Source organism: Gorilla gorilla, chromosome X (assembly GCF_029281585.2).
Source record: "Gorilla gorilla gorilla isolate KB3781 chromosome X, NHGRI_mGorGor1-v2.1_pri, whole genome shotgun sequence".
Lineage (NCBI taxonomy): Eukaryota > Metazoa > Chordata > Mammalia > Primates > Hominidae > Gorilla > Gorilla gorilla.
In genome coordinates this window covers 22,405,271-22,549,449 of record NC_073247.2, presented here as the reverse complement: position 1 = coordinate 22,549,449, position 144,179 = coordinate 22,405,271, and positions in this window count along the sequence as shown.

The window sequence follows — 144,179 nt, the reverse complement described above, 5'->3', positions numbered from 1 at the left end:
AAGGAAGACACTAGAACTTTCCTGGCAACACCATTCATAGTAGCCCAAATCTGGAAACCACCTAAATGCTGATTGACAGTACAAGAAATAAAGAAACATCTATATTCTTTTAATGAAATGTGACACCAAAATGAAAATGAATGATTATAATTATCTGATCAATATGGATGAATTTCACAAACATAATATTGAGTCAAGGAAGCCAGACAGAAAAGGGCACATAGCATTTATATATAGCATATATAGTACAAAACCTGGTGAAACAAACCTATGCTGTGAGACATTAAGACAGTGGTTATTCTTATGGAGAGGAGTATGAGAGCCTCCTCCGGAAAGACTGATAATGTTCTACATTTTTCATCTGAATGTTGGTTATATGGGTGTGTTCAATCTGTGAAAATTCATTGAGTTGTGCAATCAAAATATGTGTCCTTTTCTATATGTAGACTATTCTTCAATATAAAGTTAAAACTATTTTGGTTGATTTAACTGACAGGAAAAAGGAGCAAATTAGCAACATTCTCCCTTATTTCCAGGTAGTGCTTTCTGTTTTATACATAGTATGTAAGTAACAAAAGTTACTATTCCCTGGGGACAGAAATCCATAATGAAAGAACAGCTGTTCTGCTCAGACTGTCACGAAAACCCTTCAATACTCCAGCACCAGTTCACCACCTCTAGTCTTTTGGTAAACACACTGGAACATGCCATTCTTTACACAGAGCTTGGAGCACTTGAAAACTGCAAAGGACTTCATTTTACAGGCAAGAAAATAGACCCTAAAAGTCAAGTTGCTGGTCTGAGACCACACCACCAATTCGGAGTTGAGGTGTGCAATGGACTGAATGTTTATGCTCCTGCTGTTCATATGTTGAAATCCCAACTCCTAAGAATTGAGAGGTGATTAGGTCATGAGGGCAGAGCTCTCATGAATGGGATTAGTGTTCTTATAAAAGAGGTCTCAGAGATCTTGTTCACCTCTTTCACGATGTGAAGACATGGGGAGAAGTTTCCATTTATGAACCAGGAAGTGAGCCCTCACCAGCCACAGAACCTCCTGGTGACTTGATCTTGGACTTCCCAGCCTCCAGAACTTTGAGAAATAAGGTTGCTGTTCAGAAGCTGCCAGTTTATTTTGTATGGTATTTTGTGATAGTAGCCTAAACACAATAAGACGAGATGGGAACGTGAGCCCAGGACCCATGACTCTCACCTGCACTTCTGCCTCCTCTGTCTGCAAGGAATTAACAAAGCTCCATGGGACAGGTCCAGAGTTTACACCCTTCAGGGGCTGCTAATCATCCTTGCAGCACAAAAAATGTATACGCCTGCAGCAAAGGCACCAAGAATTCTCCACCAACACACTTGTCTATGAAATCTTAACAGGAATCTAATAGGAGAAGACACGCTTATTAATTTTCTTTGGGGCCAATTGTTCCCTTCAAACTATATGTATGTGGTAATTTCTGCAGCTGAACAGCAGAATCATAACCTAGTACTTGGTTAGTAATTATACAGAACATTGTATTATACAGTTGTTACATGCTTTGGGGGGAAGAAAGAGAAAAACCTTAAACGTATCAATCCTTTGCCTTGTCATTTGAAGGCAAATAATATAACTACATTTGTATTCAAGGAAAACATGTTTAATGATATGAGTATTTTTTGTTTCTCCTTGAACAAGACTTTTGTACCTCTTTCTGCTTAGTGCATACTGATGCCAGAAAGAGGGGAAGCTAAAAAAGAGGCCAAAGTATTACATAACCCAGCTTGGGTAAACAGATCTGTCTACCTGGGAGGCTTCCTGAATCTTGATGCTGACCCTGGGTGATATCAACAAAGAGCAAGGAATTCTAAGAGGAGGGCACTGAGTGCATAAACCTGTATGTCAAGTACAGGCTGGCGAGCAGGAAGGAATTGAGCCTGATTAGGAATGGAGGAAATAGGCTTGGAAAGTCTGTTGCCACCACATTTTAAACTTCTCTCTTTGATTTTCCCCTAGAACTCTTAGCCCCCATTCCTCTCCCACCCCCAACCTTAGGCCTTTGGTATTCTTGGTGGACACACCCTAAGGTCACCCCAGTGAGTTACAGCCTTCTATAATCCCCTCCCCTTGAGTGTAAGTGAGACCTGGGACTTGTTTCTAATCCACAGAAGATGGTGAAGGTGCTGGGGTGTCGTGTTAGACTCTATCTCAGCAGGTTGGAGTGAGAGACTCTCCCTTGGGGCCTGGAAGCGAGCTGCCCTCTTGTGAGAGGACCTCTGTCAGAGAGGCCTGTGAAAGGGGAACATGGCAAGGAATGCAAGTGGTCTCTGTGAGTAGCCCAAGCTGACAGCCAGCAAGAGAGTGGGGACCTCAGTCTTATAGTACCAAGAAACAGTTCTGCCTACAACCAGGTGAACTTGGGTGATGGCCCCAGGAAAGGAACACAGCCCAGACACCACCTTTACTACAGCCATGTGAGGTGCTGAGCAGAAGATCCAGCTCAGCCCTGCCTGGACTTCTGACCCATGGAAACTGGAGGATCATAAATGTGTGTTGTTTTAAGCAACTATGGTTTTGGTAACTTGTGAGGCAGCAACAGAAAATGAATAGAGTGTTCTCAGGACCAGCCTAGCTTTGCAGGGCCCTCCACGTCACATCCCACCCGGACTTCCTCACCTTGCCTCATCTTTGAAAGGGAGGCACTCTTGTCACCCTATTCCTTAAGCACCCACATTCTCTCATTTCTCCAGAGTCTTAAAGAGAATTGCCTATTACTCTCTGATAGATTAAACATTAATGACCCAGTCACATATCCATTCCAGGAATATAAACTTTTTTTGGAATTATAAACTTTTAAATTGAAAGCCTCGATATTTTTTCAGATGTGTTCTTTGAGTTGTTAGTTGCTATAGAGAAAACAACAACGACAACAACAAAACAGTTTCAGAGTCAAATATGTTTGGGAAATGGTGAGTAACGCAAAATTAAGCAAGTTCCTTTATTACAGATGTTTTAGAGCCTTCAACACTCTAAAGAAATTTGTATACCCACAAGAAGAAGGTAAGTACACAGCATTTGTATAACATTTAACTACAGAACCATTTCCTCCCTCTCCCTACATTTTAGTGTGTGTGCTTTTGTGTGCATGTAAAATCTCACAGGATATATCCCCAAAAGCATTAACACACACACACACACACACACACACACACACAGACACACACACACACACACACATACACACAGACACAGGCAGATATGCAAATGACTAGAAAATACTCAAATATAATGCTGTCTATAAATGGTAGTAGTTATATCAATCATTATATAATAGGTTTAAGAGTGTTTTTCTTCTATAACTTTTATTGTTTGAAAATAATTTTTAAAAGATAAAAAATAGGCAGAACGGCCAGCATGTATCTGTCCAATCTCAGAATTTTTTTTTGAGACAGAATTTTGCTCTGTTGCCCATGCTGGAGTACAATGGTGCAATCACAGTTCACCACAGCCTCCACCTCTTGGGCTTCAGTGATCCTCCCACCTCAGCCTCCCAAATAGCTGGGACTACAGGTGCACACCACCCCTGGCTAATTTTTATATTTTTTGTAGAGATGGGATCTCACTATGTTGCCCAGGCTGGTCTTGAGCTCCTGGGCTCAAATAAGCCTCCTGCCTCAGTCTCCCAAAGTGCTGGGATTACAGGCATGAGCAATCATGCCCACATGTCCAGCATCCAGAATTTTTTTTAATTTTAATTTTAATTCAATAATTTCTTTAAGAGACAGGGTCTTGCTCTGTTGACCAGGCTGGAGTGCAGTGGTACAATCATAGTTCATTGCAGCCTCAAACTTCTGAGCTCAAGAGATCCTCCCACCCACCTCAGCCTCCAGAGCAGCTGGGACTATAGGTATGAGACACTGCATCTAGCTATTTTTTTAAGAAAATTCATTAAGGGGTATTATTCATAATACAATCAGATCAATTAATGTTTTTCAGTATTCAAAAGATACTCACAGGTTTCTATAAAACATAAGCCCTCTCAGACATTTAAATTATATTTTAATTTTACAAAATAGAAATACACATGTTTAGTGCAGTAATTGCCGTATGGTAGATCCACATGAAGACTTTAATTCAACTCTTTGAAGTCACATTTACTGAATAAAATTGCCATCTGGTGGTATATCTGCTATTATGGGGCATTAGTAAACACCATTATGAGAGTTAATTGTTTAATCGAGATTAGTATCTATCTTGTGATTTCTTTTATTCCCAGCACTGAGTTTTAAATATACTGGGTTGAGACTATAGGCATTTTATCCATGCTGTTTTTTATTTTCTATTCTTCCATTATTTCTGATCCCCTGATGATATCCAAACAACTGTCTTTTCCCCAACACTTTTCTCGCTGTACCAAAATTTAAAATGTCACGTTAGAGTTTGTCTGAAGGCTTTTATGTCGTCAATGTGCATATTCTCCTGTCCAAATCCATGTGCCATCAAATCTTCCATACACAAGGGGATCTCGCTCTTAAGTAATTGGTCTTTCCAAAGCTTCCAACCAATGTGGCTTCTTTCTTCTGGAATTTTCCTATGTAAGAAGATGCTTTTAATTATCAATTATACCATTCTGCTTTTATTCACAGAGAAGAGGCAAGAAATTTCAAAATCCATGCTTATTTGTTGTCCTACTATGTTGGAAAATGTTCATTATTTTAAATAATGACCCACCAAAGATTTTGGCTTTATTTTGATAATCAGAAATAAGATTCTTAATACTAACATCAGAAATTCTCCATCACTCCTACAGAGCACCCAAATTATTTGAATATTCCATCTGTTTACTCATTCTGAAATATAAGTGTATTAGTTTGTTTTCACATTGCTGACAAAGACATACCCAAAACTGGGAACAAAAAGAGGTTTAATCGGACTTACAGTTCCACATGGCTGGGGAAGCCTCAGAATCATGGCAGGAGGCAAAAGGCACTTCTTACATGGTGGCAGCAAGAGAAAAATTAGGAAGAAGCAAAAGCAGAAATCCCTGATAAACCCATCAGATCTTGTGAGAGTTATTCATTATCATGAGAATAGCACAGGAAAGACCAGCCCCCATGATTCAATTACCCCCCCCCCACTGGGTCCCTCCCATAACACATGAGAATTTTGGGAGATACAATTCAAGTTGAGATTTGGGTGGGGACACAGCCAAACCATATCATTCTGCCCCCTGGCCCCTCCAAATCTCATGTCCTTACATTTCAAAAGCAATCGTGCCTTCCCAACAGTCCCCCAAAGTCTTAACTCATTTCAGCATTAACTAAAAGTTGACAGTCCAAAGTCTCATCTGAGACAAAGCAAGTCCCTTCCACCTATGAGCTTGTAAAATCAAAAGCAAGCTAGTTACTTCCTAGATACAATGGGGGTACAGGCATTTGATACATACCGCTGTTCCAAATGGGAGAAATTCGCCAAAACAAAGGGGTTATAGGGCTCATGCAAGTATGAAATCCAGTGGGACAGTCAAATTTTAAAGCTCCAAAATGATCTCCTTTGACTCCAGGTCTCACATCCAGGTCATTCAGATGCAAGAGGTGGGTTCCCATGGTCTTCGGCAGCCACCCCTGTGGCTTTGCAGGGTACAGCCTCTCTCCTGGCTGCTTTCACAGGCTGGCATTGAGTGTCTATGGCTTTTCCAGGCACACAGTACAAACTGCCAGTGGATCTACCATTCTGGGGTCTGGAGGATGATGGCCTTCTTCTCATAGCTCCACTAGGCAGTACCCCAGTAGGGACTCTGTTTGGGGGCTCTGACCCCACATTTCCCTTCCACACTGCCCTAGCAGATGTTCTCCATGAGGGCCCCCACCTCTGCAGCAAACTTTTGCCTGGGCATCCAGGCATTTCCATACATCTTCTGAAATCTAGGCAGAGGTTCCCAAACCTCAATTCTTGACTTCTGTGTACCTGCAAGCTCAACACCACATGGAAGCTGCCAAGGCTTGGGGCTTGCACCCTCTGAAGCCACATCCCAAGCTCTACATTAGCCCCTTTCAGCCATGGCTGGAGTGGCTGGGATGCAGGGCACCAAGTCCCTAGGCTGCATGCAGCATGGGAACCCTCGGCCTGGCCCATGAAACCACTTTTTCCTCCTGGGCCTCCAGGCCTGTGATGGGAGGGGATGCCATGAAGGTCTCTGACATGGCCTGGAGACATTTTCCCCATGGTCTTGAGAATTAACATTAGGCTCCTTGGTACTTATGCAAATTTCTGTAGCCAGCTTGAATGTCTCCTCAAAAAATGGGTTTTTCGTTTCTACTGCATCATCAGGCTGCAAATTTTCTGAATTTTTATGCTCAATTTCCCTTTTAAAATGGATTGCTTTTAACAGCACCCAAGTTACCTTTTGAATGCTTTGCTGCTTATAAATTTCTTCTGCCAGATACCCTAAATCATCTCTCTCAATTTCAAAGTTCCACAAATCTCTAGGGCAGGGGGAAAATGCCACTAGTCTCTTTGCTAAAACATAACAAGAGTCATCTTTGCTCTAGTTCCCAAGTTCCTCATCTTCATCTGAGACCACCTCATCCTGGACCTTATTGTTCATATCACTATCAATATTTTTGTCAAAGCCATTCAATCAGTGTCTAGGAGGTTCCAAACTTTCCCACATTTTCCTGTCTTCTTCTGAGCCCTCCAAATTGTTCCAAACTCTGCCTGTTACCCAGTTCCAAAGTCACTTCCACATTTTTGGGTATCTTTTCAGCAATACCCCACTTCTGGTACCAATTTACTGTATTAGCTCATTTTCATTCTCCTGATAAAGACATACCCAAAACCGGGGAAAAAAAACAGGTTTAATTGGACTTACAGTTCCACATGGCTGGGGAGGCCTCAGAATCATGGCAAGAGGCAAAAGGCACTTCTTACATGGTAGTAGCAAGAGAAAAATGAGGAAGAAGCAAAAGTGGAAACCCCTGATAAACCCATCAGATCTCATCAGACTTATTCACTATCATGAGAATAGCAAAGGAAAGACCAGCCCCCATGATTCAATTACATCCCCCTGGTCTTTCCCACAACATGTGGAAAATCTGGGAGATACAGTTCAAGTTGAGATTTGGGTCACGACACAGCCAAACCATATCAATAAGCCTTTTGCAAAAAGAAAGGTGCTTCAGAATGCACATATACACACAACCACAGAGAAACACAATTCGACATTTTCAAAGACACAATAAACAAGGAATTAATTGCATCTCATATTATAATTTTATTTGGGTAAATATCTCATTTTGCTTTAACAGTTTATCAGTCTCCTATAGAAAATGACTTGTGTTTGACACTTGAAAGGAAAGAAAACTAAAAATATTGTCAATCGGGCTACATCAGATAATTTCAAAAGTATAACTCACTGACTGTCTGAATAATGTCACAGTGAGGGGAAAAATATTTATGGTGGCTCACTCCTTGCATCATAAATTTCATAGGAACGAGGAAATTCATTTCATACAGAGCAGAGAATACTGATGAAATTTTCTAAGGTAGGAGCTGTCAATTTTGGTGTCATTAGGGAATTTCAAAGGTAATAAAAACATGAAAAGCACAACTCCTGAAAGGGTGGATGGCCATATATTTCTCCCTCCCCATTGGAATCTAAAATCATACCAAAAGAATTAAATAGAAGAAACTAGTATTCTAAAAGCAGTGATCTAAGTGTCATTCAGGGTGGGAAAGGTTTCAGTCAGCCTTGTTGTTCCTTATCAGCCTGTTACTAGATCTACAAACTTCCTTTCTCTCTGTTAAGTACATAGAGTATGTAAGACTCTATGGTCAAAGTCATGGCTGAGAAAGAAGTCATAAAAAAGAGAAATATCGAGTCATGACAAGTTCACCACTGATAAAACCATGACCTGAAAATCACCTGATGAAGACTGCTTTGCTCATATTAAACTGTAAGTAAGTAAATATATTGGCAGCCCTCCCACAGTGTAGCTTATGGGAAAATGTGAGTTGAAAAAAGAAAGATACTATTAGCCTAGAGGGAAGGAAAATGTTGTCAGCATTAACCTCAACCCAATTATAACACACAGGTTATATCTACAACCAAGATAAAAATAAATGCAACAAAGGAACGCTTATTCTCATTCTCTGTGGTCTTAGCATATGAGGGGCCAGGGTTTCCTGCTGGGCAGCAGGTTGTAGTAAACCATAGTCTAGTCTTTGGGTCATGTGCTCTGTACTAGGTGATTTAGCTCATGAAAAGAACCAATTTGCAAAAGCAAGGAAAGATTTGCTGTGATAAAGTTTCCTGTAGGTAGCTTTAAATAAGCAGCCATTTAAATGGGAGGAAAGGCAAACAAATAGGTAAATAATTCACACTAGTTAAGTCTGGCACATTTTGGGGGAAGGTAATAAAATACAATATTGATGCCTTTATAAAGAAATAATTCAGCTTTCACATGGTTTAGCAGAGTTGCTGAAGAAACATATGACAGTATTGCATTGACCTTCTTCAGTTACCTAAAAAAGCAGCTGTAATCACTACTGAAAGAGACATGCTCATAAATTCTCTCTGAATTATAATTCCCAGATAATCATATAATACATAATTTCTAGAACCCTAGATGCTTCCTCTTATTTTTCTCTTAGGAATGACTGTCTTCTGTTCCTTCTACAGGTGCTGATATTTTCTTATGGTTTCAAGGTAGACTATGTTTTTATTTTTTTGCTTTCAAGTTTTAGAAGTTCTACTGAGAGCTTTGTGTCTAGTTAAATGTCTTCTCACAGAAATCCACAGGCTTTTTCTCCTCACTTAAAATTTGCCAGGAGAAAAACCACCTCTAGCTGAGGGATGTAAGCCAAAAACAAGAGCACTCCCTGGTGGACATATGTGGTGATACCACCTAATAGAAACATGGACCACTTTTTCACCAGGCTGTCAAGAGGTGATTAGAAGGAGGACCACATAGGTTATCGTCCAAACCAGAAAGCTTTTGAGAGTGAATGAAGATTTTGAAAATAATGACACCAGGAAAACAAGTGTAAACCAAGACTGCAATGTAAAACCATTTTAGGTATGAAAGTTAGAAATAGTGAATCTATCCCTGGGTAATCAAAGTAAAGCAAGAAAAAGAATTTGCTAACTTATTATGGAGGGAAAAGTAGAGAGCCACAGAGTTGGCAAATAATGCTATCATCCTCTCCTCTCCTCATTCTATCTGCACTCAGAGAAAGAAGCGTGTTACTGATTAGAAGGATCTGATCTCTAAGAGTTTCCAAAAGTAACTGGCTCAGCAACAATTTTCAAAATGTAAAAACTTAATTTCTACACAAATGTGTTAATGATCCAAATGGCACATTAAGATGTATCCTTAATTTTACTTTTTATTTAAAGCCTAGAATGTAAAGAGACATTCATGTTTTAGCCAGTTTATATTGTAGCAATAGATTATTAATAGGTCTCTATTTTAAGACCTTGGTTGCAGAATATATTTCAGTTAACACTGCCAATAGCAGAATGACCTAAATAGGTAGGTCTAAGACTGCAGATGTTTACAAAATAAATGAAATCATCAGGTTATGAGTATAGCACTGGCAGGACCTAATACTACCTTGGCTTAGAGAAAAATATTACATAATGAAACAAAATAAATGGAAATAATCTTTCACGAGTGCCAGTACTTTAGATTTATGGGGTCATCTATACAAATTGCAATTTCTAATAGATTGCCAAACATGTGTCTGAGGACTTTCATTTCCAGTTGTGTACATTTTATTATTGGAAGGGCTAAAAAATAAAGTCTTAAAGTGTAAAAATGGGGACATAAACCTTTGGAAATGGATCTTGTGTACAGATTCATTAAAATAACTGTATCTTTCATCTGAGTTTTTATTAATGTTTAATTATATAAGTTGCAAAACTTCATTCTTTTTTAGTTAAATGTCCTGAGACTGTCAATGGTAAATATAGATATTTCAACTACTAGGTACATTGTTGGTGTGGGGGGAGGGAGCGGCGGTGGAGAATTTCAATAAACATAGAGAACTTTTCAAATCAAATAAAAGTATGGCTTCTGGTGCTACAATACCATTATTCTACCATTATTTTATAGAAATGTGTAAAATATACATATTTTACAGATAAGGTGACCTGAGCATACAGAAATTATGGTCCAAATTAGGACTGGAACCCTTTAAACCCTAGTAGGCTGCCTGAAACCAGTTCTAAATTTCCAATTGCCTTAGATCATCAGTTCTAATGCAGTGGGAGACTCACAGCTGTGTTCATACCAATTTCACCCTAATTATGTTTCCATGAAATTACACTGCATGGATTTTATTGCAATCAAGAGACGCCCACTGTCTCCTTAATGGAAACCTGGGGAAAGACCCTGGCTTAGTGGATCTCAGTTGAGGTTGATTATGCACCCCCACTTACCAAGGTACACTTTCCAGTGTCTGGAGACATTTTTAGTTGATACAACCAGAAAGGTGAGGAGTGCTACTGGTATCTGGTGTGCAGAGGCCAGGGGTGTTACTAAACATCCTACAATGTGCAGGATAGTGCTCCACCATAAAGAATTATACAGATTCAAATGTCAATAATGTTGAGGTTGAGAAATACTGTCCTAGACATTAGTACTGTGTTTCTAAGTGATTTCTTAGGATGGAATCTGACACTTGATAATCAAACCAACCAAATTGACGTTAATGCCTATGGACTGTAAAATCAGATACCTTTACAATTATTTTCTTGATTGTGGAAATGTACTGCATCTAGAACTTGATGTTCCCTATTCAGAGGGTTGCAGAGTCTTTAGAAGGTGTTTGTGGTACAAGAAGACAGGGAATAAATTCTGAGAGGCTCTGCTAAGAAGAAATGGCCAGTTTCATTCTTCATACCCCAAGGTGACCTGCAATGAATCCATTCTTGTAGAATCCCTTCCCCTTGAGTGTGGATGCTTCTAACCAATAGACAATGGAAAAGTTGCTGGGATGCTATTCGCATTATTATATTACATAATATAAGACTTTGTCTTAAAAGACTAGAATGAGAATTTATCCTGCTGGCCTTCAAGAAGTGAGCTATCATGTTGTGAACTGCCTATGGAATACGCCACATTTCTTGAAACCGTGGGAATCATCTAGGACCTGAAGACAGTCTCCATCTGACAGCTAGTGAGAAACCAAGGACTTTGGTTCTATGACCTCAAGGAGATGACTTCTCCCAACGGCCTGAGGGAACTTGGAGGAAGATCTTTCTCCAGTCTGGCTACAGGTGAACTGTAGCCCTGGCTGACACCAGCATTGCAGGCATGTGAGGTCTTGAGCAGAGGATCTAGCTAAGCTGTGCTCAAACATGAGCCACAGAAACTGTAAAATAATGTGTGTTGCTTTAAGCCACTAAAATTGCAGTAATTTGTTATACAGCAACAGTGAATGAACACCCCATGGAGGAGCAGTGATTATAGCACTAAAGGAAAAGTGTGGAGCCATGTAATACTCTTCTTTATTGGCTGGACTTCCTGAGAGAGAGAGAGAGAGAAGTCTGCAGGTGATGCTTGGGGTGAGGAACAGCATAAAGTGGTATCTAGAGACCAACTGGCAGCAGGGCATCAAAGAGAACTATGTATAGAAAATTCCACACGGTGTCATCAAACAGAAGTCTGGAAAGCCTCTAGATTTCACCCTTACCCATTTTCTCTGCAAAGTGGACAGGTCAGCCCTAAGTGGGTGAAAATATGAGAGATGCTTTTCCATAAGAAATGGCATGCCTTGGCCTGACACGTAATACCCCTGGTGCACGAGTTTCATCAGTTCGGGAAGGAAATGTCAAGAATGTGGATTTCTCTGTTTCCAGCTCAAAGCCCCACACTCCCTTCCTTGTGCCATTAGGAACTGAAGGACTGAATATAGTCTAATAGCAGTAATGCCCAGCCCTCCATCTAGGGTTCCAAGAGCAAGATTCAAAGAGAGGTCAGATGAAATAAAAAGATTCTGTCATTGCTACCTACTGGGAAGACAAGCAGAACAGTCCCAATTCAAAGTACACAAAACAGAACACAAATGTGGGGTCTAAACAAAAATGCTTATAACTGGAAACAGTAAATTTGCGATGGAGGAGGCAGATGATGTAAATAACCAGTGGAAGATTTATCCCAGTACACGAAAGAACATTTGACTCAAACTGTGATGGAAATATAAAGAAACATAAGCCCTGTAAAATCATGAGAAAAATGAATTAATAAAAAAAACAGAATGAGAGGAAAAGGGTGCTGGCAGAGCTGAGGAAATAATTTGAGAAGAAAAATGCAACACTGTGCCACTATGAAAGAACTGGAGGCAGGGATAGTGTTTGGAAAATGTATTAAAATAATAGAAACTTGAGGTGTATTATCCAGTCTAGAGGCATTCATGATGAACAAGGTTGAGTGCAGATTTAGGAAAGAGAGAAGAGAATGCAGAAAAAGGTCTGTTTGGAGGAGGGAGAGAATAAAAATAGAGTTGTTTTGTGGAATTTGAGCAAGGAATTCCTAGAAGCAAAAGCAGTTACCATCAAGGGCTAAGGAAAGGTCATCAATGCATAGATAAAGTGGTAGAAAATCTGCTCTCTGTGGAGGAAGGGAAATCAGAGGGCCTTCAATTGTGGATTTTTGAGGGTCCTTGATCTCTATGGGCTACCAGGGGGAAATCAGAACTTTCCAGATCAAAGTGGGAATAGCAGGTATTTATTTGATCATCTGTAGTTTTCAACTAGGACTCTTAAGCTGCCAGGCGGTATTCTTTCCCATCCACTCTTGCTTCTGACAAATAGACTTTGATTTAAAGCTAACTTTTAGAATCTTTAGGTAAGATTTCTGTCTCAAGACACTAGGCTGTCCTGTAAACCCTGGCAACAGGTCAGGATATGCTCGCTCGCTCTCTCTCTCTACACACACACACACACACACACACACACACACACACGTTTTGCTAGGGTTTAAGCTGCAGTTGATGCTTTCACCAGCATTATCCTATCTAAGGACTACTAACTTGCCATTTGGAAACACCAGTTGGTGCTACTCTATAGAGGGTAAAGGAGTCAGTGAAGATATAACTCTATCTTAAGAACCAAATGCTTTATTCATGCATTTGATATGCTGCAGCCAACTTCCAGTAGAACTGAGAAACGTTCTTCGTTCTCTACCCCAAGTGTCTATTCCTCATTCAGGGCAGGAAAGAAAGCAATGAAAAACATTCCTTATGGCTATGTTTCAAAACAAACAAGCAAACAAACAACAACAACAACAACAACAAAACAAAGGCAGAAACAGTTTCAAAAAGAATTCATAGAATAATTTTCTGAGATATTTATTATGAAGCAAAGGCCAGAATTGGGGGTTAAAACATTCCTAAGGAAAGGGTAGGGGGAGGAGAGGACTTGTGACGTGAGAAATGTCTTGTTTTGTAATTCCACATTCAACTTCCCAGTGCTCTTTGCTATCAAGACCCCTGGGAAGCCCAGTTCAGTCCAGGCAAACTAATTCAGCAACCACTGTGGTCATTGGCTGTCTTGCTGCTAATTTGCTGTTATAAATAAAGTCTGGAAAGTGACTTGCTGCTCCGTGATTACCATTTAGTTCTGGCCAAGAAAGCTAACTTTCCCACAATGCTAGTTGGCTGGCAATGAGGAGACATAGGGCACTTGCTGCAGCTGTCATGCTGACTGCAGTACCGCAGACAAGGTTCTGAGGACCCAACCACAATTTACACCTGGTCATAAGGCCTGCAGAATTGTTTATTCATTTATTTTATCTTTGCTCAAATGCATGTGTTAAATGAATATACTTTTATTATTTTTAATGCAGTCTTTTCTTCTCATCATCTTTTTTCATAAGAGCCATTTTAGGTTTACAGCAAAAATTGAGCAGAAGGTACAGAGGTTTTCTATATACCACCCCCCCCACACACATAACCTCCCCCACTACCAACAGCCTTCACCAGAGTGGTACATTTGTTACAACTGATAAACCTATATCGATACAACATTATCACACAGAGCCCATAGTTTACATAAGGGTTCACCCCATGTACATTAGATTGGTTTAGACAAATGTATAATGACAAGTATCCACCATTATAATATATAGAGTAGTTTCACTGCCCTAAAAATCCTCTGTGCTCCACCTTTTCACTTCTCCCTCCTCCTAAAATTATTTGTAATACTCCAAATAAACATAACAGGCATTATAGCATTTTAGTACAATTAGATAAGAGCTCAACTATTGGAGACATGATCTAGCCAAGTAAATTGCCCTTTGCTGCCTGCAAGACTGTGGTTCTTCAGCTTTTTTATCATTGATTACAACCCTCTTCCCACACAAGCTACAAAATCCTTCTTCCCTTTACAAATACTGTACTTGTCTTTTGAAAGACCATAATTTAAAGCATTTGGGAAGGAATATCTCTGAACGTTGTTTTAAGAATTATAGGATGAAAGAGATTATCTTATTTATGTCACTCGACATGGTGCAAGATCCACACAGAGCAAATGTATTTTCCATCTCTTGTCACTGGAGAAAAGCTAGCAAAACATGTAATACATTTTTGGAACACTTACATTTTCTTATTATCTCAAATTTCCCTAATAGAATATAAAAACCATATGTTGAATCAATAATATGTTGTGTTGAAGGAATAATCTCATTTATATTGAAATGGTAAAGCAGGTCTATCTGGCTTGATTTCAGGGAACCAAGAAAATTACCTTATCTTGCTGACTGATGCCTCAAATTTTATATCAGTCAATTATCTCTTTAGATTAAGACACTGATCTCTTTGTCTGGAAAAATCTCTAAGCAGGTATCAGGCATTTGCATCTAAGTGGGGACCTAGGAGCAGGATTTAATAAGACACACAAGAGAAAGAGGTGGAAGAATGAAAGGAAGGAGCAACACCAGGAGATGGGGGCTGGAGGGAAAACACCTGGGAAAAGTCAGAAGATGGGCTTGCCTGAGATGAGTGTCAGCTCCTTCTCAATTTTGGAGTTGGAGTTATAGCAGTAGTGGTGATCTTTTAAATAGGTATCAATGTTTTTATAGCAAGTAATCTAATCTGTAAATTTCTTTTACAAAAAGCACAACCTATTATGAATTTTGACATAAATTATTCCTGTATAACAAACACGTCACAAACCTAAAACATATACAATGTAATATTTGTATTTGTGAAAAGATTAGTATCCAGATTTTATAAAGAACCCTACAAATTAGTAAGAAAATTTAGCAAACAATCCAGTAGAAAACTTGAAAAAACAGATAGGTAAATCAATAGAAGAGTGAAAGCAAGTGGCTAATGAACATATGGAATATTCTCCACTAAGTCTGAATGAATGGAAAGATGAAAGTGCTAGTTTGTAGAAAAATACCGATTAAAACAAAAATGAGAGTTGGACATGGAGGTACACACCTGTAATCCTGGACACAGGAAGATCGAGACATGAGGATCGCTGGAGCCCAGGAGTTCGAAGCTAGCCTGGACAACTAGCAAGATCCCCTTTCTAAAATAAAACAAAATGCAAAACAAAAAATGTGACATGTTTTCACACACATCAGATTGGGCAGGAAGAGAAAGATACATTATTACATTCATTTTGGAGAGTAATCTGGCTCTATCTAGTTTAAGATGGAGTTTCACATTCCATTTGGTATGGTAATGCCACTGCTAGGCATATGCCATAAAACAAGGGTCAGCAAATTATGGGCCATAGGACAAATCAAGCCCATTGACGGGTTTTGTATGGCTTATGAGGTAGGAATTTTTTTACACAAACATTTTAAACAGCTGAGAAAAATAATCAAAAGAATAATAATGATGGGAAAATGATGTGAAATTCAAATGTCAGCAACTAGTTTCATGGACACACAGCCATGGCCACTAGTTTATGTATTTTCTATGGTATTTTTCATGTTATAACAGCAGGGTTCAATAGTTGTGACAGAGGCCATTCCAGCCTGAAAAGCTGAATGTATTTACTATTTGGCCCTTTACAGAAAATGTTTGGGAACTCTGGCCCTAGGGAAGCTCTCATATATGCGTACAAGGAGGATGTGCAAGAGTGTTCACTGGAATTTTGTTTATATTAAAAGAAACTGGAAGCAATGTTAATTAAGAAATGACTGAATAAACTGCCGTATATTTATACAATGAACTAGAATAGTTAAAAAAAAATAGACCTACATGTATCAACTTAGATAAACCTTTAACACTCAATGTTGAATGAGGAAGAAAAAGCATGTTGCAAAAGGATACAGTAAGAAACTACTTATACACATTCTGATAAATACCCTAAGTGATACAGTGTATGTTGCATGAATATATATATATATATATATATATATAAATAATAGAAGGTAGATAATTAAAAAATACACACCCTCAGGTTGCCAGTTATTTTTGCATAAGAGTGGAATGGGATGGGGACCTTCATCTGCATCTATAAATTATATTGCTTTAAAAAGCAATACTTGTAACACATAAAAAGCTCAGTGTGTTTAACCGGGGCATATATGTGTTTATTGTGACATGCTCTGTATCTTTGAAATGTATGAAATATTTTCATAATAAAATATTATTTCAGAATTGCAAAACCACTCCAATAAGCTATTAAGTCTATTGTCCACATTTTCAGCTGACTGCCACCTTTTCTGCAAATGCCCTTTGAATTATGTAATACTTAGGGAAAGAAATCAGACAGAAGGTTTGGCTAGTGTCAACTCTGAAATGTTGGATGCTAGGAAATGCACACAACTGGGCATGATTAATTACATAGTGCACAAAGCCATGTTATTTGACTATACACCTAATTACAGTGAGCAACATACAGTATGGGTGAAAAAATAATTGCTGTAACCCGATACAAATGCTTTATGAATTTTGGAATGGAGATGGAAATGGGAACAAATTCAGTAGCAATATATTGCATGAGGAGTAAGGTATCTCCCCATCATTCCTCTCTTAATAAAGAGTGTGTATTTCCCAGACACGATGAATTAAAAACAGCTTCATTTTCAACAGCAGCGTCTGAAAAAGAAATAGAAATGTGCTGTTCCCAGCTGTAAGTCAACAGTGATATTGCTATGAGTCATGATTAAACACCAATGAAGGGCCAGGTGTGGTGGCACATGCCTGTAGTCCCAGCTACTGAGGGGGCTGAGATGAGAGGATCCCTTGAACCCAGGAGTTCAAGGCTGCAACGAGCTATGATTGCACCACTGTATGCCAGCCTGAGGAACAGAGCAAGACCCTGGCTCTAAATAAATTAATAAAATACAATAAAAATAGATACCAATGAGAATGATGTCAGACGTGGTAAACTTTAGACCATCTATCTAAACGTAGGGAAGTTTGAGGTTTCCTGGGGCCAGAAAGTGTTCATGGATGTGCATTTCCTTGTATAATCACTCATTACTGGGTCACATGCCTGCCTGGCCAGTTCTGGTCCTTCCTTTGGCTGGTAAGGGTGGAAGTGGAGCACAGGGAAAGTTTTCACCACCCTGTAAAAGCAGAGAAAGGGCAAGTAGCAGACACGGGTGGCTTGTCAGGCTATATCAGCCTCACAATTGTGCCTGTTTGCCTTCAATAACAAGGAGACAAGCGGGAGCAGAGATTATGCAGCATTAGTGTAAGAGTCTTGGAGTCATGCAACCTGGATTTCATTATCAGCATTACAACTTGCTTTCTGTGCTTGCAACTCTGAGTAAGCGCCTTGTTTCCTTGTCCTCTCTGAGGCTGAATTAATGAAACTGTAATCTAATAAGAGTAAGCATCTATCTCATAGGATTGTTGAACATTTTAAAGAAGAATTTCTGCAAAAGAAAATGCCTTATAAAGAATTAAGTTCTGCAAAAATATTAGGTGTTCTACCAGATGCTTTGGTTTGTGTAACATGCAACTTATTGAGACCATTTCCGCTGATATGTGTGTTATATGTCATGGTTCCTGTCACTTAAAAAGGGGTTATAGGCAAGGAGGGAGGGAGGTAGGAAAGGTGCAAGCAGGACATATAGGAGGAAGAAGGAAGGAGGAGAAAGAGCTGTGTGGGGAGGGTGGCAAGCTAGGAATGACGAAGCCAGGAGGAGGAAGGGGAAAGGGAAGCCTGTTTACCACCCCAAAGGAACATCTTGACCAAGTCTGATCAATACTCAGAGACCCATTCTATTGGCGCTATTTATGGGCTCTGGGCAAGTAACTCAACCATCTTATTATTGTCATCTGCAACGTGTGGATTATTTAGCCAGTCTCTCATAAATCCTGTGAAATAATTTTCTAAGACAAAAAGTTGACTCTTCAAGATAAGTTCAAAGGGCACACTCCCCTGAAAGATCTTAATGACAAAACCAGCCACCAAATCGCTGTGATGAAACCAGTGGTTTGCAATGCAAACGTCCAGGAAGCTTGAAGTCTTGCGCTTTAAATGATTTCGTTCAATTGGAGCTCATCTTTGAAAAGACTGGTTCATCACATGGACAATATCAGTTCCATAATACATATAGACTTTTGTCCCAAAGGGCCATCTTTTATATGAGATGATGCTGACACACAGTCATTGGAACTATTTTTTTTCCCCAGTAGTGACGAGGGCTCTGCAATAAATTAGCACCATGCGGCTCATGCACCCTGGCCTTTATTTATATGGTTCACTTTAGTGGTGTGGTCCACAGTTATAGAGCAACTATTTATCTGTTTAGAGTTGACAGAATGACATTAGGCTAGAGATTTGAACAATGGCCTCAGCATAACATTCTAACAAATGAGTTAAACAAACCAGATATAATAACTACCACTCAATTGGATAGTTGCCTATATATATATGGGTTTTCTATGAAAGCCCAGATTTAAAAAAATATTCTGTCGTCTTGTTCCTGCTAAACCATGAAATTACCCAGACATTTCTATTTTTTTAAATTTTTGGATCAAAATCACATTTCTTGAAACACCTCTCACATCAAGAAGTGGGAAAAAAATTCTCTATTAAAACATATATATCCCTGTAAATTGTGGTGAATGCATGTGAGCTGTCCATTCACTACTTACAAGATCCAGCTTTCCACCTGCCTGCTGGACCCACCCCTCCTCTTGGCTACTCAAGCTCACGACTTTAGCAACTGTCTCTCATCTATGCATCCTCAATATCCCCCTCTCCATGTGATCATTGCTAGCTGCATTCAATACTCTGTAATATCACAGATATAAAAAATTCAAAAGCCTTCCTTTGGTTCCACATTCCCCACTAGCTCCTGCTCAATTTCTTTGTTTGTCTTTAGAAAGGTTTACCCACATTCAGTGACTCCTCTTACTGTCTACTATTTCTCTTTGGACCTACTGCCATCAGGTCGTTTTTTCTCCATCATTCCACCAGACTACTGATACAAGGTCACCAGTGACTCCCATGAAGTCAATTCCCATGATCCAGCCCATCTTTGTCATCTTATTTGCATATTTGATATGCTAATCTCTCCCTGCTCCTCAAAACACTTTCTTCATAAACTTGGGTAACTCCTCTCCTGCTTCTCTTCCCCCTCATGGGTGAATCTCTCTCAGTCTCATTTCCTCTACCTCAAAACACTGGGGTGCCCTGGGCCCAGCCCTCTTCCTTAGGTGAGCTCATCAAGCTTCCTGGATTGAGTTACCTTCCACCCACTGACCTTTCTAAAATTTATATCTTCAGCCTGGACCCCTTGTCAGAACACCAGATTCATATCCTATATCTCACATCCAACCCATGAGAAAATCCTATTGGCACTTCTAAAGATGTATATCCACTGTTTGGTGACTTCTCAGCACCTCTGCTGTGGCAACTGACATTTAAGATGCCATCACAAGTTGCCTGGACTCCTATTCTCTCTGCTTCCACCCTTGCTGCCTGTAGTCTAATTTCCATGTAGCAAACCGGGTGATACTTTTAAACTATCAGATACACTGCCTCCCGAAACTTCCCTTCATACTCAGGGTAAAAGACAAATCCCTATGCATGGCCCTAATGACCAGCCCAATGTACCTCTCTGACCTTGCTACCAGCAGTCTTCCCCTCGTTTGCAAGGCTTACCTCCACAAGCATCTCTTTATATGTCATGGAACCTGCAAAGCATCCTCCTGGCTCAAGGCCCTTGCTCTTGGCTGAGAAAATGGTATTGCTCAGTACCTCATTTTCTTCCAGTTCCACTCAAATGTTACGCTATTGGAGGGGCCTTCCCAGCCTCCCTATATAAAAAACCTCAACCCAACACTCTTCATTCTGCATGCTCTTGATTTTTCTTCAAAACACAGATTACTGCTGGAGAGACTATAAATTTATTAGTATTTGTCTATTTGTTTATTGTCAGTGTATACCCTCCAGATGTAAGCACTTCAGGAGCAGAAAGTTTATTTTTTCTTATAAAGTTCCTAGAATTTAGTCTGACATATGGTAGATACTCAACAAATATTCACTAAACATTACATTTGATACTTAATGGGTATTTATATAGAGTGCTCTGTTTTAATAGCATTCAATCCATTAATCAACTAATCGACAAGTTAACCAATTATTGATCTACTGTGTGTTAAGAATTTTGATAAAAGTCAGGAATGAAACCAAAGAAAACCAAGCTCTAAGAGTTCACAGTTAAGGAGGAAAGTTAGAAAAATAAACAGCCTAGTTCCATAGTTTCATTTAAACATACTCCGTCATACTGGATACATAGACTTCAGCAGTGGGAAAGCAGAGGAGGGGAGGAGCTTAAGGGTCAAAAGGTAACAACACAGATTAGTTGTCAATAGATCTGCTGTGTTCCCCAAATGATGGTTTCCTTCCTCCCTTTATAGTTTTTCTGAAGAGCAAATATTTTTAAAAATCTGAGCTTGTTATTATAATCAGAGAAAAGTAGCTTTCATTTGAAAAAAAACAAAATTTTTATTGCATTAGTTGCTTCTTGCTGCTATAGCAGATTATCACAAATTTAGGGGCTTAAAGCAGTGTTAATTTATTTTCTTACACTTCTGAAGGCCAGAAGTCCAAAATGGGTTTCACTGGGCCAAGGTCAAGGTGTCAGTGGCACTGTGTTTCGTCTAGAGTCTGTAGGACAGAACCTATTCCATTGCCTTTTTCAGCTTCTAGAGGCCACCCACATTCCTCAGGTCATGGTGCCTTCCTTCATTAGCAAAGCCAGCAGCATAGCATCTTCAAATCACTTCCCTCTCCCTCTCTCACCTCTGCTTCCATCTTTCTCTGACACTGACCCTACTGACTCCCTCTTATAAGGACCCTCAGGATGACATGGAGTCCATCCAGATGATCCAGGATAATCTATCTCCCCACCTGAAGATCCTTAGCTTAATCATGTCTGCAGATTCCCTTTGGCATATGAGGTAACATATTTACTGGTTCTGGGATTAGGACATGAACACCTCTGCAGGGCCATTACTCGGCCTATACAACAGTCAAGTACTGTGAAAATAGGGGAAAAGATGTACTATACTGAGTAATCAGATCAGTAACTTGGGCATGCCAAAACTGTGACAGAACTTGAGAACACACAATTTTGTTTTACATTAAAAGTATCTCCACTGGCCAGGCACAGTGGCTCACACCTGTAATCGCAGCACTTTGGGAGGCTGAGGCAGGCAGATCACAAGATCAGGAGTTTGAGACCAACCTGGCCAACATGATGAAACCCCGTCTCTACTAAAAATACAAAAATTAGCCAGGCATGGTGATGCACGCCTGTAATCTCAGCTACTCGGGAGGCTGAGGCAGGAGAATCACATGAACATGGGAGGCAGAGGTTGCAGTGAGCCGAGATTGCACCATTGCATTCCAGCCTGGGAAATACAGTGAGACTCCTCTCAAAAAAACAAAAACAAAAACAAACAAATAAAAAAACACTTTGTTTTTGGCTTTCAGTGACCAAAAACAGATGGGTGAACATTGGCATCCCTGCTGGCCATAGGAATTTCTGGGAACTGGATAATGTCTGCAAGCCAGTGGAGAACCAGGGATCAAAGGTGCGGTGGCTATCTCCTGATCTCATGTGAAAGATGTTCACTGTGCACTAAACCTGTCATGGAGTTCAGTGCTTCCTTAAAACTTGGGGACTGCTAGCCAGGCGTGGTGGCTCACGCCTGTAATCCCAGCACTTTGGGAGGCCGAGGTGGGCAGATCATGAGGTCAAGAGTTTGAGACCATCCTGGCCAACATGGTGAAACCCCATCTCACTAAAAATACAAAAAAAACTAGCTGGGCATGGTGGTGCACGCTTGTAGTCCCAGCTACTTGGGAGGCTGAGGCAGGAGAATAGCTTGAACCCAGGAGGCGGAGGTTTCAGTGAGGCGAGATCACACCACTGCACTCCAGCCTGGGTGACGGAGTGAGGCTATGTCTCAAAAAACAAAAACAAAAACAAAAACAAAAACAAAAAACTTGGGGACTGCTGCTCTGTTTTTTTTTTTTAGGTATTTGGAATATAAACTAGAGAAAATATAGTTTGAGTTTTACAATAGGGTCTCCCACCAAATGATGCCTAAAATATAGTGTTCCTATAAAAAAAAACCATCCAGTTTTTTTTACAAAACCTATAATAAAACATCATTTGGGGAACTTAGGTGGTCTACAATATATGAATTTCCCACATTTTATAGACTTCCAAATATCCAAAACATTTAAAAACCTAAATATTCCATAATTAAATTCTTCCTGCCCCCATGAACACGCCCAAAGTAGTTATATTTGTTAAAGTGCAAACAGAACTCAAGTTGTTTAAAGGGCAAAAAGCAGAAAAGAAATAATGAACATCCCAACAAATATATTTGTTTAATTGATCCCTTTCATTGTTCCTGTGCGCATCATGCTCACAAAAAGGCGTATTCTTGGGAAGTTAAATTTCAAGGGTTTATCTCCAATCATGAAAGATTACAGAAAAGACAGTCTTAGAATTTGATTTGTTTCCTAGGTAACACCCCTTCAAATCTGATATTAGTGCCACATCATTTTGCTCCTACACATGGATAAAGATCCTAAAACTACATAGTGTATATTTTGGGAACAGAAGATGACTTGAATAGACATCCTAAAAGAAGGATCTCGGGTGGGTATTATTTTTTGGAAGAAAATTTAATTTATTTGAGTTAATAAAAATAGCAGGAGAAGGAAACAAAATTGGAAACTTGCTGAAACTTAATTCACTGCAGGATATTTTTATCTAACAAGTTAATCTTGGACCCCAACCAAATGATTTCAGTTTCTGAAACACATGAAATTTCTCATATTTAACCCAATAGCTGTGACATGATATAGTTCCCAGAGGAGGAATAGAGTTAGATTTAAATGTTTAAACAATAGTGGCTGATTTGTGAAACTTAATAATGAGTAAGACTAGAACTACAACATAAATGAGACTTATATAGACTGAAAAAATGAGTAATTTCTCACGTAATTCCAAAGTACAAATTTGGATTTCTAAACATATAAACATTAAAATTACTTCGATCAAAAGAGAGCCTTCCTTCAAGGTATAAAAACCAAGGACAAATCATAAGGTGTGTCTATGTCCCCATCTACTTCTGGAATACTAGTATTTAGGGAATGCTTTGTTCAAAATAATCATCAAAGGCAGCCTTGAACCACCAAACCAAAAGCAGAAACAAGAACAGCCACAGTAGGCAGACTGCTGCAGCAACACACAAAGCCAGAAGAGCTACTCACATTCAATATGCAGCCTCAAGGGTTGAGATGGAAGTGGAGAGGGAGGAAGGAGGAATATAGCCATCAGGCAGCCAGGCCTGATCCATCTAGTCAGCCAGCCCGAACGCCTGCGCCTTTTCAATGGAACTGTCCTAGGTTCTGAAATAGGCATCTGAATAAGCCTTGGTTCCCCTGATGACAATATGAAATTGTCAACAGTCACTGTTTGGCGTTGGCTGGAAACACTCTCCCTTTCTTCCCTTCTTCTACCATGAGTCACTGTGCATTTCCAGCCACCTGCTTCTCGCAGTGGCTCAGCACCTAAGCCTGGCCAGGAACAGCTCTGTTTGAAAGGGATAAACCAGAATACCTGGAGCTCATACAGAAATCTGTTTAAAGGTTTAGTGATTTATTTCCTTGTAGTATTCACTGGCTTCTTAAAAGTTATAAGACCCACTCAATTTGCCAACTGAGAATGATTTCAATAGTATTCAATAGGATTTGCAAGTAGGAATCTTTACATCCTTTAACAAACTACACAAGCTTAATTACTCTATTTTTATGTTAATTGCCTTCTCTTCCTTTAGTAAATGGATATTATTAATATGCACACTGACATATAAAAATCATATGGATTCTGTGTACTTATTACTAACCTGAAGGGTTCAAACCATATTCCTTCCTTCACAAATGAGCCCATTATTGTTAAACGAGACAGAAAATTTTTAGTAATCTTTATTAAAAACTGTTATATTAATCCACTGAAATGAACATTTTCAATTGTTTTGGAGCTCAACTAATTACTATATAAAGCTCCAGAATAAATTTTATCCCAGGATATATTGTCAGGGATTCCTATAACCTGTTTCCTTTTTGAGCACTGGAGGAATCACGTAATAATCTGGATGATGATTTCTTACTCCTGCACAGATTACCCTCAGTGTACCTCACTTTTCACTCATCTGCACCTCACTTTGATTATCAACAATTCTAAAGCTCTACATTCAAGTATTTTCAGTAATAGATTTAAAACATGCCTTCATTCACCTCTAGAAAAAGGCACCTGACTAGTAAGTCACACGTCAGACACATTTCCTGGCCAAATGTCTGCCAGGCTTAAAATAGGCACAGGAGGCATATTCTTGGAGTATACAGATATATCTAGATCCCTAAAAAGCTCTAGTTCTATAACAATTCAAATCTGTGCCAGGGATATGGTACTCTCTCATGAATTTTCCCCTGCTGCCACAAAATTTGGTTCAAATCCCAACTCTGACACAAACTTGTCCTGGAATGTTGAAGAAATACAATATGGCCTTAAGTACGTATTATATCATTTGTGCAATGTCAGTGATTACATATGTAAAGTACCTAGAACAATGTCTGGAATAAGTAGTGGTCAAAAAATAATATGGTTTGCCACAAACAATTCTGTGATGCACAAATACAGTTGACTTTCAAAGATGCAACTTCCTGGCTTACAGCTAAGTACAGAACAGCTAAGAATGCCAATGTGTCAATTGCTTTTGAACTGATAGGCACATATAGACATATGGAAGGTTCACTGGAAACTCAGCCCACAAACTTAAAGTATTTTAAGTAGAATGAGGTGCAACATTATACTCTGAGTGGAATTTAGATGTCTTTATCAAAACAAAAGTGAATCCATTTGTTTTTCTCTATACATGACACTAATAAATTTGAAAACCTAGATGAAATAAACAGTTTTCTATGAAAATATAAATTTGCAAAATAAGGAGATACAGATAACATGAATTGCCAGAAATCTATGGTAAACATCACTCTTGGTGATAGAATATTAGAAGCATTGCCATAAAGCCATTAATAAGGCAAACATACCCATTCTCATCTCGACTAATCAACATTGGACTGGAAGTCCTATATGATTCAATATATAAATAATATAAGCATAAACATTGGGAAATGGCTATAACTGTTTTGGTCATAATATTCTGACACAAATTTTCTACCTAGAAAATTCTAGCAGCTCAATAGAAAAATCAGTAAAACTAACAAAACTCAGTAACATGTGAGATAGAAAATCTTATAAAACCAAAGTTGCCCTATAACCACCAATAACCAATTAGAAAATATAATTAGAAAAAAATAAAAGAGTTTTTGACAACAGCACAAACAACCTCTGCTCCACACATTTATCTATCTACCCACCCACCAAACATGAAGAAAAGAAACAAATAATAAAACACTGCTGAGGAGAGAGAATGACTTGAGTCTTGGAGGCAGAGGTTGCAGTGAGCCGAGACTGCGCCACTGTACTCCAGCCTGGGTGACAGAGTGAGACCCTGTCTCAAAAAACAAAAATAAAAATAAACTACTAGGAATAAGCTTAATAAGAAATGTGGTGGCCCCATATGAATAAAATTATAAAATATTAAAGTGTATTTTAAAAGATTGAATTAAAAGAGAAACTGGAAGGGAAGACTCAATATTGAGAAAATTGGGCATTTTCACCCAAATAATCTATATTAATGGTTAAATTTATTACATACATATTTTGGAATACCATAAAGCTACAAAACAGCGAAATGGATTTGTATGTACTGAAAAAGATAACTGCAATACATTGTCTAGTGAAATGTTTCCCAGAATGTTTCCAGTAATGAAAAAAAGTTTAGTGCATGAGCATTTATGCATAGACACAGAGGTTGTATGGAAACAGTAGAATCACAGTGGAGCTCAGGGCAGGAGGAGGCCAGGAAAGTGTAATTATATTTTATTCCTATGACTGTACTCTGGTATTTTACAACAAGCTTTAGTTTATTAATTAAAAATTTTAAGGCTACTAAGACTGAATAGAGACTTATTTATTTGTGTCTTCTAAATGCATTCAGATACAAATTGTGTTTCACATCTTTCTAAGCATAAGAACATTAGTCTCCTCAAATTAGGTCAAAATATATTTTAGTGAAATCTCCCTAATATCAGCTCAACACACCTTAACTTATAATAAATATATGTTTGACCTTGAGTTTTTGGGGTAACAAAAATGTTCTTCAATATAATGGAACAGAAAAATGCATGAAAATAAGTGACTTATTTTAAAATGGATTTTAAAAAGCAAATACCCCTATAATCATATTTATTCTTACTATAAAATGTAAGATTTCATTTTTGAGTTTCCAAATAAATATCACCTGCCTTTAGCATGTGGCAATCATAAATTAAACATGACTTACTTTTTTTCTGTTGTATTTGTTTGCTTCTTTGTGTTTTTCTCCAAATTGTAGGACTCCATTTGGCCACTCATTTCTATATCTTCCTAACTGTTTAACTTCATGTCTCTCTTTACCACTTACCTCATCTCCCCAATGGGTATTGCAGGAGACCAGATTATGCCACCCCAAAATATGCCTCTTCTGCATAAGAATTATTTTGAGCTGATTATTTTGAGAAACTGCAGATACAGAGAAGCCCTGAAAACAGAGTAGAAGTTACCCTGTTGTAAGGGAAATTTACACTGATAAAGGAAATCTCCCATTTGTAAGGGTAACTTCCTCTCTATACCAGAAACAGAATGACAACTAAATCACTAGAGACTCACTCACCCAAGTCTGCACAATAAACCTTATTCTTGTGTTTTTCCTGGTCACCTTCCCATAACTTGCCTCCCCCACACCCTTCTTTCTTTGTTTTAGCTGAAGATGATATATAACCCAAGCTCTAAGCCGCTTCTTTGACATTTACTCATTTTCCTGGGCATCTCCCACATATACATGAGATAAACACATTAATAAACTTGTCTTTCTCTTGTTAATCTGTCTTTTGGCATAGAGGCCCCAACCAAGAACTTGGAAGGGTAGAGGGAAAATTACTTTTTCCTCCCCTGTAGTAGCCTAATCTTATCTACCACACAGGAAGATTTAGTGAAGCACATAGTAAATATTATGCAGGAAAATAAATTGTTACTGTTCCTAAATAGCATGGGATCAGAGAGAAATGTGCAGCAGCAGACTCAGATACACAGCACATTAAATTACATATATAATCTTGACTCATTACATGTAAACACAAAGAATACATATAATAACTATGTAGGAGAGTAGTGACTACAAGGCATACAATTTTAAAACAGATGTTAGATGAACAGGGAGACAGGACGACCAGATACACACAACAGGTAAAGACAAGTGAACAAGGAGAAGTGAGGCGACTTCATAGATTGACTCTTTCATTCCAGGCCAATGATCCATTCGGCACTAACTTTTACATAAAATAATGTTCTTATCTTATAGATAGTGGGGGGAAGTCTGATTCTTTATAGACACATTATATAAATAGCTAGGAAAATATATAGTTGGGGTTTTTTTCACAGTATTGGAATCATTATTTAAAATAGCTTTGTCCATTAAAAAACGGGCAAAAGATGTGAACAGACACCTCAAAAAAAAAAAGACACATAAGCAGCCAGCAACATATGAAAAAATGCTCAACAATATTAATCATCACAGAAATGCAAATAAAAACCACAATGAGATACCATCTCCTGCCAGTCTGAATAGCTATTATTAAAATATCAAAAAAAAAAAAACAGTTCCTAGTGAGGCTGTGGAGAAAAGGGAACGTTTATACACTGTTGGTGAGAATATATATTAGTTCAGCCACTGTGGAAAGCAGTCAGGAGATTTCTTAAAGAACTTAAAACAGAACTACCATTTGACCCAGCAATCCCACTACTGGGTATCTACCCAAAGAATACATATTAATGATATATGTTAAGAAATGGTACTGTCTCTCACTCCCATTCTCTCCAAGGTGTCATAGAAACTAGAATCCATCTTCCACAAGGCAGGTCATAGAAACCAGAACCCCTTTTCCAAAAGCCAGCCAGAGGATAGATACCCAGTAGTGTTATTCTACCAAAAACACACATACACTCACATGTTTATTGCTACGCTATTCACAGTGGCAGACATGGTAATCAACTTAAGTGCCCATCAATGGTGGATTGGATGTTTAAAAATATGGTGCATATACACTATGCAATACCACCCCACTATAAAAAAGAACAAAATCATGTTCTTTGCAGCAACATGGATGCAGCTGGAGGCCATTATCCTCCATGATTTAATGCAGGAACAGAAAACCAAATATTGCATATTCTAAGTGGGAGTTAAACACTGGGTATGCATGGACATAAATGTGGCAACAATTGACACTGGGGACTACTATGGGGGGCAGGAGGAAGGGGGACAAGGATTGAAAAACTGTTGGGTACTATGCTCAGTACCTGGGTGACAGGATCATTCGTACCCCAAACCTCATCATCACACAACATAACCAGTTAACAAACCTACACATGTACCACCTGAATCTAAAATAAAAGTTGAAAAAAAATTGTGACACTAGTACTATCAGACAAAAAGACATTAGATGAAATATTATGAGTAAGGATAAAAAAGCACACCAAATGATGATGAAGGGAACAACACTTTAACAAGATAGGACAATCATGAATTTGTATGTACCTAACAAAATAGTTCCAAACTTTTTAATGATAGAACTGCAAATAAAAATTGAACAAAACAATAAAAGTGAGAGATTTCAACACACCATTATTAGATCAAGCATACACAAGTTAGTAAGGATTCAGATCTAACATTAGATACATTTTTTATTTAGTATATTTAGAATCCCGAACAGAGAATGTACATTCTTCTTAAGCACACGTGGGGCATTTATAAAAGGTGTCCGTACACTAAGTCAGGTGAAATGTCTCAATAAATGTTAAATATTTGAATAATACAATTGTTTAAAATGAATAATAAAGATAGCTTATTAAAAGTGTAAAAAATGACATAAAATAAAATAGGTTTAGAGACTGCTTTTTTCACTTAGTACAGTTTCTAAACCCCAGCACTATTGACTATTGGCCTAGATAATTCTTTGATATGGGGGCTGTTGTGTGGATTGCAGGATGTTTAGCAGCATCCCTGGCCTCTACTCATTAGCTGCCAGAAGCAACCCGTCCCCCAGTTATGACAAGGAAAAATGTCTCCAGACATTGCCAAATATCTCTGGGCAGGGAGGGGGGTTGCAAAATGACCCCTGGATGAAAAATCACTCACTTAGTGAAATGAAATAGTCTCTAAATGCATCTTTTAATCATTTTTAAATATAATCACATATAATAATTTTAATAATTATATTTAATTAGATATTTTAGTTTCATCACCTTTTGTTTCATCATAAATAAGAAACACTTGCACACTTGTGTGTATACTTGTACACCACATCATGGTATAAAATTCTTATTTATTGACATTTATTTTCCTACTTACCTTGCAATGAGCTTAAGGCCTTTTTATTTTATGATTGACTCTTGTTGGGGCCCAGAAACCAATATCCAAAATATGGCACTTTGACATGCTGGACTGAAGAAGTCGATTCAAAGTCTCTCTAACATCCCCTCATTCCCCCATCTCTCAATCTTTTGTGTCTCCCAAAATAAAGGCTGAAGGTATTCTCTAAACTTCCCCTATCTGCCTCATGTCCGGACTTGCCTAAGAAGAAAACAATTGCCTCTGGTTCCTTCCTGGAGTTTTTGTTAACTCATATTTCAGGAAAAGATACTGAGCACAGGTTAAGTGGGAAAAGAGACTGAAGTTTGTCAAGACACATGGACAGACTTTAGTCACAAATCATTGTCTGGTCTGTGAGCCTAAGAGACTTTGTCCCGGGCCACTACATGTTCTGCAAGACCATTAATTTTCCCCTAAAAATTATTTACTACAACCCCCAAATTGCCACATTTCCCTCATCTCCCTTCCCCTCTGAAACAAGTAAATTAGTGTGCATAACATGCAGATGCTTATATAAGCACTTCCCACTAATTTTTTATCTAGTGATAAACTGTCTAGTAAACTCAGGCCTCTGGAAACCAACCCTCAAGCAAAGATTAAAAGGCAAAGGCAGAAGTGATTGTTTCTGTAACTCAAGAGCTGATAGAGAGTTGTGTTCTATGTAATAGCAAAGTATGGGAATGGATATTCATAATGTTGCTCTGCATTTTCAAGATTTATTAAATGAAGTATAATACAGTCTGAGAAGATAATCATGGAAAGACAGAATTCTAAGGTGGTCCCCAGGCTCGTCACCCTCTTGGTGGTGACCTGATGAGATCCTGAGCAGAGGGCCCACTTAACCTGTGCTCAACTTCCTGACCCATGGGAATTCAGAGAATAAATGTGCTGTTTTAAGCCACTGTTTGTGGTTACTAGGAATAGAAAACAAACACTCTAAGAGGTGACTAATACTGATTTAGGATCACTTCCATTAAAATGGTTAAAATATTTTCAGAAAGTATACTTCAGTTTATTGTATCTGAAAATACATTCTCTTAGAATATCTCAGGCCCCAACAAGACTTGGTGAAAGGGGGGCAATTTTTTGTTTTTCACCATTTCTTCACATACATCATTAATATATAACATAATTCCAAATTTATAACACACAGAACAGCAGACACAAATCCAAATTCATGATCTAAATATTTAAATAGCTTCCATTTATGCTAAAAGTAAGAAATGACACAAGAGAAATAACTAAAAATAGTAATTGTGATTTCAATTCTTTTCAGTGATGCTGATGAGACGAAATTAGGCTCTGTTCAAAAACACCATCATCAGTAATGTAACTAATTGATAGAGGAAAGCAGAAGGGACATCTGCCAAAATTTGGGTAATTAAAATAAATGCCTGTCTTTATTATGTAAACATTAAATTCATCATACAATTACTGTATAGTGTTTTTATTCCTTGTTTCAAAGCATTTTATAATACTAAGATTTTTAAATAAGCACCAGAAATTGGACTTAGTGGCAAAAAAAGAAAACATAATTTATTCTCAAAGAAGCTTCTATTTTAAAGCAGACTATATTTTGTAAGTCATTTGAATAGTCATAATTCCTAACAAATAAACATTATAGCATTATTTGTTATAATAAAACATAGAAACACCCCATATACCCATCAATACAGGAACTGGTAAATAAATTTAATATGTTCATATCATGAAATGTTATATAGCCATTACAAAGAATGTTTGCCAACATGTACTGATGCGGATACATCTATATTTTATTAAATGAAATAGTTGTAACAGTTACAGTACAGTTTGATGATGTCGGGACTCAGAAAACAATACCCCAAAAATGAAAGCCTCAAAAGCACTCTGAAAAGCAAAAGTTTCTCTTTGACCTTCTCCTGCCCTCCTGTCTCTCACTCCCATTCTCTCCAAGGTGTCGTAGAAACTAGAATCCATCTTCCCCAAGGCGGGTCATAGAAACCAGAACCTCTTTTCCAAAAGCCAGCCATAACACCTAAATATATTACTCTAACTTCCTCCCCTAACGTTCCTGTGTAGAAACTGGCCATGAAGAAATGATCTGACCTACCTTGTTTGACTGTAGGTCCTAAGACCCCCGTTTCAGAGAGGGCCCCTATAGTATTAGATTAGCCCTTTTTGTCCAATCCTATTTCTGTACAACTGTCCACATTTTACTGAACCTAAGCATAAAAATAGAAAATTCTCCCTGTACCTTTGGGCTCCCATGTATACACGTTAAATAAATTTGTATGCCTTTTCTCCTACTCTGATTTTTGTGAGTTGATTTTTCAGCAAAGCCTCAGCTGGCAAATGGGAACTTTCCCCTTAGGCCTGACAATGATATTTTATTTTTTAAATATTATGTACAAATTTTTAGTTTGTACACATAAAATGGTTTGAAAGATAGAAACTTTGTAAAAATTTAAAAAATAAAGTATAAAAAATCAATCTGCTAACAGAAGATAATATTTGGGGAGAAAAAATGAGGACGAGGAGGAACCTGGGAAATTTTACCTTTATTTTATTCACTATAACTCCTATGAATTCTGTACCCACAAGGCCCAAACAAACAGAATACTTATCGTTTTAAGTGTCTCATTTCTAATCTAATTTCTAAAATGTCTAATTATCCATATTGCAGACATGAAATCAGATTTAAGTCCTATCACCCAGAAACATCATATTACCCTCCATCCTCTCTAGTTGGACATGCTTCTTCCTGACCTGTGGCCTTTTATGAACTAGAAGATAGATGTGGCCTATTATAAGCAGTCTCCCCCATGATTCAAACCCTTAGGCCTCATTTTCCTCCAGCCACATGTTAGGCTGTTCTTGCATTGTTATAAAGAAATACCTGAGGCTAGGTAATGTATAAAGAAAATAGGTTTAATTGGCACGTGGTTCTGCAGGTTGTACAAGAAACATGGCACCAGCATCTGCCTGGCTTCTGGTGAGGCCTCAGGAAGCCTCCAATCATGGCAGAAGGCAAAGGGGGAGCAGGTGTCTCAAATGACAAGAGTAGGTGCAAGAGAGGGGTGCAGGGAGGTGCCACACACTGTTAAACAACCGGATCTCGTGAGAATTCACTCACTATCACAAGAAAAGTACCAGGCCATGAGGATTCCACCTCCATGATCCAGACACCTCTCATTAGGCCCCACCTCCAACATTGTGGATTATCTGTCAACATGAGATTTGGAGGAGGCAAACATCCAAATCATATCAACTCATTCTCTGGTTCACTCCAAAAACCTTCAGAAACCGACCCAAAGCAGGCAAACTCTTATCTTCATTGAGTTAGCTCAGGCAAAGAGATTTTTAAAAATAATTTATCCCCCAGCTTTATTAGGATATAATTAACAAAACTATTTATTTACAGTGTACAATGTGATGTTTTGATGTATGTGTATGTTGTGAAATAATTAAATCAAGCTAATTAACAGATTCCTCACCTCACATACTTATCATTGGCAACATCTACATATTAATAAACTGACTTGTCACATCACACTTCTATAATAATTTTTTTATATCAGACATGTTTTGGCTGGCCCAAAGGTAATGAATTATCTCAATTGACTGTTCACAGATTAAACTCCTTGTTCTACCCTTTCCCCGCTTCTCACCACTGAACTTGACTAGTCTTAAAAAAATTTTTTTAAACATTTTATTTTAGATTACTTAAAAAAATTGATATGTACTTCCTTTCCATTTGCTTTTCAGGAGTAACATTTGTTCCAAATAAAATAACCACTTTATGTTCATCTTGCCAGAGTTAGTTAAACTTAATTCAACAAATATTTCCTGACCAGTTTTTGGCCAAAATGAAAGGAGTGACCAGACAAAGATTAATGCCCTAAGGGAAATTACATTCTAGAGAGAAGAGGCAAAGGCTTAAACAACAACAAACAAAATAAATCAGTAAGTTATATGGAAGGAAAATGGAAAGAGAAGATCTGGGTAATGAGAATGGGGGGTCAGGGGTGTTCATATCAATTGAATGTTTAGGAAACTAAGCAAAGTTGTGAGGTGCCAGGATGACTCAAACACCAGTCATAACACTGAAGACCAGTCCAAGGAGCAGAGGGAGGTGCTGGCCTATAGGAGGTATCTATCTGCCACCTTTCCCCATCTGCTTGTCCTTTAAACCATTACCTGTGGATCTGCAAATGCTGACGGCCCCTCACCCTGAAGCCCATAATTGGAATTGATTGGCTGATGGGGTTTAGGACACACTACCCCCAAAATATTTTAAGCTGAAAGAATTTAAGAAAACTGCAGAAGTAGAAAGGCCACTCTCACCTCCCCTCTCCCCAAACACCACTCATCTCCTCTGGAGCAGGTCATAAAACCTAGGAAGGGTTTTGACTTTTCCCTAAAGCAGACTGTAAAACCCTCATGAGACCCTCATATGAGAGGCGCCCTCTCTATTCCCAGTGGAAAGGAACATCTTTATCTCTGAAGACATAGCATAAAGAGAAGAATCAGAATAGACAGGCCTTGCTAAATTTCCCCAGTTTATTACCATTAGATCACGCACTCTTTGTCCAGTTATATTTCTCCATAACTGTATACTCTTCATGAAACCCAGAACAAAAATATACAAGTTTAACCATTTCTTTAGGTCTTTGTTTTCTTATAATGGCTCCCATGTCACATAAAAGTTATATTAAATAAATTTGTATGCTTTTCTCTTGTTAACCTGTCTTTTGTCATAAAGGTGAGGAAAATATGTTTTTCTTCCCCTACAGTGGCTATTTACCTTTGTTTCCCAGGTGTCATCACTGAGAGATATTGAAGAGGCTTAAGAACTGGCCACAATTCAGTTGTTCACCTAAAAGTTTTCTTTTCCCTTTTTTTCATATGTGATGGTCAGGCCTCGATTGAGCTTGGTCCAATATGAAACTGTTTCCCACCAGAATCTGTAGCTTAAGTTCAATTTTCCTTCCTTCCTTCTTTCCTTCCTTCCTTCCTTCTTTCTTTCCTTCCTTCTTCCTTCCTTCCTCCTTTCCTTTCCTTTCCTCTCTTCTCTTCTTTCTTTCCCTTTCTTTCTTTCTTTCTTTTTCTTTCTTTCCTTCTTTCTGTCTTTCTTTCTTTCTTTCTTTTTTCTTTCTTTCCTTTCTTTCTTTCTTTCTTTTTTTCTGTCGCCCAGGCTGGCATACACTGATATGATCTCAGCTGACTGCAACCTCTGCCTCCCGGATTCAAGTGGTTCTCCTGCCTCAGCCTCCCAAGTAGCTGAGATTACAGGCATGTACCACCACACCCACCTAATTTTTTTGTATTTTTATTAGAGATGGGGTTTCACCATGTTGGCCAGGCTGGTCTCGAACTCCTGACCTCAAGTGATCAGCCCGCCTCAGTCTCCCAAAATGCTGGGATTACAGGCATGAGTCATTGCATCTGACCTTAAATTCAATTTTTAACAGTGTTTCACAAGAATCCCAAATCTTGCAATATGTCATAATTTAGCTAGAGAGAGCGTGATCCAAGTTTAGAATACACTGTATGTTGACTACTCTCAGACTAATCTTTTAATTTCCCTTAAACACTCCTCAACCTTCCTTGATAGCTTGGTTCTTGGCCTTAAATACGGCCATATTTATGTTGATAATATTAGGAAATTGTTGCTAATTTATTACAGGTCCCTTTTTGTTGGTGGCGATTGTTTAAAATAAGGTAATTGAGAGAATGCTTACTAAATAAGAGACTTAGGAAAAGCTCAATTGTAAGTCAATAGTCAAACTTTTTTTTTGAGACACAAAATATTAGGAAAAGCCCTGCCTGTATGGTAACTGAATGGCCATGGGGATAAAGCAGATAAAGAGACCTGCATACTTAATGATTGCTTTGGAATGGCTGATTGATTTGCCCAATGTCGCAGAGTGACAGAACTAACAACATGACAGAGTTTATGTATTTTCGGTTTTCAACTCAGGGCTTTAAGTATATATTCCTTTGCCCACTCATACAAACACCAAGCATTTTATTTGTGGGAATGCTGTAAAGACACTGAGTACTCAAATGCCCTCTCTTCCCTACTCCCTTCTGACTCTCTCACTGAGTGAGATCAAAACTACAACCCCATAAATTTCTTGGATATGTTGGTTAGACCATCAATATAGCAAGCTCTAGGCAGAAGACAAAGGGCATTTAATGACCACAAGAAACACTTTTACAAGCTTCCTTTCTCTATAAATCTGACACAGTGATTTACAAAGAACTCATTTGACTCTACTCCTGACTAGCAGAAATAACCTCAAGAATAAGGAGCCTGGTAAAATCTTGGTGTCTTTATTTGGCACAATACATGTAAAAGACTGAATGCCATTGGACCTTATTGCCATGTTTATTAGACATATCTCATATGGTTAAAAAATTAAAAATATCTTTGAGGTATACCTTAAAATATGTCCAAATGAGTAATAAAATTGCTGGCTCCATTTAATAAAAATAAATATTTTATAATCTCTACAGTAAACACAGCTGAAAAGTACCTCCACTGACCAAGTTATTACTTCCCTCTTCTGTGCTTCTGAAGCATTTGTAATATATCTCTACCCATATGGTTATGTGACTGTTTTCTTCCCTAAAGTTCTTTCTTCTAGACTTGTAGGAAAGGGACCATGGTTTCTTTCTTTGTCATCACTTCAACCACCCCAATGATTGACACAATATTGGGCATTTATTGGTTGAATGAACAGATGGATGGAGGGTGAATGGATGGATGATTGTATCACTGTGACATTTATAAAAGGAGGGGATGGGAGAATTGGACGAAGTCATCTCTAAGATCATTACAATTTTAAACGACTCTATTTTTCAAGCTTCAAATGCAATGCAAAGAAAAGGACACAATGTTTTAGCTTTCTCAATGTTATCTTATTTTGTACTTCTGAGTAAAAAGCTTCAAGTAAGTTCAAGCTAAAACAGATAAAACTGAAGCTTATGAAGTTGGAATATAAAGTATTCTAATTTATTATATTTTTTACACTTTGTACCTGATCAAACAATTAAAAATTATCTTACTACCTTTGAAATGCCAACATTTCCCCACTACTATCATCATAAAAGGTTTTATCTAAGAGTTTTCCTTCTCAATTAGTATATACCTCATGTAGTAATGTTTCCGTTGCTACCTTGGATACCCAAAAAAGTAAAACATTTATGATTAAAAATACTTATGTACTCATCACCCATCTAAATAAAATATTACAAACATATTTCTGTGTATGTACTTCTCTCTACACTCTCTAAAGTTGCATTATTCTGAATTTGTTGTTTATCATTCCCATGAACACCTTTATACTTTTTACTACATAGACATGTATCCTATAAACATACATAGTACTGTTTTGCATGATTTTAAACTTCATATACATGGTATTAGCCTGTATGTATCTTTATGCAATGTGCTTTATGTCATTCAACATGGAAGTTATCTAGATTAATACATGGAGCTCTGGCTCATTCATCCTCCCTGCTGTGTGTGTTTCATTGTAGTAATGTATCACAATTTATCTATCCATTCTCCTCTTAACGGCTACTTAGGTCGTTTGTAATATTTGGTTCTTATGACGTTAATATAAACATCTTGTACAACTCTTTTTATTTGTGCACAAATATGAACTGTGTTTAAGTATGATTGGAACTATTTTTTGGCACTAGGATATAAACAGCTTTGGCTTTACTAGATACTGCCACATTACTCTCTAAGGTAACTGTATCACTTTGTATGCCCACCTAAAAGTTAAAAAGCTAAGCATTCCAGTTCAGCTGTTAGAATAAACCCCTCAAAATTAGAAACAACTAATAGAGTAAAAAAGAAATGGAAAACAAAAAATGATGGAAAAAATCAATAAAACCAAATTTTGTTCTTTGAAAAGACTATCTTATATACACATATACAGTCATGTGTTGCTTAACAACAGGGAAACATTCTGAGAAATGTGTCATTAGGGGATTTCATTATTGTGCAAACATCATAGATTGTACTTACACAAATCTACATGCTATAGCCTAATTCACACCTCGGTTATATGATATAACCTATTGTTCCTAGGCAACAAACCTGTACAACATGCTACTATACTAAATATGTAGGCAATTGCAGCACAATGCTAAGTATGTGTGTATCTAAACATATTTAACCATAGAAAAGGTACAGTAAAATATGGAATAAAATAATAAAAATTGGTATATCTATATACAGCACTTACTATGAATGGAGCTTGCAGGACTGGAAGTTGTTCTGGGTCAGTCAGTGAGTGAGTGGTGACTAAATGTGAAATCCTGGGACATTACTGTACACTACTGTAAACTTTATAAACACTATACACTTAGGCTACACTGAATTTATTTAAAAAATACTTTTCTTTCTTCAATAAATTAACCTTAGAACCTTAGCTTACTATATATTTTACTTTATAAACTTTAAATTTTTTAATGTTTTGACTCTTAGCTTTAAACTTTAACTTTTTGACACTTAACACAGAAACACATTGTAGAGCTGTACAAAATATTTTCTTGTTATATTCTTATTCTATAAACTTTTTTCTATTTTAATACTGTTTTCTTTTTAAACTTTTTTTTATTAAAAATGAAGACACAAATATACACATTAGCCTAAGCCTACGATGGGTCAGAATCATCACTATCATTGTCTTTCACCTTCCCAACTTGTCCCACTGGCAGGTTTTCAGGGGAAACAACATACATGGCGCTGTCATCTTCTATGATAACAGTGCCTTCTTCTACAATACCTCCTGAAGGATTTGCCTAAGGCTCTTTTTACCATTAACTTTCTTTTTTATAAGCAGAAGGAATACATTCTAAAATAATAGTAAATAGTATAGTAAATACTAGGCAACAGGAATTTTTCAGCTCCATTATAATCTTATAGGACCATCGTCATACAGGCAGTCCATCATTGACTTCAACATCAGTATGTGTGAAGTCCTAGCCAGAGCAATCAGGCAAGACAAAGAAATAAAAGGCATCCAAATAGGGAGAGAAGAAAAACCATTTCTCTCTGCTGATAATATGACTCTATACCTAGGAAACCCTGAAGACTCTGCCAAAAGGTTTGGAGAACTGATAAATGACTTCAGTAAAGTTTCAGGATTCAAAATCAATGCACAAAAATCAGTAGCATTTTTCTACACCAATAACATTCACACTGAGAGCCAAATCAAGAATGCAATCTATTTACAACAGCCACAAAAAAAAATAAAATACCTAGGAAGACATCTAACGAAGGAAGTAAAACACCTCTACCAGGAGACTTACAAAACATTGCTAAAAGAAATCATAGATTACACAAACAAGTAGAAAAACATTCCATACTAATAGATTGAAAAAATCAATATTGTTAAAATGGCCATACTGCCCAAAGAAATCTACAGATTCAATGATATTCCTATTAAACTACCAATTTCATTTTTTTACAGAATTAGAAAAAAAATTCTAAAATTCATGTGTAACCAAAAAAGAGCCTGAATAGACAAATCAATCCTAAGCAAAAAGAATAAAGCCGGAGGCATCACATTATCCAACTTTAAACTATACTATAAGGCTGCAGTAACCAAAACAGCATGGTACTGGTACAAAAATAGACACATAGACCAATGGAACAAAACAGAGAATCCAGAAATAATGTCACACACCTACTGCCATCTGATCTTCAACAAAGTCAACAAAAATAAGTGGTGTAGAAAGGACTCCCTATTCAGTAAATAGTGCTGGCATAACTGGCTAGCCATATGCAGATGAATGAAACTGTACCCCTACTTTTTACTATATACAAAAATTAACTCAAGATGGATTAAAGACTTAGATATAAGACCTCAAACTATAAGAACCTAGAAGAAAACCTTGGAAACACCATTCTGGTCATTTTCAGCCTTGGAAAAAAATTTATGACTAAGTCCTCAAAAGCAATTGTAACAAAAACAAAAAAGTGGGGCCTAATTAAACTAAAGACTTTCTGCACAGCAAAAGAAGCTATCAGCAGAGTAAATAGATAACCTACAGAATGGGAGAAAATATTTGCAAACTATGCATCTGACAATGGTCTAATATCCAGAATCTATAAGGAACTTAAACAATGCAACAAGCAAAAAACAAAAACGTGGACAAAAGACATGACAGACACTTCTCAAAAAAGACAAACAAGTGGCCAACAAATATATGAAAAAATGAGATCCACATCACTAATAACCAGAGAAATGAAAACCTAAACCACAATGAGATACTATATCATACCAGCCAGAACAGCTATTATTAAAAAGTCAAAAAACAACAGATGCTGGTGAGGCTGTGAAGCAAAGGGAATGCCTATACACCACCGGTGGGAATGTAAATTAGTGCAGCCATTGTGAAAAGAAGTTTGGAGATTTCTCAAAGAACTTAAAACAGAACTACCATTCAACCCAGCAATCCCATTACTGGGTATATATCCAAAAGAAAACAAATTGTTCTACTCAAAAGACAAATGCACTCACATGTTCATTGCTGCACTATTAACAATAGCAAAGACATAGAATCAACCTAGGTGCCTGTCAACAGTGGATTGGATAAAGAAAATGTGGTACATATACATCATGGAATACTATGCAGCTATAAAAAAGAATAAAAACATGTCCTTTGCAGCAACATGGACAGCTGGAGGCCATTATCCTAAGTGAACTAACACAGGCACAGAAAACCAAATACTGCATGATCTCACTTATAAGTGGGAGCTAAACATCGGGTACGCATGAACATAAAGATGGCAAAAATAGAACTGGAGACTATTAGAAGTGGGGAGAGAGGGAGGTAAGGGTTGAAAAACTGTTGGTACTATGCTCACTATCTGGGTGATGGGATCACTGACATCCTAAACCTCAGTATCACACAAAATACTCAGGTAACAAACCTGCACATGTACTCCCTGAATCTGAATCTAAAATAAAAGCTGAAATTATTTTTAAAAATTGGTATGTACACACACAAATACACTCTTTAATTTTTTTGTATTTCTTCTATTTATTAATCTAAGAATTTAGGGTTATAAATTTTTCTCTGAGAACTTTAGCTACATATCATAAGTTCTGAAATACAGTATTGTTTTATCATTGTTTAATTACAAATATTTTATAATTCTATTATAATTTCTTCTTTAATTTTCAAGTTCACAGGTACTTTTTCTTATATGTTTGTGGTGTTATATGTACTTTATATATATGTGGTATTATGATATATACAACCATATATAAACCATATATATAACCATACATATACGTAGCCACATATATATAGCCACATATATAATCACATATCTATAATTACATATATAAAAACACATATATAACCATATATACACAACTATATATATATAAAACCATGTATAAATAGTTATACATAACCACATATATGGTTATATATTGGTTTTCACTCACAGTTCCTGGCTTGTAACTCCTAAAACCTTTGGGATATCCAAAGTTCTGTCTCCTGTGGATCTTTTGTTTGATAGGTTCAGAGTGGGGCTGGTCACAGGAAAGATCAAGGCAGGATTAGAGAGTTGGGACTTTCAGACTTTCCAAGGAGGGAACAGAGACTGAAGGTCAAGTTCATCACAAATAGCCAATGGTTTCATCAATCATGCCTATGTAATGAAGCCTCTATAGAAACCCAAGAGGACAGAGTTCAAAGAACTTCCAGATAGCTGAACACTTGAGGGTTACTGGAGGGTGGTGTGCCCAGGGAGGGTGTGGACATTCCCATGCCCCTTCCCCCATCCCTCACCCTTCACATGTCTTCATCTGTATCCTTTGTAATATCTTTCATAATAAACCTGTAAGTGTGTTTCCCTGATTTCTGTGAGCTGCTTCAGCAAATTAATCAAACCCAAAGAGGGGGCTGAGGGAACCCCAACTTGATGCAGGTTGGTCAGATGTTCTGGAAGCCCAGACTCACGACTGGTGTCTGGGGGTCGGGGGCAGTCTTGGGGACTGAGCCCTCAAGCCGTGGGGATCTGACACTACCTCCAGGTAGATAGTGTCAGAATTTAATTGGAGGACACCCAGCTGCTTGGCATGTGGGGAAAAACACGCACATGTTTGGTCACAGAAGTCTTCTGTGTTGATGACCTCTGCAGTGGTATCAGAGCAGAGAAAAAAACTTGGTGAGTTTTTCCTTACACAATGTTTGTTACTGATTTCGAACTTTATTGCATCATGGTTGAAGAATGTGGTCCAGATGATACTAATATTTGAAAATTTGCTGAGACTTATTTCTTGGTCAATTTTGGTAAATGGAACATTTACCAAGAATAGTGTATTAATTCCTCTCACCATGAATTTGTTGGTTTCTCCTTGTGACTCTAAACAGTCCTTTTTATATTCAAGATTATATTCTTACTTTATCATAAAGGTTTAGAATGTGTGTATCTTTGTAGCTTTTTTCATTGCGTAGTGGTCTACTTTATCCCTAATAATAATTTTTGACTTAAAGCTTATTTGTCCCAAACTAATGGACATGTCTACTTCTTCCAGAGAATACAGGAAACTTAGAGCAATTTAACTCTGAAAATACCCCCATCTGTTTTACGTGTCACTGAAGCTCATTAATTTATTTTACTCTTGCTTTTTTTGCCTCTAAAATTTGGGCATTGACATTGTCTCATATAGTCATAATATTTAGATTTATCTACCTGTTCAGTGATTTTTTTCATCTTCTGTCCCATTCTTAAATCTCAATTCTGAGTTCATTTTTTTTCTTGCTAAGGATCCTTGGAGAACTATACACACTTCAGCAAAAGGATAGACATGGGAAAAATAATCCCCATATTAGCCAAGAAAATCAGGGTAATGTGTCCATCTCAACATGGGCTCTTGCAGGGGAAAATGGAAGACTTCCTCTGCAATTTAAAATCACAGACCAGCTCTCATATGGGTTTTGGGTTCAGATTTCAATATTGATATTATCTAGGAGCCTCACAGCCAAGGAATGAGTGAATAATTTAAAATGGTTACCTATTGCTAATGCCCCAGGATGCAAAGGAAAAACAACCTTGAAAAGCCCACCCCAAGAAGTAAGTAATAAAAGATGGCTTCCCATTAATAGTAATCCCGGAAGTAAACATCAAACATATTTGGAGAGAAATACCTTCAACTTAGGCCTCAAAATGATTCATTATCATGTGGGGCTTGCAAACCTTTTCCATAAAGAAACAGATAATAAAATTTAAGGCTTTGTGGGCCATGTGGTCTCTGTTGAAACTACTCAGTTCTGCCATTTTAGCACGAAAGCAACCCACGGACAATATGTAAATGAATGAGCATGGTTGTGTTCCAATAAACATTCACTTATGGACACAAATTTGAATTTTATATAATTTCCAAATGTCAATAAATATTCTTATTCCTTTTTCAAGATTTAAAAATGTTAAAAGACATCGTTAGATTGTGGGCCATCCAAAAACAAGCAATGAGTCAGATTTGGCCCACAGGCAAAAGTTTGCCAATCCCTAGTTTAGCACATTTTCTAATACATAGTAAATGATGTCTGTATTTGCTATTATTATTATAACCAAGCAGATTAATAATCGCTAATTAAAAAGAATACTTTCATTTCCATAGCATTTTCTCAGGAAACTGGCAAAGAGAAGCCCTTATTGTGCTTCTTAAGGCAAATTCAGAGAGCTTATGATACATGAGATCATAACTTTCTATGTATTATTGATCTAATAAAATAGTCGGACCTGCACTGATCTGAAAGAGCAGAACTTTAGACCTAAGACTTAGATAGTTGGGACCTGAAATGTTTAAGTGACTTCATTAGTGTCTGACACTAGAAGAGTGGCATAGAAAACCACACTCATTATTCAAAATCCAGCTCAAACTGGTCACCTCCTCACAGATGCCTCCCTTGAACTGTCCAATGTTAATGTTTCTGTCATCAGAACTTACTTGACCCTTTGCACATCCTCCCTGGTAGCACTTATCAGTTCACTGGAAACTTTTGCTTTCTCTCTTGCTTGAGTGTTCCATACTCACCTTCCTATCTCTTATATCTGGACCAATGAAGCTGACACCAGCAAATCACTCATTTAAAGATTATTAATGAATAAATGTGACTCCAACAGAGCAGAGCTCATGTATTTCCAGGACACAGGACGAACTGACAGAGTTAAGAACGAGCTGGTTGCTTATCATACAATATAAGAAAAATGACATGGTATATAAATCCCTTGCATATGCATACAAAGCTCTGGATCTTTAGAATACAAGTTTTGCGATAAGATCATAAAAAATTATATGAACATTATTCTAGATTGCTCATTATAAAAATTATTGCTAAATTGATTTAAGACAGAAAGATTTAAGAGCTATGGATGAATTTTTCCCCAGCCCAAACAAGGTTTTATCATTCAGAAAATTGGTAAAAAATTAATTCAAATAGCCAAATTACACAAAAGGGAAAGCAGTAATTCATTTTCCTGTTAGTTATATAAAAAGCCTTTCTCATGAAGAATAAACTATATTTTATTATCATAAAAATGATATTTTTTACACCAAAAAAACAGTAAAATTGAGAAAAGCATGTAATTTATCAGAAGCTGCAGTGAATTTTCAAAATGCTAGAGAATAACATGCAGTGAAAAAAAATTAATTTTGCCAAATAAGACTATGATATGTATATTCTTCTATTACCAGCATTTCACAGAATAGAAGGAATATTTTAATATCAAGATGTAGGAAGAAAATGTTAAGTTGGCTAAAATGTAGTCCTTTAAATTAAACAGATTTAGCTTTATGAAAAGCATGTTAAATTGTTACTTTTTTTTTAATTGTGCTATAGATTAGAGAAAAAATTTTCACAGGTCCCAAAGGCCCCATTAATCTACAGCCCAGTATTTGGGGACCACTGGATGAGAGAACACCTGAGGTCTCTTCTAGCTCTGATTTTTAAAACATAATTAAATTCTGATTATGCATGGTCATATAGTGTATGATGCCTGTACCCTTTAGAGCAAACCTCATAAGAGAGCACCTGAGATAGTTTTTTTTCAGAAGCTTCTTAAACCTTTCTTCTCCTGAAACTTGATATTGAATTTACTTTCTAATTTAAATCTTTATCAATTTCAATTATCTTATTGTTTGATTTATAGGTTTTCATCATTAGCTCACTAAATTAGCTGGATATCATTTCGTTTACCACAAAAAAGTCATACATACATACATATTTATTTTAAAATCCTTACGGTTCATAGGGCTTTCAATGTATGACAGAGTGAAGATTTTGGCAAATTCTGCCACCAACAAACATATATAAAGCTAGGAAAAAATGGTCACAAACAACCATTTCAGAGCTCCAAAAAGTGACCAAAGGCAAACAATAAACAGAAAAGCACTTATCCAAGAAAAGCTCCCAGAACTTCAGGCAAGAACTATGCGAGTTTGTGACCTTCTTGCCTGGGGCTGCTCTCATCCCCACTGTCTGGTTCAGTAGATGAGAATGGTAATTGTAAGGGTATATGTCTAGACTAAAACCCAGCAGCTTCACTGCCAAAGAGGGCTAACTTGATCTGAAGCAGTGCAGAAAACTCATGCTCAGCAAAGTTGTCAGTAAAAGTAGCAAACTCAGTATAAAACGAAAGGGAGAAACCCACGGTCTTGCTAGACTTAGGTTCTAGGGCAAGTGAGAAGCCAACCACAAATTTCACAAGGACATGGTTCTGGAAATGATATCACCTTAGAAGTACAAGAAAAGCTCTCCACACATCTTTCACTGACTAGGAAAATGTGTGTATTGGCAGGATGAAATGAAAGGGCCCAGTGGAGAGTAAAAGCCGAGGTAGACGTAAAACTGCTTGAATTTTAAGTGTGCTCTCAACCCACACACAAATTCACTGGCAGAGTGTGAGAGTCAGACAGCTTGAAGTGTCTAAGCAAAACCTCTACCCAATTATTGCCTGAGTGCTAAGCTATACAGATTGAGCACAGGCAGGATATAAATAATGCAGGATAAAAATAAAAATTAGGAAAAAAATTGAACGAAGAGAACAATGACCACATACTACACATTACAGGAGAGCCAGATTCTATAGTCTAAGCAAGTTAATGAAAAAATATATAAACAAACAAAAATAAAACCTCAAGAATCCAAAATTGCTACAACATAAATACCTAAAATGTCCAGCCTTCAACAAAGACTTATGAGACATGCAAAAGAATAGGAAAGTGTTTCCCACACTCTGGGAAAAAAAAAAAAGCTGTCAAAAGAAAATGACTTTAAATGAGTGTAGATGTCGGAGTTAGCAGACAAAGACTTCAAAGTAGCTATTACAAATATGAACAAAAGCTAAAGAAAACCATATTTAAAAGATTAAAAGGAAAATTTATGACAATGATTCAACAAATAAGGAATATCACTGAAGAAATAGATACTAAAGAACCAAATTGAAATTCTAGAGGAGAAAAGTCCAATCGACAAATTGCAAAATTCACAAGATTAATTCAACAGAAGATTTGAGAACACAGACGAATCAAAGAACTTAAGATATATCAATGGAAATTATCCAATTTAAAAAATAGAAAAAAGAAAAATAATCATAGTTTCCAAGATGCATGGGACTCCATCAAGAATACCAACATATTTCCATGGGAATTTGAGAAGGGAGGAAAGGATAAAGGAAGAGAAAAAAAGGAAGAAACTGTGATGGTAAACTTCCCAAGTTAGATGAAAAACCTAAATTTATAGATCCAAGAAGCTCAATCAGCCCCAAGTAAGATAAACACAGAGATCTACATGTATACAGATGATAGTCAAACTGCTAAAAGCCAAAGACAAAGAGAAAATCTCGAAAGCAGAAAAAAAAATGACTCATGATATACAGGGGCACAACAATACAACTAACAGCTGACTTCAAATTAGAAATCTGGAGGGCAAAAGGAAGTATATGACATATTCAAAGTGCTAAAAGAAAAAAGTTAACCAAGAATTCTGTCTAGCAAAACTATCCTTTATAAATGAAGATGAAATAACATTACTGTGAGATAAAGAGAGACTTACAGAATATGTTGCTAGATCTACCTTAAAAGAAATACTGAATGAATCTTTCAGGCTGAAAGGAGTGATACCAGACAGTAAGTCAAATTCATAGGAAGAAAGGAGGAACACTGAACCATATAGGTGTATATATAAAAGACTCAAAGATATTTTATCTTTTCTTCTCTTAATTTCTTTAAAAATATATTGTATAAAGCAACAATTATAACACTATATTGCTAAGTTTATAACACACATATGTAATTTATAAGACAATAGTAACACAAAAGGGAAGGGGGAAAGGTAAAGCTGTATTGAAGGAAAGTTGCTATATTTTGCTGGAATTAAGTCAGTATTAATTTGAAGTAGAATGTGATCATTTAAGATGCGTATAGTAATCCCTAGAGTAACCACTAAGAAAACAATGGGGAAATTTTTTTTTAATAATAGAATTGAAACAAAGCACCAAAACATATTTAATACAAAAGAAAGCAGTAAAGGAGCAATAGAGGAACAACAACAACAACAAAAAGAGATGCAGAAAGCAAATAAAATAGCAGACATAAGCCAGGTGTGGTGGCTCACGCCTGTAATCCCAGCACTTTGGGAGGTCGAGGTGGGCGGATCACGAGGTCAGCAGATTGAGACCATCCTGGCAAACACTGTGAAACCCCGTCTCTACTAAAAATACAAAAAAAAAAAAACCACCGGGCATGGTGGCGGGTGCCTGTAGTCCCAGCTACTTGGGAGGCTGAGGTTGCAGTGAACAGAGATCACACCATTGCACTCCAGCCTGGGTGACAGAGCGAGACTCCGTCTCCAAAAAAAAAAAAAAAAAAAAAAAAGGCAGACATAAATCCAACTATATCAATAATGACATTAAAATAAAAGGAATAAAATCTATAATCAAAGGCTAGAGATTGCCAGATTGGCTGAAAATCAGTAGACTTCTATATGATGTCTACAAGAGAAATATATACATTGAAAGTAATAAGATAGAAAAAGACAAACCATACAAATGGTAACTATAGAAGCTGGAGTGGCTATATTACCACTAGAAAAAAAGACAGATTTTAAGACAAAAAAAAAAAAATTACGAGATACAAGAGGAACTTTCCTAATGAAAGGATCAATATGTCAGGGAGACATAATAGTTATAAACATGTATGTACCTAGACATAGAGCATCAAATTATATACAGACAAAAATGACAGAATCAAAAGAAGAAATATACAATTCGACATTTCAAGTTACAGATTTCAGTACTCTAAATAACTTATAGAACTACTATACAGTAAATCAATAAAGATGTAGAAGACTTAGACGACACTATCTACCAACCTGACCTAATTAACATTTATGGAATACTGCACCCAATAGCAACATAATACATTCTTTTTTCTTTTTTTTTCTTTTTTTTCTTTTTGACGAAGTTTCGCTCTTGTTGCCCAGACTGGAGTGCAATGGTGTGATATCGGCTCACCTCAACCTCTGCCTCCCTGGTTGAAGAGATTCTCCTGCCTCAGCCTCCCAAGTAGCTGGAATTACAGGCATGTGCCACCATGTCCAACTAATTTTGTATTTTTAGTAGAGATGGGGTTTCTCCACGTTGGTCAGGCTGGTCTCCAAGTCCCTACCTCAGGTGATCCACCCACCTCGGCCTCCCAAAGTGCTGCGATTACAGGCATGAGCCACCATATCCAGCCTTACATGTTTTTTTTTCCTAAGCATACACAAATGTTCCTCAGAATAGATCATATTCTGATCCACAAAACAAATCTGAATAAATTTAATATTATTGAGTATTTTAATGTATGTTCTCCAACAACAATGGAATTAAATTAGCAAAACAACAAAAAAATAGAAAATTAAACAATAATTTTCTAAATGCCATATAGGTAAAGAAGAAATAAAAAGGAAAATTAGAAAGTATTTGAGCTGAATTAAGACAAAATCAGGTATATTAAAATTCCTTTGACGTAGCCAAAGTAGTAAAGGATAATTTATAGCTCTAAAGATCTATATTAAAAAAAGAAAAATCTCAAACCAATAATAAGTTTTCACCTTAAGAATTTAGAAAATAGGGGCTGTGCACAGTGGGTTACACCTATAATCCCATGACTTTCAGAAGCTGAGGTGGAAAGATTGCTTGAGCCCAGGAGTCAAAAAAAAATAAAAATAAATAAATAAATAAAATGCAAAAATAAAAAATAATAAAAATAAATAGCCAGGCTTGTTGGTACATGCCTGTGGTCCCAGCTACCTGGGAAGCTGAGGTGGGGGGATCGCTTCAGCAAGAGAGGTCAAAGCTGCAGTGAGCCTTGCCACTGCACTCCACTGCACTGCACTGATCATGTCACTGCACTGCAGCCTAGGAGACAGAGTGAGACCCTGTCTCAAAAAAAGAGAAAGAAATTAGAAAAAAAGGAACAAACTAGATACAAAGCAAACAGGAAGGAAACCATAAAGATCAAAGGGGAAATCAATCAAATGGAAAACAAAAAAAAATAGAAAAAATAAATCACTAAAAATTGATAAATTTCTAGACCATATGACAAAAAAATAGAAGAAACAAATTACCAAAATTAGGAATGAGTGTACATCACTATCAATCCTAGGGAAGTTAAAAGCATTATAAGAAAACATTATGAAAAAATTTATGCCAAACAATTATGCACATCAGTTGACATAGACAAATTCCTAGGAAGACATTTTGATCACAGACCTAAATGTCAGAGCTGAAACTAAATCTTCTAGGGGAGAACATAGAAGAATATTTTTGAGAAGTTAAGTTAGCTACTGATTTATTAGATATAGATATAAAAAGCACACACTATAACAAAAATTAGTAATTTGGACTTCATCAAATTGTTTTTCTTCAATAGACACTGTAAAGAAAACACAGACACTCCACAGAACTGGGAGAAAATATTTCCAAAAAAACATTCTAAAGAAGGGTTTGTACCTAGAATATATAAAGAAGTATTACAACTCAAATAAGCTGCTAAAAGCACATTTGGATGAAAAATTAAAATTACAATGTTAGATTACTATACATCTCTTAGAATGGCTAAAATGAAGAAGACTGAAAATATCAAGTGCTAGTTTGGATAGGGAGCAACTGGAAATCTCATACATTGTTAGTGGGAATACAAGGTGATGCAGCCACTTAGGAACTAAATGCTAAGACTTTAGCATGTCTTAAAAACTTAAGCATACCACTTAATATCCATCCCAGATATTCTACTTTTGCTAATTACCCAAAAGAAATAAAATTATATGTCAAAATACTAGTATATTAATGCTAATAATGCATTTATTCACTATTAGTCAAAAACTGGAAAATAAATACCAAATCAATTGGTGAATGAATAAATAAATTGTAGTACATCCATACAATGAGATACTATTCTGCACTAAAAAGGAACAAACTACTGATACACACAAAAAATGGTTGAAACTCATCATAGAAAAGAATAAGATCATGTCCTTTGCAGGGACGTGGATGGAGCTGGAGGCCATTATCCTTAGCAAAATAATGCAGGAACAGAAAACCAAATACCGCATGTTCTCACTTGTAAGTGGGAGTCAAATGATGAGAACACATGAATGCAAAAGGAGAACAGCAAGACACTGGGGCCTACCTGAGGGTGGAAGGTGGGAGGAGGGAGAGGATCAGTAAAGTATCTATTAGGTACTAGGCCTAGTACCTGTATGATAAAAGAATCTGTACAACAAACCCCCATGATACAAGTTTACCTGTATAACAAATGTGCACATGTACCCCTGAACCTAAAATAACAGATTAAAAATAAAATAAAAATAAATAAATAAAATGGTTGAAACTCAAAAGCATTATGCTAAGTGAAACAAGCCAGACCCCAAAGGCCACACACTGTATGATTTCATTTATATAATTCCGTGGAAAATGCAAACTCACAAGAACAAAAATCAGATCAAGGGCCAAGGGTGATGGGAAGTAAAGATAAGTATAAAGGAGCAGGAGAAACTTTTTGGTATGATCGAAGTGTTCTATATCTTAACTGTGGTGGCAGCTGCATAACTATATACATTTGTCATAATGCATCATGAATAAATAGGTACAAATGGAGGGTAAAGATTATTGACAAATATAATCCTCATGAGAAAACACAGGTATAGAAGTAGGTCTCCTCATGTTCTCATTCTAAAAACTCTAAATATTTACCTATCATCCAGCTGAGAACATTGGAGAACTACCTGGAAGTTTCATGAGTCAATACATTGCCTGTATGAGGAGAAAGACACGATACAGCTTTTCTGTAAAGTTCTAGTACCCGGCAAAGGTACTAGACAATCTCATAGCTACTCAATAAATATTTATATTAACAAATGGACATATAAATGTATCCTCACAAAGATACTTAGCCAAGATCAGATACTCTTCCAGGTGTGGAGGTGGAATAGTAAATGGTGAAATATGAAAACAGAGAAATCGTATAAATTAATGAAAATCCCCACATTACAGTGTCAATGGCATCTGGATGGCTGTTTTAGAATCTTTGCACATAATAATACTCCCAAATCAGTAAACAAATAAACACTTCTTAAAAGGGATCATGCATAAATAACAAAATGACTCTCTTAAAGATTAAAATAAACAAATTGAAATAAAGTCTACCCAAATCTCAAAATTCTATGCAAGTGAAATTAATCTGCATAGATTAGAAATTGCCTGAGCTGAAATAAGGTTTTATAATAAACTGTTTCACTTAAAATAGGAATAATTACTTATTTTATTGAATTTTTAAATAATGAAGCAAACTCAAAGGGTTCTCCGCAAGCCATTACTTTCTTAGCTCTAAATTATTTTCAAAATAATTTTCAAATCAATTCATATTATTTCTAAAGAAATGTCAAAATGTTCTCACTTGTTCTCAAAGATACCACTTTTTTTCTTGTTCAATTTTTGTCTTGCAAATTTTCCTAATAATATTTTTTATAACAATTTTGTTTTTCTGATCCAGATGTAAGTTATTGCATTTATTTCTCATGCCTCTGCCTTTGTCTTTTATGACACTGTCATTTTGAAGAGTATCACCAGTGTTGTTGTAGAATGTCTCTCAATCTTGGTTGGTCTGATGTTTCTCATGATTAGATAATGATTAAGCATTTTAGGCTGGTATATCACAGATTTGATATTGTGTCCTTCAAGCTACATCACACCAGGAAGCACTTGATATTCATTTGTTCTATTATTGGAGATGTTAACTTGGGTAATATGGTTTAGGTGGTATTTGTCAGATCTTTCCATGGTAAAGGGATCTATTATCCTTTGTGATTAATAAATGATCCATGTAAAGTACTTTGATAGTGTATAATTTACTTCTATTACATATATTTTAACATTCAAATATTATGACATTGTAAAGTATAATATCTTTGAAAATAAACACATTTAATCATTAGTAACTTCATTCAGTATAGTTTGGAATAGAATGATACATTTAATTACTATGCATACTTCCAGAAGCTATCATATGTGCCTATCATTTCAAGGCATAGATTTAAGTAGAAGTTGATAGGCTCTTCAGAAATTACCTATGATTTTTTTTCCTGTACCAACGTGAGGCTTGTGGTTTGTGCTTTGGGCCCATTATCTCTGTTGGACAGTCATTTCCTCGCTTTAAAATTCAAGAGCAGTGCTCTTCATTCTAGAGGAAATAAAATGCCTTTCCAATGTACTGAGAAATGTACCATTTCACCAAATATCAGGAAACCCAAGAGGCCAGACTAGATCAATAAATAAACTTCCAGCCCCTGGCCTAAGCTCCAACGATTTAGTTCCATTTATAAAGTGTTAACCTTGAAATACAGCTTGAGATAAAGTTGAACACACTTTATTACAATACAAACTGTTAATACAATAGAGACCTCACTTGCTCAAAGTTATCATGTTATAATAGAAAGATCCCTAGAGTCTAAGACAACCAGTGTTTTTAGCTTGACTCCATCACCGAAACCAGCCTTTGATTGTTCACTTTTCCCTTCTGAAAATCCATTTACTGATCTTGAATTAGAGCTCACGGTACCAACTTTGTGGTGTTGTATAAGCAATAAATCATCATACATGAAAGAGCTTTGGAAACCATAGAACACTTACAAAGGTTAGCCAAAGAGGGGGAAAGACCCTCCAAAATACATACTCCAAAAATTATACTGTTATTTCCTACATTGAGAATCACTCAACTTGGACTTGATGCCAATGAAAATCTATTTATTAAAAAAATTTTCAACACTTTGAATGTCTGAAAACGGAGCATCCTGATTGTGCAAATGAAGCAACACTGAATAGAACAGAATTTTAATGATGCCAAGAACCAGGCATAAACTGTTCAAGAGACTGACTGCTTTCTCTGCTGACTTCATGGAGTGAAGTAGTTTTAAGAGGAACAGCTGCCAACTTGAGTCGTCAGCCCACCGCATACCTTTTACAGTGATGCTAGAGCTGCCTACACACAAGGCTGTAGGAAACACTCAAACGCTGGTTGCTTTTATCAGTTGTGTGTATACACGCACACATACGCATGGCCATGCATACACACAATGGTTCTGGCAAAGGAATAAATCAGTTAACCAAAGTATAACTCCCTTCAAGGACTGCCTACATGCTGTTTTATGTATTCACCTAATCCAATTCTTGAATGGTTAGACTACAGGGACAGTGGCTGAGTGTACCTTCCCAGTAAAAAAAACCAAAAAGACTGGAAACGAATGGTCTAGCTGTATCATAGTTCCTGCTCGACTCCCAAGTGCTGAAATAAGCAATGGTAAAGCTAGTGACTGGAGCAGAAGTGTTATATAAAACAACCATGTACCAGATGAAAATCTTTTCAGGTAATCCAACTCCCAGATGAAGGAAGCAGCAGATGACAATAGCTAGATATATTGGGGCTCATAATGAAGGATAAGCAAAAGGAGCACTGAAAAAACTTGCAGGCCTTATAATACAGATAATGTTTAGGAATTGACATTTGAGGTAGGAAAATAAACTATCTGAATGCTGATCTTGCTTACAATCATCTCTCTCTCTCTATCCCGACCATTGCAGCCCTACAACAAAGACTGCATTACCTTTTTGTCTCAGTTGTCTTCCCACTCTGACCAATTCTTACCCCGTCTCCAGGACAGTCTTCTTAAATGTGTTGACAGTGATTGCTCAGGATGATGAAATTATGGTTGACTTTTTTTCTTCTCTCCCATATGTTTCCTCAAAGATGTCTCAAGTGAAATCTGCATAGTCTCCTCATCTTATAAATAGTATGGTTGGGAAATAAATCTACGGCCTCTTCACCCCACAGGGCTACTTCTGTAGATCATCAATCCAAAATGCTTGGCTTAAAATACCTCCTCTGGCCAGTCGCAGTGGCTTACGCCTGTAATCCCAGCACTTTGGGAGGCCGAGGCGGGCGGATCACCTGAGGTCAGGAGTTTGAGACCAGCCTGACCAATATGAAGAAACCCCGTCTCTACTAAAAATACAAAATTAGCTGGGCGTGGTGGCACATGCCTGTAATCCCAGCTACTCGGGAGGCTGAGGTGGGAGAATTGCTTGAACCCAGGAGGCAGAGGTTGCAGTGAGCCGAGATTGTGCCATTGCACTCCAGCCTGGGTAATAAGAGTGAAACTCCGTCTCAAAATAAAATAAAATAAAATAAAATAAAACAAAATAAACTAAAATACCTCCTCTGTGTATGACACCCAGTACAACCCTCCTCTTCCCACCTGCTTGCCATTACCTTTAAATCTCTTCCCTTATTCCATGAAGATGTTTATCCCTTAATAGTCCACATTAATTGCCTCTCTAGCACGTATTAATTTGGATATTGCATTCAACATCTTTGTCTCTCAATCCCCTGACCTCATCTGCAATTACTTTCACTTTTGCTTCACTTCTGCCTTCTCCCATGGCCACATTTTTATATTGCCTTCACCTGAAAATCTCTGTGCCTGAAATCTTAAACTCAAATAATTCTCCTTGGACCACAACTTCTTCTGCCTCCAGTTCTTTCAGTTAGCTATTCTTGGGCCTCAGAGGGACTCCCTGTTTCCTTGATAACTCTACTATTTTCTCCCTGTCCATCACCCTCACCTCTTGTCATTCCTTCTTTCTCCATTTAATTTAGTTTTATGGACATTTATTTCCATAATACACTTTCTTCAATCCCCTCTCAAATTCACTTAGCCTAATCTTAACCCTAACAAACTCAACTCGCTAAATTGACACCACTTACACCAAGATGCTGACAACCACTGTAGAGAATCCAAAACAGAATGGAGTGGTTGCACCACAATGAAGGTAGTCAGCCTTAACTGGTCTTTGGCATTCCTTTGACTAGTAATTTTTGTGTATTTCTGGTAATATCTCTTTCCCAATTTCAGCAACTATTTCAACCTTTCTTTGAGCTTCTCAAAATTCCTACCTACACATTTCTGAGCCTCACATTTATCATCTGTCAAATGAGAATTATCTTAGATGACTTTATCTTAGGCTTCCCAGAGAAGCAAGAAGTTCTCAGGCAAGTACTTATTTTCAGATGACTTTATCTTAGACTTCTTAGAGAAAAAAGAAGTTATCATGTTAAGTACTTATTTATTTACCACTGACAGATTCATAAATTTACCAGCAACTTCCATCATCGTTTTGCTTATGCCAGAAGGTGTTCTTTCTTCCTTCTAAGGCTAGTCTCTCCATTTGTGCTGTAGAAACCATTTCAGTCCAATTTTCCACTCTCGTTTGGTATCGACTTTCAGCATTCAAACATGTTCCAGTTCCTAACATTAATTTAAAATTTCCTCTCTTGGACCCATAGTCCTCTCTAGTAGTTTTCCTATTGTTCTCCTCTCCTTTAAGGGCAAATGATTCCACTGAAACTATTCTCATTGTTATCATCAATGATTACTTTCTTGCTAAATCAAAGGATATTTCCAGCTAACTTCTTTATACATTAAATACTGCCAAGGACTCACTCCTTTCAAACATTCACTCTAGGAAACACATCTTGCAATGTTCCTGTACAAGCGTAGGAGTTCTTTCTCCATTCCCTTGGCAAACTCCTCTTCTCTGCCTATCTTTGAAAAGCTGGAGCTCTTCCACCTCCCTCTTGGTTAGTTATCTTTTCAGTTTCAACTTCCATGGCTTCAAGTACTGTATGATGATGATTCTTAAGTTCATATCTCCACCCCAGTACTTGCTTGCATTTTCAGATTCTCCCCTGCCTGTTGGATCACACTACTTGAATATCCAAGCATGCATGTTTATTTTGTATATATTTTTTCATTCCCATCAAAATCCTCCTGTTTTCCTGTCTTAGTGGATGATGCCACCAAACCAAAACCTGGGGTTAGCTCCAGAATTCTCCCATGCCTTCATCCACCACATCCAAAGAAACATCAAATTCTGCTGATTCCACTTCTTAAGCTTTCTCAACTGTGTCCATATCTTGTCACCTCCCACTGCCATAGTTTTGGTCCAGACCACAGGTATCCCTTGCCCTGATGGAAGACAACTTATCTCTTAAGAAGTCCCTCTGACTCCATTCTGGCCCTGTTTCAGAAAGCAGAGGGAGCTTTCTAAAATACACACCTGATTACGTAAGTCTCCTGTACACAAGCATTCAACAAAATCCAGTTGCTCTTACAGTTCAAATTCCAGACCAGCCGCTTGTTGTGGAAGCTGTCCTGGACATTGTAGCACGTTTAACAAGTATCACTGGCCTCCACCCACTAGATGCCAGTAGCACCATCTCTCCTCCCCTAAGCTGTGACAACCAGAAAACATCTCCAAACACTGCTAAATGCCTCCTAAGTGACAAATTCATCCCTGGTTGAGAATCACTGACCTAGAGTAATAGAAAAAAACCTTGACTCCTCAGCTTTTATCCTCCCAGTTCATCATCTATACTCATCATTTCCACCTTGCAATGGGAAGTTCACAGCCATGAACATTGTCTCTAATGTTTTGAGCTTTTGTTCTGGACATTCTTTTATTCCTCCAAGTTTGTTTTTAACCTGCCAAATATCTCTTGTAGAATTTATTTGGGAAGATTCTTATAAATAACACTTTTTTCTGAATAGCATTCATCACATTGACAAAGATGATGCATGCTTGTATTCACTACAGTTTCTACCAAAAGACTGACCTCCTGGGGAAAACATGACTGTTCCTGTTACTGAAAATTGACCAAGCACGTTGAAATATGCTGTTCTGTATTTACTCCTCCTCTACCCAATCCTCTCATAAATTACTGTGAACATTTGTGTTTTTACATTATAGTTTTTCCCTCTAGAGAAATTTCACTGTATACTACTCATACTACTCTTTCTAAGAACACTGCTAGTTAGCATTTGTTACATGTGTTCATTACCTGACAGACATTATGGTAGATATTTTATAAACATTATCAATCATCCTCACCCAAACCCACCTGTGGAGGCATTATTGGAATCTGTTAGAGTACCTTAGAAAAGGAGATGTTCAGTTGGGTTTGGGGTGAGGGGTATTAGATACTCAGCTCAAGAGGGAAATGTCTACCACAAAAACATAGCCTTTATTCTTCATCCTATTGCTTTGTTTTAGCTAATATTCTGTCTTTATCTCTAGTAAGTAGATGGCTACCTCCAACTTGCTTTTAGGCTTCATTTTCTTTTTCTCCCTGCTAGTGCTTGCTAATGGACAGTGTCTTCTCTAACAATGTTGATGTCCATTTGTCTTAGCATGGTTCAGGTTCCTCTTGTAACAAATAAATTGTTAGATGCCTGTGGTTTGTTGCCATTCCCAGATTGCCCATAGAGAATATATTGTTTTTGTTGTCTGCTGTATCACCTAATGCTGTATTTTCAGAAATTTCAGTTGCCAAGAAATAAGGTCCTCTCCGAATAGCTCAAGATGAGGGTTTCCAAGTTGATGACCAGCATCGAGACCTCCCCCACACACAAAAAAAGCTATTAGAAGAGGACCCCAAGTACCAACAGGTCTACCTGAGGATGTCTCATTTGCAAGTTTACTCCATCATCTTGACTGTGAGTGTCCTTTCTCTTTACTGTGGGGTGTTATGCTAATAGAGTGGTGCTGAACTGGAAGGGAACAACAAAAGATGTTGCAATGTAGATGCTAACTTTTCTAGAAAACCTTTTGCTTTGAGATGATCTAGAAGACATAGCATTCTCCTACCAGGATGCCAGTGTGCCTCATGAGGTCTGGAAAGTTTCTTATGATTCTACAAGTTAGACTGGTTTTTAGCATTACCACAATAGCATAAAGGTAAAAACACAGTGGTGCTATTAGGGGTGGGGTCCTAATGTATGTAACAATTCTCATTTGATCTACAATAATTCTCATTTGACAGACGATAAATGTGAGGCTCAGAAATGTTAGGACCAGAAATGAGTATACAGAATGTGTTATGTTGAATTGGAAGGTCTCCAAGATTCTCACCCCCTTGGTATATATGCCCTATGTAATCCCCACCCTTAAGTGTAAACATGGCCTGTTTTTATGATGGTGGAGTCATTCTCATGATTAGGTTATATTAAATGGCAGGGATGAAGGCATTTTTGTAGATATAATCAAAGCCCCTAATTAGTTGACATTAATTTAATCAAAAGGGATATTGGCTGAGTGAGCATGACCTAAAGAGGTGATCCCTTTAAAACAGAGTTTATGCAAAAAGAAAAAAAGTAATGGAGACACAGACTTTACACCCTTCAAAAAAATTAACTCGAAATGGATCACAGACGTAAATGTAAAATGCAAAACTATAAAACCCCTGGAAGATAACATAGGAGAAAATCTAGATAACTTTGGGCTTAACAATGACTTCTTAGATACAACACTAAAGGCATGATCTATGAAAGAAAGAACTGATAAGCTGGACTTCATTAAAATTAAAAATATCTGCTCTGCAAAAGACACTGTCAACAGAATGAAAAGATATGCCACTGACTGGTAGAAAATATTTGCAAGAGATATATCTGATAAAGGACTGCTATCCGAAATATACCAAAAACTCAATAATTAAATAAGTAACCCAATTTTTAAAATGGGCCAAAGAAATTCACAGACACTTCAACAAAGAAGATATACAGATGGAAAATAAGCATATGAAAAGATGTTCCACATCATGTCATCAGGGAAATGCAAATTAAAACAACTAAATACCACCGCACACCTATTAGACTGACCAAAATCCAGAACATTATCAACAACAAATGTTAGCAAGGTTGTGTAGCAACAAGAACTCCTACTCATTGCTAGTGGGAATGCAAAATGGTACAGCCACTTTGGAAGACAGTTTAGCAGTTTCTTACAAAACTAAACATACTCTTACCATACAATCAAACAGTTACACTCTTTGGTACTTTCCCAAAGGAGTTGAGAACCTATGTCCACACAAAAACTTGCACATGGATGTTTACAGCAGCTTTATTCATAATTGCCAAAACTTGGATGCAACCAAGACATCCTTTAGTAGATAAATGTATAAACTGTGGTACATTCAGACAATGGAATATTATTCATCACTAAAAAGCAGTGGGCTATCAAGCCATGAAAAGACATGGAGAAAACTTAAATACATATTACTAAGTGAAAGAAGCCAATCTGAAAAGGCTATATACTGCATGATTCCAACTATATGACACTGTGGAAGTCAAAACTATGCAGATAGTAAAAAGATCAGTGGTTGTCAGGAGTTGGGGGGAAATAAGAGATGAATAGGTAGAACACAGAGGATTTTTAGGGCAGTGAAACTTCTCTTTATGATACTATATTGGTAGACACATGTTATTACACACTTGTCTTAACCCATAAAATGTACAACACCAAGGATGAACCCTAATATAAAACATAGCCTTTGGGTGATAATGATGTAGCAATGTAGGTTCATGAATTGTAACAAATGTACCACTCTAGTGTGAGATGCTGATAATGGGGAAGGCTATGCATGTGTGGGGCTAGGGAGTATATGGAGAAATCTCTGTAACTTCCTCCCAGTCTTGCTGTGAACCTAAGAATGCTCTAAAAAATAAAGTCTATTCAAACAAACAAACAATCCCCACACATTAACAACAACAAAAGAATGCCTAGAGATTAGAGAGATTCTCCTGCTGGTTTTGAAGAAGCAGCTGGCCACCAACAAGAAAAGTGGGGACTTCAGTCCTATAAGTGCAAAAGACTCAATTCTGCCAAAAATCTCGTGAGCTTGGTAGTGGACTCAGCCTGGCTGACATCTTGCTTTCAAGCTTGTGACGTGCTGAGCAGAGAACGTAGTTAAGCCACACACGGACTCCTGGCCCATATAAATTGCGTGTTTTTTAAGCCACTAATTCTGTGGCAATTTGTTATGCAGCAATTGAAAACTAACGCATCCTTTATGTTGGGTTATAAAATTCAATGGTTGGCAACAGAAGAAGACTAGTGACTTATTTAATAAACTTGCTTCTTCCATCTTATAGGAACTTCAAAGATATGAGCACTATTTAAACACCAGACAATAGAAAATGGTTTATTTTCAGTGGTTTATAAGCAAATGATTTCTTTATATTTAAGATTACACTGGCCATTTCTCAGGAGTAATTTCATCTATACAAGTAACCTATCCCAGATATTAGTTTTACTATTCCTTTTGACTAGGAAGACAATTTAGTTTAAAGTATTTCATTCGATGTCAATAACTGCATTATGAAGTCCAATTTAAAAGAATCAAGGACTGAAATATTTTTATTTGATTTTTTTTTGCATCAGGACTATTGTTGCTTATTTTATTTATACCTCAGCAAATTTATTTTCAGGAAGCAAAGGCTGAAGAATGAGTATTGACTTCCATGAACAGTTATTGCTGATCACTCTGTCACACTCGATGTAACAGGAAGAAATTGTTTCAGGCTGATTTTAGTTTTCCTCACACAGATTACTCACTCACATCACATGATGGCATCAAATATTTATGTGGTTGAGGAAATTATAGTTTCTCACAATTCAAGATTTGAAGATTGTCTCTAGCTATAGATAAAGAATACACTGGACTGATGAGAGAACAAACTGAGTTAACTTTGAAGACCTACAAGTAATAAGCCATCTAAAAAGCCTTAGTCATAAGCAGTTTAAGCCTTTTGATATGAATTTTCAGAGTAACAATGAGCCCTAGATTAGATTACTTCGTTTTTGCAAGTAAACAGGTTGAACAGATATAAGTCAAAAGGAAGCAGAACTCTAAGTGATATAAGAAGTTACAACAATTTCATCTTTTTAACAATCAAATAAGCTGCCTTGTGAGATAATGAGTTGACAATCACTAGAAGTGATTATGCAGAAGTTGGAAAATCACCAGTTATGAAGGCTATAGAGCAAATTCCTATACTATATGGGAGAGTGAACACCATAACCAGTAAAAGTCACCATTTCAATCTAAGAGATTTCATGATTCCAAAAACATGACGTGATCAGTTAAAGAGAAATCCTACACCATTACATGCTTGTATTAAGCCATGATTTATGACATTATATATATATATATCACCCATTATATATTACAAGAAAAATACGAATTAATGTTTTTTTTTCCCTCCTTAGGTATAATGCAATCTTGACAATTATTGCTTGACCAACTCATTGATGGTGAAGGGCAGAATGCCCAGACACAGTTGCTGGTATTTAAGACTTCACTCCTAGTGATTCATACATGGGGAGGGTAATTAAGGAAGGAAAGAGAACAATTAAAGGATAGAATACAATGGCACATGCATAGCTTTATCAACCACCACTTTCTGCACAGTGCTTGAAAATTATGCCTTAAACAAGTTGGGATCAAGAAAGATCCTCAATATCATTTCCTTGAGAAATCATTAGTATATTGGGTAGCAATATGAAATAATATGATCTTCTTCTCATAGAACCAATTATCTCCTTTTCAGAGACTTTTCCCCTTTCTCAGTTAAATTAATTTATATCTCCCTTATTTTATTGCAAAATCCATGATGCAGGAACAATGTTAAATTTTTATCTCCATCCCTAGTACTTAAAAAAGGACCTCAGTGATACATAAAAATGTATTAAATAAGTGAACAAATAAATTGATAAGGAAAAGAAGACAGGAGGATAAAACAACCTTAACATTCCCTAAGAATTCTGTCTAAAGACCTCTTATTTCTCTCTCAAGGCAAGAGATGATGGTGGCTTAGCCTAGTGTTTGCCAACGGACATAGAAGCTACAGGACTAGCAAATGGGTTGCTGCGGAGGATAAGAAAGAGGCATGAGTCAAGAAAGACTTTATAATCTGAATAGCCAAGTGAATTGTTTATTGATATGTAGACCACTGAGAGATGAATAGGACTTGTATTAGTTATCTAATACTATGTAACAAATTACCCCCAAAATGAGCAGCTTAAAATAACAAACATTTATTATGTCATTATTTCCGTGGGTCAGGTGCCCCAGTGTGGTTTAGCTGCACCCTCTCTGGCTCAGGGTTTCTCACAAGAGTGCAATTGAGGTGTCAGCAGTAGTTGCAGTCATCAGGCTTAACTGTGGCAGGAACTACTTCCAAGTTCACACTCCTGTAGTCATTGGCAGAGTCCAGTCCTTTAACAATCAAATGGTTGTTGGCCCAAGGCTGTTCTCAGTTCCTTGGTATGTGGTTCTCTCCATCAGGCAGTTCAGAACATGACAAATGGGTTCCTCAGAGTAAACAAGTAAGGAAAGCCACAGAGAATGCAAACAAGATGGAAGTCAGTCTTTTGTAACCTAATCTTGGAAGTGGCATCCCATCACTTTTGCCATAGATTCATTAGAAGCAATTCAGTGAGTCCAGTCTGTACACAAGGGAGGAGATTATACAAAGATGTCACAAAATGTGAATACTAGGAGGCCAGCTTGTTGAGGGCCATTTTAAAAGCTCTTTATTACAGGTTTACACAGAAAAATCAGGAGTTCCTTTTTTTTTTCTTAGATGTCCTAAGTTTGACCTTGAATGGCCTCTGAGATACCTAAGAGGAGGAGTCAAGTAGGCAATTGTCATGATTCATGAGTCTGGAGCTTAGAGGGGAGGTATGGACAGGAGACACCACTTTGAAGAGTATCAACCTATATTTAAAGTCACATAAATAAGTGAGATCTTCCAGGAAAAAAAAATGGAAAGAGAGATAAGGGAAAAGGATTCAAGACCAAGAGTGGGGAATTTTGACATTTTTAGGTTACACAGAAGAAAGAAGGTAATGAAAACCAAGAAGTAGCCAGAGGAGAAGGGGGAAAAACCAAGACTCTTGAGGATATAGAGCCAAGAGAAAAAAAATTGTACAATAAAAGATGGTCAATTATGGCAAATGTTGCAGAGAGGCAGAATAAGATGCAGACAGTGACATTATTGTTTTTTAAATAAAAATGTGGAGAAAGACTAATTATATATTGGCAAGAGACCAGGTAAATAAATTGCGTGATATTCATACAATGGGCTACTGTAAGCAATTAAAATGAATGCAAAAGGGAGTCACTCCCATCAACATGGAAAAAACTCAAAAACATAATGTTAACAAAAAGCAACTGCTGCAAAACAGATATTATTTAAAAGCTTAAAAGCTAAAACTAAGTATATATTTGTATAAATCCATTTGTATATAGAAATAATGTAAAAGCAAGCATATGAATTATTTTTTAAAATCATGAAAATGTTACCTCTGGGGAGGGGGTAGGGAAAATGTGATCAGGAAGAAGTATACAACAGCTACTTCTCTGTAAGGCATCATTCCTTTCTAAAATATGAAAACAAGTATAGGATAATACATGGATTTTCTTGATATTATTCTCTCTTTCTGTCTATATGCTTAAAATGTGTCATAGTGAAAGTTTTAAATTAACAAAATTTGACAAGATTTGGCAACTCTTTCAAGAGTGGCTTTAAGTGGAGTAAGTTAAAATGGACTAAAAAGAAACTAAACTTCACTCTCTGAGTGACCTTGGAGAAATTATTTTACTTCTCCGAACTTCAGTTTTCTCATCTGTACAATGGTATATAAGTGCCTGAATATGTGGGTGTGTACATGCATGAGTATGTATGTGTACATATATATGCATGACACATTCATAAATGCACAGACACACACATATGCACATATCATAAATGTATTGCAGGCAATAAACAAATTAGAGCTATAATTCAACCTTCATGGTGAGAACTAAAAAAAGACAATCTTTCAGAGCTTAGCTAGAGTACAGATTATAGATAAAAGAAATGGAAATGGAAGGCAAAAGAAAATGGCAGGGAATACTGCCAAATGGTGTTCAGATCTGTCTGAATTAGTACAAAGAAAGGAGAAGTAAAAAGAACTTCAGAAGCTTTGTGGTTCGATTGTAGTTACCTGACTTTAGAAAAAAAAGTAGTCTCCCAGCCCTACCTTCTTCACCTCTGCCACTCTCCCAGAAAAGATTCAAGGAACAAAGCAAATGGGCATCTCTTTAGCAACTGCTTAACTAAGAAATGACAGGCTGAGGCAGGAACCTAAAGAAGATGATCATTGTAGTTATGACTAGGATGGGAAAGGCAAACTAAGCTTAAAGACCCTGAGCAGAAACTTAAAGGGAGTTATTGCTTAAAAAAAAATGGAGCAGAGTTCCTGGAGGTGGATGAGAGAGCATAAAGACCTGAGAACATTTCTCCAAGTGCCCTGTGTCCATTACTGGCAAAGAGTCATCCAACCATTGCCTTTCAAGTGACTACTAAGTGCCAGGCACTGTTCTTTGCATGAAGAAACCATCAGTAATAGGAAAAAGCCCATGGCTTCATGAAGGTTATATTCTAGTGGTAGGAAATGGTAAATAATCAAAGAAATTACAAGCAATGGTAACTTAGAAAAACAAAGCAGATGGGCACTATGGGGAAGGGTTGGAAATTAAAAATCCAGTGAGCAGGAACAAACTCATTGATAAGATGTCATGTGCCATGCGTGGGAATTTGAGTCCAGGAGATGAGGGATGACTGAGGGGTCTGAACTTCTTGGGTCTCCTGGTGTGTCTTAGTCTGTTCAGGCTGCTATAAGAGAATGCCATAGACTGGGTGGCCTATAAACAATAGAAATTTATTTCTTAAAGTTCTGGAGGCTGAGAAGTATACGATCAAGGCATTGGCAGATGGGAGTCTGGTGAGTGTCTTCTTTCTGCTTCCTAGTTGGCCATCTTTTCACTGTAACCTCATATGGTAGAAGGGATGAGGGAGCTTTCTGGGTTCTCTTTTGTAAGGGCACTAATCCCATACATGAGGGCTCCAACTTTATGACATAGTCACCTGACAAAGGACATAATTCTTAATTCCATAACCTTGAGAGTTAGGAATTCAACATCTGAATTTCAGGACAACACAAACATTCAGTCCATAGCATAGTGCAGACAGGGATAAAAAACAAGATGAGATTTGTCCTGATGGTTTCAAGTCACATCGATAGTGCCAGCAAGACTGAGTGTGGTAGGGGGAAAGAGGGATGATTGGGGGACGTGAGACAGAGTGATCTAGCCAGCTGCATACAAATCCCCAGGGCTCCTTCTTGACTCTGGTTTGTTTTTTATAAGAAGTTTGAGATAAATACCCTACTGAAAGCCAAGACTAAATTGGCGGTAGAAGAAATACATTGTTGGTTCCCAACTCTGCTTCAGATGGGAGACACTGTGAAGGATTCTGTGATTAGAGGCATCAGCACAGGGGAGAGCCTGCATCCGAAGAGAGAGGAGCATGGAGATACATAGATCTGGGCTTTCAGAGACATAATGATGCTGGTGATGTCTTGAGCATAACTGAGAAGGCTGGGTGCATCATGTCCCAGCCCAGCTTCATGCTGATTTAACATGGAATGACCTAGGAGTGAGCTGCTCCTGGCAAGGGAGAAGAGAAGTGCAGAAGTATTTAATCTTCATGTCCATTTCTGAGAGAAACCCTAGTACTGAAAATCTCTGATGTGTGTCTTTTAGCAGGGAAAGAGTGGGCCTAACTCTCAAGGAAGAGTGAACTCAGCAACTTTCCTGTGCTAGCACATGGGCTGAAGGTGTGCATGCTGTCAGCAGTTCTCACAAACGCAGATGGCCTTTTAGTTGAAATATTAGCAAAAAATTCCCCAGTGCTTATACTGACCAGACACTTTCTAAAGTGCTTTATATGTATTATGTCATTGAATTTTTTTCATTTAAACATATATACTGTACCAACTATTGATTAGGCATCATACCAAGTTCTGGGGACACAAAGGAATGACACGTTTCTGGCTGAGAACTCATGATCTATGGGAGGGGATCCTGGGGATTTTCCAATCCAACCTTTTGATATGCAAGGAGGAAGAAACTGAGGCCCAGAGAAAGTCTTACTTGCCCATGGTGACACAGCAGAGCACAGCTTAGCACCAGAGCAGAGGCTGTCACCCAAGCCTTCCAGCTCTCACTCTGTGCTCTTTCAGCTATGCTGAAGGTCTCAACCAGTAACATGGTGTTGTTCTGGGACACAGTCCAACATGTCACCAGCAAGTTGATAAGCTCAAAAGACTTAAGGCTCCAAAATGCTCCAAGGAAAATATCTGCCTATATGCTTGATGTGAAAACGGGACTTCTTCTGACTAGTGATCTAGTAATATCCCAGGAACTAACTATGCATAAATTTCCAGGGTCAAAATTTAACACTAGATGAGTATTTTAAGTGTTGAGAAAATAATCTTCCCAAGGGCCAATGGATTTTTAAAAAACACATTTGGGAGCAGATAGAAGCAGGCAGGGGAGGCTTTTCCTAATAGAACCTGTACTTGCATAGGTTATGAAGAACTGAATAGAACTGGAATAATAATTTTTAAATTACTGTTATGTTTATTTCATGTTTGAACCTTGTTCCTTTAAATGATATTGAGTTATTGAAGCCCCAAATGAATATTTTGTTAATATTTGATGAATATAATTATCAATTTGATTTGTCAGCCATGTAAACCAATAATATTTTTTTTAAAGTAAGAGAACTGTTCAGTCCCCTTAAATTCACAGCCTTACAGGATGAAGAGAGGAGAAAGCACAGAAGTGTTTTTACAAATCACTTGAACACTGCTCTAACACTTCTCATTTGGGAAAGAAAAAAGAAGTATGTTAAACAGGTAAATATGTTATTATTTTCAGTTATTTTTTATATAGGTTTGAGGCTAGAAAAAACAGACTCAGCAAAATACCTCTCCACTCCTGGGCAATTTGATTTTAAATAAACTGATGCATTGACTCGTGGGTATATCTATCTGCATGCAATTTTTAAATTAATAGACAAATAATCTCTTATAGTCAACTATGAGAAGGCAGATGAGATCACAGGATTCTTGAATAGCACAGCTCACTAGGACAGACCTCTGTAAAACCATTTTATTTCAATACAGATTTGAAAGCTGATTAACATACATGTTTGTGGGGGAAATAATAGAAATAGGGTATTATAACCAGATTTTGCCAAGACTTTAGACAAAAATTTTCCCAATATCCTGAGGACAAGGTAGAGAATCATGGTCTGCATGATGATTTGGTTTGGGGAATTTTTTTGAATGGTAGAAAGACTCTACTCAAAGGGGGTTGATTAATTAATTGAAACCCTACAATGGATGCATACTGCAGGGCTCTCTATAGCATGCATTCACTCAACATTTATTTGTTCTCGTGCAATTTCCTTTTCCTCCTGGACACATACATATGTAACTCAATTACATCTCTCAGCCTCCCCTGCAGTTCCATGTGGCCAGGTGACTGAGCTCTGGCCAGTAGAGTAATGTGCACCATTTCCAGGCCTGGCTCATGAAAACTTCCCTTTCGCAGTTCGTCATACTTATCCATTCTCCTACTGGCAGGAAGAAAGACAACCCTGGGGCGGTCCTGGAAGCCAGGTGATGAAAACAACAGAGTCATGAGGTGAAAGAAAACCAGGCCCTCACATTTTCCCTGGGAGAAGAGCCACCTAACCAGAAACACCTACAATGACTGGTTGTGTGAACAAGAAATAAACTTCACTGTGTTAAGCCATTAAGATTGCAGGGTTAATCCATATATTACTGTAGGTTGCATCACCTTAAACAGTAAATAAATTCTTGCTATGTGCAAAGTACTGTGCTGAAGGTTATGGGGGATACAAATATAAAAATCCAGATAACTTTTTAAATTAAAGAGCTAGCACCTAGATCGGGAGATGGATGTTGATATTCATAACCCAAGAGAGAGTGATAAATGATACAATAAGAGTACAATAAAGGGTACGGTGGTTAAACATAAGCTCTGGAGCTAGATGTCACGTGTTCAAATTCCAGATCTGCCACTAACAACTCTGTGACTTTGGGAAAGTTACTTATTTTCTCTGAACCTCAGTTTCTATATACATAAAACAAGGCTGCAAACAGGACTTATCTCACAGATTGTTGTGAGGATTAAACTAATTAATACATGCAAAGCACTGTGAACATTCCTGACACATAGTGAGTGCTTAAAAATGTTATCGTCATCATTATTATGGGGCAAGGGGAGGAAATGAGGTTGTATCCAACTGAAAGGGCCAAAGGCAGCTTCCTGCAGGTATCATTTGAACTTGGCCTTGATAGATGGGTAGAGCCTGGATATTTAGAAGTCACGGCTTGGGGTCCATATCTTCAAGGCAGAGAGGAAAGGCACACATACAGGGAGGACATTATGGGGCAAGTGATTAAAAAAAAAAAAGTGAGCAGTCCAGTTGAGTTCTCACCCAGGGAACCTGCAGGGAAGAAGAGGGTCCAGGTTGTAGAAGCACGAAAGCTCTATTGAGGAGTTTGGCATTTCTTTATGCCAAACTCTTTTATATTGGGAGTAACAGAAGGTACTAACCAGGGGAATGGCTTAGTCAGAGCTGTATAAGAGAAAGATTAATCTAGCAACAGAGTGTAAACAGGATTGAAGAGAGGAGAGAGAGGGAGAGAGAGAGAGAGAGAGAGACACTGGTTAGAAAGTTATGAATATGTGAAAGCCGGAGACAATTAGGAACCTGGTATGGTGGTTTAGCTGTGAATTAATGAGGACCAGAACTAGGATAATGACAACGGGGCTGAGGAAGAAAGATATTATGAGACAAAGATTTTCAGAGGAATGGTATCCAAGTCAGTATTTGATATTGGCCCCAAACCCATTATCTGCCATTCTGTTATCCAAAAAAAAAAAAAAAATCTCTAAACAAAAAATTGAAACTCATTTGGCAGTAAAGTGGGTTCTGAATGGATAAGATCATATCAGAGTTCTTTATTTATCTCACTTAGTGTTAATATAATTGTATTTTCTGTGAAAATAATACAGTGTTTGAACACATGGTGCTACTCTACAACGTGGTGGGAGTAATACTTAATAGATGGTATATGCACTGTACTGCCTTTCTACTATCTGAAAACATCTGAATTCCAAAACATCTCTGGCCAAAGGACTTTGTGTAAGAGATTCGTGCGTGTGTTATGAGTTGAATTGCATCTCCCAAAAAGATATGTTGAAGTCCTCACCTGTGGTACCTGTGATTGTGACATTATATGAAAATAGGGTCTTTGCAGATGTAATCAAATTAAGATGAGTCATTAGGGTGGGCTCTAATCCAAAATGACTGGTCTCTTTATAACAAGGGGAAATCTGGACCCGGAACGGTGACTCACACCTGTAATCCTAGCACTTTGGGAGGCCAAGGCGGGCAGATCCCCTGAGGTCAGGAGTTCGAGACCAGCCCGGCCAACATGGTGAAACCCCCATCTCTATTAAAAATACAAAAATTACCTGGATGTGGTAGTGGGCACCTATAATCCCAGCTACTTGGGAGACTGAGGCAGGAGAATCTCTTGAACCCTGGGGGTGGAGGTTGCAGTGAGCCGAGATCGCACCACTGCACTACAGCCTGGGCCAAAGAGCAAAAGTCTGTCTCAAAAACAAAAAAACAAAAAAGAAGGGGAAATCTGTACACAGAGACAGACACACACAGAGGGAAGAATACCCTGTGAACATGGAATATGGAGGCAGAGTTTGGAGTTAATGTGACTGCAAGCCAAGGAACACCAAGGATAGCTGGTAAACACAGAAGCTAAGAGAAAGGCATGATACAGATTTTCCCTCGATTCTTCAGAGAAAGCATGACCTTGTCAACACCTTTATCTTAGACTTCTAGACTCGAGAGCTGTGAGAGATTAAGTTCCTGGTTGTTTTTTTTTTTTCCCCACTGTAGTTTGTGGTTCTTTGTTACAGCAGCCCTAAAAAACTAATGCAAAGTGGTATAATTTGTATGGTTCTCTTTTTAATTTATAAAAAAATGCTCTCATTATCTTAGTTACAAAACTCCTTGTGGAAGAGGTGATATTGAGCCTCATATTTCTCATCTATTAAATGGAAATGAAAAGACTAGGACAATGTCACTCAGCTAGCTATCCATATAGCCAGGACCCAATTCAATAATTACTTCTCAAATACATACCATGCTCCAGTTACCAAGCTAGAACCTGGGTTAAATGTTGAAAATAACCCTTGAGCTCCTTTCAGTCTAGAGAATCAAGGTGCCGTGAATGTATACTGCTAATCCTCCCACATAGAGCCTCATATAGTCCATCTTTTGAGAGAGAATAAGGACCCCAAGATTTGAATTTGAACTATCAACAGAAAACCATATAGTCTTTAGTTCCTATTCACTAGGGACAATAAAATCATTTACAATAGGAGACAAATTACAAAAAATAGAGGAGAAATTAATAGTTTTATATCATAAGCCTCTCCCTTATTTTTGGACAATATACTCTTGACCCTTCACTGACCATTTATTGGGCCTGAACGAGCTCTTTCATGAAGGGCTGTGTTTGATGTCCCTTTGACATAAAAAATGTTTTAAAAAAAGAATTGATAGTTAAGTACTTCAAATGTGGACATCTGAAACTGAGCTTACTCATAAAATCAGATTCCAGGGAATAACCAGTTCCTGACTTGCTGAGAGAGGATGTTATAAACACAGCCATGGGCAGAAAGTCTAGCTTCTATTTTGTGGCTGGAATATGTTCATGTTACATACTCATATAAATGTCCTGAACAGTCCCATCCTCTTCTGCTTCTCTGCATTCAGCCCTGCAAAAGAATTCAATGAGTTACAAGGGCCCAGCCAAAGAACCAAGGAAGCAGAGGCAGAGTGTTAGTAGTCATTGCTTGAGAAGGTACTAGAAGTGAGAGCAGGAAATGGATCAGAATCCACACGATAAGCCAGTAAGGAAGCGTACACAAACTATCCAAGATCAGGGCAAGCAAAGAGCCCAAAGCTAGGTCAATCAGCATGAAGCAGGAGGATATAAATAGTAGCAGTATATGGAGCAAGCCTATTCTAAGGCACACAACAGCCTAGTCAATGGGGAAAGAGAGGAACAGTGTAAAGCTCAGGTCAAGATGCAAGCTCTGGAGAAGGAAGGCCAGGGTTTGCTTCCAATAGAGGCTTTGGCTTGCTTCATGGGAAAGGTGAGCTTTTCCCCTGTGTGGACAGGCTGAGGTCCAGAGCTGGCGTCATTTGGGAAAATCTCTCCCGAGGAAGAAATGGGGTCGGGAGAGGAGAGAGAGAGGCGTTCTCTAACTTTAGTTGTCCTTTGGCCTATATACCTCACCTTCCAAAAGCAGAGATTTCCATTTGTTGGCAATGTACTCTGTATATTTAAGTATGGAAAAATTATTTTAACCTAAAGTTATAAGGATAGTGCTCCGTGTAATTTTTTTTTCTTTAGCTAACCTTCCTTTGCCTATTGACAAGAGGTATAACTCTCAAGGTCAAATAAGCACACTAAATATTCTATAACATAGATGAAAAGGGATTAGGTAAAATAATCTCCCTTCCCCAAAAGCTTTTCCGGAGAAACACATTTGCAGGAATGCATTAGTCATTATTTTTCTAAAAAGACAGCTGAGGATAGTTGTATAAAATCAATTCACTCCACATTTAATGCACTCTAGTCTTCTTAATGCACATAATGAGTACGCTAACCGCACTGAGCCTCTCTCCTCCAACTCAACCACACTTCATAACAGGAGCATTAGATAGCCCACAGACCCCATAATTTTCCTTCCATTTTCTTTGACTTAACTCATTCAATGAACAACTCTCTCATTTTTCTCTAGGGGTGTCTTGGCCTCACTCTCAACTTTCTTCTCTTCTACTGACTTCTCCAATCATGAGTTCCCAGGAAGGTGTATAATTTTCCCTGCATTATTGTCCAAAGCCAAGTTATAGAATCCAATGGAATGCAACCATCTTCTCTAGGTAAAATAGTTTTCCTATCGTTCCTTCTTTGCTTATCTTTCTGTGCCACTGCAAGTAAGAGAAACTCTGAAAAGAAAATGGCAATGAAAATCAGCAGAGTGATTATTTTTCTTGTGTGAAAATAAAGCCCCAATGAGTATGGTGGCTCTGTGATGTCACTGGGGAGTCTATTTCACATCTGTCTTTCTGCTCAGCCTCAGCATAGTGTGTGGCTGTCATCTCATGCCTGCTGCCTCATGGTTACAAAGTAGCTGCTTCTCCTCTTCCAATATTGTGACTGTGCCCAAAGTAGGAACAGAAACAGGATGATAGGCAAAAGCCACCCAAGTCAGCTGTATTTCTTGCTATTCTAAAGAACATCCCTTGAAGACTAACTGTATGTATTTTACCTACATCTTAATGGTCAGTCAGAATTATGTCACATGGCCAGCCATAAATGCACAGGAGCCTAGGAAATGTAGATTTTACATGGAAAAATTTCCACCCCAAACACAATAGGATTATTTTAGATAGAATAAAAGGAGCAAAATATGTAAGCTATCTGGTGACAGACACAAAAGAAATAATTACAAAAATGTACAATAACAAGCTTTGGTAAGTCGAAAAATGAAAAAAGTGCAGGTTGGTATGAAAGCATCCAATGAGGCAATGTGATCTAATGATGGGAAGATGAAATGATCACAAAAGAATTATTGATAAGTGAAACCTGAGAAATAAATAGGAATTAGCTAAGATGAGGGGCAGTGTGTTCTCTTCTTTCTACCTTCAGACTGGGGAGATGGCCAAACAGACCTGGAAACTAAGCTTTTTAAACTTACTATGAAATGAACTACAATATAAGATAGGGTAAGGGATGGTAGCATGTATTCTTAAAATTCCTGAACTTGGAAATGACAATCTTGCCAAAGCTAGTCTACATAAAGATCAATCCCTTTGACCACACTTTTAGAATTAAAAAAAATTGTCAAGAATGTTGCTTTTTTCAAAATCCAAGCATAGTGTTGCCAGTTACAGAAATGCAGCAAAGAAAATTCGCCCACTCTTCTTCTTCTTTATATATCTGTGGGTCCAACCACAGAATCCTCATCAAGCTAATTTATTTGTCCTTTACTGTCTAGAATGGTGTTTTACACTGTTATTTATTGGGAAAGGGAGGAAGATTTGCACTTTAATCATCACAACTCCACCTTTAGATCCTTATATCCCACTTCTCTGTCATGGGCTACGGTACTTATGCAGTTATCGCCTCCACTGAAGCTTATACTCAATAAAAATCACAGAGTACTTGATGCTGTATATTTTCAGCAGCTATCCAGACACAGCTCTCTCTCCCTCAAATTCCCTAAACACACACACACAGAGACACACACTCCAGTATGTATATAATTCTGTTTTCTGCATCCATAGACTTTTTTCTTTTGCTCCTTCCTCTTTGAAGCACAAAAATCTCTAATGGAAAAATACTATCTTTTGCTTTCTTGCTCGCTTGCTTCCCATAATACATCGTTTAACTCTCTGTAAAACGGGCACCAAGTACACAGGGATGCCTATATCCTATCTCTCAAGTCAGACCTAGTCAAATGTTTTAGCTTGCAGAAGTGAGCTTCCAGACCCATAAAACAACTGGAATGTAGCATTAAAAATAAGAACTTGTAAATATTAGAGCAGATAGGATTCACTTGTCATTATAAATTCTAAATGCCATAAAAATAGTTAATTTAGAGCAGAATGATGAATGTCATGAGTTACTGGAACAGCAGATTGGCCCTTCATGGATAGCAGTTGTCTTCTCTCTTGTTTGAGCAGAGAGACCAGAGGATAGACTTTAAGTAGCTCCTGCTCCCTGTCACTTGTTGCTGTCTATTATCAGCAGTAGACTGAGGCACGGTTGAAAATCAGTGACTGTGCTGTCAAATCTGGGGCTGGCGTCTTCTGAATGAAGGTATAGAGGAAATCTGAGCAGATTACTCCTCTCCATTCATGGCATGGGGGAAAAGTGAGACCTGGCTCTAGTAAGGTTTTTAATAAGCACGGTATATGCTTGTCAAGAAAACGAAAATTAAAAAAAAAAGTTATATAATATGTCTGATTTGAGGATCATTTTCTAAGAACTGCTAATAAATGGTTTGCATTAAATCAGTTCCATAAGGGTTAGTTCTCAGTATACCATGATGCTTTGTGATTTACGTAATGGGCTTAAAGAATATACTCATGTAATATTTTCCTAATAACGCCAAGTTGGCGGATGTGACTGACAGCTGAAGAGAAACATTTGAAATAATTCTGACAAGCTGGAGAATTCTGTGGATACAAACATGGCACAGCCTGGGTCAAATGATAAAGGAAGAAAAAACTAATAACCTCAGAAATTGGCCTATGCCGGGTTCATGTACTAATGGTAATTGTAGCTGGATACCCAGGAGGCAGAGGGAGCTGTAAAATGGTAAATGTCTCCGGAAGGGGAAATGGACAATAAAGAAGCTGATCCTAGCCCTTCATTGATACAGGAGTTAAGATAGGAATGACATTACTGGAGCTTGAGAAAATAGCCTGTGGTCAAGTAAACTAAACATGAGTCAGCAGACTGGCATTGCAGCCAAAACAAGGTAACCTTGAAACTGAGCTGGATAAAGAGGAATATAATGCACAAGGGACCTGGAGATGATGCTTACCATGTACCCCACAGTGGCGAGATCTTTGGGAGGTCATAAATCTGTTCTTGACATGAATACAAAGGGCTTGATTGATGACTCCTCAGATTAACATACAGAACATAATGGAAAGTTGGGGATATAATGGAGGGAAGGTACAATAAAACCTGTTTACCTTTCCTGGAGAAAGAAAGGCCTCTGAAACAATGTAATACAATGCTAAACTTGTGATTGTAGAGAAGTAGAGAGTTAATTTTTTTGTTCTGCTGAGAGACATTTCCTTAGAATCCAAGACACTGCTTAATGACTCCCTCTGAACCAGAGACCACTATAAACAATGGGATTCCAGAGCTGGGTTTGGTAGATCTGACCAGAGATTGAAACATTATGGGAAGACCTCTAGGATTCACATACTACCTACTTATGCTGCCAAAACAACTGAACTCAAATACATCAGTTTAGTCTCATCACTCACTAGTTCTTGAATTTCCCATCATCCTTTCCACTTCTGTGTCTTGTTCATGAAGTTTTCTCAACTTAGTGTCCCTTCCTTTCCCATCCTTCATTGTCTCTTATCTCCTTCTTCTGTCCTTTTCTGCCCCATCGAAGGCTACTATATAAATCAATAAACTACATTTTTTCTTGACAAAACAATAAGTTATAAACACTAATGTTATATAGTTATTCTCCCAAGAGACAGCATGTTTCCTACTACAGTAAGACACAAATTCTGCATTGATTCTTTAGCAATAGCCTTAACATAGATGCCATGGATTTGCCTAATCCATCCATTTACTATTGTCTGGCATTCCTGGTTTCCAGAGATAGAAGATTCTTTAGGGAATGGTAGGTATAACCAGTCACATAGCTGGTTTCTAGTACCATAAGGAGCTAAGAGAGCAAAAAGTAAATGAAGAGCTAAGAAAAAATGTTAAACAAATTGAATGAACAAAAGGGAGCAAGGACCAATATACCTTCATGATTAAACAAAAAAATAACCCAACAGACTTAGAAAAAAAGGGAACTTCCTCAACCTAGTAAAGGATGTCTACAAATAACCCACAGCTAACTTCATACTTAATGGTGAAAGACCAAAAGCTTTCCACCTAAGATCAGAAAAAAGACATGGATGTCTGCCTCCACCACTTCTATTCAACATTGTACTGGAGGTTCTAGCCAGGGCAATTAGGCAAGAAAAGGAAATAAAAAGCATTCAGGGCTGGGCGCAGTGGCTCACGCCTGTAATCCCAGCACTTTGGGAGGCCGAGGCAGGTGGATCACGAGGTCAAGAGATAGAGACCATCCTGGCCAACGTGGTGAAACCCCGTCTCTACTAAAAATACAAAAATTAGCTGGGCGTGGTGGTGTGCGCCTGTAGTCCCAGCTACTCGGGAGGCTGAGGCAGGAGAATCACTTGAACCTGGGAGGCAGAGGTTGCAGCGAGTTGAGATCGCGCCACTGCACTCCAGCCTGGTGACACAGCGAGACTCCATCAAAAAAAAAAAAAATCAGATCATAAAGAAAGAAGTAAAACTATCTCTATTTGCAAATGATATAGAAACAAGCAAAGAAATAATGAGAATTGCCTGAAAGCACAGAGATGGTATCACTGAAATGACAATAATGTCTTATATTTATGTAGCATTTTACAGCTTCTAAAGAGCAATCCACTATTTTGCCTTCATAACCACCTAAAAAAAAGTACAATTATTCCTCCATATCACAGATGACAAAACCAATACTTAGAAAGTAAAGTATTTGCTAATGAACTAACAGTTACCAAATGTCTTAACTGTCATCCAAACCTCCAGCCCTGGGAGTCTAAACCAGTACTTCAAGGTTGCTTGGTTTCTCAACTCCTAAGAGCAGCATGGTCCAATAGAAATTTCTGTGATGATGAAAATCTTCTATTATCTGCATTGTTCAGTACTGTGGCCACCAGACACAAGTGGCTATTGAATACTTGAAATGTGGCTAGTATCACTGAATCACTGAAATTTTAATTTAAATTTAAATAGTCACATGAGGTTAGTGGCTGGCCATGTTGGACAGTGTAGCTCTAGAAAGTTAGTTCGTGCTCTGAATCAGACACACCTCCTCATGGTTCTATCCTCGGAGTGGCCAACCTACGTGCAGTTCTTCATGGATTGATGAGTAATGTGTGAAGCAGCATGAAGGTAAACAAACCACCCCTGGGGATGATTACAAGTTGCAGAACATCCTTAGAAATACCTAAAATGATTCTGCAACATAGAAACATGTAAGAGTTTTCTAACCAACCAAAAATAAAAGTAATTCTTTCCTAACAACTACAGCTTAGTATTCATTAAGGGGGTGGGTTGAAGTCAGAAATAGTATAGCTTATGTTTAACTGACTATATATGGTTTTCCTGTCTTACACCCACTCCAGTGCATTCTTGCTTCTAACTCTACCCCTATAGATCTGCCAAATGCATTGCTTGCTCTTTCTCAAATATCTTCTCCATGTTTCCACTTTTGTACTTTTTCTTGGGCTATCTTTTCTTCTGGTGATGTCTTTCTTCACCTCTACAAGTCCAAACATGATCACATCCTTGAAGGGCTATCTCAAATCTACGATCTCCTAGAAGACTTTCTTGCCTTAGCTGGATGCCATTCATTCTTCATCTATTTTGTTTGTAATATTGAGTATTCTGATCTCATATTATAGTTTTAATTGCACATCATCTATCTGATTAGAGGCAGGATGGGCAAACTGCAGCACGTGGACTAAATCTGGTCCTTTGCATGTTTTTGTAAATAAAGTTTTATTGAAAACAGACGTGCTCATTATTTTACATTTTGACTATGGCTGCTTTGTGCTTCAAGAGCAGAGTTGTATAGTAGTAGAAACAGAGACAATCTGGCCCACAAAGCCTAATACATTGCCTAACTAGCTCATCACAGAAAACATTTGCTGACCCTGTATTATTAAAAGCTCTGGAATGGACTATAGAAACTACATATTACTTATTTTTTTAATCTTTATAAAAACCTAGAATATTACCCTAAATAGAGCAGTAACATCATAAGTATTTTAAGAGAATTTTTTGTTTACAAGAATTTAATGATAATATCTGCTTATGTATATCAATCTTCTATTTGCACATATTTATCCCATCTAATTTCTCATTTATGCATCAAGGTAACTTCCTGGCACAGAGAAAGTAGGTGTCATTATCCACATTTTTACACCGTGAGAAATTAAGGCACAGAGACTTGCCTATGGTCACACAACTACTCAGGAGGTAAAAAACTGGGACAGAAACCCAGATATTCTGATTTCTACTCAGTATACCTCATTCGGTCTCTCTGTGCTTATTTGCTTTCCCTTAAGTTGAACTAAGATGCCAATGGAACCCAAAATAAACATGTATATACATCTAGTTAGTAAATTAATAATCATGGCCCAGATAAGCCATGTTTACTTACTATTTTTATGAGAACCAGTCATTTAAAACTATTTTGTTTCTAAATTCAAAAAAATAATATAAACATTAAATTTAGAAACTTAATTAAGATTTTAAAAGGTTTACAAAAGAGCTCCCCCACATCGACCAAAGTAGAGGGAATTCTTTTCTCCAACACTTTAGAAGATACAAGAAATGTACGTTTCCTGTGCTGGTTACACTGATTCTCCCTTCTCTGTTTGTCCTCCTTACAAAGACAGTTGCTTTCTCTTTTTCACCCAACATTTTAAAGCTATCAACTTCAAGTTGGTAGCTATCAGATTAAACCGTAAGTGAGAATAATACGCCCCAATGGTGTATTCAGTCTACCCAGGCCAAGTTTATCTAATTCAAGTCCATTATCTGCTCAGCGACACTTCTTTACTATTTGGTATTGATTGTTTACTCAGCTGTTATGAAACACCAGAAAAAGCAGAATAGTAATAATAACAGGACATTTGTTTTACATCTTCTGTAAAAATTTTCTGGCTTTGTTCTAAATATATTAAACACTAGACTCATGAATTTTTAAACAATATTTGTAAGGACTTTGCATTTGTATTGGATAGCTACATTGTTTTGACATATAAGTAGGAATTTTAAAAAAATAACCACTTTTCTAAAATGGGTCATATCTTTTTAGCTTTAAGTATAACTGACAAATAAAAATTATATATTTAAGGTGTACAACTTGACATTTTGACGTATTATGCATTGTGAAATAATCAACAGAATCAAGCTAATTAAAATATCCATCACCTCACATAGTTACTAGTTTCCTTTTTGTGTGTGGTGAGAACACAAGATCTACTGAAATGGCTCACATTCTTTACAGTTACAGAGAGTCTACTTATTTCTGCCCAGTGAGAAGAAATCGATTCATTTTTAAGCCTCTAGGAGGTGTTACAGTCAGCTTAAATTATGTATTCAATTTAAAGCAAATGAAAGATTTCAATATAAGCAGGTGGTTCTCTGAACTGGAGGCTATCCTATTGGCAAAATACATATCATGAAATATTCATTTAACTCTCTGTGGGCACCCAATAAATGTTTGCAAGCTAAAATAATCTATATCTACATTTTTTTTAAAAAAAAGCAAAAATTAATATTTTCTCAAGCCACAATGACAGGGGATATTAGAATGTCCATAAATGCAGGAACACTTGCCTAATGTAGATGTGACCTACTGTCCTGGTTCATCATAGCAAACCAGTCATCCAGTCCAACCAGGCATTCCTTCTTGGTATTCAGGGGTCAGCATTTCTGCTGAGCTAAAACCACTGAGCTAGCTGCGTGATGGGCTACACCCCAACATCTGAATTCTTATTTCATGGAGCTACCATGGATCTTACATTTTCTTTCATAACTTATCTGTGTATTTGTTTATTTATATTCTGCCTTCTGCTGAGGATGACTTTGAGCAGCCTGCAAAGGCACATATATTTGAGATTACAATGTGTTTAAAATAAGAAAAATGAAGTATCCCCTAGCCCAATTCCTCTGGTGCTTGACATAAGCCAAAGACAAAAAATGTATTGTGAACTCAGACTGGGCTTCCCTCAGCTTCTGTGCCTAAAGTCCTGATGTCAGCCAAAGCCAGTGACAAATAATAGAGCCAGAACCCCTGGGGTTGAATACTGGTTCTGAATTCTGATAATACACTGCCATGCCCACGTGACTCTGGCCAAGTATCCTCTCTGCTCTATGCCTCAGTTTCCTTGGGCATAAATCAGGGATACCAACAGCACCTACCTTAATTCATACAGGGTGTTGGAGCAGTACTTGGCACAAAGCCTCACTATGTCAGCAAGTAGAAGGAGCAGTAGTACTAGCCACAGTAATGATTTAGCATTGGCCCAGCAGGCAGTGACTCACAAGCAGCCTCTATTAGTCAGTGATAAACCACCTAAGTATATTTCTGGTGCCCTGCCGATTTCCTGTTTCCTCTTCAGTGTCTCTCTCCTTCCACCTCTTAATGGTGAGTGTCCTTACCCTCCTAGCATTCATGGGGGCATGGGGTCCATCCTGTGCCCACTGACAGGCCAATCCTTACTCTTAGTTGATGTCACCAATCCCTGCCAAGAATGTAACAATATCAAAGATTTTAGTTATTCCTGTAAGGGCATACTTATGTCACCTAAGTGGGGATATAGAGGACCGAGAAGCTTTTACTCTTGATTAAAAAGCTTTCTGTTGGTATGGTGACCAGTAGCAGGTAGGAAATCTCAGGCTATTTCTTGCTCTTGACCCCAAACATGTTACTTAGCTAATCACTGGGCTCTGGAGGAAGGAAGGCAAGAGTGTGTGGATGATGGAGCGAGGCTAAGGTACAGAGAGTATTTTAGATGACAGCATTTGCCAGGGAAAAGGATTGAGAGGACACATCCAAGGTCATCCTGGGTTTCAGAAGCTCCTGCAGGACCCTGTCTGAAAGGCTCTGGCCTTAGAGCTCTTGTCTAGTCTCAGTAGTGGCTCTTAGGGAAGCCATGGGAAAGAGTAGAAAAAAGAGATGCTATTATTCTGGATATCTGTTACTGCAAGAAGAATGACTTCGAAACTTAGCAGTTTGAAATAACAGTCTATCATCTATGTTTCTGCTCAATCTCCAAGGTGAACAGGACCACCTTCAGCTGGGGTCAGTTCTGCTGAAGCTAAAAACGATCCAATTCCAACATGGCTTATTCATGTGGCTGACAAGCTGACACTAGCTAGTCTTAGTTCCTCTCAATGTGGTCCTTTCCACAGAGCTGCTTTGGCTCCCTCACAGCATGGAGATTGGGTTCCAAGAATGGGTGTTCCCAGTGACAGACTGTGGAAGCTTCCTGTCTCTTGAGGTCTGGGCCCAGAAACTGACACAGCAGCATCGCAATGAATTCTATTGTTTAAGCAATCACGAAGCCCACTCAGATTCCAGTAAGGAGACATAGAGATCTTCCTTTAGTGAGAGAAAAGTCAAAGAGTTTGGGCCATCTTCATTTGCCACACTTAACTGTTCTAAGTAGAAGAGGAGAAGACTGACCTGGACTCATATACCCTCACTCTCCTCCTCCATCATCTCACCAAAGCAGACAAGCTACAGTTGGCTGCTTTACAATGATGGGCCCTTCCTCTAGTTTCGGACCACAGACTTGGACTTCAGGTGGTCACATTTTAGAATTCCTTCTCTTTGAGTTCCTTATATCCTTTTACGAAAATCTACCTCCTGCTCTCTGAAAATTGATGGTCTCAGTCTCATTGAGTAAGATTAAATTGTAAAAGTAAGATGTGGCAGCTGTGGAGAAGGAGGGAGTCTGGAGTCTATAATGCAATGTGTTATATCCCTCCTAGGGAGTGGCTGGGCCTTATCAGCCACCAGGTGATTATGAATGTTTGATGAGCTTCTAAATGATGACATTTTCCACTATGCATATACAGATACAGTTTAATTAAGAGCAAAAATTGGCAAATGTGGTGGCTTTTCTGGTGGTGAAACCATTAATAGCACATTTATTTAGCCTGAAGCAATGGAAACATGTTAAAAGTTCTTTTAACACCAAATTTAAAGATATCCAATAAAGCTCATTTTCAGTTATCCCTTCTTCAATATAAGATGATATCTATCAAATCCTTCTGTTCTTATGTGAAAATTTGTACATATCTAAGCCAGAGGGCTATTTTACTAAGAATCAACTTCCATCATAAGAATTTATAATAAGCTTAAAGGGTAAATGTTCAGTGTGTGATAAAATTAGTTTTTGAAATCCTAGGTTTGAGGGGACCAGAAAATCAAAAGAGGCAGGAGCTTTTCTAATAAGATGTGAAAGATCAAGCTGATTTGGATATTGGATGTAGGGACCAGGAACTTTAGGCAGTGACTGCTGTGGGAAGCCTGCCTTTGTCTAGAAGGGAGGCAAATGGGTTCATTGTACCAAGGCTACAATCATTACCATTTTTTTTTTAAAGCCTGAAAATTTTCTCATAAAGATCAAGTTCTTAAAATTTACTCAACGGGAAAAAAAGAGTCTTGGGAGAGACTAATGACTAATGATTTCGTCTCTAAAAATATATCCCACTTTTGAATGTGGCAGCCTGGGAGGAGACAGATCTGCTCACACATGCATGGAGTTGGGTGGTTTGAGAAACAGAATCACAAGCCCGCCCCTTCCCCACTTGGCACCAGCCACAGGGTTTTCTGTCACAATTCTGGGAACCCTCCCAAGTCAGAGTCGCAGCATGGTGGGCACACTGAAGCCATCATTTCACATCAGACCAAAGGCGTATCAGTTCTCTCTGTGGCGCTCAGAAAGATGACATAATGCATTTGCTGAGGGCTCACATGTCTGTCGAAAGATGATTCATCGGGGTAAAAACTAGGACAATAAAATTCTACAGAATGGTTCTGCATCTCCAGGTACTTAGGGATTAAAGGAAACATTGGAAATAAAATGGAGTCAGTCTAGGCTGGAAAAAAATAATAGTCAAAGAGAAGCAGTAAATGATTATCTTTTTCTGTCATAGGTCCTTCATGCTGGGAATTCTCAATAATGGTCAAGCTGAATTTCAGATATAAACTGTGAAGCCAACATGGGGTGTCTGTGATTTAGGCCAGGGCTATATTCAAAGCATGGCCTGTAGACCAGCAGCATCATCATCATGTGGAAGCATATTAGAGATCCAGATTCTTGGGTCCCATCCCAGACCTACTGAATCGGAACCTGTGGGTGTGGGGTCCAGCAGTCTGTGTTTTACCAGCTCTCCAGATGATTCTTAAGCACTCCATACTTTGAGAAGCCCCACTTCAGACTGTGGATAAAAGAAAAATAATAACATAGAAAGACATTTGGTTTACTAAGGCTTAACTCTAACAAATACATATGAAAATGAGGCATATTTCATGTGTTATTTAGGCATTTAAAACATTCCCTAAAGTTAGATATGAGTCTAATAAATGCTAATCAATGAAACTTGACAAGTTCATCGATCTTGCTACTAAAATAATTTGTCTCCAAATCACTGATGGTCTATTCTAGATTCCAGGGGATGGTGATGAAGGTTATATGTGGGGTGTTAAAGATCTACATAATGCAAGGAAGAAGTTAAGCAAAGTGCCAGGCCAGCAGGCTGTGGTTCCTGCTCCAAGGACGGGGGATTACTTGGCCCCATCACAGAGGCCTAGAAGCCAGGTTGGGCTGGACAGAACGTTTACCCCTGGCAGTGAGAGGCAGCAGAGACAGACAGTCAACATCAACTGAGGATGAAAAAAAAAAAAAAGGTTAGCAGACAGAAAACAATACCAAACATTCAGATATAAAGAGACAATTACAGATCATGAACAGAAAACACAACCACAAAGTCAGAGGCAGAAAATCTAACCTGTTCCAATTTGTTCCTATTTTTAAGTGGGTCAGCCAACACCAAGGCAACAAACAATATAAGAATTTGAGGGCCTAACTTCCTTAGATGATGGTTCCTAGTTTGAGTTGAGCCAGGCCAGGCTTGGTGGTGAACAGAGCCTGGCAAACACTATGTGGGCTGCATGGAGATTAGATGTGGTGATACAGATCAAAGGCCATGTTCAAAATTGTTAAGCATGCTGTTGGTCTGTCCAAACCAGGAAAATTGCCATTCATGTATCCCATGACAGTGACTGAGCAAGCACCTAGTGCCAGCTGAATCAGAATTCCATGGCTTTGGTTTGGCAGTAGTATTTACCCGAATCAGAATGGCAGACCTTGGCCTCAGGCAGAGGTCCTCTTTCCTACCAAGACATACATGGAGCTCTGGTTTAGAGCAGGGGTTTTCAACCTCTGGAACTTTTGATACATAATGATGTTCAGGCTCAAATCAATTGTATAGCTGAAGGTAAGACCCAAGGGTATTTCTAGAGCACCCACCATGTCATTCTATGATACAGCCAGCATTGGGAATCAAGGCAGGGGGAAGAAGAGGGAGAAAAAGCCAGTCCTGGCCCAGCCTGCCTTTGTGGAAGTAGAAGGAAGGAGAGATGAGGCAGATTCACGACTGGAACCTCAGCTGAGCTCATTATGTTAGGAACTCATGTGTCTGAAATGTCCACATGCAATCAGTTGTCTGCAGCCTGAGATAAAGCATAATGAAAAAAATTGTGCATTTTATATTAATGATGTATATTTGGGTGGATGAGTTTATTTTTTTAAAGGGGAAAGTGAAAGGAACCAGGTGACCAATGAGAAAGGGAACTAATAGATCCCCAGCAGAATCTCAATATATACTTGCCTGGGCCGGGAGCAGTGGCTCACGCCTGTAATCCCAGCACTTTGGGAGGCCAAGGCAGGCAATCACTTGAGGCCAGGAGTTCAAGATCGGCCTGGTTAACATGGTGAAACACCGTCTCTACGAAGAATACAAAAATTAGCCAGGTGTGGTAGTGCATGCCTGTAATCCCAGCTACTCTGGAGGCTGAGGTGGAAGGATCACTTGAGGTGAAGGTTACAGTGAACCAAGATTGTGCCACCACACTCCAGCATGAGTGACAGAACAAGACTTTGTTTTAAAAAATACACACAAACACACACACACACACACACACACACACTTGCCAAACTGAATTAAGTTAATGGGTGTATATGTACCAAGCCCTAAATAAGGTGTAATACATTACCTCCCTTAGTCCTGTAACTGGCTCTATTAATCCTATTATATCCCTATTTTACAGATAAAGAAATCAAGATTTAAAAAACATAAAGCAAGTTGCAGAGCCAACATTTGAAATCAGTCCTCTCAGATCTCAGACTCTCTTCCCCTACCAGGCTTAGAACAGGTAGGAATGACAGGAGGTGACCCAGCTCAATGTTGCTGCTGCTTCTGAGTCATTGTAGCTTGTTTTTTTGAATTTGAATTCCTGGAATGAATGGGGGTGTGCTATGAGTAGCTTAATGCCAGAGCAGCTTCTAGAGTAGTTGGTGGACACCTATTCAGTCCCTGCTTATTTTACTAAAACTCCACCTAAGAGTATCTCAAGGTCTGGGTCTTTGGGGGAGAAGTTCCCATTCCCTCCTCTGTTAGTGGGATTACTGAAGTTTGTGTCTACAGCAGCAAGTGTTAGTAAGTATATATTAATGTGTCTGCCTGTGCCAAACCCTATCTCCCTAGGCTTGAGAAGCTTAAGCATGCAATATTCAGCCTTGCACCTCCAACGCTCAATACTGTGAGATACATAGTAACTGCTTAATAATGGTCTGATGAATGAATGAATAAACACAGGGCTGACAACTCAGGGGATTCCTTCTTTAGTTTCCAACGGGGTTTCTTCTTGCATTCAACAAACATTTATTGAGCACCTACTATGTGCCATACACCATTCCAGGAAGTGGAGATATAGAAATGAACACAAACAAAGGCTCTCAGTTGTCAACACTATTATGCTAAGATTCAGGGCTTAAAAATTGGGCATAAGGTAGACAAAAATAGGAATGCTGTTTGGCCACCTTTGACTTCTAACATTATTTAATTTTACTTGGCTTTTTTGTTACATACTTCTTTTAAATGAGTCCATAGCATCATCCTGTAATTAGAAATACAATTCTAGGAATAATGCTACCACATTTCTGCAACTGCTGACCTGAAACACAATCAAAGCTGCCTGCCTATGAAAAAGCCTGGAAAATAACTGATTCCTATACCTACATGAACAGAAGCAGGCCAGCTATTGCTCCTATATATCATTTGAGCTGTGTAAAGGGGAGTGAGGGGCCAAGAACTCACTGGAGAGATAGAAAGTTAATTAAAATGCATCCTTAATTGTCCAGAATTTGGGTAATAAATGCTCTACAGAATGCATGAGAAGGAAGTCCAACACCCTGTGGTCACATTTTTGTATCTTCCCTTCTGGCATTATGAGAACTGGCCTCCAAAGAACCGCCTAAACCTGTGTTTGAGGCAAAGCTTTGTGTGTCAATGAATGCTCTTCTGGCCCCCAGGAAGAGTAACAGCTGCAATTATTATTTACTTCTTAGATTCTGATTACACACAGACTTCATTACATTCATGGTTCCACTCTAGTTCATCATTTCTGAAAGCCCATTGATTCCAGTCTGTTAATGATGGCAAGTCAATCTTTATTCAAAACCAATAATCTTTGGAAAAATATGATGGAGAGATTATTAATGCAATGGCTATTCTAAAGAATTCATTTATAGGGAAGAATTCCAAGTCTCATTTAATTACAAAGATAAAAATATGTCAATTTTGGAGGTCAAGTCATTCTAGCAAGCCTCTAGTTGGGAAGAAAAATTCAAAATTGAAAATTGATATTCTGAGTGTACTAGATAGGATGACTTTCTCCCCTCCTCTTTAATTGTTTGATTGGTTTTGTTTTCTAACAATGCCTGTTTCTTAGTTTCAGGCACTCTGTGTTGGAGGAGATGGTATGGACATCATTGTTTTCCTGAATCAATATTTGTCCATACTCATAAAACATCTGAGAAACATATGGTCATTTATATAGTCTCTTCTTTCTCTAGGTTGACTGCCTTTTTAATTTAAACTATCTATCACGAATCACCTTCTCATATTTTCGATTAAGGTTCTGAGTGACTGTCAAGTAAATCATCAGAAAAGTCAACTGAAAGTCCTGCACTTCCAATTCAGTTCAATTTCACATGATCCACCTTGAAGGAGTGTTAGGAATCATATAATAGATGTGGTTGTCTTTCAGTCTTTGTTATAGTGGCTAGCACAACCAACCTTAATTAATGCAAATGCCTACACATTAAATGTTATGCCAGGGAGTGGGGTGTATACAGAGAGATACACTAGCTTCCATCTGAAACTCTTAAGGTTATGTGCATACCTGACTTCATCCTCTTTCTTCTGATTTTAGAAAGGCAAACAGTACAGATACCTTCATTACATAACCCATCAATAGAGACCAGAACAGCACCTTCAATGAAGTACTTTAACATTTCTGTAGCCGAATGCATGAATATTCACACTGGACAAGATAAGTAAAGACTATAAATAGATTCATATTAGTTGTTTAAATGTACCTAATGAGTTACAAATTGTATCAAGTAGAAAACTCAGATTTACAAATAAAAGACTCATTCATTCAAAAAAAAAATCTTATGGCACCGGGGACTCAAGAAATGAAAGACGCAATTTTATGAGGAAAAAGCTCCCAAATGAGTAAAGTAATTCAGTGTGATAAAGAAGGTAGCCAGAGGATGTTATAGTTGCAGAGAGAAAAGACACCAAATCTAGTTTGAGGGATTGGAAAGACCTTCTGGGGTGGGTGATGCCTGAGTTCAGTCTGGAAAAGTATGATTGTAAACTGAAGAAGGGAGAGGGAAGTATGTTCTGGGCAAGGAAATGATATTCCAAGGCAGCTACTGTAAATAGGAAAGAATGAGTAGAGGATGGCTCTGACCAACCTGAACTCAGCCTCATGTTTGACAATTTCTCTATAAGCCAATCATCTATCTTCGAACTATTATACTAGTACTATAATTGAACTTTTTCTGTTAAATACAGCTGCATATTTATATCAAAATTGCCTTGTATTTGACTCACTGCACCTTTGTTTCTCCTGCATAATTCCAATCACTGTTGTAGGGATATTTTAAAATAAGAGTTGAAATACAGATATGCTTCTTTGGCTTATGTACCACTTTATCTCCATGTAACAAAATCTTCACAGATTTTTTCACAGCTCTACTCTATGCCAAAATTAATTGGGGCAAATTAATCCAAGCTTGTATGAAAACCTACAGAAAATATTTCATGTGGTAGGAGCTGAGAGGGGGTAGAAAAGAGATGGTAAAAGAGTTCAAGTGGGTAAAATACAATAAAGTGGGTTTTTAAAAATATCATTAGGATGTGTGATTTGGTATAATTAAAAAAGTAATAAATCTGAGAAGGCATATCATTTTATCACCTCAAGCTTAATTCTGAAGCATGGGCTTTTTAAATGCCAAGTTGAGTTCTTTTTGTCAAAGAGTAGGAGAGAATGCAAAGCATAGAAAATCTTTTCATGGTGTGCTTGATGTGGTGACAAGGAAAGGCTCGTCTATACTACGTTTTGAATATCGCTGATGGGCTCCCAAAGACAGACAGAGCCATCAGCAGCATGCACAGATGTTCATAATCATTCTATGAAGAGGTTTTTAGTTGAGGGAGCTGGTGTGTTCTATTTGCTAATTGCTTCCTCTGCCTGTTTCCCTGTAATCTCCCATTCCGATTTGCTTTCTACCTTTTAAGAGTCTGTAGTGTTATCAGCAGCAGGAGATGCAGACCCAGTCCCCATGTGATTGTCACAAGTATGATTGTCACGTTGCTTTGCATATGCTAACTTATCTTGCCATGGTAAATTTGTCAACTGCTCTAACTTCCCCCATTATGTTTCAAACATGCTTTAATGTCAAATTGAGGGAATAGCTGCAATACACCCAATGTTGTTTATCTTAATGCATTTGCTTTTATCGGAATTGCTAAAGAACATTCACTCAACTTGAAGGTTTTCTGATTCAATGGTTACTGTTTCATTATTAATACTCCATGTTAATTTATGAGACTGTGCTGTTTCTAGATCTCTTTCCTTCTTGGGTTTCTTTGGAATGCTTATCATAGAGATGGTGCAAGCTGAACTGTTCAGTTTGGATGTTGTATAGCTAGCAATATCTTTATTGCTTTTAGATTGAGTGGCACATCATGGACAAATATGGCAACTCTCAGGGGTGCCAGCCCTGTGGACGTGGATAGAAACAGGATATCAGCTCCCAGGATAAAGTTATGTGGTAGGTGAGGCAGTTCCACAGGAAACCATCTTCCAAGCCCCCTCCAGGAGGCAGCACGTGCAAGGGCTTTCTAGATGAGATCCTTATACAATAGCGGTCAGATGATCAACTATTGTTTACTGTGTATCCCATAGACACATAAAATTATCCAGAGATTACACAGCTTATATAGATAGGGATCCTGAACTGTCCCTGCATTAAGAAAGTAAAGCATATTTCTCTTTTATTATTATTAAGCAAAGGAAAAATATCTTCCCATACAAACTGAAAAGCACTTAGTCAACTAGTTTGTTTAAGTGACTGTGCAGCTGCTCCTGATGCAAGCTGTTTGGAAAGACAAGTTGTTTCCTAAAGAAACATTCAAAGTTTTCATAACTTTTCATCAATACTAAGAAATAAAAATTTTGGAGGTAGGTTACATAAAGCTAATGAAAACAATAATTTATCCTCTGAGTATGAACAATCACACATTACCTATGGTTTGGATATGATTTATGGATTGACTACAAAGAGACTTTTTTTTTTATTATACTTTAAGTTTTAGGGTACATGTGCACATTGTGCAGGTTAGTTACATATGTATACATGTGCCATGCTGGTGCGCTGCACCCACTAACTCGTCATCTAGCATTAGGTATATCTCCCGATGCTATCCCTCCCTCCTCCCCCTACCCCACAACAGTCCCCAGAGTGTGATATTCCCCTTCCTGTGTCCATGTGATCTCACTGTTCAATTCCCACCTATGAGTGAGAATATGCGGTGTTTGGTTTTTTGTTCTTGCGATAGTTTACTGAGAATGATGGTTTCCAATTTCATCCATGTCCCTACAAAGGACATGAACTCATCATTTTTTATGGCTGCATAGTATTCCATGGTGTATATGTGCCACATTTTCTAGCAAAGACTTGGAACCAACCCAAATGTCCAACAAAGAGACTTTTTAAACAATCCCCTTTTTCGGCAGAACTTTCAAAAACAGGATTTTAGACTGCAGTTAGGCAGAAAAGACAGTAAGGCCATGGTCTAGATTTCAATCTAAGTTTAATGTGATGGTAGCCAAATTGGATTTTCTCACCTAGATCTCTCAACTTTGTTCCAGACCCTACTTTCAGCTAATGGATGTCCTGCCCTCACCTCACACCTAAAAATGCCAAAACAGAAGAATCTTCGTTTTCCTATCTCTCATCCTCCTACACAATAACAACCACAAAAACAAAACAAAGAAAACCTTTGGTTCTGCTTCCCAAGTTCCCAATTCTTTCTAAGGGCACCATCATTATCTGTCTCATTCAGTCCACACATGAAAGGGATATATAGATCAATGAGCCACATGTCCAACCCTCAGGGCACAGCATCAAAATGTAGTAGGTGTTATGCCAGAGTTACACATAAACTATCTGGGAATAAAGATAAGTAACATTGATTGCGGCCTTGCAGGGGGTGGGAATCAGAAAATCCTTCAACACTTAGAGACTTGAGGGACTGAAAGGACAGAAGGAGCATTTAGGAACAAAGAACAGTGTGTCATAAAAAGGTATAAAACTTCATGATGAATTGGAAATAGGTCATTGCGATCAGAATAAAAGATAGGTGTGGGAACACAGCAGAAGAAGGATAGAAATGTGAGGAGATTGTGAAGAACCCTATTTAGTAAAAAGTTTGACCTTTACACAAGTAGGGAGCCATGTAAAAGTTTTAAGGTTAATGACATTTGCAGATGCATTTCAGAAAAATCACACCAATTGTGAAAGTTTGGATTATTGCCCAGAAAATACTCACTTAGCCTCTCTTCTCCTTGAGGTACATTAAGTACTTCCCTGCCCCATTGATTTGGGCTTTGCCATGTGACTTACTTTGACCAAAGAAATATAACTTGAAGAGAAGTCTTAAATATGTTTGTGCAAATTGGCTTGGCCTTTTGCCCTCCTATGATGACCATGAGAAGAGAATGTCCCAGGTAGCCTCTGTTCCTTCAGTCTGGGCCCCATGAGACCCATGTTGTAGAAGTGAAGCCTGAAATTCAAAGCCTGGTGCACAGATTCCAAAACCTAGAACCAAGCCCCACCAAGTTGCAGCCAGAAACAAAGCCACCCTGGCCAGCCCAAAGACTTATAAGCAAGATAAGTAAATGCATATTATTGTAAGCCACTAAATTTGGGAGGGATTTGTTACACAGCATTACTACAGCAGTAAGTGACTAATACTTGCATGTTAGGAAATATGACAATTTGTACTTTCCTTTTAACCTCGAACTCCTTCTTTTTCCAAATCCAAACTACCAAGAAGATATTTTTGCAATCCTTCATTAGAATTGAATTACTGAAGCAGCCTCCTAACCAACATCTTTGAGCCTAGTTTTGCTTGGTTCCCATTTATTCTGAAGTCTACGTCTAAACTATTTTTCTTAAATGCCCCTTCATGTCATACCCTATCTCGTAATCTTCAGGGCTTGCTATTACATATCATTTCAGGTTAAAATTCTGCCTTGTTTCCTAACACCACCAAATAGTTAAATCCCCTTTTGCATCCCAGGCTAATTCTCAACGCCATGCCTTTGTTTAGACAGAAGAACCTCCCTCATACTGAAGCCCATTTAGAATATTCACTTCCTCTTTTCACTCTGTCTATGCTTCATTTGAAGCCACATTTCATGTAGTAATCACCCTCTCCAGACTTTTTAGAGCTGCAAGGACTATACATTCCTACGGCATTTTCAATCTATATCCCAGAAACATTTAATTAAGCACTGATTTTGTATATATGCATATATGTCTATCTTGTCTTCCCAGCTACCTTGAAATCTCCTTGAAAGGCGGAACTACATCAAATTTTCTATATTCTCTTGCCTCCCTTCCCCCACCAAAGTTCTTTGAAGAATGACTAAACATAATAGGTAATAGATATTTGCTTGATAACCTATGATTAAGCACCTACTATGTGCCAGGCACTGTGATTCATATTGACTGAAAAAAGACAAACCATTGTCTACAGCCTCAAGGGCTGTACAATTAATAGCAACAGCAAATGATTTCACAAAGGAAGCATTATTGTTTTCCTCTGAAAGAATTTTGTTTTATTTGCAGCTTATATTTTAAATGTTTATACCTACTGTGGGAGTTAAAAGATGAAAGATGAGCACAATAGATGCATTTCCTAAAGTCACAATCATATCTTACCCGGAGAATCTTCTCAAACTAATTGTCACCACTCTGGGAACATGACTGTTAATCCTTAATTATTTTCTTTGCAAAGGCAGTGAGGGAGGTTCAAAAGGGTGTCTGGAGAGGGAATCTTCTGCTAAAGCACACACTATTTATAGTTTTCCAGAATTTTCCAGAAGCAAATATTTCAATGTTTTCTTAATTTTCCCCCTTGTCATCTGACAGAAATGTAGCAACTTCCATAATTTATCAAAGAGGCAGCACATTGTGTTACAAAAATCAATGCACTACCTAATGGAATTATATTTTTTAGGTATACTGTCTGCTTTATTTTTTTTCTTTTTATAAATGGAGAGCCTATCTAGACAACCAAATCTTTATGCCTGGCAAATATGGGGGACAATTTGAAGTTCCATTGTTGATTATGAAACAGAACTCACTTATTTTTAAAGTAACATTGCCAAAAGATTCTGAAAAAAATGGCCTTGATGCACTTATAAAATGTGAAATTTGCTTGAAGACCACTTCCTGTCTCCAATATTTCAGCCACGTCCTAACGCACATAAAGGTTGGAGCACTCTTATGCTATTTCAAATGTATTTTGATATTAATTATGGAAATGGACATTCAACCACATAAGTGAATCATTTTATCCACACTTCTAGTTCAACTACAGTATGGTCCCCAGGAACGACAGATGCCAAATGAGAAGAGAAGTTGATATGCTTGTTTGGCCAAAGCCTTTGAATGACCAAGAAGGATTATATTAGCAATTATGGTGACAGACACAGTGAGATTTTGACAATTTAAATAAGTTTTTATTAATACTTTATATAAATGCATGTTTAAACACCTAAGTGGTGAAAGATATCCAAAAATCTATTATCTTCAATTTTAAGGAGTATTTTCCAAGTAGAATCTTCCCTTGTGCCTGTTGGTAAAGGAAAGAAGTCTGAAATATTGAAGATTAAACTCTATTTACAGCTTACTGGCAGCTAAAATGGGAAACCTCAGAAAATAAAGATAGAAGGACCCAAGCAAGAGTGGGAACGATTGGAATGACAAAATTAAATTTCTCTGGGACCTCTTCCAGGCTGATCTGTGCCTGAAAAAAAATAATAAGATGCTACAGTATGTCACTGTGAAGAAACAGATGTCAGGAAAGCCCAATTTTAGGGACTGCTGTGTCTCAAAGAACTGTAGTGTGACATTATTGGTGATCAACTTTGTTCTTCAGATCTCTTTGGAAAGTTTCTTTTAAACTCTTAATTAAACCCACTTTCATTGTAAAGAACTGTAATTTGGCAATGAGAAACATTTCAGCACACAGAGAAAGTACTTATTCTAGAAAACATAAAGGTCCAAAGACCACTTATTCAAGCTGTTTTGATAGAAAAAAAAGAGAAGTGTTGCAAGTATTTTAGAGCCTTAAGTGGAAAAGTAACCAGGAAAAAAGAGGATTTTTAAAGTGATACCAGTATTTCAAATTATTCTAGGCCTACTTCAGAGCAGACATAACACATCAAACATGCAACAATGAGAAGGAAAAACATGGAAGCAGAGCTGGAATGAAAGACTAAGCATCAATTCCTACAGAACTGATGTCTTCTAGAAGTCTATGGACTAAGTGTAAACTCTGGGCTGTCCAAGTTACTGAGATGAATAAGCCCCCTTATCACTCACAAAGTGAAGACCTAGAAAGCATGGGAAGTTCATCTGATAGAAATAGTATTTTAGATCTAATGTAAAATACAACTCTTATGCATACACATACACACCTGAACATACAGTTTGCCATCGTGTGTGTGAACCAAAGAAACAATCAACCACAGGAAACGATATAAGAAATTGAGGACAAACTTAACAGACTCCATTGCCTCTTTCAGCAGCTCCCCCCTTAAGTCAAATACTCTTCTTCGACTCTCAAACGCACTCCTCAAAAGTACTCTATCCTGCAATCTTCTTATCACAAGAGCAAATCATCTATAGGGTCCTGACTATATTGTAGTAACTCAGTATTTTACCTCTCCCAAGATTATCTGCCTTTTAAAAGAAGAGAATGAGAGGTCTGTACTAGAGCCAAAGGAATGAAATTCCACAGGCCATTAGGGGAGTAATTTCGGGAAAAAATAACATCCCTCTGACTTTCAAGTCACCTTTTGTGATAAAATCCGTCGTTCTCCTATATCTGTGCCAGGGCTTTTGAACTTTGGCACTATGGACCTTTGGGGCTGGAGAATTCTTTCTCAGTGAGTAGGGGCTGTCCTGTGCATTGTAGGATGTTTAATAGCATCCATAGCCTCTACCCACTAGATGCCAATTGCACCCCTTCGTGCAATTGTGAAAACAAAAAATCCCTAGACACTGCCAAATGTCTTCTGGGGGGCAAAATCACTCAGTTGAGAAGCACTGGTCTATATGAAGACAGACCTTACTTGCAAACACCAGTAGCCTTAAATTTATCACCTCATATTTTCATTCTGTTGCAGTTGCTATTAGTACATAAATCACTCTTTGGAAAAAAAATCAGGAAACCTGTTCATCACAAAATAATTAGCAGAATTGGACTCTAGTCAAGAGCTTATGTTCTTCCTTCACTGAATATTCTTTGCCCTCAGACATATTTACAAATACCTACTTGAAAATGTATTAAAGAGCAAAAAACTGACTGTATTCCTTTAAACTCATTGTAGCTCTTGAAATTAATGCAGCACAAAAACTCTTGAAAAGTAACTTTAAAGAGCATGAAGATGCGGAGCTTTGTTTTCACAAAAATGCTAGTGTCAGATCCCTGACTTATACAACACATCTCTGGCTCAAGATAGACATAGTAATCTATAGAACACATTGATTTAAAATGAATGTTTCTGTTTTTGTTTTTGTTTTTGTACTCTCTATTTCCATCCCTTATGGTTTCCCAAGACCAGTGGTTATCAACAGGGAGCAATTTTGCCTGCAACCAGGGTGCATTTGTCAATGTTTGGAGACATTTGTGGTTGTCACAACTGGCAGGGGGATAACAGACATCTAGTGAGTAGAGGCTAGGGTCACTGTTAGGCGTCACACAATGTGTAGGATAGCCCTCCACCACAAGGAATTATCCAGCTCCAAATGTCTGTTGTGCTAAGGCTGAAAAACCCAGGACTGGAGACACAATTAGAATTCCTATTCATGGCCCCTGATTTGCTTACAACCTATGGGGGAGGGAGGGTACCCATACCTTCTCCATACATGTAATCACCCATGATGCTTAATATAGGGATGTAGCCACAGCGGGTACCCCATAGACATTGTTATCTGAAAAGCCTAATGTTTTAGAAAAAGATATAAAAATAACCTATTCTCTCCAGTTAAAAAGGTGTTTGGTAAACAGAAAAAAATAAACTACAATTGGAATAAAATCTTATTTTTAAATGGAGGAATTGTATCATTTGCAAAAAAAAAAAAAAAAACAAAACAAAACCAAAAAAAAAAAAAACAAAGGACCAGGAAAGTCATACATCATTACATTATTGATTGTGTTGGAATGCAGTATTTGTTGGTTGTGCATTTGAGCCTCCAGGGGGAACTCAAGGGTCTTTTCATCACCCTGAATCCCACCTCTACTCCCTTACCTTCCACCAAGAAGAGACAGCAAACTGAGGAGGAATAATGCCGAAGTGGCTTGTGAGGCCACAAAGAGGCCACCATGCTGCTAGAGGTTGAGGGCAAATAGCGGGTGATAAATAGAACTCCAGTGGGGCTTGAATTTTCTTCGCCCTTTAAGTAAATTTCTTCACCACCTATTTATTTTCCTCTTTGCATTTCTTTTCTGGAATTCCAGATACAATTTTTGAATGAAAGCTCTATCTGACTTTTTTTTTTTTAAAGATTGATGTAATCATATCCCTTTGCTCCAAGTTCTCTAAAGGCAGTGGAATTCAAATTACAACAAAAAAGGGCAATCAAAATATTGAAGTGCAAAACATCCAGGGAATGCAGGCATCTCACCCTGGGGACTCTGGGTAAGCCACATTAGGTTCCTATACTGAAAGACTAAAAACATGGGCACAGCAATAGCATGTTGGTTTTGTAATAAACCTTGAATATGTATAAATAAACCAAATCTCTGTAAATAGAAATCCTGTGAGCTCTTCTTGTGATTAAGAATTTAAAGTACTAATCTTCTCCTGGGCTTGCAGACTTTTAGAATAAAAAGTTTTAAGTGAAACTGGAAAACAGTTAAATATTACTGATGCTCCCATATTGCTCATGTAATATTTATGAGCCATGGAATGATCATTCTGATTATTCCCAGCTGATTTTAACAAGGGATTTTTTTTTCTCTTTTAATTAGGTGCCTGCGTGCAAACAAAAGCCTATTATAGCACTCAGAAAGAACACACTGAATAAAATCAGAGCAGATCTTCTAAATCATTGGATAGTAGTCTAGATATAAAAAATACAATGGTTCCCTGTGATCTGGATGTGAGTGCACTTGCAATAAAACTTCAATGCAATTACAATTGGCCAGTCTTTGCAATTAGGGCAAGCAAACCTAAAATCAGCTCAGCTCTTCAGAGTCGTTGTAATGCATATCAACTAAGATACGTGCTTTATCAACGTCAAAGGTATTGTTATCTCCTATTCTGTTTAGAGGAGAAGTACCTTTGACGTTGATAAAGTATGTATCTTTGTTTACATGTTTTTAGTTTATAAAAGTTTTTATATCTTAGTTTATTAAATGTTTTTAGGTAACTAAAAGGCAAATGACTTAAATTTAAAGAAAATCAGTTATCCTACTGCTCAAAGCAAAGAAGAAATATTTCTGGTTCAAAAGGATGTGAGAAGGGTGGGGCTTTTACAAGTAATCAATATCCTTAAGCTTGACTTGAAAAGTCTATTCAATTACAATTAGCATCTAAATTTAAATCCCTACCTGTTGATGGAATAGAGGTTAGAAATTCTAGTATAGTGTACACCTCCATGATCTATTGAAATCTTATCATTTATTTCTGTCTTTCCAGAAAAAAGACAAAGTAAGTTCAAAGGTGTGGAATCTTTATAGGCAACGATAAGAGCTTGACTCCTTGTTTTACATGACAGTTTATGGAATCATTACTTCCATGGACTAATTATGCAAGTGTTTATGCCTGAAACACTGGATCTCATTTTGAAATGCTGTTAAGGTTTAGACCCTGTAGCAGACACAACCTAAAATGACCCCCAATGAGTCCCACCTCCTGGTGTTCACACAAGCACATGATCTCTGTCATTGAGTATAAGCAGAACCCATGACTTGCCAACAAAATATGGTAGAAGTCATGAGTTTTCACTTTTAAGATTATGTCACTTTATATAAGACTGCATCTTTGCAAACTGGAATGAGACTCTCCTCATAAGAATGATTTAGTAAATGACCATTATGGAGAAGGTCCCATGGCAAGGAACTACAGATAACCCCTAGAACATGAGGATGGCCTCTAGGAGCTAAGCATGGCCTCTATTCACTGGCCAGAAAAATACCAGAATACACAGTCCTACAGTTTCAAGAAAATGAATTCTCCCAACAAACTGAAGGAACTTGGAAGTTGATTCTTCCACAGTCAAGCTTCTACATTAGCATGCGGTCCAGTCAATAGCTTGCGGCTCTGTAAAGCCCTGTGTAGAGGACCTAGCTCCACACTAGATTACAGATGCAGGGAAATTGTGAGTAATAAACATGTGTTGTTTAAAGCCACTAAGATTGTGGTAGTTCGTTGCTCAGCAATAGGAAACTAATATAGACACCAAGAATTCCATGAAATAAAGTAGAAAAGAAACATGGTGGAGGATATTATGGATTATGTTTAATGGTCCCCAAACATGTGAATGCAGAAAAAAGTATCATAGAAAGGAACTAGGAAAACAAGCCCAGTTCTCTGCTTTGGCACAGATATTTAGTAAGCTTTAGGGGTTTTCAATGTCTATACTTTCAGCTTTCCTGAGATTTCTTTTTTAATTTTTAAATTTTATTTAGGTGAAATTTGCAGAACATAAAATTAGCCATTTTAAAGTAAACAAGTCAGTGAGGTTTAGTACATTAACAATGTTATGCAACCACCACATTTATCTAGTTCTGAAATATTTTCATCCCCCCAATGGGGGATGTACCCACTGAGCAGTCACTCCCCATTCCTGTTCCCTTAGCCCCTGGAAACCATTAATCTGCTTTCTGTCTGTATGGGTTTTCCTATTATGGGTATTTAATATAAATGGAATCATACAACATAACCATTTGTGCCTGGCTTGTTTAACTTAGCATCATGTTTTAAAGGTTCATCCATACTGTAGTATGTATCAGGAATTCATTCTTTTTTACAGCTGAATAAAATTCCATTGTATGTATATACCATGATTTGCTTATTTATTTATCCATTGATGGACATTTTGGCAGTTTCTATCTTTTGGCTATTGTGAATAGTGCTATTATGAACATGTATGTACACATATTTCTTTGAATATCAATTTAGTTTTTTCGGGTACATACCTAGGAGTGGAATCACGGGGTATTTTGGTAATTTTACATTTAACTTTTTGAGGAATCACTAAACTCCTTTCCTTATTGGCTGAACCATTTTACATTCCCACTAGCAATGTACAAGGGTTTCAATTTCTCTACATCCTCATCAACATTATTTTTATATATGTTTTAATTTTTAATTTTTGTGGGTACATAGGTGTATATATTTATGGGGTACATGAGATACTTTGATATAGGCATGCAATGCATAATAATCACATCATGGAGAATGAAGTAACCATCCCCTCAAGCATTTATCCTTTGTGTTACAAACAATCCAATTATACTCTTTGTTATTTTAAAATATACAATTAAATTATTACTGACTATAGTCACCTCATTGTACTTTAGAATACTAGGCCTTATTCATTCTTTCTATTTTTTGTGCCCATTAACCATCCTCACTTCCCCCTCACTTCCCCACTTCCCCCCACTACCCTTTTCAGCCTCTGGTAACCATCCTTCTACTTTCTATCTCCATGAATTCAATTGTTTTAATTTTAAGCTCCCCAAAATAAGTGAGAATAGGCAAAGTTTGCTTTTCTGTGCCTGGCTTATTTCACTTAACATAATAACCTCCAGTTCCATCCATTTTGTTGCAAATGACAGGATCCCATTCTCTTTTATGGCTGAATAGTACCCCATTGTGTATGTGTACCACATTTTCTTTATCCATTCATCTGTTGATGGACACTTAGGTTGCTTTCAAATCTTGGCTATTGTGAACAGTGCTGCAACAAACATGGGACTGCAGATATCTCTTTGATATACTGACTTCTTATCTCTTTGATATATTTACTTCCTTTCTTTTGGGTATATACCCAGTAGTGGGATCGCTGGATCGTATGGTAGTTCTATTTTTAGTATATTAAGGAACATCCAAACTGTCCTCCATAATGGTTGTATTAATTTACATTATCACCAACAGTGTGTGGGGGTTTCCTTTTGACTACATTCTCAGCAGCATTGGTGATTGCCTGTCTTTTCAATAAAAGCCATTTTAATTGGGGTGATATGATATCTCGTTGTAGCTTTGATTTGCATTATTCTGATGTTCAGTGATGTTGAGCACCTTTTCATGTGCCTGTTTGCCATTTGTATGTCTTCTTTTGAGAAATGTCTATTCAGATCTTTTGCCCATTTTAAAAATTGGATTATTAGATTTTTTTCCTATAGAGTTGTTTGAGCTTCTTATGTATTCTGGTTATTAATTCCTTGTCAGATGGGTAGTTTGCAAATATTTTCTCCCATTCTGTGGGTTGTCTCTTCACTTTGTTGATTGTTTTCTTTGCTGTGCTAAAGTTTTTTAACTTGATGTGATCTCATTTGTCCATTTTTGCTTTGGTTGTTGCCTGTGCTTGTTGGTATCACCCAGGAATTACTTAAGAAATTTTTGCCCAGACCAATGTCCTAGAGAGCTTCTCCAAAGTTTTCTTGTAGTAGTTTCATAGTTTGAGGTCTTAGATTTAAGTCTTTAATCCATTTTGATTTTATTTTTGTATTTAATGAGAGATAGCAGTCTAGTTTCATTCTTCTGCATATGGATATCCAATTTTCCCAGTGCTATTTATTGAAGAGACTGTCTTTTCCCCTAATGTATGTTCTTGGCACTTTTGTAGAAAATGAGTTCCCTGTAGGTACATGGATTTATTTCTGGGTTCTCTCTTCTGTTCCATTGCTCTATGTGTCTGTTTTTATGCCAGTACCATGCTGTTTTGGTTACTATAGCTTGGTAGTATAATTTGAAGTCAGGTAATGTGATTCCTTTATTTTTATTCTTTTTGCTCAGCATAGCTTTGGCTATTCTGGGTCTTTTGTGGTTTCATGTAAATGATAGGGTTGTTTTTTTCTATTTCTGTGAAGAAGGTCATTGGTATTTTGATAAGAATTGCATTGAATCTGTAGATTACTTTGGGTAGTATGGACATTTTAACAATATTCATTCTTCCAATTCTTGAGCTTGGAATATCTTTCCATTTTTTGTGCCTTCTTCAATTTTTCAAATCAGTGTCTTATAGTTTTGATTATAGAGATCTTTCACTTCTTTGGTTAAGTTAATGCCTAAGTATTTGTAATGCCACAAAGTAATTTTCTTTGTGGCTATTACAAATGGTATTGCTTTTTTATTTCTTTTTCAGATTGTTCACTGTTGGCATATAGAAATGCTACTGATTTTTGAATGTTGATTTTGTATCTTTTAACTTTACTGAATTGGTTTATCAGTTTTAATAGGTTTTTTTGATGGAGTATTTAGGTTTTTCCAAATATAAGATCATATTATCTGCAAACAAGGATAATTTGACTTCTTCCTTTCCAATTTGGATACCATTTATTTCTTTCCCTGGCCTTATTGTTCTAGCTAGGACTTCTAGTACTATGTTGAATAACAGTGGTGAAAGTGGGTACCTTTGTCATGTTCCAGATCTTAGAGAAAAGGGCCTCAGTTTTTCCCCATTTAGTATGATACTAGCTGTGAGTCTGCCATACATGGCTTTTATTATGTTGAGGTATGTTCCTTCTACACCCAGTTTTTTGAGGGCTTTTATTGTGAAGCAATGTTGAATTTTCTCCAGTGCTTTTTCAGCATCAATTGAAATAATCATATGCTTTTTGTCCTTTATTCTAGTGATATAATGTATCACCTGACTTATTTGTCTATGGTGAACCATCCTTGAATCTCTACAATATATCCCACCTGATGATGAATGATTTTTTAATGTATTGTTGAATTTGGTTTGCTAGTATTTTGTTGAGGTTTTTGCATCAACATTCATCAGAGTTATTGGCCTGTAGTTGTTGTTTTTTTTTTTTTTATGTGTCTTTGCCTGGTCTTGGTATCAGAATTATACTGGCCTCATAGAATGGGTTTGGAAGTTTGCCCTCCTCCTCTCTTTTTCATTCTAGTTTCAGTATAATTGATATTAGTTCTTCTTTAAATGTTTGGTAGAATTCAGCAGTGAAGCCATTGGTTCTCAGGCTTTTCTTTACTTGGAGACTTTTTATTATGGCTTTGATCACATCACTTGTTATTGGCTGTTTGGGTTTTAGGTTTCTTGATGGTTCAATATTGACATGTTGCATGTGTCTAGAAATTTATCCATTTCCTCTAGATTTGGCATATAGTTCCTCATAGTAGCCACTAATGATCTTTTGAATTTCTGCAGTATCAGTTGTAATGTCTCCTTTTTCATCTCTGATTTATTTATTTGGGTCTTCTCTCCTTTTCTTTGTCTGGCTAAAGTTTGTCAATTGTATTTATCTTTTTAAGCAACCAATTTTTCATTTTGTTGATCTTTCGTATCGTTTTCTTCATTTCAATTTTATTTATTTCTGTTGTGAACTCTATTTCTTTTCTTCTACTAATTTTAGGTTTGGCTTTGTCTTGCTTTTCTAGTTCCTTAAGATGCATCACTAGGTTATTTATTTGAAGTCTTTCTTCTTTTTTGATGTAGGCACTTATAGCTACAAATTTCTCTCTTAGTACTGCTTTTGCTGTATCCCACAGATTTTGTTATGTTGTGTTTCCATTATCATTTGTTTCAAGAAATTTTTCAATTTCCTTCTTAATTTCATCATTGACCCACTGGTCATTCAGGAGCATATTGGTTAATTTCCATGTGTTTTGGATAAAATCTGGGAGAATTCTTTGGATTACCCAGCAGAGATTCTTGTTCTCTCCCCTTACTTTCTCCCAAACAAATGGAGTTTCTCTCTCTGTGCTGAGCCTCCTGGAGCTGGGGGTAGCATGACACAAGCATCCCTGTGGCCATCAACACTGGGACTGTACTGCATCAGGCCTGAAGCCAGCACAGTACTGAGTGTTGCTCAAGGCCCATTGTAACCACTACTTGGCTATTGCCTATGTTTGCTCAAGGCCCTAGGGCTCTACAATGAGCAGATGGCAAAGCAAGCCAGGTTCATGTCCCTCCCTTCAGGGTGATGAGTTCTCCCAGGCCCCAGGCAAGTCCAGAGATGCTGTCTGGGTATGAGGGATTAGAGTAAAAAACCTTAAAAAACTACCTGGTCTTCTATTTTACTGCAGCTAGACTGGCATTTGAACCACAAGACACAGTCCTTCCTGCTTTTCCCTTCCCTTTCCATGGGCAGAGGAGCTTTCCCCTTAACCATCACCACCACTCATCCCCAGAGAGTTCTACCAGGCCACTGCCAATGTTCACTTAAAACCTAAGAGCTCTTCAGTCAGTTTGTAGTTAATACTGTCAGGCCTAGGGCTCACCCTTCAGGGCAGTGGGATCCTTTAGACCAGAGCAGGACAGGAATAATGTCTAAGAGCCTAAGCCTACACTCAGGGACCACAAGAGCCCACTTGGTGCTCTTCCTCACAGCGCCTGGTACCTATGTTACAAAACAAAGTCCCCTTTACTTTTACCTCTGCTTTTCCCAAGAAGGAGTCTTTCATCATAGCCACCACACCTTGGAATGTGCTGGGTCTCATCTGAAGCCAGCAGGTCTCAGCATCTCACCCAAGGCCCACTGTGTACTACCTGGGTATCACTCTTGGTTATTCAAGGCCCAAGGTCTCTTTAGTCATCAGGTGATAAATCCTGCCAGGACTCTGTTCCTTCCTTCAGGACAGCGGGTTCCCTTCTGGCCCAGAGTGTATCTAGAAATGTTGTCCAGGAACTAGGGCCTGGAATGGGGGCCTCACAACTCTGCCCTGGTGCTCTATCCTACTATGGCTGAGCTGGTATCCAAGAGGCAAGACAAAGTCCTCTTTACTCTTGACTCTCCTCTCCTGATTTTTGGTTCCAATGACGGTGCTTTTTTCTGTGTAATTAGTTGTTAATATTTGGTGTTCCTGCAGGGAAGACAATCAGTGGAGGCTACTGTTTGTCCATCTTGCTCCACCTCTCTCCATTTTTTGTGTTCTTAATAGTAGCCCCCTAGTGGGTGTGAAATAGTACCTCATTTTCATTTTGGTTTGTTTCCCTAATGATTAATGATAAGGAGCATCTTTTCTTGTGTTTGCTGGTCATTTGTACATCTTCCTTGAAGAAATGTCTATTCAAGACCTTTGCCCATTTTTTCATCAGGTTATATTTTTGTTGTTGAGTTGTAAGAGTATTTTTTATATTCTGGGTAGTAGACCATTGCCAGATATATGACTTGCAAACATTTTCTCACGTTCTGTAGGTTGTCCTTTCACTTTCTTGAGATGATATTGAAGATGAAGCCTATAGTGGCAGACTATCCACATCAATTTGTGAGGCAAACATTCATCTTGTTCATGCCCTAATTGAAGAGGACCAATGATTAACAGCAGAAACAATAGCCAACACCATAACCATCTCAATTGGTTCCACTTACACAATTCTGGCTGAAAAATTAAAGTCAAGCAAACTTTCCACTCTGTGGGCAGCAAAACCATTGCACCCAGATCAGCTGCAGACAAGAGCAGAGCTTTCAATGAAAATTTTAAACAAGTGGAATCAAGATCCTGAAGTGTCTCTTTGAAGAATTATAACAGGAGAATGAAACGTGGCTTTACCAGTATCATCTTGAAGACACAGTACAATCAAAGCAATGGCTACCAAGAGGTTGAAGTGGTCCAGTCAAAGCAGGTGTGGACCAGTCAAGAGCAAAGGTCATAGCAACAGTTTTTTGGGAATGCTCAAAATATTTTGCCTGTTGATTTTTGGAGGGCCAAAGAACAATAACATCTGCTTACTATAAGAGTGTTTTGAGAAAGTTAGCCAAAGCTTTAGCAGAAAAACGCCCAGGAAAACTTCGTTGGAGAGTCCTTCTGCAACATGACAATGCTTCTACTCACTCTTCTCATCAAACAAAGGCAATTTTGGGAGAGTTTTGATAGGAAATCATTAGACGTCCACCTTACAGTCCTGATTTGGATCCTTCTAACTTCTTTTTGTTTCCTAATCTTAAAAAATCTTTAAAGTACATTCACTTTTCTCCAGTTAATGTAAAAAAGACTACACTGGCATGGCTAAATTCCCAGGACCCTCAGTTCTTTAGGGATGGACTAAATGGCTGGTATCATCAATTACAAAAGTGTCTTGAACTTTTTTTTAGTATAGGTGCTGCTGAAGCGAGCACAGGTCTTGAACTCTATATAGGTTATGTTAAGAAAGTTAATATTTTTTATTTTTATCTTTTAATTCCATGAACTTTTTGAAGTCCTCTTGTATTTTGTGCCAGGAATTTTACTGTAAAACAGCAATGAACAGCAGGAGTCACAGTGGATGTGACACCTGTTTTCACGGAACTTACAATCCAGAGTAGGAGGGGAAGGAAGTATTTATTACATTCTCTGTATGATCTTAAATATAATAAATATATTGAACAATCCTTCTGATGAAAATGACTAAAATGCTGGGTTAAATTATGGAAAAGAAAATATGCTTTATAATGTTTCACTGAGCTAGCATGAAAGTAAAAAAATCCGGAGGGCAAAATTGAGTAAAAGCAGAAATCCCAAGAGGTAAATAAGCAGCAAAGTCAACTTTATCCTCTCAGGATTCTGCTAAAAGCAAAAGATCCTGGAATTCTGTGGTGGTACAGTAAAGAGGAGATAAAGACAAGGATCCGTCTAAGGCAGACAATGTAATGGAAGTATACTAGACCACCCTTTCACTAAGAAGCTATACCCCTTAGTGTAAATGTGAATAAAAAATGAATCCACAAGAAAAGTGGAGTCAACAAATAAATATCTATCTAGACTTTAGTGTTAGATAGAGGATAAAACAATTCCCTTAAGTATGTTCCCTAAAGCTTGTCCACACATGGGTGAGCTTTCTTAATTCATGTTACCTGTGTGACATGAAAAGCTTTAAGCTGGAACTTGAATTAGGAATAACCCTGGGTTGGAGGTACTCCTAGGTGACTGATAGGAACAAGCATCAATATTTTCTGCAGAAACTAAATCTTAATCCAGACCTAAAAGAATGACGGCAAATAAGGTTCCAAGGTACAAGAGATCTAGTGAAAAACAACAAAATAGACAAAACAACATGAGTAAGAGTCAGCAGAAACAAGACAGCAGAATCAGACCCACTTCAGATATTAAAAATCAGCAGATCCAAAATATAAAATAACTATTAAACATTTTTAACTATATAGAAGAGTAGCTTGAAAGTATTGGTAGGAGAAAGACAGCAAAATAATCATGAAACAGATTTGAAAAACAATCTTTAAATTAAAATGTAATAATTAAAATTTTAATAGATTTTTTTAAACCTTAATAGACAGATTAAACAGCGGATTTGATATCATTTAACTGTTGTGCTGAAAGACATCCAATAAAGTTATTCCAGATACAGTCCACTGGACAAAGAGTTGAAAATATGAAAATGACAAGAGACATGGTAGATAATGCAAGATGGTTTAATTCATCTAATCAGATTTAATGAGAAGAAACTAGAAAGAATGGATAGAAGCAATATTTGAAGTGCTAAATCATTGTTTTACAGAATCGTTGAAAGACATCTCAATCATACAATGTAGGAGTTTTAATGAATTCCAAGCAGAATAAATAAGAAGAAATCCATTACAAGACACATCATAGTGGAAATGTATAGCAACAAAAGAAAGAGAAGATCTCAAAAGACAGGGGGGAAAAAAAAGAAAAGATCGTTCACCTACAAAGAACTGCAATTTGATTGATGACTGTTTTCTCAACTGCAACAGCAGAAACCAGAAGATAGTGCTGAGAGAAAAGAACAATTCCACCGAGAGCACTATACCTAGAAAAATATCTTTCCAAAATATAGTGAAATAAATATATTTGCAGACAAACAAAAATAGAATATACTCACAACAAATTCTCACTAAAGGAAATTCTAAAGCATAGATATTAGGCAAAAGGAAAGTGATGGAAGGTCTGAGACACAGAAAAAAGTAGTAAGAAATTTATAAAGAAGTGTAATAGACCATTGAGCACATAAAAATACTATCTAATTTGTAGAGTTACAAAGATACACCTACAATGCTATACAGTGATATATAAGCTGAAAGGGATGAGTAGAGTGAAAGACTTCTAAGTTTCTGTTATTTGGCAGTAGTATAGCAAGAAGTTGATTAACTTTGTAACATTTACATGGTAAAACATCTGGAATTAGCAGTCAAAATAGATATAATTCATAGCTTCAAGTCTAATAGAGAGCAAAAATGCATTGAGAAAATGGGGGGACAAAATATATCATTCCAAACAAAAAGAATAACACAAAATGCATAATAAAATGATGAAACAATCAAAGTATATCATTAATAAAAATAAATACGATAGACTGTACTTGCTTGTTAAAAAGTGAAGTATGTCAGACAGAATTGAAATCAAGTCTTGTACATCTAAGCACAGCTAAAACATAAGAACATAGAAACTGAAGTCAGAGAATTAGAAATTAAGAGTATAGCTACATTAATATCAGACAAGATAGACTTTAAGGAAAAAACAGGCAATCTTTATATTAAAAAAGATTCACTACATAAAGATAAAAAGATCAACACATGATTTAGGCAAAACAATTCTAGCCTAATAATAATATAATGGCTAAAATTGAGCATCAAAAGATATTAAGCAAAATTGACAGAGCCTTAAAGAGAAACTGACAATTCTATTACATTGAGAGATATTAATATTACCTCTCTTAATTATTGATAGGTCAAATAGACAAAAAATTCAGGAATAAAGATAACTTGAATATCATAATTATCAAGCAAATATAGAATATCATACTCAACAATTGGAAAATACACTTAGAAAATTTAAATGTATCCATGCTAGGATCATACACACTGTTTTCCTAGGCTAGAGGTTGGCAATTTTTTTCTATAAAAGGCCAGATATTAGATGTTTTAGGCTTTGTAGGCCAGATGGTCTCTCTTATAACTACTTGGTGCTGCTGGTGGTGTAGCCTGAAAGTTGCCATAGATAATAAGGAAGCAAACTAGTGTGGCTGATTTCTAACCAAGCTTTACAAAAACTACAATGGCCCAGGGGCAGTAGTTTGCTGACCCATGTCTTAGCTTTTGGACAATTATTTTAAAAATCAGTAACAAGGATAACCAGAAAAAAAACCATGTCTGGAAGTTGTGAATTACATGTAAGTAATATGTCAAAGAAACCACAATGAAAATAAGAAAATAATTTAGAACGGAATGAACATGGCAATCCTACAAAACAAAACTTTTGAGATTAGTTTAGGGTGATAGTTAAATGAGCATGTTCAATTTGTGAAAACTCATCTAGTTGTAAAGGTATGACATGCTCATCATCCTATATGTATATTATGCTTCATTAAAAAGTGTAGAAAAGGTAAAAATCGAAGGGAGAGAAATATAGTAGTATTTAGAGGGAAATTCACAGTCTAAAATGCTTACCTTAGAAAAGAACAACCTAATTTATTCAGCTAATTAACAAAATTAAGAAGTTAGAGGGGAAAATATCAGAAACCCATATGTTGAAATTGGGAAGGGATAAAAAACCCAATTAATGATATAGAAAACAAACCAAAAATGGATCAAAGCTATAAACGGGTCCTTTGGAGAGATTATAAAATAGACAAATCTCTGACAATATAAATAAAGAGAGGAAACAAATAAGAAAGCACAAATTTTTAAATATTAGGAAAAAAGAAGGCCTTAAACGTGCTGCAGAGATAAAAGAAATAAGAGCATTTGATGAACAGTTTTATGCAAACGTTTGAAATAGATTAGATGAAATTGACAAATTCTTGCATAAACACAACCCAACAAAATACTCAAATACAAGTTTTTTTAATGTTTTAAAAATTTTAAATAGTCCCATAAATATAAACAAAATTGAAGCAGTGGTTAATCTTCCACAGTGACAAAATGAGGACGAGACAGCATAAATCTACCACATACACATTTGCATACACACACATGCATGAGCGTGCGTGCACACACACATTAAGTATTAAAGACTTAAATTTGAAAGGACCAGAAACCTTTAGCAAATAGAGAAAAGCTTTATGACTTTGGGTATGGAGAATTTCTTAAATAAGATATAAAACATAAAGGAATATTTGGATGAATTCATTTATAGTAAAATAAAGAACTTCTATTTATCAGAAGTCACCCAAAAGAGAGTAAATATATAGACCACAAACCAGAAGTAGACATGAGCAACATATAGAGGAGACAAGGACTTATTATCCAGAATATATGCACAAATCCTCCAAATCAATAAAATGACAACTAGATAGAAAAACACACAAGACATGAATAGACATTTCTGAGGGGAACAAATCCTACTGACCAATAAACATATGAAAAGATGCTCACCCTCATCAGTAACCAGGAAATAAAAATTAAAACCACAATGAAAAATCATTTCATGCCACTAAATTGGCAACAATTAAAAATTTGGATAATGCCAAGCATCAATGAGGTATACAGTGATGAAAGTTTCATCCAACAGTGATGTGAACCGAAATGAACACTGCTACTTGGCATTAATAGTTAACTTGCACATGTTCCCAGTCTATGATCCAGCAATTCCAGTCTTAGGTATAAGATAAGCAGGAATGCTCAGAAGACCATTATTCATAAGAAAAGAACAAATAGGGAACAAACATCTATTAACTGTAGAATGACTAAATATATTAATTTGATACATCATCCTGGATGAATCCAAAAACATAACCTTGACCAAAGAGACAGAACTAAATGGCATATTTTCTAGTGATATATACCTATGTATTAAAACCATAAAAAACAGCAAGACAATTTTAACATGAAATTCAGGGAAATGGCCACTGCTGGGTGGACAGGAAGCGGTACTTGGGGAGTGGCATGAAGGAGACTTCAAAAGTACTGGTGCTAGTCTATTTCTTTATCTGGGTGGTGGGTACATGGGTTTTTACTTTACTCTTCCTTCTTTAAACTGTACTACCCTATACATTCTTTTACATATATACTTTACCATAATTAATTTTTAAAGGTAGTAATAATTACAAAAGTGCTTAGTGCTACAAAGTACAAGGTACTATGGGCATAAACAAGGACCTATCCTAGTGTGAGTTGTTGGGGGCAGGGTATGGAAAGGGGAAAAAGACAGGGAGCATTCCAGTTCTATACACACCGAATTTTTGAAAACGCTGAAAAAGCAGGGACTCTAATTTGAATTAAGATCTTAAAAGATGTTCTTTTCTTTGGTCCCCTAAATTTCTAATTGCTTCAAAGTAAAGTTTTGTATTGTCAGGCATGATTTGTTCTCCACAAACACTCTACTCGTTAAGATTCCATTTTCATAACAGCCCTGACTTATAGTGCTCATAATAACCATTTCATTACTTCGGTGATTCAGTTTAAAGTTCTCCTACAGTAATTACCAGAAGGATTTCTTTTTCTTCCCCTCTAAGACAAGTAGCATATATTCTTCGAATTGGTTTCCAATGCCAAATGTATTTTGTTTTTTTTAATCAGGCGAAATGCCCTAGATATTTCAATCTTGCTAAAGCAGATATGCTGCAGTATTCTTGGATATAGTTCTTGTAAACCAAAAATAAAATTGTAAGGCCCCCCAACCATCTGAATGGACTTCCTCCTCAGCCAGGGAAATTTTTTTTTTTTTTTTTTTGAGATGGAGTTTCACTCTGTCACCCAGGCTGGAGTGCAGTGGCACAATCCTGGCTCACTGCAAGCTCCGCCTCCCGGGTTCACACCATTCTCCTGCCTCAGCCTCCCGAGTAGCTGGGATTACAGGTACCTGCCACCACACCCGGCTAATTTTTTGTATTTTTAGTAGAGATGGGGTTTCACCGTGTTAGCCAGGATGGTCTCTATCTCCTTACCTCGTAATCCGCCCACCTCGGCCTCCCAAAGTGCTGGGATTACAGGCGTGAGCCACCGAGCCCGGCCGGAACTTTTAAAATTTAACCCAAGAGACTGGTTCAGGCCATGATGGGAAGTGGGGGTCGGACATGCCTCATTATACCTCTCCAGCATTAACATCAACACAGAATTTAAGTCTGATAAGAAACATTTTACAACCTGTTCTCTCTGAAGCCTGCTACCTGAAGACTTCCTCTGAAAATAAGAACTTTCTTTTCCACAATCCTTTATCTTAACCCAGACATTTCCTTTCTACTGATCCCAGGTTTTTAGGTTAAACTCAACCAATTATTAACCAAAAAAGTTTTAAATCTACCTATAGCCTGGAAGCTGCCCCTCCCCCAAACCCCCAACCCCAGCTTCCAGTTGTCCTGCCTTTCTGAACTGAATCAATATATTTCTCAAATGTATTTGATTGAGGTCTCATGTCTCCCTAAAATGTATAAAACCAAGCTACACCCCGACCACCTTGGGCACATGTTCTCAGGACCGCCTAAGGGCTGTATCACAGGCCATGGTCACTCACATTTGGCTCAAAATAAATCTCTTCAAATATTTTACAGAGGTAGACTCTTTTCATCAACACTCTCTTCTCATATTCCCATTTAATATGATTTCACATATTCTACCCTTTTAAAGAAGGATAGTCAACGCCTTTTAAATCACAGGGAAGGACTTCAGCCTTGGAGATTTCCAGGAGGAATAAGCAACACAAAGTCCCAATGGCATCAGATTGTTCTCAGTACGCATCAGAGCACCAGAGAATAAAAACATGTACACTGATAGATCCTTGATACCACCATTGTATAGACTCCATTTCTAAGACCAATGACTACATCAGAATAATTTTTAAAAGCAAATTTACACAAATGCAGCCATTTGCTCAGAGTTTGTTTTCCACAGTTCCACTTTTTAATAAGCAGCAGCAACATGTATCAATCTAAGTGCCTTTTTAACTTTTATTAAAAAACTCATTGTACATGAGAGAAAATACTATTTGCTTGGTAGTTCGGTATAATTTACCCGACTGTTTCCTTGAAGCAGAAATTATACTTTAAAAAAAAACAAACAAATGAGCAAAAGCCCTTCTTCAATAAATATGATCCCATGCAATGGAAAATTAAAATAAAAATCAGATGCATTTTTTTTAAAAAAAGAACAAAACAAAATGAAAATGATCACAGAGTTGGTCCCATCAAAACTGATGAGTCATGGCAAATAAGGAGGAAAGAACTAGATCTAATAAAGGCTGCTGAATCACAGCCATTTGGGGGCTCTTTTTGAGCAATGTTAATCTCTTAAATTGGCTAGCCATTGGTAATTTGTTTGATGTTAATTCTCATAAAGAGACAACTTGAATGGCAATGGGCTTGTTTGAAACAAAACAAAAGTGTGTGATCTGAAGAATTGCATTATAATTGATCAACTGATCTAATATTTAAAACTATGGCTTCCAATTCTTTGAACAATTGTAATTAACACATTCAAAGGGTCAACCAGATTGATGCCCTTGCCAGAAAAGTAGGTTTTCCTTCTTATTTAAATAAAAATCAATTTATTGATCAAGACAACAGCTTACCTGAAAATGGATGTGTAATCAAGAGTGCTATGTTTTAAAGGGACTTTTGTTGAAAAGGAAGACCATGCCAGAACATCAAAGCTGCATGATTTTTTAAAAGAAAAACAATAGCTTTTAGAGGAAATACTTTTAGCTACCATACTCATCACTATCAAGAGGCCAGTAAGCCCAATTTTTTTATTTCCTTACTTTTTCATGGGAATCTGTCTTTAATTTTTGTGTGTGTGATAAGCTACAGGTTATTCAGATATTTCTATTGCAGAATCTAAAATCTCAGGCCAGAAAATAGCTTGAGAAGAACCCACTCCCCCATTTCAGTGTCAAGGAAATCCAGGATTAACGGGAGAAAAGAAGCTCAGTCAGAGACAGAGTGTTCAAGAGCACCAAGGATAGGAAAATCTGAAAGCCTTCCTGTCCCCAAACTGCTCTCCCATGTACCTGCCACAACATTGAAAATTCCCAGTGTAAAAGAATCTCTGTTTTGAATGGTAGCTTTTTTTCTGGAGACCCCTGTTAAAATGCAAATGTCTCGTCTGTAACAGGTAGGATACTAATCTATACCCATTCATTAACTTCAATAGTAGCTGGCATTACACATAATTCAGCAAATAAATGGCATTTCTTTGATTTAAGCTTCACTTTATAGACATGGACTTTTCAGGGATAGCATTTAAGAGGCTATAACTTTCTTTGAGGCTCTATGCCCTCCAACAGGTAAGTGGGCAGTAAATGACAGTTGTTCCTGGGGCTGTGCAGTGTGCAGTCTCTAGGTAAAGTTCAATTTTCCCCTCTATCATTTATATTTTTAACTAAGAATTACACCTGTCCTCATTCTCATTACTCACCAGAAATAGAATTAGTATTTTCATGCAGTAATGCAAAAAAAAATTTAGTTATCTTCAAATGAAAAAAGAATAAAATTTTCACAATGAGGCCATAGGAGGTAGACTGTTTAGAAAGCAAGTATGAATAATTTCTACTCCCCGTAGTTATATTGTTGCAATTTATCAAACTCCTCCTATGTGTTTGGTGTTCTTGTGCTAGATGTTCTACATGTTTTAAACTTTTTGAACAATCCTGCCAAGAAAGGTAGAATTGTATCAGTTTTATGGATATGGAAACTAAAGCTCAAAGATAATTTTCCAAAGCCCCACTGTGTCTGATTGCAGTGCCTGCAAATTTTCCTGATAGCATGCTTTATTCCATATTCAAAATGATATCACCTTCTTTGGATTAAGACTTAAACAACAGAAAATTCTAAACCTAGGTCCATGTCTCACTGATTTGCAGGTTCTTGCTCTTGCTCTCTGTAAGTCTCTGCCCTCCTTTGTGATATGATTTATGCTCAGGGTCATTCATGCCGATCAGGCTCTATGAAAGAACACAGAGAACAAATGGTAAAATCCCAGCATCCCAGGCCAACAGCCTTGTTTGTCTGACTCCTGCTCACCCTTTTGACTTAAGCTGACCTCCTTATGTTGCTTTCCTGCCCCCCAAAAATCCTCAGGAACTCTTTGCTCCTCAGCCCTAGCATATCAGGAAAACCAGGGCTCCTCCATTAACCCTTCTCACTCTAGCTTCTTTGACTCAGTGGACTTCATCATTCATGCCCAGCCTTGCCCTGCTTCCACCCACACCACAGAAGTCTACCTGGGTCAACAGCTTCTGGGTTTGCAGCTGACTCTCCCGGTGACCCTCTCTTTCTACTCCAGCCACAAGCCCTCCTTTCATAATAACTTCAGATTTCCAAGGAACCACACACAAGGCTCAATGTCCTATACTCATCAAGAGCACATCACTGGCTAAGAAAAAAAGATATTCTCCTTAGTAAAGCTGTTTATATGGCTGACGCCCCATATCTCCTGCTTTACTTTTTTCATACCTCTTAAACTTCTGGGAATCATCTGGTTTCTGATTATTGCTTTGGGCTTTTGTCTTAGTTGCCTTAGTGTTACCATAAAGGAATAGCTGAGGCTGGGTAATTTATAAAGAAAAGAGGATTACGTGGCTCATGGTTCTGCAGGTTGTACAAGAAGCATGGTGCCAGCATCTGCATCAGGTGAAGGCCTCAGGCTGCTTCCACTCATGGCAGAAGGTGAAAGGAAACAGACATGTGCAAAAATCACATGGCAAGAGGAAGCAAGCAAAAGAGTGGGAGGTGCCAGGCTCTGTTTAACAACCAGCTCTCACGGGAACTAACAGAGCAAGAATGCATTACTGTGAGAACAGCACCAAGCTCTCCCTCATGGGAGAGATCTGCTCCCATGACCCAAGCACCTCCCATCAGGTCCCATCTCCAATATTGGGGATCAGATTTCAACGTGAGGCTGGGAGGACAAACATCCAAACTATAGCCATATTGAACCTCTTTCTTAGCTGTTTCCTATCTCCTGACTTTGATTTTTTCTCTGCAAATTCTTTAACTCCATGCTAAGTAGAGTTCCATTCGAAACCACTCACTCCAGATCGCTAGGTCAAGCCTGACTCTCAGATTTAGTCCCTCCTGGGACCTAACTCTATGCTAACCTCTTTGAACTGTGCCCTGGGTCTGTTAACCCCACTCCCTCTCATCCCTGGGTGCACAACCTTCAATCATTGCCAACAGCTGCTGAATCTAATCCTGGTTCTCTTCAAGACTTGCCACCCTTACATTTTGTGAGATTTCTGTGGCAGAAGACATATTTTCCTGCCTATTCCTTAGTGTTATATAGCACTCCTTATCACCAGTGGATCTCTATTGTTCTCATTGCCCTCCTAATAAATGGTAGGTTTCTCTCTCAGTAACAAAGGAGAAGAATACAAAAGACAAAAAATGAAGAACGAACACTTATCAGCATAGAATCATACAGAGGCCTTCTTCCAATCAGAAGATAAGCTTTATAGTCAATTAGCTGCCTGTATCCAGATATGCTCCTGAGAAAGCAGTGATTCTCAAACTTTTGCAGCTATTTAAAGCACCTATAAAAAAATTTAGATTCTGGTCCAGTAGGGGAGGGGTGCTAAGATTTTGCATTTCTAATATGCCCCCAGGTGATGCCCTGGCTACATCAAGGTCCACACTTTGAGCAGCAAAGCCCCAGATCTACAGATACCTGGAGATGGATTTATACCTGATTCCCTTTTCAGGCAGTACACACAAAATTAGCCCTGATCTCTGATTCAGACTATAGCATCTTTCTTTGAAACACAGCATTTTATAACACGTTTGAGCAAAATCAAGTGTTTTCAAACATAAAAAATGATTGCTTTATTCATAGCTATAGATGGAAGTCTGAATTAATAGACACAAAACTTGTTTCTTTCAACAAAAGAGATGAAAAAGAAGAGAAGAAGCGTGAATTAGAAAGAGGCACTGAAGTGGCGGTTACTGGGCAACCAGGCAAAAATAAAGTTACTGAATTCCATTGCTGAAAGAATAGAACAGCCCATGGGAGAGGGAGGCAAAGTCAAGCCTTCTATTTCAAAATGTTTTACTAGACCAATTCAATAGAGGACTTTACATAATGTAGACAAATAAGAATCTTACTTGTCTATTATCTTGTGGTCTAGCAGCTTCTATGGGCCAAAATGTCTTCCTTTTTATCAACCCAAATCTTTGAGCTTTCACATAAACTAATTTATTCTTGTATACTCACAAGGCTAGGCCACCTGATTATGAATTTTTCTGGGTATGGAATATAACTGAAAATGATTTCTAAATTTCTCCAATATTAATGACTAGCATTTATAAGGCACCCATTATGTGCTTTACATGTATCAATCTCATTTGATTCTGTTGACACTGCAAAGAATAGGTATTCTATAAGACCCATTTGTCAGATGAGGAAAGAGGAGTTAAAGAAGTAAGCAATGTGCCTGATGTCCTAGGAGTGAGAAACAATAGAGTCAGGATTTGAACTCAGGCATCTGACTCTAGCCCCTGTGCTTCAAAATATTACACTATCCTGTCTCTCTATTATTTCTTTTGTTCTTTTCCCCCAAACTGGACAATTTCAATTTATTTTCTTATAAAGTTTCCCTGGAAAACTCCTCTGCAATTCTAATGGAAAGTCCTCCAAGTTGGCTCAAGAGCAGAAATAGTTACTATCTGAGAACCTAGCTAGAGGGAGTACATGGAAGGGATGTACTCCTCTTGCATATCATTCTTTCATTCATATTTCATCCCAGATTATGGCTTAGATTTTTCTTCCCCAACAATTCTTACTCCTGTTCAGTGTATTGGATGTCCTTTCTGAGCTAAGTATCCTTTATTGAAACTCATACGTGAATCACGATGCTTTAGGTTACAAATTAAAAAAAAAAAACTAGAACTGGCTTAAGTGATAAAGGGAATGTATTAACTCACATAACTGAAGAAATCTTGAGCAGAACTGTGTCAAGAACCTAGCTTCTTTTCAGCATCCTACATCACTTTGAAATTTTTGGCCACATCTAAAGCCAGCTACCCTCAGAATTGTAGGGTGTTGATGACCAGGGACTCCCAGGGCCACAGTTTCCTCATTCTCACTTGAGAATAGGGGCATCTGTTCACCAAACAACCAAACAAAAGTCCTAAGCTCCACTCTGATTAAACCAACTCACCATATCACTTCCATTGTAAGAGGCATATTTTTAATATTGCAGTATATCTGAAGTAAAATATATCTTACAGTTGATGTAGTTATAATTATTGGCGTTTTTTTCTCATTCTTTCTTAGGGGTACCTAAAATAATGTCCCCTTCTTGATATCTAACACTGGGACAATAGGCCCAGACCAGTCAAAAATTATCCCTAGAGCTGGGGTGACTCCAATCCTGGTAACAAATGCATTACTGCTATTTCCCATGGGGAAAGGTGGAATAGATGTTGGGAAGACAATAGAAGTGTTCTTCAAACAACTGAGCACATACTAATGGGGGAAAATCTAATAGTGCAAAGTCATTCTTTTATTTATTCATTAAAATGAAAGCATTTATTGAATGCCAGCTATGAGCTGATACTCTTCAAGGTGCTAGGATATAAATGATTAATGAAACACAGACCCTGCCATTCAACAGCTCACACTCTACTGATATTTACATTGTTAAATTTATACAAATATGTGTTTTCACATTAAATAATAAAATTACAATATTGCAATAATTTCTGGGTAATGTTCTATGAATAATAACGAAATAATAATCAAATACAGGAAATGGTAAGGGAATAGATAATGTTAGGCAGAATGCTATACCCAAAAAGCATTGCTGCAAGTGAAAGAAAACATGTTTCCCTGGCCCTAACAAAATCTGGCACATGTAAGGCAGCAACTCAGACTCCAATTTTAGAGTAAGGATGGCAGGCCAGCTCACAGCTAAGACACATTCAGTGACTCACATATTTCAGAAAGACAGGAAATAAAGAAGCCCTGGAGATCAGATCATGACCTGCAGAAATGTAGGACGCCCAGTAGAAAAAACCCTGACAAATTCAGTCATGGTAACTATGTGAAACACACAAATGATCTGGAAGAGGGGGAAGAACAATTGCCAATTTCATATGCTAACCACCAGATCAATACTGTATTTATTTGTTGGGGAGGCTTAAACTGGGGGACACTCAAATGGAATTGGATTGAGCCACGGGGTAATTATCCGACTTCTATGAGATTCTTGGCTGGGAATAAATTTCTCTGCCTCAGCTGTGTGTGGTATGAGATAAATGACAGGCTTTTGGGATCAGAGCCCCAGTGAGGTCAAATCACATTAGCAAAACTAGCAAATGCTTTAAGCAATCACCAAAACTTTTCGGGGGAAAAAATCATTTCACACAGCTGAAGGGGCAGAGATTTGCAATCAGCAGAAATTTTACTCCCAACTTGGCTTTAACATCTACTCTCTCTGTTTCTCTGGTGGTTCTTGTATAGTTCATATCTATGAAGAACATTCACATGCTACAACTCACTTGGTCTTAGAGCATTATTAATTAATTTCTGTGTTTCCAACATAGTCAGTCAGTGCTGGAAACAAGTTCTTCTTCCCTGTTTTCTAGGTAGAGTCAGTGTGATTGTGTATTTGCCCCAATGATGGCACATGGATGCTGGACAATGGAGAGGCAAAAGAGCGATCAAAAAGCTTGCACACATGTGGTGAGCATCTGATCTCATCCGGGAATGTAGGTCTAATGGTTGTGATCAACTATTACAAAGTACAAAGAGCCTATAAGAAGAGAAGATCACCAGATGGACCCCAGGAAGAGACAAATGTACTACCAAAAGCTTTCCTCTTTAGCCTCTGCTGATAATCATTGCTTATTATGGGATGAAGGTACTGAGTTGAAAAGGAAATGCAGAACCTTAATAATATGCGGCTTTGGAAAAGTACATACCTTTGACCTGGGTAGAAGACCCAAATTGCCTACACTCTTGGTGCCAATAGGCATCATAAAATTAGTAGTTTCCAAAAATACAGCAAACTGCACCTGTCTCTGGTTTTGCTACAGTATCCTAGAAACACCCAAAATGCCACAGCTACTGGAACTGAGGCTAGGAGAGGAATCTACTCACAATGGCTTATAACTGTAACTCAATAATAAGACTACCTGTATTTTGCATAGTCCAATGAGAGCTGGTGGGAGTGGAGAGAAACAAGATGAGGGGGTAGGGAGAGAAAGGATAAAGCAACTCATTAATAGTCTATGAAATGAATTATTTGGAGAGATATAAGAATGAATGCACATGTGTCTTACATATTGTTAAATTACAAAGAAAACAATGTTTTATAAAATCATACAGATTACAGGCTTCCTGTACCTCCCTAATCCCAAATTTAGCCAGCCTTTCACCGACATGATTTTACACTTAAATTCATCAGTGGGTCTATAGCAAGACGGCCTTAGGCGCCTAACACTTTGAACCTGATGATCACTGCAATTTATTTAGGCAACTTTCAACTTAAACCCAATTTCCAAGCTGCAAGTCAACCCCCTACAATTGCTTTAAGGCCCTTTGAAATCTTTATATATATGATTCTTTTATTCCATTATCCACGTCACTGATGAAAGTCTCTCTATTTTCAGATTCAAGGCCTAAGCCCATGGAAATCCACTGTTGCTTTCACTCTTAGGATGGCAATGCCCATCTGCAATGTTCTCGGAGTACACTCCTCCACAGCAGAATTTGTGACTAGTAAATTCAGCAACTTGACCTAGTTTCAGTAAACGGGGTAGGGGCTATACTAGAGATCACCCAAGAAGATTTTCAAGGCATTTTGCCATACTGAGAGAGCTGAGAAGCAGCTCCTCCTAGCAGTCCTGTTACAGAAAGGAAATGTTGATTGAGAAATAGCCTCAGTATTTGGTCAAGTTGCCACTGACACAATACAGCTGGAGATAAGATCCAATTATCCAGAATGTTGAAGCCAAAGCTTACTACCCTCGTACCCAATCATGGCCTGCCTGGGATTTGGCTTGGTTTGTTTTCAGTAATCATCTGGAAGTGACAGAAATAATTTCACTGCCTCACATAAGTGGGAAGGATGGAGTGGAGATGGTATGTAAAATAACTGCATGACAGTGTAGCTTGTTGGTTGAGAACGTGGGTGCTAGAGCCAGGTTGCCTGGATTAAAATCTTTCTGCCAGCTATTACCTATGTGTAACTTTGGCTAAGTTATTTAATCTCTGTGCCTCAGTGTATAGCAGATGCACCTGACAGTAATAACAATGTAAACATACCCTGAGAATGACCCTGTATGGCAGACACACCTGTCAGCAATGAAAGCATACCCTGACAATGACCCTATGGTGTAAGAAGAATGCATGTTTGGAGTTCCAAGCTAAGGAATTCAGGAGTGGCCAACCGAGAGATTCATTCCTTACCTATGAGGAACATCTGAAGTCCTGGCCCATTTCATGGAATGCAGGCCATACGGGGGATTGAGGCCCTTTGTGTGGGTTGAATGAAGGTTGCCAGGAGATGGTCGCTAGGGGGAGAGTGCTAAGCGAAAATGCTATGTAAACTGCATGCTTTTTACAAACAGTAGCAGTTCACGAGTCCAGGCTGCCACTACTGAACCACCCTGTATATAATTCACCTCAATAAACCCTGTGTCTCATTTGCTGGTTCTGAGACTCCTCTTTGGCCTTTCGAACATGGTACCATCCCTACTGAAGTCAATAGGGGTCTGGTATGACACTTAGTTGTCTGATCTTGGACAAAAGAGAGGAGAAAATACTAGCATCTTTCAACTGGGCTGTTGCCAATATTAGCACAGTGCATGACACATAACAGTAGCTTTTATCATGAACTAGATCCAAGGCTCAAACAATGGGCTAGCAGGATCTGTGGTGAAGGGAGGTGACCTCTATCCCTTGACTTTACTGTTCTCTTTCTTTTGACCTCATTTTCCCCTCCTGCAGAAAGACTTTGGGACTACTGGGAAAATAGCCCACTGCCCCCGCCTCCAAATCACAGATGCTGTTACTTTATGCTGCTAGAGGTGAAAGGTTCCCCAGCTGATCACAGGAAAATGGAATGCAAGACCAAGAGAAGATGAAATGAAAAGAACCGGTAGACCTATGTGGTCAAATAGACATAAAAGGCAACACAAAATTCTAGATACTGGTCATCTCCCCCTAGTGGAGCTTCCTGCCAATCTTCCATTTCTTCTTCACAGAGAAAACTACAAAGACAGTGCCAATAACATCTGTAATGAACAAAGCTACTCCAGCTGCCACTGGTCAGCTTCCTTAAAAAAAAAAAAAAAAAAAAAACACATCTGCCTAGAAATCATCCACTTCTCCGTGTATTCCTGGTTCCTGTTAAGTCCAGCTCTGCAAGCTGAAGGAAGCTGATGAGCTTTCCCTCCATTCACGAGTAAGACCAGTATCTGGTTCTGAGGGACAACAAGAGCAGGTGCTCATTGTAAAAATGCAAATGATCAGATCCTACTGTAAGGGCTCAAGGCACCAGAAATTTACAAATGCAAAAGCATATTGCTGTGAATACATTGTGCAAATAAAAGTTACTCAATGACATGAAAAGCACTGTTCTGATTGAGGAAGTAAATTGTGACTCTAAAGCTAAACTTACACAAAAAAGCATCCATCAGGGTCTCACAAACGCCTCGTCTTATAACAGTGCTGTACATGCAAAACAGTTCATTACACTGTACGCTTGCAGTAGTAATGGCTAGGGGAGATCATTAGCGGAAGGAAGTCACAACATGGATATGTTTACATGGAAAGTCTTTGTACAGCCAGGAATAGTCACAAATCTGTAGTCCCAGCTACTTAGGAGGCTGAGGGGAAAGGATTGCTTGAGCCCAGGAATTTGAGACCAGCCTGGGCAATATAGCAAGATCCCATCTCCGAAAAATAAGTATATATAAAAATAGTCTTGCACAGTTCAAACTCCAGGAAGGGAGTACGATTTTCTTTTCTTTTCTTTTTTCTTTTTGCTGTTACCTCAGCCATGGTGAAAGAAAGAAACCTAGATAAAGGATTAAAACTCACACCCATGCCACTTACTTGCTGATGGGGTGGGTGCTAAAATTAGCATAATTCAAAGAGAATCCTCCAGTGTAATCCAAATAAGTGTGGCCACCCAGAAATGTTTAATCTATATTACTTGAAAAAGTCAGTTGCATTCATATAAGTCAGTCTCTTAAAAATAAATGAAACTGGAGATTTAAGGGACGAAGCATTCAAGAGGATTTTAGATCAAAGCAAGAATCTATGAATTAAAGAAATTGTCATTTGGCATTACTGGAAAGGTTAAATGAGGGGAAGAAAATGATATTCAACTTAGTTTGGTTGACTTATTGATTCTGCTTAAAAATACAAGATTGGGGAGGAAATTAAAATCCTTGGATAAAACCACATTTTGGGATCAATGATTTTTTACACAACCATGTTATCTTTTCAACCCATTGCCTTGGCAAATTGAGACTTGAGGCTATGATGATGATGATGATGATGATGATGATAAATCTGGGCTGCTATAATAAAATACTTTAGACTGGGTCATTCAGAATCAATAGAAATTTATTGCTTACAGTTTTGGCAGCTAGAAAGTCCAAGATCAAGTCACCAACAGATTAAGTGTTTGGTGGGAGCTCACTCCCTGATCCAAAGATGGCATCTTCTTGCTGCATTCTCACATGGAAGAAGGGGCAAACAAGCTCCTTTATTTCTCTTTTACAAGGGCACTAATCCCATTCATGAGGGTGGAGCCCTCCTGACCTAATCACCTCCCCAAAAGCCCCATCCCTTAATATAACCACAATAGGGATTAGGGTTCAACATATGAATTTGGGGGGCACAAACATCCAGACCATAGCATATTATTTGATGCAAATATGTTTCCATGGCATAGAAAAGTTTCAATTAATTCTAGCCTTTGTACAGAAGCTCTTTCCCTCCAACCTGGTGTATATTTTCACTCTATTTTAAGCCTCTTTTAGGTGACTTTTATGTCTTAGATGTCTTTTATCAAGTATAGTGCTTAACAAATACTCCCTGATTGAATCACTAAATATTAAAATAGGAGTTCAGGAAGCGTTATTCTATTGTGATAAATGTAGGAATACTATTATTTCCCCTTTGTAGGCAAGAACTTCTTGCCTCACAAGACAATGGAACATAAAGTCGTTGCTTCTAAATGACAACCAAATCAAGACACTATTCAAACTCCATACTGGGGTGGAAATAGCTAATACCGCTTTCTTTTGCATTCAGGCATTGTTTGATTTTGATTTTTTTAAAATTTAAGATGCTAAGAGAGTGGAAAGCAACAGACAGGAACCATGTCCTATTGACAAAAGAATGGTGATTTCTATTCTCAACAACAATGATTAAACAGGAAGATGATTTTGCTGAACTCTCATTCTGCCAGAAATTCCAGGGACTCTTGGGGCAGTGAAACATTTACAGAATCAGACAATGAGAAGAACATGTTCCTGGAGAACTAACAGCTTTGGAAGGATGTAAATTGATCTAAATAGGCAGAAATCATGTTTTTAGACTCTGATATAAGTTATAGTAAATTGATGTGTCATATTTCTATTAAAATCCACTTAATAAAATTATTCTGGAATGTGGACTAAGTCACATGAAGGAATCCTTTTTAGGGGAATAAAACTAGGAAATGAAGATACTTTCATTCAGCATTTAGCCCAAATTCAACCTTAATTATTGAATGACTGCTTCAGCAAACACCATTCTAATTAAAAGAATAACATGTAGACCTGTCCTCTTGGAAGCCTAATTTGGAAAATAGGGCATGTGGTAGGCAGAATAATGCCTCCCCCATCTACCAAGATGTCTATGCTCTAATTCCTGAGAACCTGTGAATATGTTACGTTACATGGCAAAGGAGAATTAAGATTGCAGATGGATCAAATTCGCTAATCAGGTGACCTTACAATAGGGATATTAGCCTGGGTTATCCAAGTGAGCCTAATGTAATCACAACAATCCATAAAACTAGAAGAGGGAGGCAAAAAAGAATCAGAGAAATGGTAGTGTGAGAAAGCCCGCTATCACTGGCTTTGAAGATGGAGGAAGGATGCCCAAGCCAAGGAATGTGGGTTGCCCACTAAAAGCTGGAAAGGGCAAGGAAATAGATTCTCTTCTAGAGCCCCCAGAGATGATGCCATGCTGACATCTCAGTTTCAGTCTAGTGAGAATCATTTCAGACTTCTGACCTCCAGAACTGTAAGATAGTAAATTTGTGTTGTTTAAACCACCAAATTTGTGGTAATTTGTCCTAGCAGTAATAGACAACTGACACAGGACATAATCTTAAATAGATAAATAAAAATCTACAGTAATAATTGTCTAGTACCCAATGACACAGACCATACATTTCATATTAGTACTCTGAGACAGTGTCTCAATTCTCCTTAAGGGTCTAGAGATTTGTAAGACTGTTGGCAGTTCCCAGACAGGACACTGTGGGAAGTCCTACTATATTTGATCTGTAGTGCAGGTAACTGGTGTCAAAGCCATGAAGAACATTAGTAGAACATTATAGTGGAGTGTCTTAAAAACACTGAATCCTGGCCAGGTGTGGTGGCTCACGCATGTAATCCCAGCACTTTGGGAGGCCGAGGTCAGGAGATCGAGACCATCCTGGCTAACACGGTGAAACCCTGTCTCTACTAAAAATACAAAAAAATTAGCCAGGTGTGGTGGTGGGCACCTGTAGTCCCAGCTACTCGGGAGGCTGAGGCAGGAGACTGGCGTGAACCCAGGAGGCGGAACTTGCAGTGAGCCGAGATTGCGCCACCACACTCCTACCTGGGCGACAGAGTGAGACTCTGTCTCAAACAACAACAACAACAACAAAAAAAGCACTGAATCCCAATCCCAGACTCAGATTCTGATTCAAGTAGTTCTGAAGTGGGAGCCCAGCATTTTGCATTTCTGAAAAGCTTGTCCCCACCTCTATGTGTAGGCAGCTGAGTTTGAGAAACATGTGCTAGGAAACCTTTTGTGGCACATCTAACCAACTTAGAGCAACTCAGGAGCAAATCAATGAAGAGTTTGTTCATCTTTAAAAACAAATGGTTGGACTACATTATCCCTAGGGAATTTTTTCACCTATATAGTCTGTGAGTCCCTGAGTTTGACCTGCATTCTGCCTCCTATCAATCTCCTACCCCCAAATTTCCCTTATAATCTATCAACTTACTCCTGTTGTGATTCCCCAGAATTGCTCTTGCCCTTTGCCTTAGGCTTGCCAATTTTAACCTAGCCTTTCCCCACTTTTGTAAAGAAAATATCTGTCAGATCCAGCACAAACTGGCTTGCCCATGTATCTCTGCCCTCAGCTTTCTGTTCTACTCGTCTTCAATTAATATATTCAAGCATTAGTTCTTGTCAGTTTCATCTCACTTGCTGGGTAGGAAATAGTTGGCCAGTAGACCAGCAATCATTGTCTTTCTTAAAAAGATTAGATGAATAAATTTATTTGAAAACGTGCTAATGACAGACCTCTTGGCAAACAAACTAATGGCTGGTGGGAGATTCCTTATCTGTAGATTATTTTAGCAGGATGTGCCTGGTCTCTTTAGGATTGCTTATGGCAAACAGGACTGAAATCTACTAATTTATAGCACATGGAACTGTCGTCTATGCCATATAAGATAAAAATGTTTTATGTCCAAAACATTTCCCTACTGTGTAACTACTGTAGCAGCAGACATCAGTTGGAGCCTCATATGTTAAATCTGAAACAAAGTACACCCTACACAAGAATATGCATGAGGACATGAGTGAGTGGCTCCAGCCCTCTCCATGTATCACCTGTGCTTCACAATTATTTGTATTTGTGAAGTTATTAAGATCTCTGATTCATGTGAGTCTGATTTAACATTTCTTTCCTTTGTGTTATTTCACTTGCCCACCCTAGTATACATATTGAAAGAAATTTGATCAATGAAAATAAGAAAGGTATTGCAAGAAAGAGCAATAGTACAAATTCTCATTATTAGTGGTGGTGATGAGGGGTTAGTAGGAGGGAGAAAATGAAACCAAGTCAGCTGGATGTATTTTATGTGTATAACAGGGTAACAAAAGAAAATAGATCACATTTAAAATAGAAGAGATTGTGCTGAGAATCCAACCCCACCCCAAAAGGAGCTATGCCAGGTAAGTTATTGTTATTTAGCTAAAAACCAACCCTTCCAGATTCTGCTCTGTGGTGCTGGGGCTGGGACTCTGTGTCCTACATGTCTGCTTTGCCAGTTGTTCCCTGATAGCCTCTTTCAATAGGAGGCACTAGAGGGAAACTGAAAGTCAGGAGGAAGACAACAGAACTTACTCCTTCCAGTTTTGCTTTTCTGAAGGCAGGGTGTCAGCATGCAGTTGCTGTGCATGCTACCTCAGTAATGCTTCATCACTGCAGCAGCAGGAGTTTGTTCCTGTGGCTGAGCAGTGCCCCACCTCAAAGGTGTGGGTCCCAGAGACATCAGCTGCTATTGGTTTGAATGCATGCATTTCTCTAAAATTCATATGTTGGAACCTAATACCCAATGTGATAGTGTTAAGAGGTGGGAACTTTTGGAAAATGATCAAGTCATGAGCACTCTACCCTCATGAATGGGATTAGTGCTTTCATAAAAGACATGGAAGGGAGCATCCTAGTGCCCCTTTTGCCTTCTGCTCTTCCTGCTCTGTGAGGATACAACATTTGCCCCTTCTACCATGTGAGGATGTGGCAAGAAGCACCATCTATAAGCACAGAGAAAGCCCCCACCGGACACCAAATACTTTAGACTGGGTAATTTATAAATCATAGAAATTTACTTCTCACAGCTCTAGAAGCAGGGAAGCCCAAGATCAGGGCAAATCTGCAATCTAAAGTATTTTGTTATAGCAGTAGGAATGGACTAGGACAGCAGCTTTATGAGAGGTCTTCCTTTAGTTTCTAAGCTTCAATAATTCCAACGTCTTCCCTTTTGTCCTTTGGCCTTAGAGGTTGTAGTAGCTTTTAGCAATGGCTACCTCTGCTACTTCCTAGAATTCTCTTTTTATCTTTTCAGTGGTTAATAACTTTTTATTTAACTAAAAATTCTTTAAGTTTTTTTTTTCTTTTTAACATTAAAGCTCTGTTCAAATTTTTGGTGTGGAATGTGGAAGAAGGCCTGGGAAATAGATCATCAAAAGGAGTACTCTAATCCTCTACAGTTTGGGTGTTTGACTCACACTCAAAATCTGAAAGGTGACTGTTGAGCTGGCTAATTTCTTTGAAGGTACCACATAGTGAAGGGGCTTATTGAGATGGATCTGAACTCTCAGTGTCTGTCACAAAGAATAATGCAGAAGTGTTTCCCAGGGACCAGGTGTCAGCTCTGTATGAGGGTGAGCTGATATGGCATTGCTTTAATCCAACCCAAGAGGACTACTAAAAGGGGCAAACAGATCTTAGCAAAGAAAAGCTGGAGATATTTCTAGATTCCTTGGGACTGACAAGAGCAGATGAAAATTCCCATGATATGAAGAATCAACTTTCCATCCCTGCCAAGTGAGGACACCAAGGCTAGAGCACTCTGGCAGTACAATCAAGTAAGAATTTTCTTGCCTCCTTTCCTCTTCTTTCTTTTCACTCTAAAGGAATCAGAAACCACGGTTAGCAATCTGAGAGAGGAGGAGGAGCTCCAGAAGAGGATAGAGAGTAAAAGCCAATCATGTACCATTCTCTGGCTGTAGATATCCTGCTTCCAGTAGGCCCAGCTTCAGGGTTTCATAGTATGGCACCAAACATTTTAATTACTGAATTAATCTAGTACCGTGCAACCTGAAGTGACTATAGAAATTTGTACTATCAAAGAGCAGTTAGAAAATTCCAAGGGCAAGAGAAAAAAATACCTCCACAGAACAGATTTAAAGAACGAAGGCAGCAAAACCAAAATTGCTTTATGATTCCATCCCCTAGGTCCTTCTTGTTTCCAATACTGGTTATAAGCAGATAATCAAAGAAAAATAAAGTAAGAAGTTAAATAGGGTTTTGATTACCAAGCTACGAAGTTTGGACTTATCCCTTAAGTCAATATGAAATAAATTCAATTTAACTCAAATACTTATAGAACATTGAGCCAGGTTGTGAGGATATAAAAATGAATAGGACCAGGTTGCTTCCATGGAGGTAGCAGATATATACATACGGTTGAATTCAATATACTGACGAATGTTATGATCAAGATATGCATCAGGTACAGAGTGGATGGTGCACACAAGGCAGAATTTTATAAACTGCAGGAATTAAAATAGAGAATAAAGACAAAATCAATCCATAAGGAGATATGGCACATATATCTTTGTATTATAGGATATTTAAATCTTCAAATATCCATGTGGAAGTCAAAATTCTTAACCACACTTTGAGCCAAAAGAATCTTTAAAAAATTGCATCAGGAAACTGAGATAACTGACAATGATTTCAACATATCAGACCCTGATATGTATCTCTGATGCATCTGAGTTTCAAGCTGCTTCTCAGGTCCTCTTTGGCAGCAATGCATGGCCTTCCCAATGACAGAGCGAATATGATGACACCCGAAGGAGGAAGCAGCTGGCAACCAATCAACCCCAGGTGAGAAAGAATTTGACTTATTTTTCAGCCTTTAAAATCCAAATGGTTCTTGGCAACACACATACACACAAGCTGGAAAGGAAATCTGGAGGGAGGAGCAGGGAGGGGAAGCATAGGAAATCCTAACCGCTCCACAAGAAAGTAGTTTGGTATTGACAATTATTCCCCAACATTGTAATAATTTGTGCTGTGATATGCTGGGCTTGTTCTGGGATAAACACCCCAGCTGCTGGAAAGGCTAACACATCTGCTGCTTGCTGTGTATGCTGTTCCTTCTTAACACTGACAGATTAGGGTTTCCTGGATCCATCTTGTGATGCCCCATCATCTGAAACACTTGAGCCACCAACAGAGCTGTTTTTAGCATCACTGATCACTGTTTGCTGAGGTAGTTTTTCCCCACCATGAAAGAAACAGGAGATGGAGCATATGTCAACTAAGGGCATTTATATCGTAAGAAATAAAAATAAAATTCTAAGTCCTCAAACTGATTGAATGGACTCCCTCTTGGCCAAGTGGACCCCAGAGAAACCTGAGAAGCTGACAGGTTGGGAGGTCAGACATGGCTAGTTATAACCACCCTTCACTAACTACCATTAGGCTTCCTTCCCTAAGGGTTAAACAGAAACCAGCCCTTTCAAAAGACTCCACCACTGATGTCAACCATATCAACCAACCACCTGACTGCTGTCCTTCTGCAGTTTCATCACAACAACCCACCAGCATCCCTTCCTGATAAGGGCCTCCCATTATGGAATGGTTCTGGCCAATCTATTGAGGACATGCAGTGAGGAGTTTCATGTCCTCTGCTTCACCTTTTGATGTCAAATGGCCAAAAACTCCACCCTTGGATGGTGCTAATGCTGCCATTCTTTGTACATGGGACCCCTGAAGGGACGTGACACTCCATTGCACATGACATACACGTTTCTCTTTTCATAAATAACTATGGCTCCTCCTGAATATGTATATTTGGCCACCCTGCTCAGCATAAATTCCTGTTCTCTTTACCCACTGCCTTGAAGTGTCTGTTTCTAGCTTCTGGCCAGAGGCTACACTTCCCAGTCTGCCAGAATGGCCACCCTGCAGGCTGCAACCCTTTATAAGAAATAAAGCTCTCCCTTCCAAATTTATGAATCTTGTCATTCTTCAGTTGACATCTTTTCCAGAAAGCACCTGTGGTGGGAACAAGATGTGCCTGCTTCACTTATGGAAATAACTTTAAAAAATACAACCTGCAATAATAGTTTGGACTTTCTTTTAAGATTTCAGGATACACCCTCATTGTGATTTTTGGTTTTGGTAGGGTTTTTTTTTGGCATCATGATTTAATAAAACTCAGTGGAGTCCAAACATGACTACCAAACACATCCTATGTTGGCTTTTTGTAGAAAATAAAATGTGACCCTCTCTATTGTATTGTTCATATACTATCACAAAATGCATCTTTCTAAAGTGATTCTAACATGAGAATTATTTCCAAATCTGCGGTGGAGGGAAAAGCTATATTAAAGTATATTAGTGTGATATGAGTATCTTAGGGATCTAAATATTATAAAGAAGATAATGGGTTCTATCACCATCCAACAAGTCACTTGTTAAATAAAATTTAGAGGTGGTCATTGGTTTGGACTGAGCTTCTGTAATTGGCTCAACAGACCAAATCAAAATGGAGATATTCATGCTGAAGTTCCATGTCTGTAATGTGAAACTAAGTTGTGTATCTGACCTTCCATGAAATCAGGAGAGAGATAATAGCCAAATCCCCAAACAGGCCAGTTTTTAGCCAGCCTGATAAGGACGTGTCCTCTGCTTTAACCTCTATAAAGAAAGTAACTTGGAAGTGACCTGTCTGTTTTTTGTTCTGTTTTTGCTTTCCTCAACTTTTTTCTGTCTATAAAGCCAACCTCCTCTGATCAGCTCATCAGAACTGATTCTAGAATCACAAATAAAAGTCCATTAAGATCTTTAAACTAAATTTGTTGTAATTTTGTCTTTGGACACACTCAATGACCAGAAGTCATCTGCAACTCATGAAAACCTCCACCCCATCACCTGCTAGAATATTCAATTTGTCAACTAGGTCTCTTATCCAGAGTATATCCACAGACTCCTCAAATCACTAGTGTTAAAGACATATGTCCTTGAGAGTCTGGATCAGAAAATCCAGAGATGGGTCTGGTAGCCTGTATTTCTAAAAATCTACCTGATTCTGATCAACCAGGTTTGAAAATCAATGTATTAAGTGCTCAAAAAATTGTAACTGAACAAAAGACCAATTGGGGGTTCTTTTAAATAATAAAAGATACTTCCTTAGGGTATATTGTTAAGGAAACTTAGTTGTAAGCCAGTGAAAGAAAAAGGAGAGAAGAAAATTATCTCAAGGCCAGGAGAAATCAGTTCTACAATTGACCTTCAAAATAACTACTTTCAGTCAAAAGAAGATGTCAGTTTGTAGGAAAATTTGGAATTAGGGAAAAAGATTACTATCTCCAAAGGGAAAACTATGCATTGTGTACAGCACAATTTTCTGAGTTATCCGATTCTAGCTTTTTATTTTCTTTGAGCTATTTTACAAATCGTAGAGTTGTAAAATAGCTCAAATAAAATATAGGCATGCAAATAAAATCTGTCTGGCAGCAGTTCAACTGACTCCTTCAATCATAGCCCTTGGGAAACAGCCAGGTTTGTGTCCACTTATAAGTTCATTTCAATACGTTTTACTCCATATAAATCAGTGGTTCATTAATTCTACATTTTATTTTATTTATTTTATTTTATTTTATTTTATTATTTTATTTTATTTTATTTTGAGACAGGGTCTCACTCACTGCAGCCTCAAACTCCAGGGCTCTAAGGATCCTCCTGGCTGAGCCTCTTGAGTAGCTGGGACTACAGGCATATGCCACCACACCTGGCTAATTCTATTTTTTAAATTTTTTTTTGTAGAGACAGGATCTGGCTATGTTACCAGACTGGTCTCGAACTCTTGGGCTCAAGTGATCCTCCTGCCTCAGCCTCCTAAAATACTGGGATTACAGGTGTGAGCCACAGCACTTGGTTCTCATTACTTCTACTTTAAAATGGTTGTGACATTTTGTTGGCTCCCTCATTTGATTGAGTCACATAAAATATTTTACGCGTTCATTTTATATTTGTATGTATGAGAGTCATGATTTTACCTTTTGTTAAAAGTTATCTTTTAACAAGTTCTGCCTAGGAAGTTGTTAATCTTCAAGGGGGATGACACCAACCAGTGAGCTTTCTTGTCCTATTTCCCATGACTCGCCAAAACCTACAGCTTTCCTGTAAGGGAGAAAATGTGCTACACAGATAAAATAAGTATTCTAGTCTTCTTGAAAATTGGATTTCTCAGTGTAAACAAGTGTTACTGTGATTGTAAGCCAGCCTCTTGTGAGTATAGTTAGGCTACGTATGGTTAAGGCTGATTGACTCTGAGCACCACACAATTCTAATTTCTGAAACTACAAACCTGCGGACCAGATCCTGGAACATATGTTAGTAGTCAGCCTCCCACCCTCAGTGCAATTCTACCTCAGTTCTCTCTAACTTTAATCTGGAAAAAGTATTTTAATACTCTTAAAACATTCTAAGTTTATTTTCTGAAAGGCCAAAGATGAAGAAAAAAAAGATGCTATTTACAACTGGTACAGAAGAATGTTTCAAAGAGTTTGCTATGCTAAGAAAACATATTGATAAGAGGGGAATTTCCACAAGCAATGAAGTGTTAGGTTACACTAGAGGTTAATTTAAAAAGTGCATACATTTATCATGGGACTATAGGATCCCGAATCTACTAAGGATTAACCTAACTCCATACTTACAATAAAGTGAGCTCCTGCTATTATATTCAGTGTCTTCTAGGTCTGGCTTTCTTACATTAGAATAGAAAATGTTCTCTAAAGAAATCTCCCCCCTCCCCTCCAAACCTCACATACATCTTTAATTGAATTTATTATAATACCATCCTTTGGAAAGCAAGAAATAAGAGTACAGAATCAGGGTTGCCTCCAGTTTCAGTGGGGAAAATGGAGCACTAATAAGAAGAATAGGGAGAATAGAGCGCCTAGTTCTAGCTATGTGAAGAGCTGGGTGGGCTTGAGGATGGCTCTATTTTGGTGGATACACCAGCGATCAAGCATATGGCAGACAATAAGAATTCCAAAGTTCATCTTCCAAAACTTGTTTTGACTGTCTGCTTGTGTCAAAACTGATTTGACAACTTGGCAAAGATGAGCCTAAAATGCAGTCATTATGGTTCATAGATGAGAGAAGCTGGAAAGACCAGCCCTACTTCTGCCTCCTTCATGACCCCTTACTGGTCCTTCAGAAATCTGGGCTCAAAGAGGGATACCTTTTTCTGCCATGCATGTTAGAAACTTCCTGTAGTGTAGTGAAAAGACTTGAGTCTAACCTTTTGGAAATTTAATTTTGTCATCTGTGGAGTGAAATGATGCCCACTTAGTAGGAGTGAAATGATACCCACTTAGCTGGTTGCAAGGTTTAAACAAGATAAAGTTGATAAACTGCCTATGTCTGGCTGATTCTTTTCCCTTTTTTTTTTTTTTTTTTTTTGTGAGACGGAGTCTTGCTCTGTCGCCCAGGATAGAGTGCAGTGGTGCAATCTCGGCTCACTGCAAGCTCTGCCTCCTGGGTTCACGCCATTCTCCTGCCTCAGCCTCCCGAGTAGCTGGGACTACAGGCGCCTGCCACCGCGCCCAGCTAATTTTTTTGTATTTTTTAGTAGAGACAGGGTTTCACCATGGTCTCGATCTCCTGACCTCGTGATCCGCCCGCCTCGGCCTCCCAAACATACATACATACATACATTTATTTATTTATTTAACTTTTTTGAGATGGGGTCTCACTGTGTTGCCCAAGCTGGACTCTAACTCCTGGGCTCAAATTATCCTCCCATCTCAGCCTCCCCATTAGCTAGGGCTACAAGCATGTACCACTGTGCCCAGCAAGCCTGGCTGATTCTTAATATCTTCCTATTGCTATGGCCTGACTGTTTGTGTCCCCCCACCCACCCACCCACCAACCAAATTCATATGTTGAAATCCTAACTCCTAAGGTGATGATATTAGGAGGTGAGGCTTTTGGGAGGTGGTTAGGTCATGAGAGTGCAGCCCTCGTGAATGGGATTAGCCTTCATGATTGGGCCTTTATCAAACAGATGCAAAGAAGCCCCTTTGCTCCTATCATGTGGAGGACACAGTGAGAATGCACCATCTATAAGAAGTGGGCCCTCACCAGACATCAAATCTGCCAGAACATGGACTTTTCAGTCTCCAGTACTGTGAGAAATAAATGTTGTTTATAAGTTACCCAGTTTATGATATTTTATTATAGCAGCCTGAATGGACTAAGACACCTATTCTTGTTATTGTTGTCACTGGTTTTTTTTTTGAAGGGGTTTTAGACTCATCCCTGATAACAAGACTTTCCTATTCTGCTAAAAAGCCCCCAAGGACACCAACAAGGTCAGGAACAAATCTCCCATAAGGAATTTGCAGTTTCTACCATCAATTTATGATGGTAGAAACTATATTGACAGATATAATGATAGAGAACAATAGTGCAAAACTGTAGAACATTCTGTCAAGACCCCAAGATGATATTAGAAAGGATTTCCATTATTTTATAGAGGCTGTAGGCAGCTAATGGTCACAGTGTACCACAGCACTAAAAAAATGTGGTATTTGAAAAATTAACCTTTTTCCCTCCTTACTTCCTACCTAAAGATCCCCCTGCTCTTAGTTGCTTTGCTTTAATTAAGCTTTCCACATGAAAAAAACACTTCAACCATGATGATTATTTTTAAGTGGTGCTAACAGGACAACCTGTGAACACCCTCTTAGCCACATTATTCTCTCATTACTGTGTAATTCATGACTCCTCAGCACTTCTTTGTTCACCAGCATGACATATTGTACGTACCAGATTTACTGACATGGAAAAAATATGTAGTATCTCTTTCAGTTCCAACTCTTGCATCCAGCTTTAAATAGTTCATCCAATTCTATCCTCAAAGTATTTTTTTAAATCTATGTTATGTATTTGCATGTATTTAATGCTAAGTTTGGTTACTACTTCCTCTCCTAAAAGAGGCATTTAGCAATTTATCTAATAAAGCAAATTCCATTTAATTACAAAACACATAGGTTGGCCAAACTGAAGTCAACAAATGTGTTTTGTAATTAAAGATAATTGTGTTATTAGATAAATGCTAAGACGTTTTTATTTTTAAATGTTTCAGTGATATATACTGACAATGATATACACTGCCTGGAAGACAGCACAGGTTAAGAAATTCCTCCATCCTTTGGTGTCCAGAGGAAGGGCTTACTACACAGAACCACCCTTCTTAACCATATGACTTTAAGAAGACTTGTGAATAACCCCTTTGTTTACCTAGGACAGGCCAGACACAGACACTACAAATTTCCATTCATTGCCACAAATGATTAACTGAACTGTTTGTAAACCCCTGACTAATCTGGACAAAATGCCTGCCAATAGCATCAATATGCTGAACAACCAATCCCCCTTGAATGGCCCCTCAAGAGAATTGGCTGACTCTCAAGGAAAGGCATTTCCTGCTCATCGCTCTCCCCATGTCTGGTTCTTTCTAGCCTTGTTTATTCCTTCTTATAAAAGAAAATTCCTTTCTATCTGACCTTTGTGGTGCTTGCAGATCTTCTGGTGGGACCATTCGTCCTATTGCAAAGTTCTCTCCCCATATGCAACAACCCCCCACCCCTCATCGAAATAGTCCTTTTGAATAATGTTTCTCCTTAGCTAAACCTGGATTTGCTTTTTATTTGATAATGGAAATCTAGGCAAAAGTTTTAAATAGTATCATGGTTAGAAATCTTAGACTCCTGAATTCCATTGTCAGAAAATCCCACTCCTGAAAAGGGACATCTTTAATGAGACTTATCTTTAAATTAGAGTTTTAATGCTAGGTCAACAGGCACAGGATACAGCAGGGTTAAAAAAAAGTTTCCCTTCTTTTCACTCCATTTCCACTATTTTTTCTTTTCTTAGTTTAATCTATTTGCAATGACATTGACAATATAGAGCTGCTTGAAGGAAGAAGGATATTACCAAATGAGAAACCAACAGGTATAGGTAGGAGAGGGTAAGTCAAATTCATTTTTAGCCTACATGAAATGATACAATGTGTGAGTATTTATGGCCATGTGTAGATAAGCTTCAGAGGTTTGAGTTGGTCTACTTATTTTTTTGTATTGATTTTGCACTAGCTTTCACAGCCATGTCATTAGGTTTAGCACCCCGAGCCCTACCTGATCAAGATTCTTCTCAGTGCATTTCCAATTTTAACGTGCAAATAGATCTCCTGGAGGACTTATTAAAACACAGTTTGCGGGGCATCACCCTCAGTGTTCCTGATTTTGGGGGTGCCTGAAATGTTGCATTTCTAACAAGCTTAAGGTGACGCTGATGTTGCTGATGGTCTCCACCTTGAGTGGCACTGGTCTATACATTATCCAGCCATCCTTGGCCCAAAAGTCCCAAACCACACTGCCCAAGGCAGCCATTGCCAAGGAAGGTGTTAGTGAAGAGGGGAGTTCCCAGGGTAAGATGCTATCGAATGTGGGTGGGTGATGACTGCAAATATATCCCTTGGGTTAGCTTTCTCCCTCTTAGAGTCTTTAAGATAGGAGGAAATGCAAAAAATTAGGGCAAAAAACTGAGTTAACTGCTTCGGCCTCAAGCTTTCACATCTGGAAAAGGGAGGCATGGGCTGGATGGCTGCCAGCTCCCACTGCCTTTCGCAGATTACAGTTGGGCTCTGGGGAAAGCAGAATTAGTTTTTCTCCCCTGGGATGCAAACTGCAGCATCTGAGACAAACTTAAGGAGGAGGTTCCTCTGATAAACATGACTTTCCTCATACAGCTCCAGCTGTGATCTAACGCTCCTACTCTGCTCTCCCAAGGAATGTTGATTTTGCGGCTTCAAGAAATAAAAGCACCAAACTTAGCCTGCCTGGAAAGGAGCCTGTTTCTTGTTATTCCTCTAAAGGTCTCCTTAGGGAGATAAAGCTCCCAGGGCCCTAATCCACCCATATCGGTGACCACTGGCTATTATATTCATGAAAGAACGGCTGATTCATTTATAATATGCAGGAGGCATAGTGCCTAAGGCCTGACCTTGTGAACACACTAAACACCACTGAATTGGGCTCTTACTTGAAAGGGGTGAATTTTTTAAAGTATGTATGCATGTATGTATGTATTTATTTATTTTTGAGACAGGGTCTCGCTCTGTCACCTAGGCTAGAGTACAGTGGTGCCGTTATGACTCACTGCAGCCTTGACCTCCCAGGCTTAAGTGATCCTCCCACCTCAGCCTCCTGAGTAGTTGGAACCCCAGGTGTGTGCCACCACACCAGGCTAATTTTTTTGTTGTTGTTGTTGTTAGAGACGGGATTTTGTCTTGTTGCCCAGGCTGGTCTTGAACTCCTGGGCTCAAGCAATCTACCAGCCTCAGCCTCCCAAAGTGCTGGAATTACAGGTGTGAGCCACTGTGCTTTTCTAACTTTTAATTTAAGTTCATGGGTACATGTGCAGGATTGTTACATAGGTAAACTTGTGTCATGGGGGTTTGTTGTACAGATTATTTCATCACCCAGGTATTAAGCCTAGTATCTATTAGTTATTTTTCCTGATCCTCTCCCTCCTCCCACCCTTTGTCCTCCACCCTCCCAAAGGACCCAGTGTGTGTTATCCCCCTCATTGTGTCCGTGTGTTCTCATTCTTTAGTTCCCACTTAAAAGTGAGAACATGTGATATTTGGTTTTCTGTTCCTGTGTTAGTTTGCTAAGAATGATGGCCTCTAGCTCCATCCATGTCCCTGCAAAGGACATGATCTTGTTCTTTTTTTATGGCTGCATAATAGTCCATGGTGTACATGTACCACATTTTCTTTATCCAGTCTATCATTGACAGGCTTTTAGGTTGATTCCATGTCTTTGCTATTGTGAATAGTGCTGTGATGAACATACATGTGCATGTGTCTTTATGGTGGAATGACATATTTTTGGGGGGTATGTAACCAGTAATGGGATTGCTGGGTCGAATGGTATTTCTGTTTTTAGGTCTTCAAGGAATCACCACACTGTTTTCCACCATGGCTGAATTAATTTACATTCCCACCAATAGTGTATAAGCATTTTCTTTTCTCTGAAATGTTGCCAGCATCTGTTGTTTTTTCACTTTTTTTTTGTTTTTTTTTTTTTGAGATGGAGTTTCACTCTTGTTGCCAAGGCTGGAGTGTAATGACGCAATCTAGGCTCAATGTAACCTCCGCCTCCCAGGTTCAAGCAATTCTCCTGCCTCAGCCTCCTGAGTAGCTGGGATTATAGGTGTGCGCCACCACATCTGGCTAATTTTTTGTATTTTTAGTAGAGACAGGGTTTCGCCATGTTGGCCAGGCTGGTCGAGAACTCCTAACTTCAGGTAATCCACCTGCCTCGGCCTCCCAAAGGGCTGGGATTACAGATGTGAGCCACCGCGCCCAGCCTTGACTTTTTAATAATAACCATTCTGACTGGTGTGAGATGGTATCTCATTGTGCTTTTGATTTGCACTTCTCTAATGATCAGTGATGTTGAGCTTTTTAAATATGCTTGTTGGCTGCATGTATGTTTTAAAAGGGTGAATTTATGGCATGTAAATGATATCTCAATTTTTAAAAAGAAATAAAGGAGGCTTTAATAGTTACAAGGGAGAAATGCAGAGATGCTGGTCAAAGAGTACAAAGTTTCAGTTACGTAGAATGAATAAGTCTGGAGATCTAAGGTCCAACATGAGGACTCTAATTAATAATACTGTGTTGTATACTGGAAATTTTCTAAGAGAGTACATTTCAGGTGCTCTCACCAAACAAACAAACAAAAAAAAAAGTTAACTAAGTGAAGTAATGTACTTGTGTATTAGTCTGTTCTTACATTGCTATGAAGAAATACCCAAGGCTGGGTAATTTATAAAGGAAAAAGGTTTAATTGACTCACAGTTCCACATTGCTGGGGAGGCCTCAGGAAACTTACAATCATGACAGAAGGCAAAGGAGAAGCAGGCACCTTCTTCACAGGGTGGCAGGACAGAGTGAGTGCAATCAGGGAAAATGCCAGACAGTTATAAAACCATCAGATGTCTTGAGAACTCACTCACTATCATGAGAACAGCATGGGAAAAAACATCCCCATGATCCAACTACCTCCACCTGGTCCTACCCTTGACACGTGGGGATTATGGGGATTACAATTCAGGGTGAGATTTGGGTGGGGAAACAGAACCAAACCATATTACATGTTAATTTGGTTGACCATTAGTAATTATTTCACTATGTATATGTATATCAAGGCAGCATGTTGAACACCTTTAATATATACAATTTTATTAATTGCAAAATAGTTATACAATCTAAAAAAAACAAAAACAACTGAGCACCTTCTGGGAGTCTAAAAGTTGAATTTGACATTGTCTCAACCATCGGGCAACTCACTGGCAAGTAGAGGAGCCCCAGATTCTGCCAAGCCACAGCCCACTTGCCCTACTCAGGCTTCTGGGTCAGTGTGATCACCACCTATTGAAGCAACCAGCTTGGTCTCACTTGAAAATCCTAGGAATCAGAGACATTCCAGATAGGAGAAAAGAAGAAAAGGAAAAACATTCCACTTCCCACCTCTACCTCCCCTTACCAACACATGCGTATACACATACACACACACATATACACACTTTTGCAGGGTTCACTCTCGCCAAAATTTTGAAACAATCAGACTTGTATTTGGAAACTTGCCACCTTCTGAATGTCTCCAACTTAAGATTAGCTGTTCTAAGCAGTCCTCCTCCCTCTTTTACTTCTGGACAGACACATGCTCAGGAAGTTTCAAGTTTCTTTTTTGTTTTCCCTACAAGACTCTGAAAACAGGAATCCTTGAAGCCCCAGTGGGGAGGAAGGGTGAGTAAGAAAAGCACCTTCTTGTGTGAGACTGCATGAACCAGTCAGTTCATAAGGGAACGGCTATCTTGTATACATGCACCAGACACCACACAGTCCTAAATCCACACTGAGCCAATGCTACTCAGTGGCATTACATTCGCCACATTAATAGGACCATGAAAATGGAATCCATGTAACAGCCTCTTCTCCAAGTCTCTAATTTTGCCTTAAGTCAGAACACACTAATAACCTGTGCCCTTCAGAGCCACTAATTCATGAGCCAAGAAGAAGATTCTAGGAGCTTTAAGGAACATCTCATTAAATTCTAGCTAAGCAAAGCCCTCATGTGATTAACCTACAAATATCTATCTTTTGGTTTTTGAGGAGGCAGGGAAAATGTAAGGATATATATGCTCATGACTGCCAGAGCATTGCATATTTTTTTCAAATGTTATCTCAAGATGCTACATTAAAATCTTAATTGGCCAGAATACCAGGATTTATGAGTCAGTTACTAATTCATTTTATTTTAAAATAAAATGTATCAAAAAGCCTTGGTTTTCAACAATTGCTGCTGAAGATCTTTCTAAAATATATTTTTCAAATGGCTTTCAAGATTCCTTTTATCCACAGGACCTTTCTTTCAAAGAAAATCCTAATCAGATGCTAATATGTGATGGCAGTAAGGCAGAGTGGTTAAGGTTGAAGCAGGCATTGCTAGGTCAGGCCCTTCCCCTTCCCCTTTCCAAGAGCTCTGACATTCCCCAGCCTAGGGGAACTAAAAAGGTGCTTCAGAGTCCCTATGTCTCAGTCATCTTGGGCTGCTGTAACAATGCATCATAGACTAGGTGACTTACAAGCAACAGAAATGTATTTTTTCACAGTTCTGGAGGCTGAAATTCCAAGATCAGGGTGCCAATAAGTTTGGACTCTGGTGAGGGCTTGCTTCTGGGTTGCATTCTTAAATAGCAAAAAGAGAGCAAAAGATCTCCCTGGGGCCCCTCATATAAGGGCACTAATCCCATTCATGAGGACTCCACCCTCATAACCTAATTAACTCCCAAACACCTCACCTCTTAATAGCATCACATTGGGGATTAGGGTTTTAACGTCTGAATTAGGGGAGGGAGGCACACAAACATTCAGTCCACAACACCAAAGAACACAGTAAAGCCCAGTTTGAAAATGTTAGTGTTAGGCAATTGCCTTCTCTTATATAGAGTTTCACAAGGATTGCTACTTTTTTTTTTTTTTTTTTTTTTTTTTCTGTGATGGAGTTTCACTCTTGTTGCCCAGGCTGGAGTGCAATGGCATGATCTTGGCTCACTGCAACCTCCACCTCCCAGGTTCAAGCAATTCTCCTGCCTCAGCTTCCTGAGTAGCTGGGATTACAGGCATGCACCACCATGCCCGGCTAATTTTTGTATTTTTTTTTAATAGAGACGGGGTTTCTCCATGTTGGTCTGCTGGTCTCGAACTCCCAACCTCAGGTGATCCTCCCGCCTCAGCCTCCCAAAGTGCTGGGATTACAGGCGTGAGCCACTGCACCTGGCCGAGGATTGCTACAATTTTAAAGTTAATATTGATAATAGCTAAAATTATTGCAGGTTAAGTATAAATGAATTCCATGCTAAGAGCCTTATGTGTTCAAATGACCTCAGTTAGTCCTCATCTCCACTCCATAAGCATTTATTTACAGCCACTATACTGTCCTTTCAAACAGGGTTTGCCCTGACTCCAGTTCATTATTTAAACAAGGCAAATTGTGAAGTAGCTGGAATAGATAACTTTTGCCTTCACCTCTTATGTTCTCTTTCTTTGCTTTTTGCCCTGAAGACTCACATTTCAGGAACTGTCTTTATGCCACCCATTTTGTTTAGCACCTATTTACTAAGTGTTCACTTTATATCAAGCATTGAGGCTGCCAAGATACATGAGACAGTCCCTGACTTCCAAGAGCTCAATCCAGATGATGTTGCTCAGACGCTAGTTAACTCTTTTCAGGAAATAGCTGTACTCACAGTAATGACACAGTTCAATTTTTCTTAGGGGAACATATCCTGATTCAAATATTCAAGTAAAGATCCATAATCTCTTATCTGAAACCCTAAGTGATTTCTGTTTCAGAACTCAGGATCTTTCAGATTTTAGAAATGTAAGGTGGTATACTCCTGTATCTGTCAGGCTAGACTACATTAGGCTTCAGTAACAAAAATCCCCCAAATCCAACTTGTGGCAGGGGTGGGGGACTCTGCTCTATATCTCTTCAAGGTCCCAGGCTGTAAGAGTGTATTAGTCAGGATTCTCTAGAAAAACAGAACCAATGGGATATGTTTAGGTATATGTAAGAGAAGATTTATTATGGGAATTGGCTCACCTGGTTATGAAAACTGAGAAGTCTCACAGTCCGCCATTTGCAAACTAGAGAAACAGAAAAACCAGTGGCGTAATTCAGTCTGAGTCTAAATGCCTGAGAATCAGGGGGCTAATGGTATAAATTCCAGTCATAGTCTGAAAGCCAAAGAACTAAAAGCACTGATGGCTGAGGGCAGGAGGAGATAAATGCCTCAGATTAAGCAGAGAAAATTCACCCTTCCTTCACCTTTTTGCTCTAATTGGGCCTTCAGTGGGTTGTATGATGCCTGCCCATACCAGGGAGGGTCATCTTCTTTACTCAGTCTACCAATGCAAATGCTAATCTCCTTTGGAAACACCTTCACAGACACACCTAGAAATAATGTTTCACCAGCTACCTAGGCATCCCTTAGCCCAGTCAAGTTGACACATAAAATTAACCATCACACAGAGCAAGCACCATCAGGGCTGTTGCTGGTCAGAGTTCCAGCAACTCTGGAAAGAGAGTTACAACTAAGTGCAAACCGTCTCTTAAAACTGCTGCTTGGAAATGACATATATTACATCTGTTCACATTTCATTGGCCAAGTCAAGTCACATGATCATACCTAACTTTAAAAGGGAAGGAAAGTGCAACCCTACAATGTGTCTAGAGGACGGAGGGCTAGAAACATTTGGCACACAGCACTTTGGATTTCCATAGCCATATACTACCTAACAGCCCTAGGTGAGTCTGCTGGAGCAAAGAATAGTAAAATGTAATAACTGTGCCACAAAAAATGTGAATATTTATACTATGATGGGCAAAAAAAGGATTAGGCATGACCTCACATGGGTTAGATTCAGGTCTTAAAGGCAAATGAGTTTTGGGTCCAAATTTCCAAAACTTTTTAAAGCTTTGGGAGATTTCAGAATTGAGATAAAAGATTGTGGACATGTGCTGTACCCACAGATTTTTATTTTTACTCAGTTTTACATTTATTATAATTTGATTCTTTTCTATGAAGGAATCATCTATTTGCAAAATTAGATGTAGAGGCAGTGTAGCCATGATCTTAAATGCTAGGGATGGACCCCGAAGTCTGCCACTTACTTCTTGTGTGTAACCTTGGACAAGTGATATGGTTTGGATATTTGTCTCCTCTAAATCTCACGTTGAAGTGTGATCCCCAGTGTTGAAAATGGACCTAGTGGGAGGCATTTGGGTCATGGGGGTGGGTCTTTCATGAATGTCTTAATGCCATCCTCCTGGTAATGAGTGAGTTCCCTCTCTATTAGTTCACTTGAGAGCTGGTTGTTAAAAGGAGCCTGGCACCTATTCCTCTCTCTCTCCATGTGACATGCCTGCTCCTCCTTCACCCTTCCACCGTGAGTAAAAACTTCTTGAGGCCTCACTAGAAGCTGAACAGATGTTGGTGCCATGCTTGTACAACCTGCAAAACTGTGAGCCAAATAAACCTCTTTTCTTTATAAATTACCCAGCTTTGAGTATTCTTTTATAGCAACACAAAATGGACTAATACAAGTAAATTAACCTCCTTGTGCTTTAGGATCTCTTTTGGTAATAATATGAAAATGATAATAATCCATCATAGGTTTGTTATGAAGATTAAATGAGATGATATATGGAAAGTGCTTAAGATAGTGCCTAAATTTGAGCTTTTATTAAATATGACATAACTCTCATAGTCTTATATTTAAAAAATCTTATGTTCTAAAACCATAATTATACTCTACAGTTTCCTAAATTTCCTGTCCCAAGTCAGAACACTCTTGCTCTGTGTCATGTCCTAGCGTCAATTTACCTTTGCTGAGGAAATGAGCTGATAAGAAAATCCATGGGGGGTTGGAGGGGCAAGAAAATGAGGTTTCAACCTGGTTGTTCACTGGAATCCTCAAGGGAGCATTAAAATGCTAATGCCTTGGCCCCACCCTCAGAGAGTCTGACACCAATAGTCTAGGGTGGGGCCTGGGCTTTAGGAGTTTTCAAAATTCCCCAGGTGATCACAACGTGCAGTCATGTCTGAAAGCTGTTGCTTCTATAACATTTATTTAAACATTGAACAGTATTTTCATTGGAAAACACAGAGGATTTATTTTCCAGTTCTCTTTCCTCAGCAGTAGCACAGTGAGAATGGTTGTGATTTGCTCTGGGAGAGGAAGGGAGGGGATTGTGGAGCATAATCACAGTTTGGGAACATATGTGCTGCTACTCCTGGCTTATATTTGGGAGCTGCTGACTCAGAGAATGGCTTCCTGTCCTATTTGCCACCATTGCTCGAGGTCTCGGGGTGCGAGGACTAGCAACTGCTCTCAGTGGCCTCAGTTCTACCCCTGGTGGGCAGTCAGAGAAGCTGCAGCTTCCCGATTATCAGCATGTTCTGCTGATCCTAGCCCT